The sequence below is a fragment of the Pinus tabuliformis genome, chromosome 3_2 (genome assembly GCF_031772625.1).
Source record: "Pinus tabuliformis cultivar Carrire ecotype Pingquan chromosome 3_2, CPIR1, whole genome shotgun sequence".
NCBI lineage: Eukaryota > Viridiplantae > Streptophyta > Pinopsida > Pinales > Pinaceae > Pinus > Pinus tabuliformis.
The window spans coordinates 256,362,760-256,506,938 of NC_142302.1; the positions used below are offsets into that span (position 1 = coordinate 256,362,760).

General features: G+C 36.1%; 1 pseudogene; it reads left to right on the top strand.

The window, feature by feature from the left end:
• Positions 1 to 42,830: 42,830 nt before the first annotated feature.
• LOC149180646 (uncharacterized) lies at positions 42,831 to 74,677 on the top strand (annotated as a pseudogene).
• The last annotated feature ends 69,502 nt before the right edge of the window (positions 74,678 to 144,179 follow it).

Sequence of the window (144,179 nt, forward strand, 5' to 3'; positions counted from 1 at the left end):
CACATTGTTGAACAAAAATAATCTTAAGGCATTATTAATTCTCAATAGGAAGAGGAAAGAGAAATCTATATTGGTTCTAGAAGATCATGTGCACAACATGAAGCCATGGAAGACCTTTACAAGGGTTCTGTGCAGGATATTGAGGAGGGTTGAATGATATCAGTATTACCATATGGAGATCCACTTGGCTATCCATTTTGGGTTGCAAAGGTTATAAAATTCATTAAAGAAAATGAATATATTACAACTGTTAAGGTACATTGGTATGCCAAAAATTCCCACCCATTCAATGGTGTGTACAATCCAGAGATGGTGGTTGATAAAAAAATTCACAGAAAGAGAAAAAGAAAGGGTACAAAGATAAATCGTCACCGCACAAGCCTATTAAAAATGGAGGATGTTAACATACTTGTCTATGACTTCAATTCAACAAAGAGAGGAACTCTTCGCTTCAAGACCATAGATATTTTCAAGAAGTTGCTACCAGAAGGAACAATGTTGAGATGGGAGTCTGTTGAACCTATAGATCTAGAGGACTTTTGAAACCTAAAATGGTGAGCATGCATGTTGACTCAGATGGGTTTCTAGTTGATGAAAGAGAAGAATATGGTTCATCTTCATCTACATCCAGTCATTCATCTAAAGACGTAGATTCTGATGGTGTGTCAGATCCTATGGATGATTTTGAATAAATGTTTAAGACATTTTATGTAAATGATGTTTGCATGGTAATTTGAAATAAATATGTTGACTTCCATATGATCTTACATGAAGTTATGAGTCATTTCTATGTTTGTTGGATTTAATGTTTTAATTAAAAGTAATTCATGTCTTTAGAGATGTTTGCATGGTAACTTGAAATAAATATTTTGACTTCCATATGATCTTACATGAAGTTATGGGTCATTTCTATGTTTTTTGAATTATATGCTTTAATGTATGTGATATTCAATCTACGAAAGTTGATATTTTGATTAAAATTAAATAAATATTAGAAATTAATGTTTATTTTTTAAATTATACAGTGATATTGTCATGATATTATTTATTGTTATCATTTGGTATAAGATAGTTTTAAAATTGTTGAAATTTTAATGCCTCATTAAAAGGGACACTTCGTTTTGATGGTTGATTTTTAGGTTTTTGTTGCAATAGGATAAGTTGTCTTAGGCTAAAATTTGAAAAGAGCTATAGTTTTAGCCTTTGAAATAAAAATTACTCTTGGAATAATGAATCTTTCATTTACTTGTTCATTTTTAAAAATTGTTTTAGTCATATAATTTGTCCATAATTTCATGGTTGAAATATGTTAAAAACTGAAGGTTTTTAATTACAAGGTTGAAAATTTGTCAAAATCTTAAGGTTTTTCTGAATTATGATATTTTATCTTTAATGCTATGGTTGAAAACAATTACAATTTCAAGGTTTTTTAGAGTCAAGATATTTTATCTTTAACAACATGGATGGAAATTGTTGGAATTATCAGGATTTGAGACATGATATTTTATCTTTAACATCATGTCCGAGAATTGTTGGAATTTTACAGTTTTTCAAAGTCCGGATATTTTATCTTTAACTCCATTGCTAAAAAATGTCAAAATTGTAACCCATTTTTTTTTTTGTTATTCCAGAATCAACACTTATTTTTTTAAGGGTGTTTTTTTCCTCCATTTTGCAAAAAAAAAAAAATGGTTTTTACTTCCATTTAAAAAAAATGATGAAAATTTACCATAAAAAAAGCATCGTTTTGGGATACACAATTTTCATTTTTGGGTTGTTTTTTCATGTTTCTTTGGGGTCTTTGGGCTAGAGTACCCGTTTTGAAGTATTAGTTCTCGATTGATTAGTAACTATTGTTATAGACATTTTTGGGCACTACAACCCCAATCAAATATTTCCATAAACCAAGGGCTTCTAAGTCCCTAAAAGTGTTGTTCCAACCCCTAAAAGAGCAAGGTCAACTGATTACATTATCTCCCAGAAGTTCTCCACGAAAAACTACTCAGAAATGGTCAAAACTGGACCATACTGATTGCTCAGTGCTGAGGGTGCGATGCATCCCACCTAAATGCACACGGGAGGTGCGATGCATACTGAAAAGCCCTTCTATAGGGTGTGATGGATGAGAATAGACAAGTGGTAGAGACAGTTTGCGAGGTGGATGATCATGGAATCTTCCAGAAACTTCTCCTGTGACACTTGTCTCTCAGAATCGCCCAAGGATGAGTAAGAGATCAATGAGATCTCCAAGTGGAAACAAGAACTATCAGAGAGAAGACACTAATCAAAAACCTAGAGCTGACTCACACCTCTGCAAATATCTATATATAGATCTCTCATCCCAGAGATCCGGAGGTTGGAGGCTAGAATTTTGTATCTTGTAAGGAAGTGCTGCTGGTTTCTTGGTGCAATATCATAGTGTTGGGTGATCTAAGCTTTTCATGAGGTGAAGAAGGGCTTTCTTTCGGAGAGGATGATGCTGGGTCAGAAAAATTGGTTGTAATCCTCTTTGCTCTTTCTTGATTATCAATAAAGCTATTCAAGTTTTCCTCCACATTCTTGTATGATTGATGTTATGTGCATTTGTGTGGTCAATATATATCTGGTCCTATATTGTTTATGATAATAGATCTATGTTCTTGGATAGTGTTATGCTGCTTTGATTCTACAGGCGCTCTGTGAAGCTGGCTAGACAAGGAAGCGAGTAGCAAAGATCTATCAGAAGGGAGAGGAATCGAACAAGGAACCAAGCGCAAGACAGAGGTTGGTCTCCTTATTCCCCTCTTATCTATTTCTCATAAAGGAAAATGAAAGTAGTTTTAGTTTGTTTGTTTCTAAGGTAGCTACCAGCCTTAGTGGGACTAGCATCTCTACATAGACACTAGTTTTCCTGATAACAACTATGTTGTTTATGAGAGATTTTTTGACGTAAATCACATGATATTTCATTTGTCGATGCGTTTCGAACCAACCAGTGTTATTGTTGACTTATGAAAAACATATGGCAAAGTAATACTCAACAATTGTATAATTAGTGCACTGCCACAATTTATTTGTATAAATCAAGTTCACAAATGCTCTAACTACGTAACTTCTAAGTTAGTTATAATATGAATAATTGTTCAGAAATGTTATAACTTCTAAGTTATTTTTTTTTCTATAGGTTTGATTAGTGAGACATGTCCGAGGAGATTGAACTTTCGATCACCTGGATACACAAGGGCTTTCCAATATGATTTTTTCCAATTGTGCTACTACTTACAGATGTCACTTCTAAGTTAGTTATAATATAAATAATTGCTATAAAATTTATAAATAATACAACCCAACCATGAGAGAATAATCAAAGACAAACAATGTCTTATATGAAAGTGCTAGAATACCTAGAAAGAAGTTATGACGAGGAAGTTTTTGTATCCAAATAAACTGTGTTTTTCATGTTAATTGTTGTTGAATAATTAATAAAAATAGAAAGTACTTTTAATCATGTTCCTAGTTGCACAAATTTTCTTCAAAAAATAAATTGCTTTCTCTTGTATAATCTAGGATATTTTAAACATCTCTCAATTAGGTTTTCTATGTTGTTTAGATGCTAAATTATTGGTAGTTAATTGATCTATAATTAAGTTGTGTTTATATTTGAATATAGGATGTTGAATTAATTCTTTTTTCAATTTCTAAAAACCTTTAGACTTAATTATTAAAACTAATTCACTAAACCATAAAATCTACATTTATTATTATACATGCATGGCATTACGCATTGATTTATGTTTTGATTGCATATTAGTTTTTCTTTGATAAAAAAATTATGCCACTTATCCATATCTTATCATTGGGAATTCAATTTTTGTTATTTTTTATTATTATTTAAATTTATTTATTTGTAAGGTGATTGGTTGAGGTCTTATTATGGGAAACTTCTATTTCTATTAGTTACTTTTTCTTTCATGAATTATAATTTTTTGTCCATATTTTCATTTTAAGGTGACTTGTTATTATATTAAAAACATATTTTAATTATATATGTGTGTGTGTGTGTGTCTCTCTCTCTCTCTCTCTCTCTCTCTCTCTCTCTCTCTCTCTCTATATATATATATATATATATATATATGAAAGTGTATATATGTTAATGTTTTTTTTTGTAAGCTTGGTGGTACATCTCCATTAATTTTTATAAATAAAGCATGTTACATCCATATGTCTAAGAGTTAGGTGGCCTCAACCTGCCCAGAGGGAAAAAAGATTTGTTGGCCACCTAACTGCAAAATAATTCATCCACAAGCAAAGAATGATAAGTCTAGCCAACCACGTTATGTAAACCTAAAAGTCTTCCTAGTTCCTATTTTCTAAATAACTATAAACATAAATGCTAATATGCCTAAAACTTTGAGACTGTATCATGCAAAAATAAACTCAAGGATGCAATGTCAATGCTCATCATCAGTCGAATACACCACAGAAAGATCCTTCACAGTGGAACTCAACAATTTCATGTGGGGTATACAAGGGATATGATTCTCAATTCAGCTTAGCCGACCACTCTGCTGTTGTAATTGAAACTGAATTTTTTGAATTTTTTTAGTGTAATTTGGGTGATCCTGAGGGGCTACGTGAATGTCACGAGGAAACTTCTATAAATATTTCGCCAGAATGATCTCCATCATCCAGAACAGATGGACTTTCTTCTTGTATTGAGATGATCTACCATGACTGTGGTATGGGTTTGCGATCATTGTTTCCCACTCATCCATATCCAATTCAAAATCCTCCTCGATCTATCAGATCTCAGCCTCGCAATCTGAAATCAGTTCCTTGACTGGGTTGGAGATACTAGCATGGTATGCTTGAGTCGCTTCCTGAATTATACAAGAGGTAGGATTGCATCCATGACCCACCCTAGCAACCCCACCAGAAGAGTTGGGTTGTTTATTTGGTGATGAAGAGGCATTCCTCTACCTTCCCTGACCTCAGCCCCCACGTCCATTCTTTCTTGTACCAATTGTCTGGGCCATGCTTTTCCTGGTTCCTAACAAAGACTTCTCTTCTTCCAACTCTGGGTACCGATCGTAACAGGGTCGCAACTTGGGAGTCTGAGGCTGCCAGGGATCGCAAATTCAAATGAAACCAACCTGTTAAAGAAAATTCAAATGAAATCGACCATGTAAGGAACCTGCTCGAAATTTTACTATCAACCGAGTGCCAACACAAGATAAAGGTGCCATTGTTTTCACTCATCTTCCTTTGCCCACTGTGGGGCTTGAATGGATTGGCCATACCATCCATATTCAGGACCTTTGAATTATCCCAACATGTTCCATAGTTTATCAAATTCACTAGTCGAACACTATAGAAAGAATTAAAAATAAAATTGAGCCAACAGCTACACTAAGACCACAACCCACCAAAACCCTTCCGACGAAACTCCATATAGAGAACCCAAACCACATAAATCAAAACCCCTTGCCCAGAATCCAACCTATGGTGATAGGCATTGAGTCATAACCAGCTCTGAAACCATAATTGATTCCTAGCCAAACAAGAATGTCCAACCTGATATAATTTGTTCCAGAGGACCAGGCTGACCCTGAAACAGTCCACCATGGCTCTTCTACCTTCAACCCTATGCCATCAGAGGACATAGATTGTGTTACATACACCCAAGGCTCAACTTCGAGCTTGCCCAAAGCCTACATACCCTGGAACCAAATGAAATTCTTCACAAACCCAAACCCCTTCCGACTCATTCTTACCCGAGCAAGGGGGACCTCCACATCCAAAACCCTTTACCAACTAGACCATACAATCACCCATGTAGGACAACCAAATTCCATACTTGACAGACATCAAGAGATACAGAACGATGGAATCAAACATAAAGATAAGCATAGTGATGCCATGCCTTTGAAAATTCCAATTTCCACCCCCCCAGAACACAGACTCGTGCATCTCATAGGTTGAAGGTCTAATAGATTGCTTCATACAAACATAAGGTGCTAAATTAAGACCAGAAACATACCAGTGAATGCTAGAACCTGGAGAAGGCGATGACCAACAGCTTCCCAGAACCACCCACTCAAGCTAGATCCATAGGAATGTAAATTCACAAATTAACTTACCCAACAAGGAAGAGGGAATTCTCACTGCTCCAATATTCCTTATACCTTTTCCACCCTTGAGATGGGGCATTAAACTCGCATGTGCACTGCCACCTATCCAAGTGCTACATGCATGTGTAGCGTGGCCGAAATAATCTGTTGGATTCACATTAAACATTGGTCTAGGACAAGCCCAAGGGGGCTGACTCAGACCTCAATCAGGGGGTATATATGTTAATATATAAAATGTTAAGTAATCATATTTCTTAATTTTTGGTGATGAAATTCAACAATACAATATTTTATTAGTTGCTTTATTTTTGTGATGAAATCTTTGTCTTTATTATTTTTTAGTTTAGTTAAGCTAATTTAGGCTAAGCAGTATTAGCTGCTATGTTGCCCTTGTTTATCTTACATACTACAAAATAACTATAATTGAAACATATAAATGAACATTTAAATTTATAAAATGAATGGAATTCTAAAATCTATAATGTTGGGTGCGTGTTTTCACCACACACACTATAACTTACGAAGGAATTCGCTAGAGTCGACATATTTGTGTCATATGAGTCTATTTCTTATTGGAGGTTGCCAAAACTAATTTTTTTTTCACTACATAATAGTGACATCTATGAACCATGGTTTTGCATTAGTACTATAAGTACAAAAAAATTGCAAAAAAATCATGGAATTTCTATAGTAGACATTAGGTTTTTATTTTTCCAAGACAATAGTCTGAACATATTCACCACATCAAGGCTACAGAGCCTGAAGGGGCAAACTAGGTCCTTATCATCTATATTTTTTCTTAAGTCCTTCGTATTGTCTTTTTTCTAACTGAATTCCTTCGTATCATGACATATTTCTTTTGGTTGTTACATCTCGGTCTTCAGATGAGCCAGAGCCAATGTGCGTACTTGTCATGGTAGAAGACTAACTGAATCATGAATCAAGTGACATAAGAACTGGAAGAGATTAGATATCGAGGGGTAGTACAAGGATGCATCTGATCCAGGAATCCCAAAAAGCTATGTAATTGAGGCTCTACAAAACAATTGGAATTATGCATTTATATTTTCAGTGAATTGTTATTGAATCATTTTGGAGAACCCCTAATTTCAACCTTCTACAATGGCCATGTTCGCTCACTACCTAGATTCATCTTTGGGATCTCAATGTCACCCCCTGGAAACGGCTGTTGCAACAATATATTCACCTTTTTTCGGATTAGTTTTTTAAAATTATCACTACTTTCTATGATTATTGCTAATGAAGACAAGTCTACAAGATACCCAGAAGACGAGAAGACATGCCCTATTTCAGAATTGTTACTCAACGAGTGTGGGCTATGTCATTTTGAACTCTCAGCTCTCCTTAAATCAAAGCCATCCTTGGTTGCGATGAGACCAGATCATACAACCTAACAGGTGGTGTAGTTACTGAGAGATTCAGGATTCACAGAACACGAGGTGAGGAATACTATTACCAAAAACTGATGTATTATTTTTATCAACGTTGATCGATAGTTGAAACCCAAGATTGAGTTCATGAATCTCCCAGGATTCACAAAACACCAGGTAAGGAAGAATATTACCAGAAACCTAGGTATTATTTTTCTCAACGCTGATCAATACTTGAAGCCCAAGATTGAGTTCATAGAATCATTGGGCTTTCCTACACAAGACTTTGGAAATGTCATATCCCAAGGATCCACTTTTCTCAACAACGGTCTCGATAAAACTCTACATCCAAACACCCAGTATCTTCAAATCCTATTTGGATCAGAGGCTAATGTCTCTTGTGTTTTCAAATTGGTACCTCATATTCTACTTAAACATAATGGGCTTGGATCTTGGGAAAACAAATTGAAGAAATTCACAAATTTTGGGCTCCTCAAAGATGACATCAAGGAGCTTGCAATTAGGAGGCACCCACATAGATTAAATTCTTCCATGGATAAGGTGCAAAAGATTATGCAATTTTTTAGGCATACTGCAAGGTTACTTGTAAATTTTCTTTTTTTGGATCCTCTTGCAGTGTCTTGTTATAACTTGGAGCATAGGATCAAGCCTCACCACAAGGTGTTGAGTTCTCTCAGTGAAGTACAACCTTTGAAGCATCCTACTAGTCTCCCTAGTGCGCTTCATTTAAGTGACCAAAAGTTCCGCAAAAAATATGTCTAGTGCAGTCATCATGCCAAAATGTTACTTTAAATGTACAATAGCAAGTATTCCCTCTTCTAAAAGATCAGATATTCAAGTTTCTATTTTGGTAAGTGTTAGATTGTATTTCATTTCTCTTATTGATTGAAATGTGTTTGAGAACATTCACCAAGGGATCATGGGTCTATTATGATTTAGTGCCATGATCTCTCTGGTCCACATGACTAATGAGTGTGAATTAGTATATATAGAAGATAATCACGACAGAGTTAGTTCTAGCCTAAGATTTGTTTTTGGCCATTTTACTGTCACACCACAATCAAAATCAACATGCACTATTGAAGGATACTCATTTGTAATAAAATCACCATGAATGCATCAGGTAACACATTTTTGAAAGATGGAAAAAGTTCTCATCACTAGATAATTTGTTGTTTGCTAGTAGTTTTGCAACAATCATGCATGTCTCTCTCCCTTTAAAATGTCATGGGATACATGTGAAATCCTGATTGTTTGAATCATGGTTTCTTGTAAAGGTAAATATTCAAATCCCATAGGAAAATGCAGGGACCCTAAACTCTTATATGTTTCTATAATAGTATGATCTATTTTTTCCAAATCTTCTATATCTATGAGATTTAACTAGAATTAACACATTTCAACTCAAAGCTAAACATTGCACACCAGTTTGCACACTTTCTCTTTGTACTTTGTTAATGGTATTCGTTTCTTTTCTCTGGGAAAAAGTTTGTGGTAATGAATTTTTAGTTTTATTTCTGCTATCATAGACCATTCCTAGTGGTAATGGAATGAGATCAATTTCAATCACACATCTTGTAAAGCATAACCTTAGCCACTACTCGAAAACACAACTTCTTTTGCATGATTGACTAGGAAAACAATCATTGGCACCTTCTTTCTTCCCAACGTGGTTGAATTCTCACTTATCTTTGGTTTTATAAACATTCACAAGAAGTTTGTTAACTTTTTTTTGCACGGTAGCTTCCAAATAGGCACTTCTTTAGGATGAAACTTACCTCTAGGGACAGAGGTAGATGAATTGACTCTCCACATAGAAAAGGGATAGGAACCATTGATGTTTTTCATAATTGATATGTTTTCTTCATGAGTGTTCAATGCAACGTCCATAGTGAGTTGTGCACACTTGAGAGGATCTGTTGCATAATTGCTTTCCCCTTTGGGATGTTGGCAAGAATCATTCTATGGACCTAATGGATCATAATCAATAGTCGTGTATTTGAAAAAACTTGGAAAGGAGGTAGCAATAATTCTGATAAATAGTTGAAATTTTCTACCTTTTTCTCCTTCATCAGTTGGTTGATATTTAGGGTCGTTTTTCTAAAATGGTGAGAAAGATAATGATGAGATTTTTCTTTTTCAAAAATTTAAAATTTCACCTATCCAACAATGATCATGCAATCTTTCTTACCAAGGATTTCTTTAAGATTTTTTTCAGTAGGTTTAGCTGAGATAGATAATGAAGCAAAAGTGAGGGTTCTCATTATAAAAAAATTGATAAGCTTAGAGTAGGGATATATGGGTGAATTGTTGTATGGGAATCTTTAAGATACCTATTGGACTTGAGCATATGTTTTTAGGAAAATTTTCAATGATTTTAATTGAATCATTTTGGAGAATCCCTAATTTTAGTATTCTGGAATGGCCATGTTCACACACTTTCTCTTTGCGATTTATTAACGATCTTTGTTTCTTTTCTTTGGCAAAACCAATGTGGTTATGACTTTTAGTTTTATTACTTCTATCATAACCATTCCTTTTGGTAATGGAATGATATTCATTTCAACCACACATCTTGTAAAGAAGAACCCTAGCCACTACTCTAAAACATAACTTATGATGCATGATTGATTAGGCTTGACTTATGCCCACATCAAATTGCTTAAATTTATGAGAAAATACTACTTGTTTAACATGTAAAATTCTAGGTTGTTTTGGTTTCCCTTGAATCCAAATTTAAAAGGGCGACATCCATGGAATGACCAATGGGACTAGTATACTCCCCATTTGCAACTCCAATTTTAGTTCCTATTGGAACAATATTGTTTGCATTAGAAGTCGAACTTTCATCTCCATCACTGCTATTTTACCCTTTGTCCACCTTTAGCTTAGGTAAGGGTTTTAATTACTTTGAAATTCGTGTGTTTAAGTAGCTTTTATGGAATATTTAAATGTTTTCACGTGTATCTGCAAGTAAATTGACACTTTCTAAGTGACTAGTTTGAATTTAATTTATGAGCTTCTAACATTAGCATTCAACTCACATGGAAAATTTTGCATAGCATTATCTACCAATCAGTTTTAAACTATGCATACATAGTTTAGTGTTTGGTAAAAAGGTCATAGCTTGCATGTGTGCACAACAAATTATGTTGAAAAAAAAATCTTGTTGCTTTCCTTGGGTAAGAATAGTGGGTGCTTAGTGTTTGAATTTTTTGTGATAAATGACAATATCAATTCCTACTGAATGTTGGATAAATATTTGCTCAAGTAATATCTATCAAAATATTTTAAAGGTTAACTATCAAGTTACTTATGGATACAATTTTTTCTCACTTCTTTGATTCCAAGGATTTTTCTCTTTTAATGTCACAAACTACTTAGCCCATGATCTACATATTGAAGCAAGTTATGAGAGGGTGTTTGAAATCTTATGGCAGAGGAGCATTGCATCAATTTTCATTGCATTTTGATAAAATTTGTTTCCTTTATTTTTCTAGTTTTATGATTGCATAAAAATACTTGATCACATTTAACCCAAAAAAGTCATGGACACTATGTCAAAGAGTGAAAATCTACATTTTAATAAAACTCTTCCTATTATTCCTTTCAAGAACTCACAACTGGTATAGAAGTGAAGCTACAAAAAAATTCTCTGAGTGTTATAAAAGCACCAACTAGCAATGAGGATGCACCAACTGGACATGAGGATGCCAATGGAAACGACAGTGAAAATGTTATGTCTAGTAGTTTAGAATTAGGTGAATCAAAATTCCTTTGCCAGTCAATTGTTAAATATCATAAAATTATTAAGATATTTTCATGGAAAGTATAATGAATGATTTAAATTTTTGTCACAACAACTTATGATGATTTTCCAAAGTTACATAAGTCCAAACAGAGGCCCCATAAGATAATGAACTCTCTATCCAAATCAGTCAACAAAAATTATAGTCCACAGGTTCAAAGACACCTTCACATGGAATGTTGATAAGAACTTCTAATTCTTAACAGTGTTTGTTTCCTTTGTGTCTTGTAAACTTTTTCCTTTTAAAAATAGTCAATTATGTCACTGTATTTGAAGTTTGGTCTTGAATCATGCCTCTATATTTATGTGTTTAGTCTGACTAAATCTGAAAGTTATTTGAAGATGTAATTGATTTTCAAATGACGCAAAAGGTAGACTTGAGAAAATTGGAAACAATAGCTTTGGTGAGATATTGGAAGAACTTTAATCTTGTGGGTTGCCACAAGTATTTGATGATAATGGGAATAGAGTGGTCTTTGGAATATTAGTCATAGTTCTGAAATTTTTTCTATGCTAAAAATGGAACTTATGTTTTGTAAATCCACTCTTAATAATGGCTCGGGATTCATATATATCTGAAGACTGAAATTCATGCTTGTGAAATAGGTAGATGCAGTTTCCAATCCCTTAAAAGAGCAGTTTATTGGCATTGTTCAAAGACATTTCATGGCACATGTTTCTATTCAAATATTCTCGTTTCCAGTTATAGTGTGGTGCTTCCATATAAGCCATCCTGATGTATTTCTTCTTGTTTCTTATGCTACCATTTCATATTTCATTTAGTGCTTTATTTTCTATCACCACTTTTTAGAGCACACTTGAGTTGATAATCCAGACTGTATTTAGGAACAAGGTGTGGGATTCTTACATAGATTAATTTTAGACTTATGCATCCTATGTTCATGCTAAGTGATTTCTATTTTCATCATGTTCATTCTGTACTCTGTTTCAACTGAAAAGGTGCTCCTACTTTTTCTATGTCTACAATGATTCCAAGACAAAATTAGTAGCCTTGTTATACGAAATGTTTTATGCATGAGATGTTGATCAAATAATTGGAAACTACTGATTGAAACAATGTAGAATATTCTTGTGTCATTAAGGTTTTGCCATTGTTTCATAGTTTCTTTGATTTTTCACAATAGCTGAGAGCAGGATGTGGAAGATTTCTAATGTGATTCATATTCCATTAACCTTATGTTGTATGTTGTTTGTATCTTGTATTATAATATCAATTAAAAAAACATTTATAAGTTATGACCCAAATTGTTGGTTAACCCTACCTGTCATATTTATTTGTAGTAAAAATTAAAAAGGCTTTGGCCCTTTCATTACCTTCCCTTCTACCCCTGTGAGGTGTCCAATCTTTCTCGTCATGTGTTTAGTTTGATTTTCGGCTTGCATCAAATTATGCTCTAGTTTAACATAATTGATTTCCTTCTTAACGAACCATTAGATTTTTAGGTAGGTTGATAATAATGCTTGTTTGTTAAAATGTTTCTCTATCAGTAGTTTTTCAAGCGGTTCGAAATGTTGTGAATAGAAATCGTTGATTTTAGGGTGATTACACATATGTCAAGAAGTTTTTTATTTGCATTAGATTTTATTTTTTATTTGGTTACATTACCAAGTAATAACTTAGATGAAAAAGGGAACTTCATTGAATCTAACCAAATTTGAAATCTAGTTGCTTTGCTTTACAAAGTAATTGGATGAGTTGCAAGTAATATCTAGATTTGTGCAGCTGAAAAAGCGACTGAAGACAGTTTGCAATTGAATCCTCACCTTGACAAAGGAAAGGTATTGTAGAAATGAATTCCCGCAGATCTTATTTTCTTGTTGTGGGATCTTTATTTATTACATGTAACCTAACAACTAGTAACTCAAGACATCTTGTAATTGAATCCTCACCTTGGAAAAGGAAAGATCTTGTAGAAATGAAGTCCTACATATCTTATTTGCTTGTTGTGGGAGATTTATGTATTATATGTAACCTAACAACTAGTAGCTAAGGCTAACATTTATTGTCTTAACATAAGTGGGATACTTGTGAATTTATTCTCTCTAGCACTGAGTTAATGCCGACGTAGCTAATACATTAATCTTTTAATCATTTCATCAATACTTGTAAGGTGAAGAAAACATTGGAATTATTGTCTGTTGGTGATCCAAATTGGATCATTATATTGTTTGTATTATATTGTTTTTCATCCATCTTGATGAATTTGGAGCGGAAAAAGTGGAGGAATCAGCTTATGGGACATTTTTTACCAGTGGGACCCAGTTTAGCAAAATGAGGTTTGAAACCTTCTGGGAGTGTTTTGAGGCATCAAACAACATTTTTTGGGGGTAAAATTTTTCCACTTTTTCATATCACCATTTCTCATTATTCTACACACAAATATATTTCCAATGGTGTAAGAAGCACGTCAATCGGAGTCTGTATGCAAAAGTTATGCGACTTTGAAGTTGACCTTCATTTTTTCACACCTATAGTTCGGGAGGATGCGGCATCAACCCCCATTATTCATAAAAAATGGGCTAGCCATGTGATTTTGATGTCAAAGACTCTAGAAGAGTCTATATTATAACTCTATTTAACAATTGATTTAGACAAAATTAACCACTAGTAGGTTATCAAGTTGTGCTATAATCGGGCCACTAGGAGGAAGAGGAATTCCATTCTTTCGAGAGAATTGTGTTCCATATTTGAGAAAATATAGCCAGGATAGATAGGAAGTAGAGCACCTAGAGAGGATTTGTGCACTATAGCAGCCCATGTGCCTCAAATATTACTTCTCTGTACCTACAATTATATTTCGAGAGAAAGAGAGCGAAGCAGCCTCACCTTCCAGTTGGGTTTTCTCCCGAAAGGGTTTCCTAGAGAGAATATATTGTGTCTTACGTGTGTGTGAGTTTATTTTGTTGTTATTCACTTTTCTACATAATTTCCATTCACATGCATAAATTAATTACAATAAAATCTATAGATCTAGAAATTAAATAAAATTGTAATAGTGTCAAATCTCAAATGTTTAATATAATATTATCAGATATGTTGTGGCAAACTATCAAGTGGAATATCCATGATATTTTATGGATCATTTGGTATCAGATAAATTTTCTTTGGGTATTTTGTGGATGTTTTAGGGATCTATATCGGTGGGTCCGAAAATTGTAAAAACTTAATCATGATCAATGAATTTGTAAACCAACCTCATGATCCCACAAAGGTGAGGTTTTCACGTCTCAAAAAGAAAGTCATGGATATAAACCACAATGTAAACCTCCTCGCGGAATACCTAAGTAATAAGTTCAGGATATTTGGACAATATGGGGGTTCAAATGTAGAGGAGAAATCAGAAGGGGGATCAAGAGATCGGGAAGACATAGAGAACTAGCTGAAGAAAGACCCCAGAAAAGATCAACCTAGTTCGAGTGTTGTGAATTAATCCTTGTTAACAATGCAATCAAAAGTCAATATCAAGCCATACCATGACGATATTGATGCTCTGAAGCCGAACCACTCATTGTAATAATTGGAAGTTTATTTCAGTATCCATTAGATCAAGGAAGGGCAAAAGATCTCATTCACGTGACTGAAATTAGAGGGTCATGCACTAGCTTGGTGGGAGAGCCACATAGAAACCCTGAGGTTGAAGGGAGAACCTCCAGTGACTAAGAGGGAGGATTTCAAAACCCTCATTAAGTCACAGTTTTATCCCAATGGGTATGTGAAGGACCAGTGGATCCTGTGGCATTACTTCAGGCAAAATTCGGGCCAAAGCTTCCAGGAGTACAGCATGAAATTCAAAAGTATGGGTATAATGTTGGGTATCTCTCCAAAGAACATATATGTACTCAAGCATTTATAGGGTCTACAGCGTCATCTACGTCAGAAAGTGATGATTTTCAAGCCTAAACCGGTGGATGAGGCTTGTGTACCAAGCATAATACTTGGAGAACATAGGCCTGATTAGAGTGCAATCAAGTGGATTAAAGAAGAAGGAGCAGCAAGAAGCTTCTAAGGAGGGGAAGAAGAGGAAAAAGGGGGAAAATATAAGAATATGAAGGCCACAACACACCAGTGCAAAGATCCTATAAACCACTTCAACTGCTGCAACATTGATGGCCATACAAAGGAGAAGTGCTTAAAGTTTCATCTAGAGTTAAACCCAAAGAACAAGAAGAAAGATAGAAAGAAGAAGAATCTCACGGCCATGGATTCAAGCAACCAAGTTGAAAGAAATTCATATGTTGTTGAGAAGATTGTCTATATCTAAGTATAGAAGGAGGTAAATTTGAGTAGCCTTCAGCAAGAGTAAGAGAAAGAAATTACAAAACTCTTCCATATAAAGAAACAAGTTAAGAAGACAAATATTGATGGTCTATTTGACTCAGGATCACAGACGAATCTCATTGCAAAAGAGTTGGTCAAGAAGTTGGGGCTGGAATTTTGTGATCATCCAAACCCATATCCATTAGGATGGGTAAATAAGGTTGCAAAGTTGAAGGTAACAAAATAATGTAAAATTAGATTTTCTATCAGGGTTAATTTTATTGATGAAGTAGATCTAGATGTGGTTCCCCTTGATGTATGTGGAGTCGTGTTTGGAGTCCATACATGAACTTGCATGATGAAATGTTCGTGAGGAGAGCCAAACAATATTATCTCATCAAGGATGGAAAAGCATTCATCATCAACATGCATAAAGACAAGTCAAAAATCTCACTGGTAAGTGCCAACCAAGCGGGGAAATTGATCAGTTGCAACAAGACATATGTTTTATTGTTTTTAAGAGAAATTCAGTCTGAAGAGGAGTCAATAAGAGACAAGATATCCCTAGAGAGGTGTACTGAGAATCCAAAACAACAATTGGAAGATTTGTTACATGCATACAAGGATGTGTTCTGAGATCCTAAAGGGTTACTGGCTAAGAGAGAAGTGGAGCATGAGATCTAACTATTTCCAGAATCCCCATTTCCAAATATTAGGATGTACAGGTAGTATATTATAGAATCAAGTTAGGTGAAGACACAGTTGCAACAAGTGTTGGAACAAGGTGTCATTTCAACGAGTACATCACCATGTGGGTCACCCATCATCATTGTGTTGAAGAAGGATGGGACGTGGCATACGTGTTTAAATTACATGGTGTTGAATAAAATAACACTCAAGAACATATACCCCCTTCCCAGAATAGATGATCTGATAGATCAGTTGCAGTAAGCAAAGTACTTCACCAAGCTATATTTGAAGTCTGGATATCACGAAGTTCGAGTCAAAGAAGAAGATACATGGAAGACCGCCTTCAAAACCAGGTAAGGTTTATATGAGTGGTTAGTCAGGAAATTTAGCCTATGTAATGCATCAACTACATTTATGATATTAATGAATGATGTATTGTGCCCTTTTAAAGATTCACGTGTTATTGTCTATTTGGATGATACACTGGTATCTCTGCAAGAAAAAAGTACATTGGTGAGGGGCAAAAAATGTCACCATAAGCTCATTGGTGACGGTCAAAAGAGCATTCATCACCAAAAATTGAACGTCACCAAAGGTGGCATCGCCAAAAGTATAGGTGTTGTAGTGACATACAAAGTTCGTCACCAATAATGATTTATAATGACGGATAGTGATCGTCACCATTTCATATGAGCAATGGTGATGGACCATAGCCTCCATCACCAAAAACTGAACATCACCAAAGGTGGTGTCACCAAAATTATAGGTGTTGTAGTGACATTCAAAGTTCATCACCAATAATGATTTATAATGATGGATAGTGACCGTCACCATTGCATATGAGCAATGGTGACAAGCCATAGCCTCGATCACCAAAAACTGAATGTCACCAAAGGTGGCGTCACCAAAAGTATAGGTGTTATGGTGACATTCAAGGTCCATCACGAATATTGATTATAATCACGGATAATGACCGTCACCATTTCATATGAACGACAATTATTTATTGTGATGGATCTTTAAGGGTCATCACTATTGATGCATATATATTGTGACATTCATTGACTGTCACCAAAAGCTGCATTGCTAGAAGTATAGATGTTGTGGTGACATTCAAGGACCGTCACGAATAATGACTATAATGATGGACAACGACTGTCAATATTTCATATCAACAAGAACGATTTATGGGTACAGACCTTTGAGGGTTGTCACTATTGATGCGTATATATGATGGCGTTCATTGACCATCACCATTTCATATTTTTGGTGAGGGTCGAAAAAAGTCACCAAAGCTCATTGGTGATGGTCAAAAGAGCATCTATCACCAAAAATTGATCGTCGCCATTCCATATGGATGTCAGGGCACGATGGAATCAAACCACCAACCTCCTGCTTGTAAAGTAGGTGCTCTTACATTGAGCTAGCACCCTTTAAAGAATTATACTTTTAAAAATTAGACCTTGAAACTTCATCAATTGTAAATTCTACAACTTTCAATAAATTAAAGTCTCAGAAATATTTTAATAAACAAGAAAAGCAACATCGGAGTTGTAGGTCCCTACCTAATGGTTATTGAAGTTATGAAAAGTGGGTGGAGGGAAAAATAGTTTTGTATAAGAGAATCAATATCTTCAGTTGAATACTCAATTAGAAGTGAAACTCTGAAGACATTTATAACTTATATATGACCTATAACTAGCAAATGCACCAAATATTGCAAAGGAAATGTCATAAGTGGATAACATATGGAAGAAGAGGAGGCAAAGACTTGGAACCCTTGTACATCTTGGCATGCCTTAGCACTTGGCACATCTTAGCTTTTTTGACATGTCTCTGTACTATCTGGCACATGTTCGCATGCCCTAGCATTCCCTAACACACCTTGGCAATCATGACCTCACAACTAGCATTACATTTTTCCATGACTTGGGAACGTTACATTCACTAGAACACCTTGGCACTTCCTAGTTGTCATGCCCTCTGTTATCCTCCATAATGTCCTAGGTTGATGAGGAGATCGATGGGGGTAACCACAGACCATGCTTTTAGTTTGGTAGATAGCCCTACCAAACCAGAGAGGGCCCTCTATATGAAATCACAGCCAAGAGATAACTAGGATGTAAAGGATTTTAGACTAGATAGCTAGGCTCAGGTGGGTTTTTGGAAAATTTAGGGACTTGGAACTCTTTCCACCAATGTCTTGTCTAGCAAGGACTTTGTCAAGGAGGCAGGGACTTGGAACTATGTCTAGGATAAAGCACCTAACATGCACGACAAAAGCTCCCTAGAATAGGGTACCTCCTACCTAGAAGAGTGTCCCCTACTCAAAATATAGAACCCTTCTCTACTATGCACTTTTCTTAAAGATAAATCTGCGCATAAAATAGTACTAAGAAAAACACCTAAATTAAGAAAAGTGAGCATGTAAGTCAAACTATAAAAGTATATTAAATATGGCTCTATATAAGTTTGGAAACACTAGACAAGCATGTTTGCATACAACAACCATAAGATTCCTAAAATCGATGCGATTCTTTCATCATTGCTATACCCTCACAAAAAAACTGGAATCTATAGCATCTACCCTGATCCGGGTGGCTCCAGACACATGCAAAAGTCCAAGAGGACTCAAAAAGGCTCAAACATCAAGGTGTTTGGATTGTGCTCGAACTAGGTTCATGTTGAAGATCTCATTGTCGTGATCGTGGTGCTATGAACGGTTCATCAAACCGAGTCCGTATGCGAAACTTAGAGCTATTCAAAGTTTGATAAGATAGGGAAAAAGTGGGGCCCACAACATGCCACATGGCATCCCAGTCAGCATGTGGGACCTACTAAGTTTATGTGGTGATTGAATGACCACTAAATCATCGACACATGGCATGCTAGCATTTTCTCCTAACCCTACACAAAATGACAAGAAAATAAATTTAAAATCCCATAACAAATCCTTTTAAAAAAAAAATTATTATATAAAAAATCATATGAAAACAAAACTATATAATAACAACAAAAAACAAAAGTTATTGTATTTAAAATGGGGCATTAAACGAATCGTGAAAATGAATATAGCTATTAAAAGGTTATTGATATGGTTATTAAAATTACGGTTATGACATAACCATATGCCCCCTACTTAAAACTTAACCATCCACCAACGTATAACCATGTGATGCGTTAATATAAAATTGGTATCGCTTAAAATGAGGCTGATAGGAGTTGAACCCACGGCTAGAGGGAGGGTTGGCCCCACCCACGCAGCAACCCCATGATACAAAAAACTTTAATGAACCACGTTGAACCATATACCAACCAACATGTCAATGCCTCCATTTAAATTCCAATGACCCCGTACCATATACAATGGTGACCGGCGGGAGTTATGGGGTGGGTTGCCCAATGCGGACCCAACCCCCAAATCAAATAAATATAGTTTAAAAAAAAAAATGAAATGCAGGTTTTGAAAACTGTAATACATTAAAATGGGAGGGGCATGGATTGACCACCCAACCCCTCCTCAACTAATGGCTATTATTACCAATGCACCAACGATGCTTTTTGTAAACTCCATCCAGAAAATTGATATAAATCAGTCATTTCATCAGTGCATTGGGGGAGGCATGGAGGAACCAGGAGTGTGCATGGAAATTGAGGCAGAGTTTTTAATTAATTTATTTCAGGTGGAACCATGATTGAGCGAAATTTTCCAAGAGGGTGATTTTTTTGCAGTGTCCAAATTGGACAAATTTTATGTCAATCTTACACCTCTCAGCGACACGAACCCGATGGTGTAGTAAATTTCCTTATTTGAGTAGAAAATTTGTAGAGGACCCAAAGGAGGGAATCTTTGAGGAATCTAGGGGGATCTAAAAGATTCCTTGAGCCCCAGATTTCCACTTTCTCAGAATTCAGAAATTTGACAGTCGATTTTGCACTATTCGATGCCACAAATCTGATGGTGTGTTTAGATTTTCCATTTGATCATTCTTTTTTTCGGCCACTTTTCTAAGTGGAGTGCAGGTGTCAACATTCATGTGCGAGTAGCCATTTCCATGAGATTCAACGCTGCGAGATGGATGGTCCAGCCAGCTTTAGCAGTTTGACATCCTTTTCTTCAGATGGGCCCTGGATGTGAGGTCTATGCAGTGTGTTCATGTACTTCTTTTTGCTATGCATTGTGCTGCACAAATCCCAGTTTGATGTTTGACGTGGGATCTTGTCTCTTACTTTGCTTCATGATTCCTGCTTTATGTGACGTGGAATCATTTGTGGGATGTAATTGTTGTCATGATTCGTCATGTTTTATTTGAGATCCCTTTGTTGTTGTTTTGATGGGATACTCATGTTGTTGTCATGTATGTTTGCATTGATATCCCTTTTATGCCATGTTGGCGGGATGCTCATCATGCATGAGTTTATGTCATACTGATAGGAGTCTTTTTGACTGAGAGTTCCTGTAGCGGAACATCTCTTGGAGCCACTCCTGTGTGAGGGAATTTTCCTTGTATGATAACGACATCACCTCTTATGTATGTCATCGCTATTGATAGCACTTAATGCAGCGGCCTACACCATCTTGACATCGAGGCCCGGAGATGTAGTCCCTCCTGGATGAACTCTGTTATCAACGGATTATATTTTCATGTGTTGATGAATGTCATGTTCCTCTTATTTACAACATGCAGATGTATTCAATTATGTTCTTTTAAAAATGAAATTTAACACATCATGAAAGTAAAAGGTCTTGGAAGGGAACTTTGTCACACCCAGACCCAGATCAAGTGGTATCAGAGCGGTCTTTGCGTGGATGTGAATTGCAAGCATGACAAATGGAATGTGCAGTGACAGAGGATGAAAAAGTGATGTACGAGACCATGCTCAACATTTCCAAAATAGTGGAAGTAAGGTATGAAGCTTTGCAAAAAGAGACAGAGGAAAAGGAGTGATTGCAACTTCAGTTGCGAGCCACGGAAGAGGCCTTGGAAGAACTGAAGCACAACAACCAAAGTATTCAAATAGATAAAACTGAATTAAAGATGCATATACATGAAGAGAAAGAGGGGAAACATAGTCTACTGTGACATCTACAAGCAAAGGATGAGGCCTTGGAGAAGCTACAGCATGACCCATGTGAGGTAAAAAGTAATTCTCTAAATTCATGTATGTGTCTTGAAGATGATTTCGTTGTTTTTGAAAATCATACCACAGGAATTGGCTCCAAACTATTGAAGAAAATGGGGTATGAAGGAAAAGGCTTGGGCATTAATGGCCAAGGCATTGGCAACCCCATCAAAGTAGAGGAATTACCCTTTCAAACAGGACTTGGGTATGTTAGAAAAGGAAGTTGGAGAATGCACTGAGACAGCTAGTGAACCACCAACAACAGATGATGAGAAGCCATTATTAGTTCTTTCCAAATCGACAGAGGAGGTAAAAGACGTTGATTTCCTGTCAATTTCGTCTTCACATAGTATGATTTCTATTGGATATGTGGAGATCCCAATTACAAGGAAAAACATGAGGCTCCTTACCAAGATGAGGCACAAGGATGAAAAATAACCTGGTGTTAATAACCAAGGCATAACTCAACCATTGGAAGTTGTGCAAAGACCTCAATTTGCAGGCTTGAGATACACCGAGGGAGAATGCTCGAAGGTGTCAGATTCTTCTGAGACATCGGCGAAATCATTGAGGAAAGAGAATGATGGGAACACATCCCCATCATCCCATGGCAGTTTCCATTATAAGGAAAGAGCTAAGGCAAACTCTCATCACCATAATTACACCAAAGACAACAAGGAAAGGTATAACCAGTTTCGATATTCGAATGTTCATTTCGATTATAATCATGTTGTTAATGATGAGCATAAAACATGGCATCGAAAAACATGTACCTTTTGTGGATTACATAACCATACATTTTCTAAGTGTTGGAAAAGAATGGAAGCACACAAAAGGATGAGGCATGAACGACCCTCTCAACAGTAGGTAAAGAAACATGTTAAGCAGATCTGGAGGAAGAAGATGTATTGCAGTCATTGCGACAAAAGTGGCCATCAAAGAGCCACTTGTTGGAGGCTCCATCCAGAGCAGCGCCTTAAAGACAAAGTGTCAGTTCATGAACCAGGTGAAACAATTGTTCGACAAACAAAACCACCACAGGGGGGTGACCCATTCACAACGATGAGTGAAAAATGGTTTATAGATATGTTAGCTTTTCATGGTCATGCTTTTGTAAATCATTTGTTGCATTTTAAAATATAAAAGTGATGATGTGTGTTCCATCACTTGTTAAGAAACAATGATGTCTAGTCTTATTTTGAGTTGCATATTAAACTCTGAAAGTGATGTTGTGTTTCCGTCACTTGTGAAAACAAAAATGTTGTTTGGTATTATTGTTGTAAATCATGTGTTGCAGTGATGATGTGTTTTCCATCACTTGTTGGAGCAACAATGATATGTTGGCCTTGTTTTCATAGCTGGGGTATTGTTTCCATTTTGATGTAAACTTGACCACCGAGTATGTGTTATAAACTTGTGACAGGTGTGGGATGCTTGGGTCATTAGTTGGTCATAAAAGTCAAGCATGTAATTTGCAAAACAATGTAGTAGAGGTTGCAAGTGTCGGCTCATCGCTTAAGGCTCTGAAGAACAAAGGTGAAGGATATGGAAGAAAGAACTTTCAGGACGCTTGTGATGTAAACAAGGTATAGAGAAGTTGCAGATTATTTTTCATGCTTGTGGAGGATCAAAAGCTCCTCAGTGGGGAGGATTGATCCAGGTGGCTCTAGACATATTCAGAAGTCCAAGAGGACTCAGAAAGGCTCAAACATAAAAGTGTTTGTATTTTTCCCGAACTAGGTTCATGTTGAAGATCTCATTGTCTTTATCATGGTGGTGCGAACAGTTCGTCAAACCGAGTCCGTATGCAAAAGTTAGAGCTCTTCAAAGTTTGATAAGACAAGGAAAAATTGGGGCCCATAACATGCCACATGGCATCCTAGTTAGCACGTGCGACCTACTAAGTTTATATGTTGATTGAATGACCACTAAATCATCGACACATGGCACACTAGAATTCTCTCCTAACCCTACACAAAATGACAAGGAAATAAATTTAAAATCCCATAACAAATCCTTTTAAAAGAAATTATTATTATAAAAAAAATCATATGAAAACAAAACTATATAATAACAACAAAAAACAAAGTTATTGTATTTAAAATGGGGTATTAAATGAATCGTGAAAATGAATATGGTTATTAAAAGGTTATTGGTATGGTTATTAAAATTGTGGTTATGACATAACCATATGCCCCCTACTTAAAACTTAACCACCCACCAACGTATAACCATGTGATATGTTAATACAAAATTGCCATCGCTTAAAACGAGGCCGGTGGGAGTTGAACCCACGGCTGGTGGGAGGGTCGGTCCCACCCACATAGCAGCCCCATGGTACAACAAACTTTAATGAGCCACGTTGATCCAAAATGGATCTTAAACCCTCTAAACCCCTAACTCTTCAAATATCAAAAAACACTATCGCATGGAAAAACACTAAGAATTGGAAGAAACAGAGTAAAGCGAAGGTTGAAGTAACGTTGCACTGGAGCAGTCATATCGGCTAGATCAACAGCCCAGATTAAATCAGGACATCGCATCGGAGCAGGCCAGCGGAGTGTATCGAAGGCTGCCTTATGAGAAATGTGACTACGACCCAGTGACACAACGTGGACTGTTGATCGAGCACGCAGATCAACGGCCGAGATTACATTATCGCATCGCAAATTCGAATGGGGAAGGCCCAAACCACAGGCCTAAAGACCATGCGATATGCGACTTATCGCATTGCAAACCAATAAAGGGGAATGACCCGAAGACTATGTGATATACACAGACCGAAAGGTTTATAAACACGGCCTTATGTTATTTTAGTTTCATGGTATACGGTGTTTTGGGTGGGCTTCAGGCGATAAGTGGTATTAGGGAGGCTCCGCTCGATCCCATACATTGATTGACACGTAGCACGCAGCAAGGAGAGAGAAGACCGCTTTTTCGGGTGGGTGATATTCGCGCAAGTAAGCCATCCAAAATTCACATCAGCCATCATATCAAATGGTCGTAGATCAACAGTGAAAAATGCATGAGCAGGTTGGATGATCAGGATGGATGTGAATTGTCAAATGAGAACAGATCTACGGTGTGGGATGCCAAAGGACCGATAACAGACAAGACATAACAGTCGTTTGATTCCTCTGTTTTAGAGTTTTTCCTATGTATTTCTCTATGTAACAAAGAAGCAATTCTTTGGTATTTTTCACCGCGCCAGTCTTTCTGTTTGAAAACGGGTGGCCACCATACCTTAAGCGTCTTACAATGATTGTTTAATGCTCGAAAGGGAGATGAACGGACAGGGGTCAGGAGCCCGAAAGCCTGAGGAGGGAAGGTGAACAGACAGGGCCGATAGGCTTAAAGGCCATCCAATGGCAGAACAGAGGGCAATGACAAAGAAGAGAGCAAGAGAAAGCAGAAGACAGAGAGCAAGAGGGAGAGTTTGTTCACTCTTTTAGACTCGAGGATTTTGAGTAAATCCCTATTGTTTTGTCACTATTGTGTTGGGACTCTATTCGAGCTCAAATTTGTAATATTCTACTCTTAAAGACATAATATAGAGGTCAACACTGAAAGCTAGACCAGGAGACATAGCCAAGAAGTGTGTTGAACTCCGTGATTATTTTGTTGTATTGATATGTGTGTTTATTATGTTTTACAATTGTTCATTGTCTATATTATTCGTGATCTTTTTTATCTACTGCACTAAATAATATAGGAATTCCTACACATGAGTTTGTAATACCTTAATATTGATTTAATATCTCATTTTCAGATCAAGTGGAATCAGAGCATTTGGTTTTGGTTTTGTTAAGGTTAGACAAGCTTGTGCTGGGTTTTGAATGCTAACTAGATTAAAGCTCATACTAGGAGAAGGAGAACTTGTTGAGACTAATCTAGAGATTGGAAGAGTCTATTCTCAGAGGATAATGGCCGAAGAAACTCCATTGGGATCATAATCTCAATTTATAGAAAGTTTTAAGGCACTCCAAGCCATGGTGGAAGAGATGTATCTAGAGTTTAAGAAGGGTCGAGGTGAAAGCACTTCAACACCTAAACTAGAAAAAGGAGCAAAGGAACCTTTTCTAGTTGCCCCTCCAGAAGGCAAAGGAAAAGGATAAATGCCTTCTCCACCATCTCCTCCATCATCATTTTCATCATCCTCATCATCTTCTAGCTCTTCTAAGAAAAATAAGAAAACTTCTTTAATCAAATTAATTGTGAAGTTTTATTTGCCAATTTATGATGGAGAACTCAAATCAGAAAAGATAGATAATTGGATAAGACAAATTGATGTATATTGTAGGGTATAGAAGGTTGATTCAAAAAGAAAGAAGATTCAACTAGCTAGCCTTCGACTTGGAGGAACTGCACTAGTATGGGAAGGCAAGACACAAGTTGATTTGCAGAAACATGGTAAAATAATTTCTACTTGGAATGAATTTGTTTCTTCTATCAAAAAGCAATTCTATCCTTTAGCTTACATGCAGTAGGCAATGATGAGCTATAAAACTCTTCGTCGGTTTAAGGATCAAAGTGTACAAAGTTATACTCAAGGATTCAAAAAGAGAGCTTTAACTCTAGGTATATCATTAAACTCACCTGAGACTTTATTGAAGTATATAGGTGGTCTTCATAGCTATTTAAAGCATACTATTGTCGTGTTTAATCCCACTAGCTTAGATGGTGTATCAGTTCAAGCCACACATCTAGAAGCTAGAGGTAAGAATGTAAACCTAGAGGTTGTGGGATCATCTAAATATTCTGTAAGCAAGAGTAAGAAAAAGAAGAAATTGAAATGGAAGGAGAGGAAAGCAAACACTATAAAGAAGGATAAACCTTGATGCACTCATTACAAGAAAGAAGGACACGATCAGGCACACTACTGGTTTTTGCATCCATAACTGAAACCTAAGAAGTTCAGTGGAAAGAAGAAAAAGAATGTTGTAGCTATTCAACAGGACTTGGGATCAGATTCAGGTGATGAAACGACAGTTATAGCCACAGGTATTAAAGGTTGTTAGCTTTAAATAATGTAGAGATAAAGAAGAAGGTACAGGAGTTGCTCGATAAAGGGTTTATATGACCAAGCACATCACCATGTGGATCTCCAATTGTGCTCGTGAGAAAGAAAGATGGTTTGTGGAGAGTGTGCATTGATTATAGAGCACTAAATAAAATAATGATCAAGAATCGGTATCCTCTTCCTCGTATTGATGACTTATTAGATCAATTAAAAGAAGCAGTTTAATATTCTAAGTTAGACTTTCGAAGTGGTTATCATCAAGTCAGAGTTACAGAACAAGATGCATGGAAGACTAATTTCAAGACAAAGCAAAGACTGTATGAATGGTTGGTTATGCCTTTTGGCTTAACTAATGCTTCTGCTACATTTATGAGAGTTATGAATGATGTACTCAGACCATTTCTTGATGACTTTGTAATTGTTTATTTAGATAAAATTCTTGTTTCTAGTAAGACATGGGAAGACCATGTAAAGCATGTAAATCAGACTTTAGATGTTTTAAAAAGAGAAAATCTCTATGTAAAACTGTCAAAATGTGAATTTAGCATAACATCTTTAAATTTTTTGGGTTATATTGTAGGGGGTGGTGAATTGAAGATAGATCCCTCTAAGGTTGAAGTCATTGTCAATTGGCCTAAACCCAAATCTACTACAAAGGTTAGGAGTTTCCTAGGGGTAGCACAATAATGGAGAAATTTTATTACTAACTTTTCATGATTGCAGCTCCATTACATGCTTTAACAGGATTGAAACACGTGTTTTAGTGGGGAGGCAAACAACAGAAAGCCTTCGACACCTTAAAAGAGAAAATCAGTACAACATTAGTTCTAGCACTGCCAGATCTTCAACGTCCATTTGAGATTGAGACAGATGCTAGTGACTATGCCATGGGAGCAGTGTTGATGCAACACGGAAAACCCATATACTATCATTCTGAGACATTTACTTATGCAGTAGTTAATTATCCCACATATGATAAAGAATTGTATGCATTAGTACAAAGTGTGAAAAAGTGGAAACATTACCTAATGGGTAAGGAAGAATCATACACACAGATCATCAACCACTTCAACATTTGCACTCACAAACTAAATTGCAGCAATCAAGACGTTATAGGTGGATGGGTTTTCTACAAAAATTTCATCTTTTCATCAGATATAAGAATGGCATACACAATAAGGTTGCAGATATGTTGTCAAGACCAATCATAAATGCATCTACTATACTTAAGCATAACTTAGTAATGCATGAAAGTTATGTTAAACAATATGCTCAAGATGTAGATTTTAAAGATGTATATGCAACTTTAAGTCATGGCAAGCAAGTAGAAGAATTGGATTACTATGTAAAGGACCAACTCTTATATCATTTTGGAAAGTTATGCATTCCACAAACTAAAAGAGTAACATAATCCGAGAATTACATACTTCTCTCATATCAGGTCATTTTGGTGTAAGTAAAACAGTTGCACAATTGCAAAGATTCTATTATTGGCCAAGAATGCATGAGACAATTTCTAGATATATCAAAGGGTGTACTATGTGTGCTACAAGCAAGCCGAGTAATAGAAAATTAGGCTTGTACGCTCCACTTCCAATTCCTTCTCATCCTTGGGAAAGTGTTTCCATGGATTTTGTTGGGGGATTGCCAAAATCTAGAAAAGGTCATGATTATTTGTATGTTGTTGTGGATAGGTTCAACAAAATGTGTATTTTGATACCTTGTAACAAGCAGGTTACAACTGAACAAACAACAAAGTTGTTCTTTCATAATGTATGGGTTCATTTTGGTTTACCACTTCTATTATATCTGATCAAGATTCTTGATTTATTGGGAAGTTTTGGTCAAGTTTATGGGAGTTGATGGACACCAGGTTGAAGGAGAGCACAACATTTCATCCACAAATAGATGGTCAAATAGAAGTGGTCAACAAGACAGTGATCCAGTTGCTCAAAGGCTATTGCAGCAATCATCCCAAGCTTTGGGATGAGCATTTGTGTTATGTGTAGCATGCTTACAACCGTGCCAAGCACTCTTCTACTCAGAGATATCCTTTTGAGACTTGTTTTGGTTTTATACCAAAGTCTCCCTTGGATTTTGTCTTTGGTAAAGACATAGCAGTTGATAGACATAGTGATGTGGACAAAGCAACCAAGTTCATTGAGCAAATACAAGAAATTCACTAGGCAGTATAGGAACAGCTGGAAAGAAGTCAAGACAAGTACAAGGCAAGACATGACAAGCATCGAGTTGAGCATAGTTTTCAAGTTGGTGATCAAGTCTGGTTGTACATCAACAAAGATAGAATACAAGGTGAAGGTAAGAAGCTAAAACCAATAAGGTATGGACCTTTCAAGATACTTGATAAAATTGGTGAAAATTATTTTTTCTTTGATTTACCAGCTTATATGCAGATCTATTCAGTCGTTAATGCAGAAAACGTGAGATTGTATGAACCATCAATGATTGAAGATCCTAAAGAGTAAAGTCAGTTGCCTTCTATTGAAGATCTATTGCCTAAATATCTCAATGAGTTATAGGAAGACACAGTTCTAGATAGAAAGGTGAGAACTATGCGTTGAGGGGATGTTGAGTACCTGAGAGTAGGGCTCAAAGGCTCAAATCCAAGCAAAGCACGATGGATAGAAGTTAAACAAGTGAGGGAGATTTATCCTCACTTGATCGACGCATAAAAACCAACTTTTGGTGGTCCAAAAGCTTTTTAGTGGGAAGGCGTGATCCAAAATGGATCTTAAACCCTCTAAACCCCTAAGTATTCAAATATCGAAAAACACTATCGCATGGAAAAACACTAAGAATTTGCAGAAACAGAGTAAAGTGAAGGTTAAAGTAACGTTGCACTAGAGCAGCTAGATCGTCTAGATCAACGGCCTAGATTAAATCGCGACATCGCATCAGAGCAGGCCAGCAGAGTGTATCGGAGGTAGCCTTATGGGAAATGTGACTGCGACCCAATGACACAACGTGGACCGTTGATCGAGCGCGTAGATCAACGGCCGAGATTACATTATTGCATCGCAGATTCCCTAAATGGCAGGCCCGAAGACCATGCGATATGCGACTTATCACATCGCAAAAAAACAAAGGGGAATGACCCGAAGACTATGTGATATACACGGACCCAAAAGGTTTATAAACACGACCTTATGTTATTTGAGTTCCGTGGTAAACGGTATTTCAAGTGGGCTTAAGGTGATAAGTGGTATTGGGGAGGCTCCGCTGGTCACATACACTAACTGACACATAGCATGCAACAAGGAGAGAGAAAACTACTTTTTCGGGCGGGTGATCTCCATGCAAGTAAGCCATCAAAAATGCACATTAGCTGTCAGATCAAATGGTTGCAGATCAACGGTGTAGAATGCACGAACAGGTTGGATGATTAGGATGGATGTGAACCATCGAATGAGAAAATATCTATGCTATGGGATGCCAAAGGACCGATAATGGACGAGGCATAACAACTGTCTGATTCCTCTGTTTTAGAGTTTTTCCCGTGTATTTCTCTATGTAAACAAAGAAGCAATTCTTTGGGGTTTTTCACCACGCCAGTCTTTTCGTTTGAAAATAGGTGGCCACCATACCTTAAGCATCTTACAATGATTGTTTAATGCTCGAAAGGGAGATGAACAAACAGGGGCCAGGAGCCTGAAAGCCCAAGGAGGGAGGGCGAACAGACAGGGCAGATAGGCTTAAAATCCATCCAATGGTAGAACAAAGGGCAACTACAGAGAAGAAAGCAAGAGAAAGCAGAAGACAAAGAGCAAGAGGGAGAGTTTGTGCACTCTATTAGACTCGATGTTTTCAAGTAAATCCCTATTGTTTTGTCACTGTTGTGTTCAGACTCTATTCGAGCTCACACTTGTAATATTCTACTCTTAAAGACATAATATAGAGGTCGACACTGAAAGCTGGACCAGGAGACGTAGCCAGGAACTCTGGTGAACTCCTTGATTATTTTTTTGTGTTGATATGTGTGTTTATTATGTTTTGCAACTATTCATTGTCTATATTATTCACAATCTTTTCGATCTGTTGCACTAAATAATATAGGCATTCTTGCACATGAGTCTTTAATACATTAATATTGATTTAAGATCTCATTTTCAGATCACACATTGAACCATATACCAACCAACATGTCAATTCCTCCATTTAAATTCCAATGACCCCGTACCATATACGATGGTGATCGGCGGGAGTTATGGGGCAGGCCACCCAATGCAGACTCGAACCCCAAATCAAATCAATACAGTTAAAAAAAAAATGAAATGCGGGTTTTGAAAACTGTAATACATTAAAATGGGAGGGGCAGGGATAGATCACCCGACCCCTCCTCAACTAATGGCTATTATTACCAATGCACCAATGGTTCTTTTTGTAAACTCTGCCCGGAAAATTGATATAAACCCGTCATTTCATCAGTGCACCGGGGAAGGCATGAAGGAACCAAGAGCACACATGGAAACCGAGGTAGAGTTTTTAATAATTTATTGCAAGTGGAACCATGATTCAGCGAAATTAACAGGAGGGTGAAATTTTTGCAGTGTCCAAATTGGACAATTTTTACGTCGATCTTACACCTCTCAGCAACACAAACCTGATGGCACAGTCATTTTCCCGATTTTAAGAGGACCCGAAGGAGGGAATCTTTGAGGAATCTAAGTGGAATCTAAAAGATTCCTTGAGCCCCATATTTCCACTTTCTCAGAATTCTAAAATTTGACAGTCTATTTTGCACTATTCGATGCCACAAATCTGGTGGTGTGTTCAGATTTTCCATTTTCGCATTCTATTTTTTGATCACTTTTCTAAGTGGAGTGTAGGTGTCACCATTCATATGCGAGCAGCGATTTCCATGGGATTCGATGCTGCAAGATGGATGGTCCAACCAACTTCAACAGTTTGACATCCTTTTTTTTAGATGGGACCTGTATGTGAGGTATATGCAGTGTATTCATGTGCTTATTTTTTCTATGCATTGTGCTGCACAGATCCCATTTTGATGTTTGATGTGGGATCTTGTCTCTTACTTTGCTTCATGATTCTTGCTTGATGTGATGCGAAATCATTTGTGGTATGTACTTGTTGTCATGATTTGCCATGTTTTATTTGAGATCCCTTTGTCATTCTGTTGATGGGATACTCATGTTGTCGTCATGTATGTTTGCATTGAGATCCCTTTTATGCCATGTTAGTGGGATTCTCATCATGCATGAGTTTATGTCATATTGATAGGAGTATTTTTGATTGAGAGTTCCTGTAGCGGAACATCTCTTAGAGCCACTCCTGCATGAGGGCATTTTCCTTGTATGATAGTGACATCACCTCTTATGTACATCATCACTATTGACAGCACTTAATGCAGTGGCCTACACCAACTTGAAATTGGGGCCTAGAGACGTAGTCCCTCCTAGACGAACTCCATTATCAACGGCTTATGTTTTCATGTGTTGATGAATGTCATGTTCCTCTTCTATACAACATGCAGATGTATTCATTTATTTTCTTTAAAAAATGAAATTTAACACATCACGAAAGTAAAAGGTCTTGGAAGGGTCCTTTCTCACACCCATACCTAGATCATACCCCAAGGTTGTATGCATCTGTTGAAGGTGTAGATTGAAAGGATCTGTTGAGATGAAGTACTATTAAAGGAGAAACACCTTCAAAAGAACAGATAAAATTTAATGTGAATTCAACCCATTTGCACACAGACCAAGGCCGCTACTAGGTACGCTTCTCCTCTGAATGGAAACTACAATGTACTGGAGTGCTGCTGAAGAAAAAACACCTTTACTGCAACACGATAAAACTCTAACAGATATTGTCACTACAACCTCGATTGTAGATGATATCATTAATACAGGTAATAAATTCGATGATTGAAAAACTAAAAGGTGAGATGCATAGATCATTTGAAATGACATATTTGGGTAGACTTTATTATTGTTTAGGAGTGTTAGTATAGAAAATTCAAGGTAGCATGTTGCGTCTTTATGTCACAGGCCAAGGATGCAAAGAAATACATAAAATATTAAATAGCATGGTATAAGTCAATTGCAGGTTCTTTTGAAACGCAAATGGAATTCTTCTTGTGTGTGTTCTAATCTAGTGGGTATAACTTCAAATAATAAATTGATAGCTGTGTGGTTGGAATTGTCTCACAATTCATGAAAAGTCCCAAATTTGTTCACTAGAAAGAAGTAGAGTGAGTCGTCAGGTTTATGGAAGGGAACACCCTATTCGCAGGAAGATAACTTGAAATTAGTCAAGAATATTATTTCTCATCTTCTTGTACCTGTGTGCTTTGAAAAGATAACCACATCCAAAGACTCAATAACAGCTCTGGTAAAGTTTATAGATGTGAAGCACTTCTGATAAAACCCTTTCTTAATGACAATTGAGCAGGAATATGTCATATGATTCAATTTTGCACTCAATCATAAAAAGGAAGTTGGGGTATCCAGCATCTTACCAACAAACCAACTCCAACCATAATGTGAAAGGAAAGTTAACTGTGAAACCTCTTTCCCACTTCGTAGTATTGTTGCCTCTTGAATTCCAACAGGTATCTGGCTACTTAAATCGACAAAACTCGTGCCACGTAAACTTTGCATGATAAAGTTGTGATGTGCAAGCTTGAAACACGCTCTAGTTTCCCTCTAAAAGAGGGTAAGTCAAAATATTATGACAATCTTAACTGTAATTTGATCATACACTATTGAGGTATTGCATGGAATAAACAATATACTATCAATACACAAATGAAGAACTCAAAATAAATGAATTTCTTAATGCTACAAGAGCGCCACTCTTGGGATTCTCAGATAAAGCACCTAACTTACATGGAAAAATCTTCCTAGAATAAAGTACCTCCTACCTAGAAGTGTGTCCCCTGCTCAAAATATAGAACCCTTCTCTACTGTGCACTTTTCTTAAAGATAAATCTATGCATAAAACAGAACTAAGAAAAACACCTAAATTAAGAAAAGTGAGCATCTAAGTCAAACTATAAAATCATACTAAATATGGCTCTATCTATGTTTGGGAAACACTAAACATGCATGCTTGCATACAACAACCACAAGATGCCTAAAATTGATGCACTTCTTTCATCGTCGTTACACCCTCATAGGAAAACTATAATCTACAACATATATCCCAAGGCTGCATGCATCTATTGAAGGTGCAGACCAAAAGGATCTACTGAGATGAAGTTTTGTTGAAGGAGAAACACCTTCAAAACAACAAATGGAGTCTAATGTGCATTCAACGCATCTGCACACAGACCAAGGTTGCTACTGGGTACACTTCTCCCCTAAATGGAAACTACAGTGTATTATTGCTCTACTGAAGGAGAAACACCTTCAAAGCAACACGGATAAAACTATAACATATATTGTCACGGTGGTATCAGTTGTATAAGATCTCATCAATATAAGTAACAACTTGAATAATTGAAAAACCAAAAGGTGAGCTACATAAATCATTTGAAATGATAAATTTGGGCATAATTTATTATTTTTTATGAGTGTTAGTATAGAAAATGCAAGGTAGCCTTTTGCATCTTTATGTCACAAAGCAATGATGTGAATAAATATCGAAAGTATTAAATAGCATGGTACAAGTCGATTGCAGGTTATTTCGAAACAAGAATGGAGTTCTCCTTGTGCAGATTCTAATCTAGTGGGTATAGATTTAAATAAGAAATTTATAGTTATGGGGTTGAAATTGTCTCATGATTCATGGCAAGTCCCAAAGTTGTTGACTAGAAATAAGTAGAGTGAGTCGTCAAGTTTATGAATGGGAACACCCTATTCGCAAGGAGATAACTTCAAATTGGTAGGGCATATTATTTCTCGTCTTCTTGTACTTGTGTGCTTTGAAAATATAACCACCTCCAAAGACTCAAGAACAACTCTATTAAAGTTTATAGGTGTGAAGCACTTTTGATAAAACCCATCACTTAATGAAAATTGAGCAAGGAATATGTCGAAGGATTCAATCTTGCACTCATTCATAAAAAGGAAGTTGGGGTATCCAACATCTTGCCAAAAAACCAACTCCAACCATAATGTGAAAGCCTCATTATCTATGAAACTTATTTCCCACTTTGCAGTATTAGTGCCTCTTGAATTCCAATAGGTATCATGTTGCTTATATCTAAAAAAATTGTCTCAAGTAAACTCTGCATGGTACAATTGTGATGTGCAAGCTTGACACACACTCTCGTTTCCCTCTAAAAGAGGGTAAGTAAAAATATTATGACAGGCTTAACTGTAATTTGATCATACACTATTGAGGTATTGTATGGAATAAACAATATATTATCAATGCACTAATGAAGAACTCAAAATAAATGAATTTCTTGTTGCTACAATAGTGCAACTCTTTGGATTCTCCAAGGAGCCACTAACTTATACAAATTTGGAATCTTTACTTGGTTTGTAGAAAGATTAAGCAATGGTAGTGATCACTCTTTGCCCTCCCATGGAAGGTCTATACAGAGTGAGCAATAAATTAATTTAAAAGTGAGGTATATTCCTGACAAATAGGATTTTGACTCTTCAACTCTAATTTAGTGGCAAGGAAATATTCAACTATAAATGCCTGATCTTCTACAGTGTAAATTTCTAGATAAATGGCTAGCCTAAATCTATCTATTGTCTACATATCACAAAAAACCATGTATGTCTAGACTCTGGTTGTGTGTGAGAGAGGGGAGATCACATAATAATCCATTATCAAAAGAAAAATTTAAAGCACAACATTCTATGGAGAATTTTTTTTAATTTTATTACATACCTTAGAAAGTTTGAAAGGACATAACTGAAGCTTCCCTCTCCTTCCACACTTCATTAAATATGCCTCTTTTCCAATGCAGATGTGGCTTGTAGAATCACAATCAGCAAACATAATATTAAAAGTAAGCTTAATGAATTAAAGTAGATTTGTTATACCTCAAGAAAATGGACTCTGAGAAATTGGATTCATTCTCTACAAAAGATGATATAGCAAGATCTAATCACATTTTTAATTGAACCAAAGGTAAATTGGATTCATGCACTGCAATAGACGATATAATGAGATCTAATGACATTTTCAACTCAAACAAAGGTAAGTTGAGTAAGTTCAAGCTCCAAAATGATGACATCCAACTTCTAAGTGGCAATTACTGTATATATCTAGCTAGAGGCTATAACATAAAGATATTTGATATATGTGAAGATAAAAAAATGAAAGGAATGTAAAATTTTGACCATCAACTTAAGTTCCTTTCAAGGACTAGATCAAAACATAACATTGTTATCAAGATAATCAACTCACCCATGCTAGTATGCTTCTAGTAGTTTCATGATAAAACTCAAACTCAATAAACTTCAAACAACATAAATTAACCAATGATATGTCTGAGGTTGGTTACCTAAGGATTATATAATACTAAATTACCTTTTGCGTCTAACATTGAAAATGACTGTGAAGGAAATGAAGACAAATAAGTGATTATGATGGATGCATGTAGGGAAAATTTTAAGGATGGAAAATTATCTTAAAGATTAGAAACCTTGGCGAATCTTACTAATCCATAATATGAAACTATAAAATGCTTAGTGATATTTTAGTAGAAATATTCAAAGTTCTAATGATTTTATGTAGTCTCTCTAAACTTTTGACGATTTTTAAAGTAAAATATTTTTTCTTATAAAATTTGGGTGAATCATTTTTAGCAAAAAATGGGAATTGCTGAATCATTTTTTTGGAAAAATCATGGAAAATTAGCCCATCTGCAAATATTATCCCCTAAAATTTTCCATGGATGCATGTGATGAAATAAAATAAAAAAATACCTTTCTTCTTACTACTGATGATCCTTCTAGGGGATTCTTGGATGAAGTTGATCCTAGTCTGCTTTCTGAAATCAAAGAGACACTTTCTAGCTACTCTGATTTGATGGACAACAAGCCTAATGCTTATGAAAATGAATATGGAAAGCAATAAGCATCGATGAACCTGGTCTTGAAGAAGGTGTCTCAAACTTTAATATGGATAGTATTTTCAATTTCTACAACTAACAAAGGGTTTTCCCATTTGGGTTCCCTAGAAAATTTTGTTTTTTTGCTATAGTGTGACTGTGTTTTATTTTTGTTCTATTCCACTAAAATTGGTAGAGATATTTTTTTTCTTGGTGCAACAATTAGTTTCATATTTATTCATTCAAGTAGTAGCAGAATTTCAAGGAAATTCTATAGAAGGGACAATTAATCTATATTTTCACTTATATATTTTGCAAGTAAAATTCACAACTAAATTTTCCTCCAAAGTGTTTAGGTTACTAGCAAGTGGTATCACATCATATCTCAACATTGCAAGGCATAAATAATATTATTCAATAAGGTTGAGACTTGAGATACAAAATGCTTCCCAAGTTATGCAAGCAAGAAAACTTCTGATTTTCAGTTCTTAATCTATCCAACTAGAACAAAATTATGCCATTTTCAACACCCTCTAGTCAAAGTTATTCCCGACCTCATTCAACTCAGTTCAATATATATCAATGTCATTGAGATTTATTCTTCAGTTCATGCTTCTAAGTTCTATATTTATGCAACATAATATATCATTTATGTTAAGTGATTATTCATTCAAAAAAATTTAGTCTGTCCAGTGCATCTACCTAATTTTCTGATTAGTCTTTCGGCCGACTCTATCAGACATTTGCAGCAGAAAAGAGAAGATTGTTTTGGTACCCAGTGTTATAAAACTCTAATCTAGAAAAAGGATTTTGGGTTTTTTCCCTAAAAATATTTACAAAATTTTCAATCCCAAAGCCATTTCAAGGAGAAATTTAGTATTATTTTTGGAAAATTTGAATGCAACTAAAATAAATTCTTCTTGTTTTCTCAAAATATTCCAGCACCAAATATGAGTGAATTCACAGAACTTAAGATTTGGAAATAATTAAATTTCACTTTTCTTTTCCAAGACCATATATGAGAGAATTCACAAAACCTGATATTTGGATTCTGGAAACACTTAAATTTCACCTCATTTATTAGGATTGGAAGTTCCCTGAGATGCAAACATGTATCATTAAGGATCTACTTTGATTTTTCAAGGATAATGTTTGTTTTATAAATAGTGATACAAGAATCCTTCTATACATTCCTGACAGAGTTCTTTGCTCAAAAGTAATGAAACTGAACTCCATCAATACATAACAAACAAGGTAGAATGTAAGAGAGCATCTACTTTTCAACATATACTCTGACAAAAATAAGCATCTATGCGGTCATATAAAGTTGTCACCACACCAAAAAAGAAATTAAAAACCAAAATAAAATAGGAACGAGCTTGGATTGTTATGGTTACTCTAGAAAAATGTTAAGCATGATCAATATGTTAATATGGCAAATAGTGTAGTTGATTATGATTTATTGAGCCCAAGGGGCTAGCCCAATCAAATGTCATTAATGTTACTCCGTATTTGGCTAGTTCTGTGCTGGCAGGTGCCCTGTTCGAAAGCCGTTGGGTGAGGTGCACTAGTTAATGCCAATGGGTTTACCAGGGATGCCATCCATGAATGTAGGGAAACATCCATTGGGATTCCCTAGAGAGATTTTCTTGGAAAGAATAAAAATAGGATTTCCCAAAGATAAATTTTGAGATGCATACAATGTACACCCAGTAAAATCAACTCTATGGAGACAAACCATAAAAGAAGGAAAAATATAGATGCTTTTACCTATGTTCCCTTGTGAGGGTGCGCTTCATGTGAGATTTTACCATGGAGATCACCTTCTCCTTTGCACCTTCAACTTTTTGTACTCCATTTTCATGAGGTTTACTAAATGAACTACCATTGTTTAGCTGATGATGTAAATTGTTACTTCTTTCATATAATCTTATACCCAATATCTCATTAGAAAAGCTAGGTGCTGGAAACCTATTATTTCCAACATCCCTACATGAGATCTCCTCTGTTATCCTTTCTGGATTTTCCAAATAGTTAGTAGTTGCAGGAATGTGTCTATCTTGACTATATCTAGTTCTTGATCGTACATGAGCAGTTAAGATTCTTCTGCTCACAACAATTAACCTTGCATTGCCCATCAATCCTTATAAATCATTTTTTCATGACTAGAAGATGATTCTTGCCAATATCTTCCATCTTTATGAGAATTAGCCAGACCTATATTATCTTCTCTTGATGCTAGAGTATGTTCCATCATTTCCCATGCCTAATCAACATCAGATTTAACTGTATAATTTTCCATCTCTAAAACAGGGGCTAAATTACTTCTCCAAGCTGATTCACGAAAGAGAAGCAACCTGTTGTTGGGTGTGGGTTGTACAATTGCATCAGTACCATCTCTGGCCCCAAATCTATCAAGGGAAGAGCTAGGTGAAAATTGCTAAAATCCTCTTCCTGGTGTAGACCAATTGTCATGTAAAGCTTGTACACGCTCCTGAAGTATGTGCTGACCTAAGAGAGTTTTTGTCTGTAAAATGAATACTTGGGATGTAAACCCAGATACTTCAGTTTGCCTAAGTGAATCCCTTGTTGCATCTGGCAATCTAGGAGATGGATTTGGAGTGCTTCGTTGCAAAATCCTTCTGTGAATTGTTCTTACATGAGTTGGCCTTGTCTCTGCGAGAGGAGCAAAAGAAGAAGAAGGTGGTGATAAATTGAGCTCTAAGTTTATTCTTTCTACAACCATCCCAACTGGAGCATCTTCCACAAATCCTGTGATTCCTAAGCTTCATCCCCATTGTCAAAATCAAGCACAAAATCCTCGACATCTTCATCATGTGTGTTGGATTGTCTTGACATAAATGTTTGATAGCCTTGACAATACCAATCTCCTTCAGGGATAGCCCTTGCAAGTCCAACATAATATGTATGATATTTTGAATCATAGCAATCGCACAATAATAAAATATCACCATCACCAACCTCATTACAATCTAGTAAGCAAACTATATTTACATAGGGATCAAGAAATCCCATCACTTCTTCTTCTGAAGGTTGATATACATGCCAAACAGAACCAAATCGTATAATAAAATAGTCCTTCAAATGTAGAACCAATTGTTTAAACTTCAACCCTATGTATGCAAACAAATAATCATGCTTCACGGGAAATATAGTAAGATAAAGGCAAGGAAATATCTTTAAGAAATCCAACAAGGTGTTGCAATTGGAAACTACTATCACCAAATTGTAAAACACCAACAAACACAAGGATTGATATAACAAAAGGATGAAATAAAATGAACTAGACCCAAGGGAACTCAAATGTACATGTCTTTAAACATGAACCTATAAATTCAAAGAACCCTGATAAATAAAGATTAGTACTACAAATAGAACATAAACTACTCCAAATAGTTATTGGGAAAATAACTAAATTCTAGCATTTAAATAGGGGCATAAACATGTTGTCAAATGGAAAAGTTGAAAGCAGTTAAAAACATCAAGGGCATGTTGCAAATCCAATTCCCATAATTGAAATCAAGAAAACTACCATTGGAATCTCGAGATTGGATCCACTTCTCTATTGAATCTATTCATCTACTTGTCTACTCAATCTGTTATAACTGCACCAAATGGTGCCACATGATAAATAAATTGTAACTTCAACATATATTTTCAAATAGAGGCTATCTACTGGACATTGGAATGAGTGATGCAGGAGCATCCCCAATCCATTAGTGTTCTTGCATCACCAAAAATGTGTTTAAATTCCAGCATCTCGTTCATGTTTAATCATCAATTTTTTCTTGTGAGACTTACATGAGCCCACAGGAGATCACTCTTAGTTTCATTGACTCCCACTTTAAACATGAAATTTCTAAAAATAGCTAGCAGGAAAGGCAAGATATAGTGTACTTAGTTTATTCACCCATTACACTGGAACCACAATAAAAACAAGAGGAGTTGAGATGACGGATTGCTGCTACTAGAGAAATAAGACAAAAACAAAGAGATACCGAATTAACAGAAATACAGCAGGGTGCGATGGCATGGCATCACAGATCTTGTTGTTTCCAGAAACATCTTGCTGAATGATGAAACAGAAATCAACTCCAACAATAATTAAGACATTCATTGCAAAGGAGGAGATCACTGAGAAAGAAATTTTAACATAGACCAGAAATCACTAGGCTAAAGTGGAATAATTCGTTGAGGAAAACAAATTAAGAGAAGCAACAAACTCTCTCAAGAAGAAGGCACCGACTTCCACAAATGCAATAAAACACAATAATTGGGAAAGAAGCAAGGATAATTTTAGGGGCGAATGTTCGCCCTTTGGCAAAATTAAGGGGTTTTAAATTTTTAGTGGGCGAATATTTTGTATCATAGTACATTTTTACAAATCACCTCAAATAGCCCACCTTATTTTAAGGGAGAGGGTAAAAAAGGTAAATTTAGCCCTTGAAATTAGGATTTACAACCTTCCATTCGCCCATTTTCAAGAATAGGTTTTATTTAAGTGAATCCATTGGCCCATTTTCAAGAACAGGTTTTATTTAAGTGAATCATATGGGCCAAATACCATATTTATAAAAGAGGTATGGTAAATTAATATTATATAATATATGAGAGGTATGGTAAATAAATAAAACATTTTTTATATTTACTCCATAAGTCACCTTATATACATGTAAGGGTGTAAACAAATAAAAATATAAGTAAAGTGGAGGCATGGTAAATAAATAAAACGTCTTTTTATACTTACTCAAAAGGTTTGGTAAATAAATAAAAATATAAATAAACTAGATGTATCGTAAGTAAATAAATAAAACCTCTTTTTATATTTAGTCCATAACCCTCGTTCTATTTATGAAGGCTCAAGAAAGAGGTTTTATTTAAGTGAATCCTATGGGCCAAATACCATATTTGTAAAAGAGGTATGGTAAATTAATAAAAATATAAATAAACGAGAGGTATGGTAAACAAATAAAACATTTTTTTATATTTACTCCATAAGTCACCTTATATTTAAGGACACTCAAAAAATAGGTTATATTTAGGTGAAACCTATGGCCAAAATACTATGGGACAAATACCATGGACTAGATTGTTATTAATACCATGCAAAAAACCATTATTAACCCTAATATTAGAATTAATAAAAATAAAAATGGCACATGGTATTGACCCATGGTATTCACCTGGAATGTAGCCTATTTAAATGGGGGAATTAAACCAGCATGTAGCCTATGCTAAGATTCACTAAGACTTTACAAAGTTTTATTATTTAGTGAAAGACTCGCCAAGATCTTACAAGATTTTATAATTGAGTAAAATATTCGCCATGCCTGGTCAGAGATTCGCCAAAAAATTATATATACATATTATATTATTGATAAAATCGCCTTCCATTTTTCCTATATACCATGGAGATTCGCCCATTTATTATATTTATAAATTTAGGGGGGGTTCTTAAAATTTTCCCTGGAAAGAAGATCCTTGTAGTAGTTGAGGCATATCACCAGGAAATTGAGAAAGATCACTCCATTGAAAATGATGGAGATTGTTAAGGAATAATCACTGAGCAACAACAAGGATAAATTCCTAGAAACAGAACTAGCATGGAATCTGTGCCTAAAAAAGAAATCGTGCAACCCATTGTTGTGTGAGAAATAGAGTATTTATTTTTATTCATCCTTTCTTAATCCCATGCATGAGGATCAATTTATGTTGTAGAGTGAATGTAATTGAGTAGCATCATTGTTATTTCACCAATTTACTTGAATGTTATAATACAAGTTCAATGATAAAATCCTCATGTGGAATTGTTTGGCTTCTGTTTAGTGATGTACATTGATTTTGATTGACACCATCCACTGAGATGGGTAGTAAATTTTATTTCTTATCTACCTACAATAGATTAGTATGCATTTTTTCAGGTTTTGCATTTTCCAACACCCATCAATTAGTATTAAAGCAAGAATAACCTGCATTGAGGCAAATCCAACAAAGGAGGGAGAAATAAATTTAGGCATTTCTTGTTTGTCAAGTGAAACCCAGCAACACTAGGGCTTGTAGGGTTTCTCTGATTTTTAGAATGGGAGGGTTTAAGTTTATTGTATGTCTACTTCTTCTGATTGATTTTTGTTCCTCCGTATTGATTGAATAGTAGCCCCTTGTTTTAACATATCACAATGGTCCCCTGCTCACCAGTAGTCCTACTGTGGATGTTAATCTAATTTGGTATGGCAAATTTAGCCATGCTCAGCATTCCATTGTGGCATATTTTTTTAGTCCTTGGAAGCCATCAAGAGCCTAGAGCCCTCTTTGTATAGCTAGTGTAAAATCACTTAGAGAAACTATGGTCAGTCCAACAAGGTCATCGCCATGGCAAATACAAGGCTAGGAAAGCAGAATTTGGATGTTGGTTATTCCCTCAGCATATCTTTGAAGTGGAGCCAAATTATAGCTCTGGTGGAAGGGGAAATTGCTTCCAAAGCTCTGCTGGAGAATGGAAATGTTGTTTATTTGGTACTTATGTCTGATGATGTTACTATATAGGGCTTCTGTATTCTCCACAACTGCTATTGAGCACAATCATTGGGCAAGAAGATCCTTGGATCAGTTGAGGCATATCACTGGGAAATTGAGGAAGATCACTCCACTAATAATGAAGGATATCGTTAAGGAATAAACACCGAGCAGCAAGAAGGGTAAACTCCTAAAAAGAAAACTAGCATGGAATCTCTTACTAAACAAGAAACCATGCAACCCACTGTTCTGTGAGAAACATAGTATTTATTTTTATTTATCCTTTCTCAATCCCATGCATGAGGATCAATTTTTGCTGCAAAGTGAATGTAATTGAGTAGCATCACTATTATTTCACTAATTTACTTGAATGTTATAATACAAGTTTAATGATAAAATCGTCATGTGGAATTTTTTGGCCTCTGTTTAACGAAATAAATTGATTGTGATTGACACCATCCACTGAGATGGGTAGTAAATTTTATTTCTTATCTACACATTTTTCATTTTCCAGCACCCATCAATTGGTATTAAAGCAAGAAGAACTTGCAGTGAGGTAAATCCAACAAAGAAGATTTTTTTCTCCCTCCTTTGTTGCAAACCTAACAATGGAGAGTCAGGGGAGAGAAGCAGCTCCAAGATGAGAATTGGCAATATGATGTCCAGAAGCCAGTTGCGAAAAGAGAAAAAACATGGTATGTGGAGGAGGGCACGTGAATTGGAGAAGCATATATTGAAGAAATGCAAACATTACAGAGATGTTGAGAACAATTACTACAACACTAAAACCATAGAAATAGCCCATTTGAAAAAAAGTATAGCCAAAGTAAATGATGGAAGTGAACATGAAGGGAAACAAGGAAGCTTGAGAGGAACCCTGAGAGAAGAATTAGAGGACTCTCTTTTCAAATAAAAATGTGATAGAAAACTTCAGGCTGCTAACTCTGTTGTTTATCTAGTGAAAGATCAGTTGTTTATATAGATAGTCCGGAAAGGCCCATCAATATATATATATATATATATATATATATATATATATATATATATATATATATATATATAGATATATATATATATATATATATATATATATATATATATATATATATATATATATATATATATATATATATATATATATACCATTGCGAGAGAGCTTAAAGACTAGAACTTAGAAGTTAGACATAAGAACTTCAGTTGGAGGGCTATGAATTTGGTTTGTTAATTTAGCAGCCTTCATCAGAAAATTTCTTCCACATAACATATCAGCACCACAGAAGGTGGAATAAAAAAAAAAGTAACCTGAGACATATGATGATCATTATTTGAAGGAACGATTATCTGCTAACACTATGGGATCATTAGTTATGGATCTAGTGATCAGTAGCAAATCTATGTTCTAACCAATTTTACAGCTCTCTTTCACTTTCTTGTTCTTATCCATAAGTTTGTGCACAACAACACCAAGGCACTTCTTCAGATTATTCACCAAGTATTAAGTGTTTTTTTGTATCGTCAAAAGAGCTCTTATGTCTTGTTCAAAGCATATACTTGACATACAATAATGTGAAGACAAGAAGTGCATCATGTTTTTTTGTCTGTACGGAACAACTACAGGTCTGGGAGGAAGATTTATAAAAAAAAAGCAGTGAAATTACTCACTATCCTTTGTAAAAATTAATCATCAATTTAGCAATTAGTTAGCTCCAATATAGTAAAGGCCATCAATTATACTCATGAAGAGATTATATTTCAAGGATGCTTATGGATAGTAAGACAATACACCTACATACCCTTATGTGTGGTCTATTGTCAAACAAAGATCTTACTAACAATGGATCATGTGATCAAGTGAAATAGTGATAATGTCAATGATGAAGCGAGTGATCAAGTAAAATATGAACTTAGATTGATATTCGATTATATGGTTGTGATCTTACTTCCCTCTTCTGCAGCTGATTGTTGAAAAATTCCACACAGATAAGTATTCCTAAATGTACATATTAATTGTATTGAATTATTACTAATTTTTTATGGTTTATTTCATGGTTGAATTAATTTTTAGGTTGCCATACCCTTCTATGTGGTTTATTGTCAAACAAAGATCTTACTAACAACGGATCATGTGATCAAGTGAAATAGTGATAATGTCAATGATGAAGCGAGTGGTCAAGCAAAATATGAATTGTGATTGATATTCGATTATATGGTTGTGATCTTACTTCCCTCTTCTGCAACTAATTGTTGAACAATTCCAGACAGATAAGTATTCCTAAATGTATATATGAATTGTATTGAATTATTACTAATTTTTTATGGTTTATTTCATGGTTGAATTAATTTTTGAGTTGCCTCTCTAACGGCTTGTGTTATCCGCATTTGTGATTTATGGATTCGTGAATAATGGAATGGTTGTGTGCATTTAGGTTGCATAAATCTATAGTTTCATGCCTGACAATAGTAAATAGTTAATAACAGAAACAATTCAATAGTAAATAGTTAATAACAGAAACAATTCAATTCAGTTATTTCGTAGATTTGTGTGAATTTGGGTTCAATTTTTCTGTGAATTATTAAATTCAGTTACTTCGTAAATTTTTGTATTTGGGTTCAGTTTTTGTGTGAATTTGGGTGGTAAACTGAAGTACCACATCCTCAAAGTGCACAAAAATTACATGCATAGACCGCTACCATGTAGCTATGTTTGACATGCAGGCCTAAAAATTTATAAGATTTATTTCCTATAAAATAGGAGAACTACTTTAAATAGAAAATTCTTGAATCTAACCAAAATGATTGTGTCAAGCTCTACCCACAACTAAAACCGACATGCACCTATAAATGGAACCAACATGATGGAATGTGGCACATACAAACCTAGGGGTTGAAATTCTCTTAATGCACATTAGACTTCCAATGATCCAAACAACATCTAAAGGCATTCACCAATTTTAAGATCTTTAGTAGGAAAACATTGACATATGTAGAGCTTCTAGCTTGGTGGGCCTCAGGGTTTGTTAGAAAGAGTGAGTAGATCACAGAGTTTGGCTTATTTCAGTCTTTACAAAAAACATATGTAATTTTTATTTATGAATCATATAAGTTTTAAAGTAAATTCTACTAATTTTCATAATTTAAGGGTGGTTTCACTGATCTAGAAATAGAGAATGAATAAAAGGAATAGGAGCTTATTGATGATGACATCACCACAGGGATTCTAGAGCATCATTTTTATTCCATTGGAGTCTAGTGAGGTGCGCAATATTCTCATAACAGCCCTGGTGACCACAATGTTAGACATTTTGAACATATAAGCCTCTCATTTGGGTCTTCTTCCTCTGCTTATTTATTATGATAAATGGCCTCCCAAATTCGTCAAATGCCAATGTGCATAGAGATTAAAGCATAAACTTAAAATCAAGGATGAAAAAAATAGTGAATTTTGAACTAGAGATATGAGGTGTGTGTACTCCTCCCTGTGTGGAAGAAGACTAAAAGTGGGGTGGAAATGCAGCGAGGTTAGAAATGAAACATACCTGGGCGCCATTAATGGACTAAAGATCCAATGGTGGGGTTCGATATCAATCTGCTACTGGTAAAACCTTAATTCACAACTCTCTTCAATCTCATTTTCCCTCCTGCCCTGTGAAAAGTGAAAATGTGCTACTCGTTTTCCCTTCGCCCTATGAAAAGTGAAAATATACTACTTGTTTTAATCTTGTTTTCCCTCCCGCCCTGTGAAAAGTGAAAATGTGCTACTCATTTTCCCTCCACCCTATGAAAAGTGAAAATATACTACTTGTTTTAGAACGTAAATGAAGATTGGATTTGGGAGGGATTTGTTACATCAAAATTAAGGTTGATTTTTTTCAAAAATGTTAAAATTTTCCTCCCTAAAAAACAATAAATACAATATTTATAGATTATAGAGTATTTGTGTAGGTGTAATGTATGTAAACAATTCTAAATATGGGCTTAGTTAAATAATAAGAGTAATAATAATAATAAAAGCCAAAGTATGGGGATGAGTGCAAAAATATAAATGTTGGCTCAATTAAAAATAAAAATAATAAAATTCAATTTGCTATATTTTGATTTTGTTATTAACTTGTCAATAGGTTTTGTTACAATACCATGAGCCAATACCATGGCTTATCAATACTTCAAGCCCAAAAACCATATCTTATTTCACGACAAAAATATTTTATAACAATATAATATTCTTAACCATGGATATTCACCCCCCACTTTACAGTGGATATTATTAACTTGTAAAAATTTGGCTTTGTTTTAATACCATGCACCAATAATATGGATTATCACTACCACATGCTCTAATAAAATAACTTATTTCACAATCAAAATATTTTATAGCAATATGAAAATATTCTTAACCATGGATATTCATTCTCACTTTACCATGGATATTCATTCTCACTTTACCATGGATATTATTAACTTGTAAATAGACTTTGTTACAATACCATGGGCCAATATTATGTCTTATCAATACCACATGCCAAAAAAATATAACTTATTTCAAAATCAAAATATTTTATAAGAATATGACAGGATTCCGAATCATGGATATTCACCTCCGCTTTGTCATTGATATTGTGAACTTGTGAATAGACTTTGTTACACTAGCATGGGCTAATACTATGGCTTATCAATACCACATGCCAAAAAAATCATATCTTATTTCACCATCTAAATATTTTATAACAATATGAAAATATTCTTAACCGTCAATATTCACCCCCACTTTACCATGGATATTATTAACTTGTAAATAGGCTTTGTTACAATACCATGGGCCAATACCATGGATTATCAATAACACATGCCCAAAAACCATAACTTATATCGCAATAAAAATATTTTAATTTAATTTAATTTTATAACATTTTTTATTTGAAGCTAATAGGAAAAGGGTTGTAATTAGTTTTGAGATATATATAAACCCTCTATCCTAGCGACTACTAAAATTATTCCCATATAAATTAAATTAAGGTTCTAATAAAATTAAAAATGAGAATACTTTTATATTTAAAGATGTGATATTTATCTAATACAAATATTAGTAAGAACCAACATAGATCTATCTTAACTAAGTATCCAAGTGATGATAGCAAGCAAAGTGAAGGGAAGAGAGGGGGAGGGAGATAGTGACAAACATGGAGGAGAGAGAGAGAGAGAGAGAGAGAGAGAGAGAGAGAGAGAGACAGAGTGATGAGGGGAGACAGAGTGATCCAAACTTAAACAGGAACGCAAAAATTTACAGAGATAACCATATACACAAAGATGCAGCGGAAATAATACTTCATTTCATTAATGGAAAATACTAAAATATGCTTAGAACCAGAAATGGAAATAAACCAGCTAGGGCAATGGCAGCTTATCTCTGAGAAGAGATGTGGTGGCTACATGCCTCTAAATTGTTCTGAATTGTGTTACAATGAGGCTCGAAGGCTTATTTATTGTTGAGAAACAATGAAAAACCCTTCACATTCCAAAACCTAACCCTAGAAGATGAAACGCCAAATTGTGGGCCCCGTTTTTGGGTAAGTTGGTACATCAACTTCTCGGGGTCGTGAATTGGTCATATTATCTCCATTTGACGTGCATGATATCTCGTTGGAAAGATATCTCCGAGGACTACGACGGAAAAGACAATTTTTTGTCAAAAAAATCGTTGGCGATAGATTTCCAAAAAAACGTCGTTTAAGGCCTTAAAATGGCTCCGGAAGTTTAGGACCCGAAAAACTGCTAAAAATAGTAAACTGCGCTATAATTAAGGAAACTGAAAAAACTGAAAGGGACAGTTGTGGGGGTCTAGATGAGATAGGTGGGTGGCCACCAACATCCACCTGGATCACAGAGAGAATGAGGTAGGAAGAGAGAGAGGGGAGAGAGAGAAGAAGAGAGGGGGGGAGAGAGATATGGAGTTGGAGGGCGAGAGAGAAGAAGAGAAGGGGGGAGAGAGATATGGGGTTGCAGGGGGAGAGAGAGGGAGGAAATAACTAAGGCATAGGGAGATATAAGTGGAGAGAGAGAGGGAGTGACAAGGGATAGATGGATAGAGAGAGAGGGAGGGAAGAGAGGAGGGAAGAGAGAGAGTAGGTGGGGATAAACATAGGGAGAGAAGGGAAAGATAGAGAGAGGGAGGCATAGAGATGGGGAGGGGGGAGAGAGAGAGTGATGGGGGGGGCAGAGGGAGGTGAGAGAGAAAGGGAGAGAGAGGACTAAGGGAGAGGAGAGAGAGATGAAGTTGGAGGGGGAGAGAGAGGGAAGGAAGAAGAAATACATAGAGGGAGAAAGGTAGAGAGAGAGAGGGAGTGACAAGGGAGTGATGAGGAGAGGAGAGATAGAGGGAAGAGAGAGAGGCAGAGAGGAAGAGGGAGGGAGAGAGATATAGATATGGAGAGAGAGTGTAGAGGGAAGAGAGAGAGGCAGAGAGGAAGAGGGAGGGAGAGAGATATAGATATGGAGAGAGAGTGTGTATGTTTGGGGGGTGAGATAGAGAGAGGGAATAATAAAGAGGCACATAGATACAAATATAGATATTATATAGTATTATATAACCAGCCTAGATCCATCTTAACCTGGATCTATCAAGTGCCAAAAAAGAGGTTTGCACATCAAGAGATTGGATCCCTCTCGAAGCTTGATATTATCCGGGTTAAGATGGATCTAGGATGGTTTAATAAGTTTGTAGTTGTATTTGACAAACTAACACCTTTTTTTATGGTTTTGTTTGAAAACATTTTTTCCATATTTGGTGTATTTATCATAATAATAATAATCTAATTTTAATCTTACCTTTTTTATGCAATGATTTTGTTTTTAGTTTATAGAGACAGACATGTTATACTTTTGGAATTTGAAGGAAACACATGCTCTTAACTTGGTTGTATTGAAAATATTTAAGTGTAAGAAAGAAAAATGCCCTCTTAACTTGGTTGTATTAAAAACATAAGTGTTCTTGTATACTAGGTGGGTGCAAACAAGAGAGAGTATATGGTAAGTGGATTAAATAGTTAAAAACAAGTGTTAGTTAAGGAGAAAGTTACAAAAATCTAACAAATAGGCTATATTGGGTTAGGATATTACTGTTTTGGGACATCTAAAGTTGAAGGTACATTTTATGGAGGTGTAGTCTAAGCCCTTGGGTGTAGGGCACATCTTATGGGTATCTTGGACTTTTGGTTGTGTTAGTGGTGTCAACTAGAGGTGGAGAGTCCAACCAATGAGTAGGCAAAGTTGTTCATTTACAAGGTTGGCATCAATCAAGTATTCTCCCTCTCTACCCAACTCTAAGATGAGGAGTGTGCATAATGGACTTATTATTGTAACAAATTGAAAATATTTGATTATCTTTAAGTTCAAGGGCTTGAAGTGGTTGCCTCAACCTTCAAATCTTTAAAGGAACTATGTGTTTTTCAATTAAACCCTTGTGGTCAAGGAGATGCAAAAGAGGAAGGCCTTATGGCTATTTTTAAGGGGTTGTAATGACCCTCGTCTTGTGGTAAGTATGTAGATATGATGCTAATGGTCCTAATCTTAGTACATTCACGTATATATTGTAAATATTTTCCTATCACCTTGCATTGTATAAATATGATAAATATTTTGTGGTTACCCTGATGTACATGTTGATGTTCCACTTGCATGATTATGGGAAACACTTCTTAGTTATCCTTGTGTACATGGGGAAGATCATAATTACTCTATGCCCACAAATATAATAGTGAATAGTGTCTAACTGAATCAAAACCCTAACCATTGACCCAATCTCCATTCTTGAGGCTTCAACTAATGGTCCTTCCTTAAGGTAACCACTTATAATTATTGATGGTACATTTTTCTAACTCAATGAACCTTGTATTAACTAGGGGGAGTTAGATGGAACCTCAATGACTTCAAGGTGAGCGTAATAACCAAAGTTCAACATATACCATAATAACCTATACATATTTCTTTATACCAGAGGCATGATACAAGTATAAGGAACTCTATCAATGGGGGGGTTAAATAGCATATAACTCGACTCATATAGTTGAAAGAGAAAATATAATTTGACCCAAGACCTAAGAAGAGACTCACAGACACTCACAGGCATAATATGTACATGCCTTGATGCAGTCAATGAGGGCGGGGAGATATTTTGCAACCTATTAGCACACATGAATGGACTTTTCTCCTCCCTCACACCTTATTGATTCTAGAACAGACCTAGGAAGAGGGCAAATGAAACATGGGGAGAAAATGGGAGGCAAAATGGCAGGAAAGGGAAAATCCAGTTAACTAAGCCCTAATTAACCAGAAGGATGGAGTGAGAAGTAGAAAGAGAAGAGAAATTGGGATAAGGAGAATAGGAAGCAAAAGAGAACAGTGAGAGGAGAGTAAGGGAGAAGGAACTGAGAGTGAACAAGATGAGGAGAGGGAAATCAAAGGCAAGGAAGTCACTGGGTAACTACTTGAAGGGTGTTGTTGCAAGGAGGGTGTCAAACTTGGACATTGTGGGGTTTGCACCACGAAGATAAAAAACTGAATTATGATGTCAGAGGTAAGCCTCCATCATGTTGTTGAACTGTACATTTGATATTTACTACATCAAACTACCACTTCTCTAGATCTAATTAACAATCGATTTCTCGGGTCTAGTGCAATGGGAAAATCACTACCATGAATCTCTTTAGAGAACTACAATTTCCCAAAGATCTTATGGTCATATAATTGTTGGTTAGTTTTACAATCCAAGATTCAAGAACCTTACCGTCATGCTTGTGGTTTAGCCACCTTCCAACTAATGCGACAAAAACATTTAGTAGTATTTTCACATTGAACACTATACAATAAACTTAACCCTAATATCTTAGTGAAGAACAAGTAACTAGCTAGACTCTGGAAGGGTTTTTGGATTAACTATTAGTGAAACTCATTGTAGTTAGGTGTGCCAATGCGTGATGAGTGTTAGCGAGTGCTAGGGAAACATGAGGGAGAACTAGGTCAAAATGCGTGGAAATAAATGAATAAGAGTGTGTGATAGGGAGTGTCAATTAGTTCCAGGTGTGGTAAGAGGGGACTGACATGGAATGCTAAGCAAAGTTAAATCTTTCTAGCATGCTAGAGCGACATGCAGCCAATATGTGCTAGGTGCCAAGGTGTGGCAGATAGTTCTAGGAAGTGTTAGGGAGCATTAGGGAAACACAAGGGAACACTAGGTGAAAATAATGCATGCAAATGAATGATTAAGAGTTTGTGACAAGAAGTGTTAGTGATTTCAAGGTGTGCTAAGGAGGGAGTGACAAGGTATGCTAGGCAATGCTATGGAATTCTAGAGGCCAGGCAAACATGCCAATATGTGCTAGGTGGTAAGGTGTGCCAATGCATGCCAGGGAGAGTTAAGGAGTTTTAGGGAAAACAAGGGAGCACTAGTTTCAAATGCATGGAAATGAATCAATAAGAGTGCATGATGGGGATTGTCAGAAAATTCTAGGTGTGTGAAGGAGGGACTGACAACGTATGCTAGGTAGTTCTGAGGAATGTTAGAGTGCCATGGTGACATGCCAACATGTGCCAAGTCCTAGGGTGTTCCAATGTGTGTCAGGGAGTGCCACGAGAACAAAACGGAGAACTAGTTCAAAATGCATGGAAATGAATGGATAAGACTGTGTAATAGGGAGTGTCAACAAGTTCCAATTGTGTTAAGGAGGGAGTGACAAGGTTATATGCTAAGAAATGCCAAGGCATGCTAGAGTGTTAGGGCATGTTAGGGAGTGGTAGGGTCTATTAGGGAGTGACAAATCATGCCAGGGAATTGCGCAATTTTCCCCAGTAGGGCTGCTCAGCCCAGAATTTGGGAAAATCTGGGCAGCAGTCAGCTACTCTGCCTAGAAATTGCACAAACCTCCTTGGCACTTAGCCTAGCTCCCAACCATAAATGTGCATTTTTCCCAAGAAGTTGAGAAACTGCATGCATGAGCAGTCCGATTGACCAATTCCACCTGGGACCAAGGAAACTTGACTTGTATGCATGCATGACATTGCTCTTCCTGGAATAGCAAGAGGCAACATGCAAAGGGAATCCCATGATTCAGGGAGCTATTTTTAGCAGCCAGGGGTTACATGAAAAGTTGTTTTAGAAACTTCCCTTCAAGTTTTTCTCTTTCCTAAATTTGTGGCATGCACATCATGAGACCAAAATTATTTATTTAACGCATCAGAGCTCATTCATTCACATCGATCTTAGAGCTCTGACATCCCACAGCACATCCAGGACTCTTCGACACATCTGACTCATCTATTCACGGGTAAGTGGCTTCAGCTTGTCTTTTTCAACATTTCTGTCGCTTTTTGTGTATTCTCTTGTGTGATTGTTGTTTTCTTGATTTCGTTGAACTCTTGTTGTCGTTTACATGTATACTAGCTTGTCCTAGCTCAGTTTCAGTTTTCGTTGTTATCTCACTGTTGTCGCATGCATGAAACTATTTTGCACTAACATTCGCCGAACCGGTGAATCACCTCACCCACATGCATGTTGATCTGTTTGCTAAATCTTTCATTTATGGTTTGCATGTATTTTCAATCAATTTTGCTATCAATTAGTGTCACCATGCATTCACTATCTTATTTGCTTTCAGTTGCCCATCGGCGAGTCGGGCCAACCTTGGTCTGGACTCTGCCTTCACTAAGGCTGCAATGCACAATTATAGGAAGGAAGGCTCTGCCTTCCTCTCCAAAAATGTGCATTTCTACCTAGCACTGGCCTCCAAGACTATTTTGCGCATTTCTGGACGATAGTGACTGCTGGCCTAGGAAATTGCGCAATGCATTCCCTGGGCTAGCAGTCCTTCCCAGCTGGAATTGCACATTGCACAATCCCAACAGTGAGCATCTAGTATGGATTGTGCATTTCGCAGATCCAGTAGCCAGTCCTACCTCCCAGATAGCCTAGACTAACTTTTACGTAGTTTTGGTAGCCAGTCACCCTGCCTCCCAAAAGAAATTGTGCAATCTTGCTCATCAGTTTCCCATGTATTTGTTGTCTCATTCCACAAATTTGCTTTGTTTTCATTGACATATTTCTTGCCATGCATGTTTCTTGTTTCTAGATCTTTCACATGTTCATCTGTCTTAATGGTTTCCAAGAGAACAGGATCACAGGACACTGATGGAATTGCAGCTGGAGCAGCAGTTGAGCAGGTGTCCTCCAGTCTCCCAATCTATGAAGATACAAAGCTATATACACAAGTGGTAATAGGTCAATGAAACATTCGTAGCCACTTTTTGGGAAGACCTCAAAGACCTTCAGGTGTATGTGAAAATTTATAGGTCTAGCTTGTATAGGATTGCATGCAAATACCCCGCATTCCCATGTGTGGACATGATACACTGGATCATCTCTCACACTGATCCTGAGATGATGATCTTGAGCAGTGTTAGTGGGATGAAGCTTGCAACCCTATGGGAATGAGATTACGATGAGATGTATCAGATGGCAGAGCTTGTGACTGTCATGAATCCTCCATTCTTCTTGCCCAACAACAGAGCTAACTCCAGAGAGATTCTAAAGGATTGGGTAAAGGATCCAGCTCGATTCAGGATGACACCCAACCAGATCTACAAGATTAGCATACTAAGGAAGGTGTACCAATACTTGGTCATATTCGCATGTTGACTATGTGGCCAAGCAAGCACTGAAACCTTTACACAGAGTTGGGTGATCCCACTGGACCAACTAGCTAGAGAAGGAAAACCATGTAACTAGTCTGCATACTGCCTCATCAGCTGAAGGAGCAAGTCACGAAGGCTCAACAGTCACCCAAAGGTATGCATGCAGAGATTTACAATCCACCTACATCCTAGATGCAGTTTTTTCCCAACATGAGTTCCCGAGCTTGGAGTGGGCATGGTCAATGGTGGAGACTGTTGTGAACACATATTTCAAGTTCTTGCTCGAATGCAGCTTCAGAGGAATAACCACACGACTATCTAACCAATTTTTCACCCCAGTGTACAAGATGATATTCGAACAGGATACACCCTGCATGTCAAAGGAAGAAATGGAGGCATTGTTAGGCATTGCAAATTGGTATGCCTCACCGTCTGGCACTTTCATCCAAATGTTCAGTGCGGAGAAGCCTCCGCATGTTCTGCCCAAGTTTTCCTTGGACGTAATTGTCATGAAGGAAGTAGCATATCACATCTCAACAGGATTGACAACTAGATTGTAGCGGAAGAAGAAGGTACCTTGGCCCGTTCTTCCATTGTGGATTGGGTTATATGAGATCCGAAGTATCAAGCAAGCAGATGTCAAAGAAGAATAGATGAAGAAGTACCCATTTGACCTCCAAAGATTCAATCTGTATGATCCACATTTCATTGTGAAGGATCGTTGCACGAGAGTTCAGTTCAAGTGGATCCATGGGGCATTTCATTGGGCCGAGGAGGAATCATGGAGTTATTGCCACAATTCCTCCATACCTAATGAATAGGTCGACTTCGCTGTGGAGTGGTTAGTGAAGAAACATGAAGCAGCATCACTGAGAGCACCAACTATAGCAGTAGTAGCAACAGCAGCAGCAGAGGAAGTAGAGCCAAGCATACCTGTGCGCGAAAAAGGGAAGAGAAAGATTGTCGATCGCATGGAGGAGGAGAAAAGCTGCAATTTTTGAGCAAATCCACTTATAGAACAAGAAGCTATGGATATTCAGGCAAAGAGGTGGTAGTGCAACAAGTGAATCGCGTGAAGGTAGAGGGATAAGAAGAGAGTGGAAGAAGTAGAGGAGGAGTTGCATGAGCTAAGCGAGCAAGTCTAAAAAGAACAAGAGTTGCGCAAACAAGAGAGGGAAGCACAGAAGTAGCAGATACAAAAAGGGGCACAAGATATGTCGATAGATGAAGCAACTCCCGTAAAAGTAGTTGATTCATCTAAACAACTGACATCAAGCGAATAGGGTGAACCATTGCAGGAGTGATAATTCTCTCATGAGATAGAACAATAACTTCAACAATTGGATGTTGACATGGAGCAGCAGGAGTTGGAATAGGACACCAACCTCATGCCTCACCACAAAGAGGTCGACTCACCCACTTCAATGCATCCAAATGATCAGCAACTCTTGAATGACCAAGGAGGCACTAAGATTCTTGGTGGTGAACCGAAAGAAGAGATGCACAATATCAATTTTGATGAATCTCATTATAGAGTTGTGTAGTCTCAGGGAGTACCAACTCTGGAGGATCAAACATCTCGTGTGAAAGTTGAGGAGAGAGTGAACGTGACTGATGTGCACAAGCATCTAGTTTCCTTGGCCAATGCAACCAGAGTGTATGCCAACGCCACTGGCTCAAGTGTTCACTTTCTGATAGCTGAGAATGAGCGAATGGCGAAGCAACTATAGGTGGCCAAGCAAGGAGGAGACTTGGTGACAATGTCTGCCTAAGCTGAGCTGAAGAAGAAAATATTAGGTGAAGTATTATCCCTTGTCACAATTATGCAAGCATTGTACACCAAGTTTGGTACCATGCACAAGGCAGTCATCCATCTCAATGGATGGTAGCAGCGATGTGTTAGAAGAGCATGCATCTTCACGAATGTGCATACCACTATTGATAACATGCAAACATGGATGATGAAGTACAAGGGAGCCTTACTTCACTTGCCAAAGATGATGAAGGCCAATGCGGTTGAGCTGCAAGCACATATTCGGAGTCAGATCTGTAACTATGAGGACCTCTTGCAACTCATCACTAGCATATAGGCTTCCCATACACGAGTATTCAAGAGCATGGATGTTGTGGTGCACACACATGTGATCCCATCACTTGGGATTCTCACCAAGGTGAAGACCAATAAGCATTTTCGGCTAGAGCTTGACTCATACTTTGACAAGTTGATGCACATCGCCACCATCCCAGACTTGCCTATTAGTGCAAACATCATGCACAAGTATGTTGCTGGTCCAGCCACATTGAAGACAATGATGCGCATGATTTCAGATGAGTTGATAAACATAGGAGCCTAAGCAGTATACCCAGATGCTATGGAGGAAAGTTTTAGGTTTCAGAAAGATGTCATAGAAGAACACGCAGACACTATCAAGGACTACAGATCTTGGCATCAATATGTTACTGTTGATCAGCATGAGGATGTCGAGCAGTTGGACTTCTATAGTTGTCTAAGTCAGAGTGATGTCTAGTTTGGCTTGCTCAAGCCATTTTTGTTCACATGGGTACATGTGCATTGTAATGTTAAGTCATGTCAAGTGTAAGTCAAGTGTCAATAGTGGATGTAATAATCATAGAGTAGGTGAAGAGTCATGAGGGTAGTTGAATGGTCATAAAGGGGAATGTCAAGGGTCACCCCACCCTTTGCTATAAATAGTCCCTCATAACTCATTGTATAGGCTTTTGGTCAGCCAAGCTTCTGATAAGACTATCTTGGAAAGAGATTGGATAGTATTGTAATGTGCCTTGGCTTCTCCACTGCACAAATCTAGTTCATCTCTTTGGAGGAGCACGGGGATGTGGTTGTAACATTCCAGTATTGGGGCTAGCAGGTTTACATGGATGTATTGTATGATTGGAACTTACACTTCTTTGTATAATAAGAGCCAGCACATTTTCATGCATATGTTGTTATTGTAGTTGGAGTGTTTCGGTTGTTGTAGCAAATTATGTCGTTTAACTTATGTAGTTGTGTATGAACTACTTTGTATGCAATTATATGAATCTTGTTTAAGATTTGTTGTTGGTTTAACCATCACTTTGGATTGTTGGCTGACCTACTTTCCAACTTGTGATGCATCTTTGCTCGTGTGTTCCCTTCCCAACTAAGTACTATTATAGGTTGCCAAGGGGTGCACTCATTCCAGCCCACCTATGTTAGAACCTCTCATACACCTTCCTTGAATCACTGCAGCGGTCACACCCTTTCTACTGACAGAGTTACCTTACTTGTCTTTATGCGACATCGCACTTAAGGCATTGCTTTATGACCCACTGCTGGGAATCCTACACCAAACAGTCTGAGGTCTAATTGTGACTTCTTACCGAGGAGATCCCCTTGACATGTTGGCGGGTCCAGCACCATCAACAGATTCCTTTGTCGAAAACTAAGTAGAAAATCCTCCATGGCACATAGTTGCATCCCTTCTTTGATAGGAGATCTACCACTTGATTATACTCTCTATAGACATGATTAGAGGCCAGTCTTTGAAAGGTATTCATCAAATATCTTATGCATTGCATCCAAAAAGTAAGGGAAGGTGGTCCAAATTTTGTTCTCAATTGTACCCAATCTAGGATCATCTTGGAATCTCCAAACACATGTAAATCTTAAATTGCAAGCCAGTTAGCAAAAAGAAGAACCCCCAAGAGTATGATTAGCTCAACTCTATTATTTGACCTTGTGCCACTATACCAAGTGAAATGGAAGGTATTGTCTGGCTGCAAAACCGAATGTGTCCCACTTCCACAAACCCCGTTGGTGGATGCTCCATAAAAAATAAAAAATAAAAAATAAAAAAATAAAGTATGACCATAGCTCCCCGAGTCGAAAATGTCTTCTAGGCTGTTCCTCCTTCATTAGCCATATCTCCATAAAATATGCAAAGATCTTTAAATAGTCGTCTCTAGTACCTGGTTATGTTTTTTCAAAAATATTCTCATTCCTTATTCTCCATATGCCCCACAAAATATAGAAAGACAAGGAACGATATGTATTGAAACCTTCAAACCATTGAGTGAGACATCTCTAAATCGAAACCATGTTCTAGATTACATGTATTTTAAGTGTCTGAAGAACCCCACTCCATACCGAGATCGCAAAAGGACATATTACAAATAGATGTTCCATGTCTTCTAAATCTTCTTCGCTTAAAGAGCATCTTCCAAGATTATGAAAGCCCCTTTTATGGATATTATCCCAAGTTAAAATATTATTGTGGACCACCAGCCACATACAACATTTTAATTTGAGAGGTATATCCCATCTCCACGTGTTATGAAACCAAAAATCATTATCATTCAAGCCATGTCCATGAGAAATATGTTTATAGATCTCTTTAACCGAGATCTGCTCATTATGCATAACACCTTCCCATTTTAGCTTTTATTTCTTCTCAGTGAGTTTTAAACCTGCTAGACTTAACTATGTGGTGAAACGTGCCCATTCTACAAATAGATCCTCTAGAAATACAAGTTCAAATGAATTAAGCCAATAACTTGTAACATAAGAAGATCCTCAATCACAAGAGATTTAATTCATAAAGTAAAGCCTTTTCTTATGTAAATGCTCAAGGATACGAATAGAAAGAGTATGTAGTCCCTCCACTCCTTTGATATCATCTAGTCCTATTGCTATCATATTCCCCCTTCCAACCTCCCATCTCAGATTTCGTAGTAGCCAATATTTGTTTCTCATCATGCTTCTCCATATATAAGATGCCAACTTATTCTTTGGAGACGCCTCTTTAATCCATTCCTTAAGCTATCTATTTTTTAGATATTTCTCTTTAATAACCTATTACCAAATACCTTTTCCCTAGAGATTTTTCCATAATTTATTGACAATTAAAGCCTTACTAAATCATTATGTGTCCTTTATACCCCACCCTCAATCCTTCTCATGTCTCGCAAGCACCTCTAAATAGACCAAAAGTATCTTATTTGTGGATTTAGGCCTAGCCCAAAGGCACCTAGCTATAATAGCACCAATTCTTTTGGTCTAAAGATACTGGGGGTGGGGGGAGATACTGAGGTTTGAGCCCTCTAATTGTCATGAAATTCTTTCAAGATGTCAATTTTTTAGGGTTTTGTCAAAGAGTGCAGGAAGTAGGTTACCATGAGCATCTCACAGGTATATTTTCCCTCACCTTGAAGGAAGAAAAGATCACCATTGCAGGGACTGATTTCATGTTTTCAGTGGATTCCATCTCTCAAGCTACAGGCATACCAAACCATGGTGAAAACTAGTTCAAAGGCATGAACCTAGACCTAGAAGAGTACAAACCCTACTTGAAATCACAATACAGAGGAGCTCACTCACATGTTTTCCCATTCAGATACTTATTGGAGAGATATGCACCATTGATGAAGGTTGTCATGAAGTTATTCACATGTGAGGGAAGATTTTCTAGGCTATATCAATACCACATAAGACTTCTCATGCACTTTACAGCTCCCAAGTCTCTAAATTTTTCCAGCTACTTGTATAAGAGCCTAACCAAAATGTATGAAAGGGTGCAATTGAAAGGAAAAATGCATTATCCTAGCCTCTTTCACCATAGCCTGATAAAGGTTATAGTACTCCATCAATTGAAAGAGAAGAACGTGACATGGGACACCTTTATTGAGGTAGCCTTGAAAACGTATATAACCACTTCACCAAGCCAGTACCAAACCATGTTAGTACAACCCATGGAGGTGGGGTCATCAACCCAACATGATGAGCCTAAATTTTCCAAAACCTACCTGAGCCGATCTATCCAGCCTAAAATCCTTTACATTCCAGTCATCTCTTGGCTATGATTTCATAGAGAGAGCCTTCTCTGGTTTGGTAGGGCTAGCTACCAAACTAAAAGCTTGGTATGTGGTTACCTCCATCGACCTCCTCATCAGCCTAGGACATTGTTAAGGATAACAGAAGGCATGACAACTGGGGAGTGTTGAGGTGTCCTATTGAATGTAAGGTTCCCAAGTCATGGAAAAATGTAATGTTAGTTGTAAGGTCATGACTGCCAAGGTGTGTTAGGGAATGCTAGGGCATGCTAACATGTGCCAGATAGTATGAAGACATGTCAAACAAGATAATATGTGCCAAGTGCTAAGGCATGCCAAGATGTACAAGGGTGTGACAATGCATGTCAGGGACTGTCAAGGAAACAGAAGGGAGGAACAAGTTAAACTACAAGGAAATGAGCACATAATAGGGTTAATAAGTCATCAATTTACCTTTTCCATGAAGAGCATGCTAGGCACACCAACACTAGGTGCCAATAGGTGCCAAGTGCCAAGTGTCAATGCATTCTAAGTGCCAAATATTCCTCTATTTCTTCTCATCTATTTTCCAATACTTGATCTCAAATATATTTAATATTAAACCATGCCAAAGCATACCAAGTCATCTCAATGCATGCCAGCCATGCTTATAAGACTTGCCAAGTGCAAATATCTTCTAAGTTCCAATGTGCATTAAGGAGTGTGATGCATGCTATGAAGTGGAAGAGAATATCAAAGAGTTCTAAGGTGTGCTAGAGAGTGCCAATGCATGATGAGGAGTGTTAGGGAGTACTAGGAAAACACAAGGGAGCACTAGGTCAAAATGCATGGAAGTGAATGAATATGAGGGTGTGTCGGGTGTGTTATGAGTGCTAGTTTTCATGCCAAGGAGGGAGTGACAAGGTATGCTAAGCATGGCTAAGGCATGCCAGGGAATATCAGGGAATGTTAGGAAGTGCTAGAGTGTGCTAGGTAGTTCCGGGGTGTGCTAACATGTGCCAAATAATGTTGAGGCATGCCAGGTGCTAAGACATGCTAGGATGTGTAGGGTGCCAGAATATGCCAGAGTATGCCAATATGCGTCAAGGAGTTTCAAGGAATAACCAAGATAAAATTCAAGGAAATGAACACATATGAGGGTTAATAAGTCGAGACTTTATCTTTTTCAAAAGGGGCATGCTAGGAACACTAATAATATGTTCCAATACATTCCAAGTACCAATGTGTGCCAAGTGCTAATGTTTGTCAATGCAATATTATGCCAAGGTGTTCCAATGAATGTTAGGGACTACAAGGCATGCCAACACATGATAGGGCAGTTCTATGCTATGCTAGGGAATGCCAACATGTGCTTAGGTGTCCTACTCATGGCAAGATGTTCTAGGTAAAAAGATGTTCCAAGTACAAAGATGTTCCAGGACATGCAAGCTGCCAAGGAATGTTAGTGTACTATTCCAAAGCATGTTAAGGTGTGCCATGAGTGTTGAAGAGTGCTAGGTATCTCTCATTGATAGAATTGACAGAGCTTAATTATGTATTAAATAATATATTTCCTACACACACTGGTGGAACTTTATTTAAAGGAAATTTGCTTGATAATAAACCTAATAGAGATGAATCATGTGTTGACTCATGGGAAAAATATATTCTTATGACTTGAGGGAAATGATACACACTAATTACTTCTTAACAAACTCACTGACTACTATAACCACTATGACCTTGTACACATAATGAAAATTACTCCACAACAATGGTCTTAAATAGTTATATTGTGACAAAACATATAGTAATAGGTACATAGCATCATCAAAAACTCATTCGAATGATCAATGATGATGAACATTTTTTTACCGTCACCAAAAGTAACTAAAAGAGCATTGGTGAGGGTCAATAAAAGATCGTCACTAGAAGTGTCACAAAAGAGAGAATTAGTGATGGGCCTTTAACGACCCTCACCAAAAGTGTCACCAAAGAAAGAATTAGTGACGGGCCTTTAATGACCCTCACCAAAAGTGTCATTGAAAATGGATTTAGTGACACACCTTAAAGGACCATCACTATATACACTTACAACAACAATTTTTTAAAGACAACCACCATATGTAAATAGAGAGGGCGAGGACGAACAATTTACAGTAAATAGATATTCAAAGTTTCCATTTATTCCAAATCCTAATGATTATGAGAGCACCTATTACACAAGGGAGGATGAATAATTTCCATTAAATAGAAATTCAAAGTTTCAACTTATTCCTAATCCCAAGGATTATGAGACCACCATTGATGGGGGGGATGAAGAATTTCGTGCAAATGATAATTTGACTATGAATAGAGAGTCATATTTTCCACTTAGTCATAATCCTAAGGATTATGTGAGCACTAATTATGAAGGGGACGATTAAGAGTTTCTTGCAAATGATAATTTTAGAGGCACATATGTGAATAATGCATTTTCTCTATGTGAGTGTTTCAAAGGTAGTCATGGTGATGACGAATTGAATCCTCGAAGGGAGGTTTTCAAAAGTAGGGATGTAGATGGTGAAGAAATTTGTTTGAGTTAGGATTTCAAAAGCACAGATGTTGGTAGTGAAGAATTTCTTTCGTGAGGATGGTAATGAATATTTTCCAAGCAATGATGGTGATGAATTTCTAACTATGTTCGTCATTATGATATTCCTCCTAATAATGATGAAAATGCTTCTACAGAGAATAATGAAATGAGGGAGACATTGCAAGCAAATATTGTATCTGGGAGTAGGAGTAGGCATTTTTCATATCAATCTAAAATATTCCAGTTATACAAGGGTTAGGACATAATATCTCATAAGTAGAAGTTTTATCGACAATCTGATTTTAAGTGAATGTTGTCGAAATAATTGCTTGAAACATATGGATTTCAAGTTTGATTTGGAGCAAAGGAAGAAATATTTTTCAATGAATAAAAGGATGCAAAATTAATTTTTAGTGGGCTGCATGAAATATACGCTGGAAAGTTATGATTATCATATTGGGAATGTATTGATCTGTAGAATGGCTTTCAAAATGTTGCATTCAATTGGTAATTTTTGTTTGTCAAGAATCCAAGAAAGATTGGAAAAAGACCCTAAATATCATTCAGAAGTATGTTATAAAAGAGAGGTTGGACCATCAGTGATTACTGCAATGTCATGGATGAAAGGCTTCTTTTCAAAGCATGGGGAGTGTATGCCAAATAAAGACACAATACATATTCTAGATAATTTCTCAAGATGAGAAATATACATCTTATATAGAGAATATGAAGAAGGTGTTGAAGCAGATGGTAATTTTATTACATACTCATATTTTACAAGGATATGGAAGAACGAATTCAACAATGTTTGTATTCCTAAGAAGACAATGATGGGGATTTGCAATAGATGTGCTTCTCTTAAATAAAAAAGGGATAAATTTCAAGTGGCAGAAAAAGGTATGCATTCATAACATTATTTTTAAAAATCGGATAGTTATCAACTATGAAAATATATTTATTAATATATTTCTTTCATTTTATGTGCATATTCCATTGTCAAAGAACTTCAAGGGCATCACAACCAGCAAACAAGTGAAAGACAAAAATTGTATAAGCATAGAAAAAAGTGTTATTATAATCCAAATAAATATTTGTGTCTGATAATTGATGGTATGGACCAAAAGAAAACACTTCTGCCACATTTTTTCTGCACACCAAAAAATTTACAGGAAGGAAATTTTATTCAGTTTCACTTGGTTGGCTGTATGGTCTTTAATGGGAAGATGTTTCCAAGGGTTTACTTCACAGCTCCAAATATTCATAATGATGCAAATCTTACCATAACTATAATCCATGATGTACTTTCTCATTGGTCTAGCGTTCTTCCTAAAGTTTTGTATTTGAAATTGGACAACACACGCTGTGAAAATAAAAATCAAGTTCTTTTTGGATATCCAAACATTCTTGTTCAATTGGGAATTTTTAAAAAGGTTGGTTTCCTTCTTGTTAGGAACACTCATGACCATATTGATCAGATGTTTAGTCATTTTTTAGTAACATTGAGGAGGAATAATGTTGGGAGCCTGCCATCATTAATTTAATGTATTAGGAAATCATACATTCCAAAGCATGTTTTTCATGTGTTGGAAGAAACTATTTACATGCGAAGGTTTATTCTTGGATCGCATGGTGAGGAGAAATGCATTGAACAAATTAATGACATTAGCTTCCAACATCAATTTCGTATCAAAAAAATTGATGACAAAACACTTATATGGGGCAATAAGTATTCAACTGTTGCAGAATGGGGGCCATCATCTGGTTTAGCATTTTTGAATGTCATTCCAGATCATCCAATATTTGCATCAAAGATAATATTATTACAATAAGTTGTTGAAATCCATAATGCATGAAGGCATAAGAGAGAGATAAATTATTCTGAATGCCTGGAAGAAATAAAAAGATGTATTAGAGATACATATGAGTACTTTGATGTTGTTAATTCAGTTTGGTGGGAGTCTTTTTTCAATGATCAAAGTGATATCATTTCAATATCAAAAATGAATATACACTTTTGAAGACTCCAATTATTTGGCCTCAAAATATGCCAAATGAACATAAGGAAAGACACATTGTTGAACAAAAATAATCTCAAGCCATTATTAATTCTCAACAGGAAGAGGAAAGAGAAATCTATATTGGTTCTAGAAGATCATGTGCACAATGTGATGCCATGGAAGACCTTTACAGGGGTTCTGTGCAAGATATTAAGGAGAGTTGAATGGTAGAAGTATTAGAATATGGAGATCCACCTGGCTATCCATTTTGGGTTGCGAAGGTTATAAAATTCATTAAAGAAAATGAATATATTACAACTATTGAGGTACATTGGTATGCCAAAAATACACACCCATTCAATGGTGTGTACAAGCCAGAGATGGTAGTTGATAAACAAATTTGCAGAAAGAGAAAAAGAAAAGGTACAAAGATAAATCATCGCAGCACAAGCCTATTAAAATTGGAAGATGTTGACATACTTGTCTATTACTTCAATTTGACAAAGAGAGGAACACTTCGCTTCAAGACCATAGATATTTTGAACAGGTTGCTACCAGAAGGAACAGTGTTGAGATGGGAGTCTGCTAAACCTAGTCATAGATCTAGAAGACTTTTGAAACCTGAAATGGTGGGCATGCATGTTGACTCAGATGGGGCTCTAGTTGATGAAAGAGAAGAATATGGGTCATCTTCATCTGCATCCAGTCATTCATCTAAAGATGTAGATTCTGATGGTGTGTCAGATCCTATGGATGATTTTTAATAAATGTATAATACATTTTATGTAAATGATGTTTGCATGGTAACTTGAAATAAATATTTTGACTTCCATATGATCTTACATGAAGTTATGAGTCATTTCTATGTTTGTTGGATTTAATGTTTTAATTAAAAGAAATTCATGTCTTTAGAGATGTTTGCATGGTAACTTGAAATAAATATTTTGACTTCCATATGATCTTACATGAAGTTATGGGTCATTTCTATGTTTTTTGAATTATATGCTTTAATGTATATGATATTCAATCTACGAAAGTTGATATTTTGATTAAAAGTAAATAAATATTAGAAATTAATGTTGATTTTTTAAATTATACGGTGATATTGTCATGTAATTATTCATTGTTATAATTTGGTATAAGATAGTTTTAAAACTGTTGAAATTTTAATGCCTCGTTAAAGGGACACTTCGTTTTGATGGTTGATTTTTAGGTTTTTGTTGCAATAGGATAAGTTGTCTTAGGCTAAAATTTGAAAAGAGATATAGTTTTAGCCTTTGAAATAAAAATTACTCTTGGAATAACGAATCTTTCTTCTACTTGTTCATTTTTAAAAATTGTTCTAGTCATATAATTTGTCCATAATTTCATGGCTGCAATATGTTAAAAACTAAAGGTTTTTAATTACAGGGTTGAAAATTTGTCAAAATCTTAGGGTTTTTTTGAATTATGATATTTTATCTTTAATGCTATGGTTGAAAAGAATTACAATTTCAAGGTTTTTTAGAGTCAAGATATTTTATCTTTAACAACATGGATGGAAATTGTTGGAATTATGAGGATTTGAGACATGATATTTTATCTTTAACATCATGCCCGAGAATTGTTGGAATTTTACAGTTTTTCAAAGTCCAGATATTTTACCTTTAAGTCCATTGCTAAAAAATGTCAAAGTTGTAACCCGATTTTTTCTTTTTGTTATTCCAGAATCAACACTTATTTTTTTAAGGGTTTTTTCACATCAATTTTTCAAAAAAATGGTTTTTACTTCCATTTTTTAAAAATGATGAAAATTTACCATAAAAAAAGGCATCGTTCTGGGATACACAATTTTCATTTTTGGTTTGTTTTTTCATGTTTTTTTGGGGTTTTTGGGTGAAAGTACCCGTTTTGAGGTATTAGTTCCCGTTTGATCGGTAACTATGTTTTTGTTGATTTATGAAAAACATATGGCAAAGTAATACTCAACAATTGTATAATTGGTGCGCTGCCACAATTTATTTGTACAAACCAAGTTCACAAATGCTCTAATTACGTAACTTCTAAGTTAGTTATAATATGAAATTGTTCACAAATGTTATAACTTCTAAGTTAGTTTTTGTTTTGTAGATTCGATTGGTGAGACATGTCTGAGGGGATTGAACTTCTGATCACCTGGATGCACAAGGCTTTCCAATATGATTTTTTCCAATTGTGCTACTACCTACAGATGTAACTTCTAAGTTAGTTATAATATGAATAATTTCTATAAAAGTTATAAAGAATACAACCCAACCATGAGAGAATAACCAAAGACAAATAATGTCTTATATGAAAGTGCTAGACTACCTAGAGAGAATTTATGACGAGGAAGTTTTTGTGTCAAAATAAACTGTGTTTTTCATGTTAATTGTTGTTGAATCTTTAATAAAAATAGAAAGTACTTTTAATCACATTTCTAGTTGCACCAATTTTCTTCAAAAAACAAATTGCCTTCTCTTGTATAATCTAGGATATTTTAAACATCTCTCAATTAGGTTTTCTACATTGTTTAGATGCTAAATTAAATTGTGTTTATATTTGAATATAGGAAGTTGAATTAATTCTTTTTTCACTTTCTAAAAACCTTTAGACTTAATTATTAAAACTAATTCACTAAACCATAAAAGCTACATTTATTATTATACATGCATGGCATTACGCATTGATTTACGTTTTGATTGCATATTAGTTTTTCTTTGATAAAAAAGTTATGCCACTTATCCATAGCTTAACATTGGGAATTCAATTTTTGTTATTTTTTATTATTATTTAAATTTATTTATTTATAAGGTGATTGGTTGAGGTCTTATTATGGGCAACTTCTATTTGTATTAGTTACTATTTTTTTTTATTTTTTTTCATGAATTATAATTTTTTGTCCATATTTTCAATTTAAGATGACTTAATATTATATTACAAGCATATTTTAATTATATATATGTGTGTGTGTGCACATGTGTGTTAAAGTGTATATATGTTAATGTTTTTTTTTGTAAGCTTGGTGGTACATTTCCATTAATTTTCATAAATAAAGCATGTTACATCCATATGTCTGAGAGTTGGGTGGCCTCAACATGCCCAGAGGGAAACCAGATGTGTTGGCCACCTAACTGCAAAATATGTCATCCACAAGCAAAGAATGATAAGTCTAACCAAACACGCTATGTAAACCTAAGAGTCTTTGTACTTCCTACTTTCTAAATAGCTATAAGCATAACTGCTAATATGCCTAAAACTTTGAGATTATATCATGCAAAGATAAACTCAAGGATGCCGTGTCAATGCTCATCATCAGTTGAATCTACCAAAGCAAGATCCTTCATAGTGGAACCCAGGAGCTTCGTGTGGTGTATGCAAGGGAAATGATTCTCAATTTGGCTCAGCCGACCATTTTGCTGCTGTAATTGAAACTAAATTTTTGGAAATTTTTTAGTGTAATCTGAGTGACCCTGAGGGGCTACATGAATGTCACAGGGAAACTTCTCTAAAGCTTTCGCCAGAATGATCTCCATCATCCAGAACAGATAGATTTTATTCTTGTATTGAGATGATCTACCATGAGTGTGGTCTAGGTCGGGGATCACAGTTTCCCACTCATCCATATCCAATTCAAAATCCTCCTCGATCTATCAGATCTCATCCTCCCAATTTGCAATCAGTTACATAAGAACTGGAAGAGATTAGATATCGAGGGGTAGTGCAAGGATGCATATGATCCAGGAATCCCCAAAAGCTATGCAATCGAGGCTCTACAAACAAATGGAATTATGAATTTATATTTTCAGTGATTTGTTATTGAATCATTTTGGAGAACCCCTAATTTCAACCTTCTACAATGGCCATGTTCGCCCACTACCTAGATTCATCTTTGGGATCTTAGTGTCACCCCTAGCAGCAGTTGTTGCAACAATATCTTCACCATTTCTCGGATTAGTTTATTAAAATTATCACTACTTTCTATGATTATTGCTAATAAAGACAAGTCTACAAGCTACCCCGAAGATGAGAACACATGCCCTATTTCAGAATTGTTACTCAATGAATGTGGGTTATGTCATTTTGAACTCTCAACTATCCTTAAATCAAGGCCATCCTTGGTTGCAACGAGATCAGTTCATACAACCTAACAAATGGTGAAGTTACTAAGAGATTCAAGATTCATAGAACATGAGGTGAGGAATACTATTACCATAAACCTATGTATTATTTTTCTTAATGTTGATCAACAGTTGAAAACTAAGATTGAGTTCATGAATCTCTCAGGATTCACAAACCACCAGGTAAAGAAGAATATTACCAGAAACCCAGGTATAGGTATTTTTTTTCTCAACGCTGATTAATACTTGAAGCCCAAGATTGAGTTCATGGAAGCATTGGACTTTCCTACACAAGACTTTGGAAATGTCATATCCCAAGGGTCCATATTTCTCAATAACAGTTTCAAGAAAACTCTACGTCCAAACATCCAGTATATTCAAACCCTATTTGGATCAAAGGCTAATGTCTCTTGTGTTTTCAAATTGGCACCTCATATTCTACCTAAACATAATGGGCTTGGAGTTTAGGAAAAGAAATTGAAGAAATTGACAATTTTTGGGCTCCTCAAAGATGACATCAAGGAGCTTGATGTTAGGAGGCAACCACATAGATTAAATGCTTCCATCGATAAGGTGTAGAATAACATGTAATTTTTTAGGAATACTGCAGGGTGTCTTGTAAATTTTCTTTTTTTGGATCCTCTTGCAGTGTCTTGTTATAACTTGGAGCATAGGATCAAGCCTCGCCACAAGCTGTTGAGCGCTCTCAGTGCAGTACAACCTTCGAAGCGCCCTACTAGTCTCCTTAGTGCACTTCATTTAAGTGACCAAAAGCTCCTCAAAAAATATGTCTAGTGCAGTCATCATGCCAAAAAGTTACTTTTAATGTACAATGGCAAGTATTCCCTCTTCTAAAAGATTAGATATTCAAGTTTCTATTTTGTAAGTGTTAGATTGTATTGCATTTCTCTTATTGATTGAAATATGTTTGAGAAAATTCACCAAGGGATCATCAGTCTATTATGATTCAGTGCCATGATCTCTCTGGTCCACATGAGTAATGAGTGTGAATTAGTATATATAGAAGATAATCACGACACAGTTACTTCTGGCCTAAGATTTGTTTTTGGCCATTTTATTATCACAACACAATCAAAATCAACATGCACTATTGAAGGATACTGAATTTGTAATACAATCACCATGAATGCATCAGGTAACACATTTTTGAAAGATGGAAAAAGTTCTCATCACTAGATAATTTGTTGTTTCCTAGTAGTTTTGCAACAGTCATGCATGTCTCTCTCCCTTTAAAATGTCATGGGATACATGTGAAATCCTGTTTGAATCATGGTTTCTTGTAAAAATAAATATTCAAATCCCATAGGAAAATGCAGGTACCCTAAATTCTTATATGTTTCTATAATAGTATGATCTATTTTTTTCGAAACCTGTTATATCTATGAGATTTAACTGGAATTAACACATTTCAACTCCAAGCTAAACATTGCAAACTAGCTTGCACACTTTCTCTTTGTACTTTGTTAATGGTATTTGTTTCTTTTCTCTGGGAAAAAGTTTGTGGTAATGACTTTTTAGTTTTATTTCTGCTATCATAGACCATTCCTAGTGGTAATGGAATGAGATCAATTTCAATCATGCATCTTGTAAAGCATAACCTTAGACACTACTTGAAAACACAACTTTTGATGCACGATTGACTAGGAAAACAATCACTGGCACCTTCCCTCTTCCCAACGTGGTTGAATTCTCACTTATATTTGGTCCTATAAACATTCTTAAGAAGTTTGTTAACTTTTGGTTGCACGGTGCCTTCCAAATAGGCACTTCTTTAGGATGAAACCTTACCTCCAGGGACAAAGGCAGATGAGGTGACTCCCACATAGAAAAGGCATGGGAACCATTGATATTTTTCATAATTGATATGTTTTCTTCATGAGTGTTTAGTGCAACATCTACAATGCGTTGTGCTCACTTGAGAGGATATGCTGCATAATTTCTTTCCCCTTTGGGATGTTGGCAAGAAGCATTCTATAAACCTAATGGATCATAATCAATAGCCATGTATTTGAAAAACTTGGAAAGGAGGTAGCAATCATTCTAATGATGAGATTTTCCTTTTTCAAAAATTTAAAATTTCACCTATCCAATAATGATCATGCAATCTTTCTTACCAAGTCTTTATTTAAGATTTTTTTTCAGTAGGTTTAGCTAAGAAAGATAATGAAGCGAAAGTGAGGATTCTCATTATAAAAAAACTTATAGGCTTAGAGTAGGGATATATGGGTGAATTCTTGTATGGGAATCCTTGAGATACCTATTAGGCATGAGCATATGTTTTTAGGAAAGTTTTCAATGATTTGTTAGTGAATAATTTTGGAGAATCCCTAATTTCAGTATTATGGAATGGCCATGTTCACACACTTTCTCTTTGTGATTTATTAACGATCTTTGTTTCTTTTCTTTGCGAAAAAAACTATGGTTATTACTTTTAGTTTTATTACTGCTATCATAACCATTCCTATTGGTAATGGAATGACATCCATTTCAACCACACATCTTGTAGTTCAAAACCCTAGCCACTGCTCTAAAACATAACTTATGATGCATGATTGATTAGGCTTGACTTATGCCCACATCATCTTGCTTAAATTTATGAGAAAATACTACCTGTTTAACATCTAAAATTCTAGGTTGTTTGGGTTTCCCTTGAATCCAAATTTCAAAGTGTGACATCCATGGAATGACCAACGGGACTAGTATACTTTCCATTTGTAACTCTAATTTTAGTTCCTGTTGGAACAACGTTGTTTACATTAGCAGTCGAACTTTCATCTCCACCACTGATACTTTACCCTTTGTCCACCTTTAGCTTAGGTAAGGGTTTGAATACTTTGAAATTCATGTGTTAAAGTAGCTTTTATGGAATATTTAAATGTTTTCACGTGTCTCTGCAAGTAAATTGACACTTTTTAAGTGACTAGTTTGAATTTAATTTATGAGCTTCTGACATTAGCATTCAACTCACATGGACATTTTTGTATAGTGTTATCTATCAATCAGTGTTAAACTTTGCATACATAGTTTAGTGTCTGGTAAAAAGGTCATAGCCTGCATGTGTGCACAACAAATTATGTTGAAAAAAAATTCTCGTTGCTTTCCTTGCGTAAGAATAGTGGGTGCTTAGTGTTAGAATTTTTGTGTTAAATGACAATATCAATTCCTGCTTAATGTTGGATAAATTTTTGCTCAAGTAATATCTATCAAAATATTCTAAAGGTTAACTGTCAAGTTACTTATGAATACATATTTTTCTCACTTCTTTGATTCCAGGGATTTTTATCTTTTAATGTCACAAACTACCTAATCTATGATCTACATATTGAAGCAAGTTATGAGAGGGTGTTTGAAATCTTATGATCGAGAAGAATTGTATCAATTGTCATTGCATTGTGATAAAATTTGTTTCCTTGATTTTTCTGGTTTTATGATTGCATAAAAATACTTGATTACATTTAACCCAAAAAAATCATGGACAATATGTCAAACAGTGAAAGGCTACATTTTAATAAAATTCTTCCTATTATTCCTTTCAGGAACTCACAAATGGTATAGAAGTGAAGCTACAAAGAAATGCTCTGAGTGTTATAGAAGTACCAACTAGCAATGAGGATGCACCAACTAGACATGAGGATGCCAATGGAAACGATTGTGAAAATGTTATGTCTAGTAGCTTAGAATTAGGTGAATCAAAATTTCTTTGCCAATCAATTGTTAAATATCATAAAATTATTAAGATATTTTCATGGAAAGTATAATGAACAATTTACATTTTTGTCACAACAACTTATGATGATTTTCCAAAGTTACATAAGTCCAAAGAGAGGCCCCATAAGATAATGAACTCGTTGTCCAAATCAGTCAGCAAAAATTATGGTCCACGGGTTCAAGGACACCTTCACATGGAATGTTGGTAAGAACATCTAATTCTTAACATTATTCATTTCCTTTGTGTCTTCTGAACTTTTTCCTTTTAAAAATAGGCAATTTTGTCACTGTATTTGAAGTTTGGTCTTGAATTATGCCTCTATATTTATGTGTTTAGTCTGAATAAATCTGAAAGTTGTTTGAAGATGTAATTGATTTTCAAATGATGCAAAAGGTAGACTTGAGAAAATTGGAAACAATAGCTTTGGTGAGATATTGGAAGCACTTTAATCTTGTGAGTTGCCACAAGTATTTGATGATAATGGGAATTGAGTGGTGTTTGGAATCTTAGTCATAATTCTGAAAATTTTGTCTATGCTAAAAATGGAACTTATGTTTTGTAAATCCACTCTGAATAATGGCTTGGGATTCATAGATATCTGAAGACTGAAATTCATGCTTGTGAAATAGGTAGATGCAGTTCCCAACCCCTCAAAGGAGCAATTGATTGACATTGTTCAAAGACATTTCATGGCACATGTTTCTATTCAAATATTCTCATTTCCAATTACAATGTGGTCCTTCCATATAAGCCATCCTAGCGTATTTCTTCTTATTTTGTATGCTACCATTTTATATTTCATTTAGTGTTTTCTTTTCTATCAACACGTTTTAGAGAACACTTGAGGTGATAATCCAAACTGTATTTAGGAACAAGGTGTGGGATTCTTACAAAGATTAACTTTAGACTTATGCAGCCTATTTTCATTCTAAGTGATTCGTATTTTCATCGCATTCATTATGTACTCTATTTCAAATGAAAAGGTGCTCCTACTTTTTCTGTGTCTGCAATGATTCCAAGACAGAATTAGTAGCCTTGTTATACAAATTTTTTTATGCATGAGACATTGATCAAATAACTGGAAACTACTGATTGAAACAATATAGAATATTCTTGTGTCATTAAATGTATACTATTGTTTCGCAGTTTCTTTGACTTTACATAATAGATGAGAGCAGAATGTGGAAGATTTCTAATGTGATTCATATTCCATTAACCTTTTGTTTTATGTTGTTTGTATTTTGTATTATAATATCAATTTTTTTTTATGAGTTATGACCTAGATTGTTGGTTGACCCTACCTATCATATTTATTTGTAGTAAAAATTAAAAGGATTTGGCCCTTTCATTATCTTCCCTTCTGCCACTGTGAGGTGTGCATATCTTTCTCGTCATGTGTTTAGTTTGATTGTCGGCTTGCATCAAATTATGCTCAAGTTTAGCATACTTGATTTCCTTCTGAACCAGTCATTAGCTTTTTAGGTAGGTTGATAATCATGCTTGTTTGTTAAAATGTTTCTCTATCAGTAGTTTTTTCATGCGGTTCGAAATGTTGCGAAGAGAAATAATTCATTTTAGGGTGGTTACACATATGTTTGGAAGTTTTTTATTTGCATTAGATTTTATTTTTTATTTGATTACATTACCAAGTAATAACTTAGATGAAAAAGTGAACTTCGTTGAATATAACCAAATTTGCAGTCTAGTTGCTTTGCTTTACAAAGTAATTGGATGAGTTGCAGGTAATATCTAGATTTGTGCAGCTAAAAGCGCGACTGAAGACAGTTTGTAATTGAATCCTCACCTTGACAAAGGAAAGATATTGTAGAAATGAAGTCTTGCAGATGTTATTTTCTTTTTGTGGGATATTTATGTATTACATGTAACCTAACAACTAGTAACTTAAGACATCATGTATTTGAATCCTCACCTTGGAAAAGGAAAGATCTTGTAGAAATTAAGTCCTACATATCTTGTTTTCTTGCTATGGGAGATTTATGTATTATATGTAACCTAAAATCTAGTAGCTAAGGCTAACATTAATTGTCCTAACATAAGTAGGCTACTTGTGAATTTATTCTCTCTAGCACTAAGTTAATACTGACGTAGCTAATACATTAATCTTTTAATCATTTCATTAATACTTATAATGTGAAGAAAAGATTGGAATTATTGACTGTTGGTGATCCAAATTGGATCATTATATTGTTTGTATTATATTTTTTTTCATCCATCTCTATGAATTTGGAGTGGAAAAAGTGGAGGAATCAGCTCATGGGATAGTTTTTATCGACAGGACCCAGTTTGGAAAAATGAGGTTTGAAACCTTCTGGGAGTGTTTTTAGGCATGAATTGACGTTTTTTGGGGGTAAAAATTTTTCCACTTTTGCATATCACCATTTCATATTATTCTACACACAAATATATTTCCAATGGTGTAAGAATCACGTCAAACGGAGTTTGTATGCAAAAGTTATGCGACTTTGAAGTTGACCTTCATGTTTTCACACCTATAGTTCGGGAGGATGCCACATCTACCCCCATTATTCATTAAAAATGGGCAGCCATGTGATTTTGATGTCAAAGACTCTAGAAGAGTCTATATTATAACTCTATTTAAGAGTTGATGTAGTCAAAATTAACCACTAGTAGGCTATCGGGTTTTGTTATAACCGAGCCACTAGGAGGAAGAGGCATTCCATTATTTTGAGAGAATTTTGTTCCATATCTAAGAAAATATAGCCAGGAGAGATAGGAGGTAGAGAAAACGGAGAGGATTTGTGCACTATAGTAGTCCATGGGCCTTAGATATTACCTCTTTGTACCTGCAATTATATTTCGAAACGGAGAAAGAGAGCGAAGCAACCTCACCTTCCAACTGGGTTTTCTCTCGAAGCGGTTTCCTAGAGAGAATATATTGTGTCTTATGTGTGTGTGAGTTTATTTTTTTGTTATTCACTTTTTTTATAATTTCCATTCACATGCATAAACTAATTATAATAAAATCTATAGATCTAGAAATTAAATAAAATTGTAATAGTGTAAAATCTCATATTTTTAATATAATATTACTAGATATGTTGTTACAAACTATCCAGTGCAATATCCACGATAGTTTACGGATCATTTGGTATCAAAGAAATTTTCTTTGGGTATTTTGTGGAGATTGAAAGGGTCTATATCGGCGGGTCCGAAAATTGTAAAAACTTAATCATGGTCGACGAATTTGTAAACCAACCTCATGATCCCACAGAGGTGAGGTTTTTGTGTCTCAAACAACAAGTCATGGATATAAACCACAATGTAAACCTCCTCATGGAATCCTTAAGTAATAAGCTAGGGATATTTGGAGAATATGGGGGTTCAAATGTAGAGGAGAAACCAGAAGGGGGATTAGAAGATCGGGAAGACATAGAGAACTAGCTGAAGAAAGACCCCAGAAAAGATCAACCTAGTTCGAGTGTTGTAAATTAATCCTTGTTTAAAATGGAATCAAAAGTCAATATCAAGTTTTACCATGACTAGATTGACACTCTGAAGCCGAACCACTCGTTGTAATAATTGGAAGTTTATTTCAGTATCCATTATATCAAGAAAGAGCAAAAGATCTCATTCACGCGACTGAAATTAGAGGGTCATGCACTGACTTGGTGGGAGAGCCACATAGAAACCCTGAGGTTGGAGGGAGAACCTCTAGTGACTAAGAGGGAGGATTTCAAAACCCTCATTAAGTCACAATTTTGCCCCAATGGGTATGTGGAGGACCAATGGATCCTATGGCATTACTTCAAGAAAAATCCGGGCCAAAACATTTAGGAGTACACCACGAAATTCAGAAAGATGGGTATAATGTTGGGTATCTCTCCAAATAACATATATGTACTCAAGTATTTGGAGGGTCTACAGTGCCATCTACGTGAGAAAGTGATGTTTTTCAAGCCCAAATCGGTGGATGAGGCTTGTGTACAGGCATAATACTTGGAGAACATATTCCTCATGAGAGTGCAGTCAAGTGGATCGAAGAAGAAGGAGAAACAAGAAGTTTCTAATGAGGGGAATAAGAAGCAAAAAGGGGGAAATATAAGAATATGGAGGCCATAACACACCAGTGCAAAGATCCTAGAAACCACTTCAACCGCTACGACATTGATGGCCATACAAAGGAGAAGTGTTGGAAGTTGCATCTAGAGTTAAACCCGAAGAACAAGAAGAAAGATAGAAAGAAGAAAAATCTCATGGCCATGGATTTGAGAAACCAAGTTGAAAGAAACTCATATGTTGTTGAGAAGATCATCTATATCTAAGTATAGAAGGAGGTAAATTTGAGTAACCTTCAGCAAGAGGAAGAGAAAGAAATTACAAAACTCTTCCATATAAAGAAACAAGTCAAGAAGACAAATATTGATGCACTATTTGACTCAAGATCGTATACAAATCTCATTGCAGAAGAGTTGGTCAAGATGTTGGGGGTGGAATTTGGTGATCATCCAAACCCATAGCCATTAGGATGGGTAAATAAGGCTACATATTTTAAGGTAACAAAACAATGTAAAATTAGATTTTCTGTCAGGGCTAATTTTATTGATGAAGTAGATCTAGATGTGGTTCCCCTTGATGTATGTGGAGTCATGTTTGGAGTCCATACATGAACATGCATGATGAAATATTCATGAGGAGAGCCAAATAGTATTATCTCATCAAGGATGGAAAAACGTTCATCATCAACATGCATTTAAAGACAAGTCAAAAATCTCACTGGTAAGTGCCAACCAAGCGGAGAAATTGATTAGTTGCAACAAGAAGTATGTTTTATTGTTTTTAATAGAAAGTCAGTCTAAAGAGGAGTCAATAAGAGACAAGACATCCCTAGAGAGGTGTACTGAGAAACAGAAACAACAATTGGAAGAGTTGTTACATGCATACAAGGATGTGTTCTGAGATCCTAAAGGGTTACTAGGTAAGAGAGAAGTGGAGCATGAGATCCAACGATTGCTAGAATCCCCATTTGAAATATTGGGATGTACCAGTAGTCTATTATAGAATCAAGTTAGGTGAAGAAACAGTTGCAACAACTGCTGGAACAAGGTGTCATTACAACGAGAACATCGCCATGTGGGTCACCCATCATCATTGTGTTTAAGAAGGATGGGACTTGGCAAATGTGTTTATATTACATGGCATTGAATAAAATCACACTCAAGAACGTATGCCCCTTTCCTAGAATAGATGATCTGCTAGATCAATTGCAATAAGCAAAGTACTTTACCAAGCTAGACTTGAAGTCTTGATATCACCATGTTTGAGTCAAAGAAGAAGATACATGGAAGGCCGCCTTCAAAACCAAGTAAGGTTTATATGAGTGGTTAGTCAGTCCATTTGACCTATGTAATGCATGAACTACATTTATGATATTAATGAATGATGTATTGTGCCCTTTTAAAGATTCATTTGTTATTGTCTATTTGGATGATATACTGGTGTATAGTGCTACCTTGGAGGAGAATATTTCACATTTGGCACAAGTGCTAGAAACATTGATGAAGCACCAACTACTAGCAAATCTCAAGAAGTGAGAGTTTTCACAATAGTCCTTGGTGTATTTGGGGCATGTGATCAGTGGAGGAGAGCTGAAGATATTTCCTTCCAACATGGAGGCCATCATGAAATGGTTGGCGCCTACTAATGTTTTTTAGGTCAGGAGTTTCATTGGGACAACACAATAGCTAAAGAAAATCATAACCTCATTTTCAATAGTAGCAGCACCACTCCACACCATAACAACAAGTGGCAATAGTTTCTAGTAGGGAAAAGGTCAAAAAAGGGCTTTCAAAGAGCTAAAGAAGAAGATTAGCCAAGCACCAGTTCTGGCATTACTAAAATTGCAGTGACCCTTTGAAGTGGAGACAAATGAGAGTGGGTATGCTATGGTAGTTGTCTTGATGCAATGAGGAAGGAATGTATGCTACCATTCTAAAGTATTTCATGGGGAATTCCTTAACTACCCTACTTATGATAAGGAGATTTATGCCATGATGCAAGCTATGAAGAAGTGGAAGCACTATCTGATGGGAAAGGAGACAGTGATCCACACAAATCACTTGATGTTATGGTACTTTCACGCCCAGAGTAAGCTACAACATACCATGCATTACAAGTGGATTCGACTTTTATAGTAGTTTCATTTGGTGATCAAGTATAAGAAGGGAAGCACAAACAAGTTGACCAACATGCTTTCAAGGCCACCCACATCAAATATTACAACTTTGGGGACTCTTATGCACATGGATCCATTCACCCATGATGCATATAGAGAGGCATATTTAAAGGATGAGGACTTCCAGGAGGTGTACCAGTAGTTCCAAAGTTAGAGCCATGCGCACGATCATGACAACACCATTGACTACCATCTCCAAGATGTGTTACTCTACAGGCTGGATAAGCTATGTGTTCATAAAGGTGAGTGATTGCATCTGATTAGAGAGGCTCACACCTCCAAGGTTGCAAGGAAATTTGCTATAGGGAAGACCATGGCTAACATGCAGAGGTATGTGTGTTAGCCTAAGACGCAAGAGAATTTAGTTAGGTTCATAAGAGGATGCATGCTTTGTTATACCAACAAACCTAGCAACAAGAATCATAGTCTATATCATCCCTTAACTGTACCTACTCGTCCTTGGGAAATCATTCCCATAGACATTGTGTGAGGTTTATCGACAACCAGGAAGGGAGATGACTACCTATTCGTGGTAGTTGACAGATTCAGAAAGATGTGCGGTATGATGTCCTGTAAAAATATCATCAGCGAACAAGAAGCAACAAACCTATTATTTGGACAAGTCTAGGTGCACTTTTGGATATCAAGGAGCATTATTTCAGACATGGATACAAGATTTCTTAATGCATTCTTGACTATGTTGTTGGAGAAGATGGACACAAATTTGAAGATATCTACAAAATTCCCTCCACAGAGAGATGGGCAGATAGAAGTAATAAACAAGACTTTGGTACAACTTCTGAGGGGATACAACAAGAAGCATCTAAAGACCTAGGATGAAAATTTGGTTTATATACAACATTCTTACAACATGTCAATCCACACTTCTACTGGAAAGTCCCCATTTGAAACCTTTTTTGGATTTTTTTCGTCTTCACCATTGGACATTGCATATGGGTAGCAAGGAGGAGTGAGGGAAGATCCTATAGGAGATTCTTTAAGGGCTGAAACATTTATAGAGAAGATCAGTCAAATCCACCTATAGGTAGAAGAAACACTGCAAAATTCATAGGAGAAGTATAAGGCTAGACATGATCAACATAGAACAAAGAAGTCATTCAAGGTGGGAGACAAATTATGGTTACGGTTGAACAAGGAGAGGTTGCAGGGGCTTGGTAAGAAAATAAAGCCTCTGAGATATGGTCCCTATCAGATACTAGAAAAGGTGGGTGATTATGCCTGTTGACTCAATTTACCACCATATATGCACATTTACTCAATTGCGAATGTAGAGAATTTGAAACTCTATGAGCCTTCCATGTTAGAGCAAGAAGAGGAACATGTCCTACCTTCAGTGGAGGATTTGGAACCAGATGCTCAGGAATAGTTGAAAAAATATGTAGTTTTACAAAATAGGTCCAAAACTATGAGACAAGGGCAACATGATCTTTGGAATATTGGGTTGAAGGGGAAACTTTTAGGCAAAGCTAAATGGTACAACAGAGAGAAGGCAGGCGAAAAATTTCTCACTTCATTCAGTAAAATATTTTGGGGACAAAAAGCCTCCCAAAATGGGGAAGTGTGATCCAAATTGGATCATTATATTGTTTTTAATCCATCTCAATGCATTTGGAGTGGAAAAACTAGAGGAATCAACTCACTAGACTGGTTTTACTAGCAGGACCCAATTTGGCAAAACAGGGTCTGAAACCTTCCAAGAGAATTTTGAGGCATGAAATGACATTTTTTTGGGGTAAAACTTTTCCACTTTAGTGCAACACCATTTCACGTTATTCTACACACAAATATCTTTCCAATGACACTAGAAGTGTGTCAATCGGAGTCCGTATGCAAAATTCATGCCACTTTGAAGTTGACCTTCCTGTTTTCACACCTATATTTTGGAAGGATGTCGCGTTAGCCTCAATTATTCATAGAAAAGGGGCTAGCCACATGGTTATCATGTAAAAGAATCTAGAAGGATCTATATCTTAACTCTAGTTAAGAGTTGATGTAGGAAAAATTAACCACTAGTATGCTGACAGGATGTGTTATAACTGAGCCACTAGGAGGAAGAGGCATTCCATTTTTTTGAGAGCATTGTGTTCCATAGTCGAGCAAAGGTAGACAAAAGAGATAGGAGGTAGAGTACATAGAGAGGATATGTGCACTGTAGCAGCCCATGTGCCACAAGCATTACTTCTTTGTACCTGCAACCATATTTCCAAACATAGAAAGAGAGTGAAGCAACCTCACATTCTAGCTGGGTTTTCTCCCAAAAGGATTTCCCAAAGAGCATATCTTGTGTCTTATGTGTATATTACTTGGAGAACATGGTCCTGAAGAGAGCGCAATCAAGTGAATCGAAGTAGAAGGAGAAGCAAGAAGCTTCTAAGGAGGGGAAGAAGAAGCAAAGAGGGGGAAAGATAAGAAGACGATGACCACAACACACCAATGTAAAGATCCTATAAACCACTCCAACCACTACAACATTGATGGACATACAGAGGAGAAGTGTTGGAAGGTACATCTAGAGCTAAACCCAAAGAAAAATAAGAAAGATAACAAGAATAATAATCTCGTGGCCACGGATTTGAGCAACCAAGTTGAAAGCAGCTCATACATGGATGAGAAGATCGTATGTACATTAGTATAAAAGGAGGTGAATATGAGTAGCCTTCAACGATAGGAAGAGAACAAAATAACCAAACTCTTCCATATAAAGATACAAGTCAAGAAGACAAATATTGATGATCAATTTGACTCAGGATTGCAAGTGAATCTCATTGCAGCAGAGCTAGTCAAGATGTTGCGGTTGGAAGTTCGTGATCATCCAAACCCATATCCATTGGGATGGGTAGGAATACTGCAAATAGAGCCATTGCAAAACCCATAAGAGGAGTAGTTCCCCATCCAGGAGCTACTTTACCATATTCTGAATTAAGCGGTTTTAAGGTCGTTCCTACAAGGGTTTCTTTTGGCGTGCTTTTGGAAGTATCATCAATGGTCTGTGTAGCCATAGAAACTATTGTATTGGTTGAGATCTATTAACTTTGTTATTATATGGTAAACATACCATGATATTTGGATCACCTAATAATGGAAACTGCAACCTTAGTCACCATCTCCATATCTTGTTTACTTGTAAGAAACGATGTAGAGTTGAAGGTAACAAAATAGTGTAAAATTAAATTTTCTATCAATGCTTATTTTATGGATGAAGTAGATCTAGATGTGGTTCCCCTTGATGTATGTGGAGTCATGTTTGGGAGCCCATACATGTACATGTGTGATGCAATATTAATGAGGAGAGACAACCAATATAGACTCATAAAGGATGGAAAATCATTCATCATTGATGTGCATAAAGGCAAGTCCAAAATATTACTAACAAGTACCAACCAAGCCAAGAAATTGATCAATTCCAGCAAGAAGTATGTTTTATTGTTTTTAAGAGAAATTGAGTCTGAAGAGTAGTCAATAAGAGGCAAGGAATCCTTAGAGGGGTGTACTAAGAAACAAAAACAACAATTGGAGGATTTTTTACAAGCATACAAGGATGTGTTCTAAGAGCCTAAAGGGTTACCACCTAAGAGAGAAGTGGAGCATGAGATCCATCTATTGCCAAACTCCCCATTATCAAAAATTGGGATGTACATGCAGTATATTATATAAGCGAGTGAGATGAAGAAACAATTGTAGTGACTATTGGAATAGGGTGTCATTCGACCGAGTACATCACCGTGTGGGTCACCCATCATAATTGTGTCGAAGAAGGATAGGACTTGGCATATGTGTATAGATTACAACGTGCTGAATAAAATCACGCTCAAGAACAGATACCCCTTGCCCAGGATAGATGATTTGCTAGATCAATTGCAACAAGAAAATTACTTCACCAAGCTGGACTTGAAGTCTGGATATTACTAGGTTCAAGTCAAAGAAGAAAATACATGGAATATCACCTTCAAAACCACGCAAGGTTTATATGAGTGGTGAGTCATGCCATTTCGCCTATATAATGCACCAATTAAATTTATGAGATTAATGAATTATGTACTACACCCTTTTATAGATTTATTTTTTATTGTCTATTTGGATGATATACTGGTATATAGTGCTACCTGGGAGGAATATATTTCACATTTAAAACAGGTGATGGAAACATTGAAGAAGCACCAACAGCTAGAAAATCTCAAGAAGTGTGAGTTTGCATTACATTCCTTGGTGTATTTGGGGTATTTGATCGGTGGAGGAGAAGTGAAGATAAATCCTTCCAAGATGGAGGAGATAATGAAATGATCAATGCCTACTAATGTTTCTGCGGTTAGGATATTGGGGCAGCACAGTACCTAAGGAAATTCATAGTCTTGTTTTAAGTGGTAGCAACACCGCTCCACGCCATAACAACAAGTGGCAAGAGTTTCCAGTGGGGAAAAGGTCAACAAAGGGATTTCGAATAGCTAAAGAAGAAGATGAACCAAGCACCAATTCGGGCATTACCAACTTGCATCGACCCTTTGAAGTGGAGACAAATGCGAGTGGGTATGTTATGGGAGTTGTCTTGATGCAGGGAAGAAGGCATGTATGCTACCATTCTGAAGTATTTAATGGGGCGGTCCTTAACTACCCTACCTATGAAAAAGATCTCTATCGCATGGTGCAAGTTGTGAAGAAGTGGAAGCACTATCTGATGGGAAAGGAGATAATAATCCACACATATCACCAGTCATTATAGTATTTGCAGGCCCAAAGTAAGCTACATTAGACCATGCATTACAAGTGGATAGGGTTTTTATAGTAGTTCCATTTAGTGATCAAGTATAAGAAAGGAAGCACAAATAAGTTGGACGACATGCTTTCAAGGCCACCCACATCAAAGATTATAGCTTTGGGGAATCTTATGCACATGGAGGAATTCACCCATAATGCATATAGAGAGGCATATTCAAAGGATGAGGACTTCAAGGAAGTGTATCAATAGTTCCAAATTTAGAGTCAAGTGCACGATGTCAACAACACCGTTGAATACTCTCTCCAAGATGGGTTACTCTACAAGATGGGTAAGATATGTGTTCCTAAAGATGAGCGATTGTAGTTGATTATAAAGGCTCACACCTCCAAGGTTGCAGGGAACTTTAGTGTAGGGAAGACCTTGGCTAACTTGCAAAGGTGTGTGTATTGGCCCAAGGTGCAAGAGCATGTAGCTAGGTTCATAAGTGGATGCATGCTTTGTTGTACCAACAAGCCTAGCAATAGGAAATGAGATCTATATCATCCCTTACCTATATCTACTTATCCTTGGGAAAGCATTTCCATGGAATTTGTGAGAGGTTTAATGAAAACCAGGAAGGGACATGAATACTCGTTCGGGTAGTTGACAGGTTCAACAAGATGTGTGTTCTGATGCCTTGTAAAAATACCATCAGCAGGCAAGAAGCAACAAAAAAAATCGTTGGACAGGTTTAGGTGCACTTTGGGATAATAAGGAGCATCATTTCAGATAAGGATATAAGATTTCTCAATGCATTATGGATTACATCATGGGAGATGATGGAAACGGAGTTGAAGAGATATACACCATTCCATCCACAAACAGATGGGCAAATAGAAGTAGTCAATAGGACTTTGGTGCAGCTTTTGAGGGGATACAACCAAAAGCATCCAAACACTTGAGATGAAACTCTAGTTTATATACAACATACTTACAACAAAGAAATCCACACTTCTACAGGAAAATCCCCATTTGAAACTTGTTTTGGATATTTTTTGCCTTCACCATTGGACATTGCATATGGGTAGTAAGGAGGAGTGAGGAAAGATATTACAAGATATGCTTTAAGGGCTGAAAAATGTATAGAGAAGATCAGGCAGATCCATCTACAAGTACAAGAACCAATATAAAAGTCGCAGGAGAAGTATAAAGCTAGGCATGATCAACACAGAACATAGAAGTCATTCAAGATGGGAGACAGGGTATGGTTACAGTTCAACAAGGAGAGGCTCCAGGGCCCTAGTAAGAAAATCAAGGCTCTTAGGTGTGGTCCCTTTGATATACTAGAAAATGTGGGTGATAATGCCTATCAACCTAGTTTACCACCATATATGCACATTTACTCAGTTGTGAAGGTAGAGAATTTGAAACTCTATGACCCTTCCATGTTAGATCAGGAAGAGGAACAAGTCCTACCTTCTGTGGAGGATTTGGCACCAGAAGCTCAGGTAGAGTTGACAGAAGATACAGTTTTAGAGAAGAGTTCCATAACTACAAGACAAAGGCAACATGACCTTTGGTAGATTGGGTACATTGGGTTGAAAAATTTCCTCACCTCATTCAGTAAAATATTTTGGAGACCAAAAGCCTCCCAAAATGGGGAGGTGTGATACAGATTGGATCATTATATTTTTTTTCACCCATCTCGATGCATTTGCAGTGGAAAAAGTGGAGGAATTAGCTCACAAGACCATTTTTACCACCGAGACCTAGTTTGAAAAAGCAAGGTCTAAAACCTTTCGGGAGTGTTTTGAGACATCAAACGACGTTTTTTGGGGGTAAAAATTTTCTGCTTAATACTGGCACCATTTCATGTTATTCTAAACACAAATATCTTTCCAACGGTGTGAAAATTGCATCAATCAAAGTCTGTATGCAAAGGTTATGCCACTATGAAGTTGACCTTCCTGTTTTTACACCTATAGTTCGGGAGGACGTCACGGTAGCCCCCATTATTCATAAAAAATGGGCCAGCTGTGTGATTATGATGTAAAAGAATCTAGAAGAGTCTGTATTTTAACTCTAGTTAAAAGTTGATGTAGTCAAAATTAACCACTAGTAAGCTATTGGGTTTTGTTATAACCGAGCCACTAGGAGAAAAAGACATTCCATTCTTTCGAGAGCATTTTCTTCCATAGATGATCAAAGATAGCCAAGAGAGATAGGAGGGCAGGCACATGGAGAGGATTTGTGCACTGTAGCAGCCCACGAGCCATAAGCATTACTTCTTTGTACATACAACCATATTTCCAGACAGAGAAAGATAGCGAAGCAACCTCACCTTCTAGTCGGGTTTTCTCCAGAAAGGGTTTCCCAGAGAGAATATCTTGTGTCTTATGTGTGTATGAGATTATTTTTTCATTCTTTACTTGTATGCGTACTTTATATTCACATGCATGCACTAACTATAGTAAAATCTATAGATCTAGAAATTAAATAAAACCATAATAGTGTCGAATCTTAGATTTTTAATATAATATTATCATGTCTGTTGTAGCGAACTGTCCAATGGAATATCAACGACAGTTTATGGATCAATTGGAGGCAATCATTTTGATAGCTCAATGTACAAAGTTAGTGTGGTTGATTGTCAATACCAGAAATCTTTGATGGAGATGATTATGTTAAGAAAAATGCAACAAATGTCTTTTGAAGTTGTGTTTAGGGTGGAGATTAAAATACTAGAATAGATTGAGTGGTTTGAGCTTGACTATTTTTGTAGGTCGTGTATTGATGAATTTCAACTTTAGTTTGGGATAAAATTCATGATTGACAATGCATTTTCATTGCTTTTATTGATATGCATGTTTCAAGAGACTTTGAAAGTTAATATGTTGTATTCAAATTGTTTTCAATTTAATTTGTGTTCTCTTTCTTTTCATTGTTTTGGATAACTAATAGATAACTATGTCTACATCCTACCATCTTGCTCTTCTCCCTTTTTCTTTTTATTAGTACCTTCAAGACTTCATCTTATTTTTACTAGTACCTTTTCTTCTGTTTGTAGAGACTAAATTTTTCAGGTTGCTACTTTTCATTCTATCAGGACAATTCTAAGATTTGTTGCACTGAAATGCCTAAGTTAACGTGGAATGCCATACTAAGACATGATTTTACCATCTTTAACGAGATGCACTTCTGAAATAAGCTTGTGTTGGGGTGTCTTGAATATTCCCTATTATTTGTTGGCTTGTTATGATCCCATGGTGTCCAATGGCTTCTTTTTTCTGTTACATTTTACTCTTGTTAGATACTTATATTTACCAATTCAATTATTTATGTTTAGTCAACAGTGTTAATTGAGTGATCCATGTTTACCATATCAACTCAATATATTTTATAAATTAATTTAAACTTTATATATTGAAGAGCCTTCTAATAATATAATTAATATTGTTTAATATAATTGTGAATGAAACACCCTATACACTAAATCAAATCTCGATGAATATAAAATCATAAAAATTCTATTATAACTATACACATTAACTTGGAATAATGCATACATTAGTATATAAGTAGGATTGGGTTGAGCCCCAAGGGTTAGTTCAATTGGTCGAGTCTTTGTCGTTAAGTACATTGCCAATCGAGAGATCACCGGGTCAATTCTCCTCAATGCCCTTGGGGTTAGGCCTTGCTAGTCTGGGTTGTTGGTTGTCGAAGTTTTGTTGAGAGATTTTCTCAACAATATTCTCCTTGTTTGGAATATGTTTGATCTCATGAACACTATTTATGTGACTTGTCTTTAATTTTGTATAAACAATATACTAATTGTTTGATTTTCTCAACAATATTCTCCTTGTTTGGAATATGTTTGATCTCGTGAACACTATTTATGTGACTTGTCTTTAATTTTGTATAAACAATATACTAATTGTTTTGAGTAAGTTTTGTTGAGAGATTTTCTCAACAATATTCTCCTTGTTTGAAATATGTTTGATCTCATGAACACTATTTATGTGGCTTGTCTTTAATTTTGTATAAACAATATACTAATTGTTTTGAGTAAGTTTTGTTGAGAGATTTTCTCAACAATATTCTCCTTGTTTGAAATATGTTTAATCTCATGAACACTATTTATGTGGCTTGTCTTTAATTTTGTATAAACAATATACTAATTGTTTTGAGTAAGTTTTGTTGAGAGATTTTCTCAACAATATTCTCCTTGTTTAGAATATGTTTGATCTCATGAACACTATTTATGTGGCTTGTCTTTAATTTTGTATAAATAATATACTAATTATTTTCAATAAATCTGTCCACAATGTTTGCTTTTCAAATTTTTATGTCATTATTATTAAAATATAATTATAATATATATAAAATTTTATAAAATTATATATAAAATTTTAAATATATATATAAGTTAAATAAATAAAAAAACTAAATATATATTTTTTTTAAATAAAAATTAAAGTGGGACAATGTTCAAAAAGCAAAAACAATGACTACCACCCGATGGCTCTCTTAAAACCTCATCTTTTATCAAAATTTGAAACTGAGTGGCTCTCTTAAATCCTTGCCTTTTATCAAATTTTGAATTTGTTTTAGTTTTTATTGGATGTACTCTTTTATTTTGTCACTCAAGCCACCATATATATAGTAATCAATAATGCGGAACCTAATGCTGTTCCCATTCAATTCTCAATATGGTACTCAAATAATTATATGGCCATGAATTTATACGGTAAAATCAAAGAGCAAAATTAATTTTATTTATTTATTTATTTAGAGGATGTTGAAATCAGCTATCCCTATTTAGAGTTGATTTTCGAAATATTTTGGAATTTAACCGGGGTGATGACAAATTTGGACTCCTATTTCAAAATATCAACAATTATTCAGGAGGTAAAAACAAAAACAATCCCTATCGTATTTCTTCCGTGCAAAAATTTCAAATATTAAGCATGTCCTGTCCTGTCTTATAATGACAAGATAAAACACAGAATATATTCATTTGTTAAGCTCCCCTCACTACCCTTACATTCATCCGCTCCTGTCCTTATCAGTAACACTCATTATTTTCATGTGTACGTTTTCAACTAAAAACACAGTCACAAAATGTACAATTGCAATGCAGCCAACGGTTTAGAGGCATGCTAAATAGAAGTTTCCATCGTATTGTTCACTAAATCCCAATAATAAGTACGTTTCTCTGCATAAAAGCCAAAATACTACATTTTTGCTGCCACTGTGCAGATATGATATCCAGGCCGTAAGAATTCGATCCAAATTTTATTTTCACTGCCCAACATTTTTTCAACCAATGCCTTCTCACTTTGCAATACTAATATAGAGCACTTTCCACTAAGAAATAAAGTCAGAGATAAGCTACCATGGCTCAGCTAGTTTATTTCTATTTAATATAAACATATTTCAATAGTTTATTTCTATTTAATGTAAACGTATTTTAATTCTTTGATATTCCATTAAATAACTATGACAACGCCGATTTTTGCATCTAAACTCACGGACGCATTCTCATAATAACTCCCCCTCTCCCTCTAGCGCATCCGTTAGTTCCCTTGAAACTATTCGGCCTGAATCCCAATTCGACTTCCCTCCCTTGAGATGATTTCTAAACTGAAAAGCGTACTTGTAAAACGTCCGGCACTGGTGCGTCTTGAATTATAGGGGAGGTAAATATAATCAGAGCACATAACTAACAATGAAACAAAATATCAAAGTTTTCCAGTGCTTGAGTGTTTTTTTTTTTATTGAATATTTAATACATTTAATATATAAGTTTTATACTTTTACAAAATCATGTGAATAGTGTGTCTCTATTTTGAAATATTGAAATAAGGTTTTTAAAAACTGAATAGTAAGAATTTAACATTTATAAAATATTTTAAAAAATATTATTTATAGTAATAATAAATTAAAAATATTATTTATAATAATAATAAATTAAAAGTTAAAATAGTTATGTTTTTTTTTTTTTTTATTAAATTTATTAATTAAAAAATGTTATATGAATATATATGAGTTATGGTTTTTTTTATATGTGATATTATTAATCCATGGTGTTGAAGTATAATATTGTATCAAAGTTTATTTAGAAGTTAAGAATCAAGATGATAAAGTGGAGAGAATTTCCATGATTAAAATCTTATTACATGTTTTTAAAATATATTATATTTAACTTATAATTTTTTATCATTAATAATAATTACATTAATTTAAAACAAAATTATAATTTAGTTAGGTTCTGTGATTAATTTCTTTTTTTGTTTTCAATTTTAGCAATGTGAAATGTATCATGAAGTAAGTGTTTTTAGCCTATATTCATATTAACCTAGGATCTACCAAGTATTTAGAAAGATCAAATCTCTTGAGGTGCAAACCTCTTTCAAAGTGAAAAGAGATTTCGTTTCTCTCTCACTTGATGTTAAAATGGATCTAGGGTGGCATAATTATTAATTTTTATTAAAGCTATTATGATATGTGAGCATAAATTGCTCTCTATTTTATATTTAAAGGAATTTTATAAAATTTAGTTTAAATTATATATTTAAATATTCAAAAATATTTTAAATCATTTTTATTGTTTTAAAATGTGGAGCATATTCTTATATGCAGTTGTGTAGTAGTTGAATTTAAAATGATAATTGAACTTTTCTACATTTGAGTATATTATTTAACTAGTTTTACTTATTGTTAAAATCGTGAAGAATGGCAATTAATTAATGTCTAAACACACAAAATTAAATAAACATTTTCTTAGTAATAATTTCTCCTTGAATTATAATATTTTAGACAATATTGTAAAAGAACGACTTAGAATTTAAATATAAAAAAATTAGTATTTTACCCACTGTCCAAGTTATCACTAATGTACGTATCATTCTAAGAGAATTGATACACAATATTATTAATTTATGAACTCGAATTAGGTGGGAGAAGCTCTGCAACATCATCATACATAATGGAAAACAATGGTGGGAAGAGTTTCTAGATAGAGGAGACGTTCATTACTAAGAGATTCTCATTTATGAGGATGACGGTGGTAAATTAAAATTGCAATTTCATTTTGGAATGTGATGCATTCAAAGACATCTGAGAAAGTTATGAGAACATGTTAGCATCATCAGTTTCTTGCCACTGTCTTTTTAGCGAGGGGATTGTTGGAAGGTTGGGCCAGCTCATCATCCATTTGAATCAGAAAATGATTGAATGGCAAAAAGCTAAAAATAGGGAACTAATGGTGTCATAAACTATTTTTTAGTCTCGTGGACCTTAAAATATCATTTCATTTCATAGGCTTCCTCCTAATGTTTTGGCCTTCGTTTAATAATTTAGCTAAGATCAGTAACTCACGTAAGATTTGTTGAATATATCATGACCAAGGGCATGGAAGTTGGGATTTTAGAGAAAAATCAAATTAAAATGCAGTACCAAGTAGATAGGGTATAATTTTTACAGAACTCATTTTGGGTGGGGATGCAGCGTAGATAAATAACACTCAAAACCCCAACCAAATCTTTCTCTTTGGAAAAAAATAAAATTCAATGGAATTTTATGCCTTTAAATAGGCTACATTAGAGAATAATACTTAAGAATACCATGACAAAACTATGGGTTTTTAAAACCTAGAGCCAAAAAAGGTAAATTGACTATTTTACCTTTATTTTATTTTAATTATTATTTTAATTTTAATTTGATTATATTTTTTTATATAATTTTACCAAGTCAAAATTTTTACATAATAAGATACGAGAGGACATGACAAGACATTACAACATCTCATCCATATTGAAGCAACAACCATGTAAATTAAGGATCAAAACACTTACTTTATGATACATCTCCATTGTTAAAATTACAAAAATATAAAAAGTAACTAAATTATAACTTTATTTTAAATTGTTATTATATAAAGTAAAGATATATACATTTAAAAAAACATGTAACAAGATCAACCATGGAGATTCACCCCACTTGATCATGAAGATTCTTAATCTGTAAATAAAAATAACCTTTGTTACAATACCATGGCCTATCAATACCACATGCCCAAAAAACCATATCTCATTTCATATGAAACTTGTTCATATGACATTTTTTTTTAATTATTATTATAAATTATTTCATATTTTAAATTATTATTATTAATTGTAAAAATAATTAATATATTAGTTAAACATATATATATTTTAAGAAACATGTAAGGAGATTCTTAACCATGAAGGTTTACTCCACTTTACCATGTGGCTGAAAGACAAAAAGAAGATAACTACTTTGGAGATAAATCTCAAGTTAATTAAAATTATAAAAAGAGCATAACTACTTTGGAGATCAATCTCAATTTAATTAAAAATACAGAAAGAGCATAACTACTTTGGAGATAAATAACAACTTTTGATGTGTGTATACTATTAAGAATAATCTAGGATATTTCATGGAGGTTAATCAAAGGTTGAAATTTATCTCCAAATAAATGATATTTTTTTCATTTTAATTAAATTGATTAATTAAAAAAAATCATATGAACAAGTGTCATATAAATGATACATGGTTTTTTGGCATGTATAAGCCATGATATTGTAACAAAGTCTATTTATATATTAATAATTTCCATGGTAAAGTAGGTGTAAATGTCCATAATTAAAGATACATGCATATATGTTTAAGTTATACATTTTTTTTAATTAATAATACTTTAAAATAAACATATAATTTAATTATTTTTTATGATTTATAAAATTTTAGCAACGTGAGATGCATAATGAAGTAAGTGTTTTAATGCTTATTATAGATTGATATCTATTGGAATTTACTAGCCATTTCATTTACATGGTTGCGCTACTATTTAATGAGGTGATTCCAAGTATCTCTCTCATGTCATAAAACTTCTCATGTAGTGATTGGGTGAAGATATCAACAATTTGATCATATATTTTACAAAATATTATGTCAATTTCTCCTTATGCCACACGATTCTTTGTTACAATCCCAATAAAGAAGCTTTGAAACTCGTAATCTTACCTAGCATCCTTATATTTTGCATTGTAAGACTTATATGTAGCTATCACTAAAAGCTTCCAATTGCACTTATAAATTAGATTGTTGTAAACCATTTTTACTTAAGGAATGAAGTGACTTCTCCTTCATTCTTCAATCATTTTCTTCATAGAAGGTATTTTAGGTTTTGCATTATGGTCCTTGGGTGTTTTTTTCACTCTTACATGGTATCAATACTTTGATTACAAGATCCTTCTCATTTGTTTGAGAGCCCTGTTGTAAGTTGGTATCTGATAACTTCTAATCTGGGTAGGAGGCCACACATTTTTGTAAATATGTTTTTTTTATAAGGTTTCTTTGTGATCCTATGGTTTGATCTAGATCTACAAAGAGGCCCTAATTTCTCCAAATATCTTAGATCATTGCATTTTGAGTAAGCTGATCACAATACACCATTATTTTTCATTAGACTATACCAAATCTTGAAGGTAGATGTAAATGTTGAGATAGACATCGAATATTCTTTGCCAAGACCTAAATTAGAATGGAGTTACTTGTAGATTTTTCTTCTTAGTTGTCCAAGGAAGAAAGAAAAAAACAAGGGTTTTCTAAACCAAGGTTTGGTTATAATTTTTAAAAAATTTACTACATATTGTCATTCCCCCCGTGCCCGCCCCAAAGTTTAGTGGAAAGGGTATTCTTTTAAATATCTGAGATAGAGTTTAACTGTAAAAAATTTCTTTTGGGAGGAATATTTCAAATTAATTTAATTAAAAAAGTATTCCAAATTGTTGGAAACAATATTTTACTGGGGAAGTAGAGATTTTTTTTGTTGGGGGTAAATTATTTAAGGAAGAAATATATCTTTTATTGTATAAAGGTCATTGGGTAGCTTTTGAAGTTATTGGGAAAACATATTGGATAAACTATAGTGGCTACCAGTAACCAAGTTTGTTAAAATATGGTAGAGACAAGGACCATAGAGCTCTTTACTCCCTATAATTATCATAATTTTAAAATTAAAACATAATGTATTTTGCAATCAAGAGGACTATGGTAATTGTTAAGTGATCATCAACTAAGTTTTACAAAAGAAGTTGAAAATTTTGCTTATTGGAATATGAAAGATGAAGCCATCGGTTTGATAAGGTTGTATGTGTCATAAAATCTATTATTTAGTAGTTGGGATAAGTTGGCCACTCTATTTGGAAAGGTTAATTAATTTCATGCTTTAGAATTGGAAGAAACATTATCAACTTTGGTACTTGATGAGCATGCCCTTATTGAGGAGTACCTTGTCAAATTCAACCTTTTGGTAGCCCAACTAAAATCATGTTGCAAGGAGAAAACATAACCAAAATGTATTTTTTTTTATATTATCAAAGCTAAAGGGTCCTTTATTTTTTTTCATCTACATTTTATTGAGCAATGAATGCCCTTAGAGATTCATTCAAAACACCTAGTTTTGAGCCATCCTTTGATCATCTCACAAGAAACAAATATAAGATTTAGTAGATAAATGCTCTATATAGCTCTTCAAATCAAGATCTCGTAGGTCAAACCTCCAAAGGTTAGCACAAAGCTCAGTCCCAATAGAAGAAAAAATATGCTCAAGCTCATAAAACTCCCTCCAAGACTCAACAAAACACTCAGTCTCAATCTCCAGCTTCCAAGATTTGATGGATATTCCCCCAAGAAGAAAAAGCAAAAGAAGAATAATAATAAGAATAAAAAATTCATGGAACATGTTCCTTTTGTGGAATTTCTAGGTATACTAAAGAAAAATGTTGGGAAAAGTTGCAAGTCTTAGATGATGCCCTGAAGAAACACCATATTTCAACAAGAAAAGGACATGCTCTGTTGGCTCAAGCTCTAGTAAGATATATAGATCGCCAGAGACTTGATTCAAGAGAATCACTTGAAGTCTTAGGATTAGGTACTATGAAATTGGCCAACAAGTGGATTAACAATGTACTCCTTTTCCCTGAGATCTCTACAAATTTATTATCCATCTATCATATTTCTCATTCCAATGATGGGAAAACAATTGAATTCTTTTTTAATCATGTAGTTATTAGAGAACTACATGATCCAACAGTTGTTGTTTCTATTGGTTAGGTTGATTATGCCTCTAGATTATATAAGTTTATTAGCTTTCAAACATCTTAAACTTATTCTTGCATGGCTCATGTAGATTCTTTGAGTTGGCTTTGGTACAAAATATTTTTCCATTTGAATGATAGAAATTTGCAGTAGATGTTCACACAAAATATGGTTTTAGATTCGTGGAAAAATTCTTATACTAATGGGGTGTGTGCAGGTTACACTCTTGGAAAACAAAACCAAGATCCCTTTCCTAAAGGGAATGCTTTAAGGGAAATTGCACTCCTTGAGTTGGTGCATAATGATTTAATGTCATTTCCAACTCTTTCTCTTTCAGAGGCCAAGTATGCACTAAACTTTATTGATGATTTCTCATGGCACCCTTTGGTGTATTTCCTCAAGTACAAGAGTCACAAGTATTTTCACCATTCAATATATTTAAATATTTTGTTGAGAAACAATAACAATGCTCCATTAAGAAGCTACACACTAATAATGTGGGGGAATATGTCAATAAGACATTTCAATATTTCTGTAAATAATAAGTCATTCTTCATTAAGACTCTATTCACTGAACCACTAAACAAAAGGGTGTTTCTAAAAGGAAGAATTTAATTATGCACCAAGCACATGACACCTTCCTTATGGGATGAAGCATTTATTGGAAGCTTGGACACATGAGAAGCTTGATGTCTCTTCTTTTAGGGTATTTGACATTCTCTTGGGAATTGATTCTAGATAAAGAGTAAAAATCCCCAGGAAAGAAAAGTCAACAACTAATATTTCTTGGCTATTGTGAGGACATGAAGTGTTGTTTCGAAGAGATGTTTATTTTGATGAGAGCATTAATCCAAGATCATATTCTACTCCCTCCTCAACTTTGATAGTTGATGATGTTTCTAATCATGATCATGGTTTTGTAGATATCAAAGATGAATATATTTTTTCTAAATGTCCCCAACCATAATAACATCTACCAAAAGGATCAGAACTTGAGTAGTTGAATTAGGAACATCTTGTTCAAGAGAAAACTTTGAGGTTGATCCTTTGCAATAGAAAGAAACTTGATGGATATGGATATGGATATGAGGAAACTAATTTTAGTTATCTTGCCTCAATTCAATCACAGTCAAGAGGAATTTCTCTTTTGATTCATGTCATTTCAGAAAATCTACAACAATTTTCAGATGTTGTTGGAATGCCTGAGTGGAAAGCTTCCATGATAGAAGAGTGCTCTTCTTTGATGGAGAGACATACTTGGAATCTTGTTTCTCTTCCCAAGGGATGTAAGTTGGTCCATTACAAGTGGGTATACAAAACCAAATATGCTACCAATGGCTTTGTTTACAAACATAGGGCATGTCTGGTGACTAAGGGATTTTCATAGGTTGAAGGGATTGATTATTTTGAAACCTTTGTCCCTGTATCTTGGATTCTATACATATTATTTATATAGTTTCCTCCTAAGAATTGTTAGTTTAGTGGATATATGTAAAGAGTGATTTTTTTCATGAAGATCTACATTAGGAGATTTAAATGGATCACCTCCTAGTTTTGTGCAGGACCCTTCATTTGTTTGTAGACTTTAGCATTCGTGTATGGTCTTAGAAAAGATCCTTGATCTTGGTATGAGAATATGGATAATTTTATTCTTGATTTAGGGTTTAAACATTGTCATCATAATTATTTAGTTTACACTCAGACACAGGTCTTTGATACATTGATTATAGTTATGTACGTGGATGATTTGATCATCACAAGGAGTTCTTAATCTATGATTCAAAGTTTTAAGGAATACTTGATGGGATAATTTCCTATGTATGACCTTTTTATGCTACATTACTACATTGGATTATAGGCTCACCATTTTTCAAAAGGCTTCACCATATTTTATAAAAAAATATACCCTTAATTTACTTCAGTGCTTTGGCATGGCTAGTTCTAAGCCCACACCTACACCTTTTTAGTTAGATGTTACTCTTACCACTAGTTACAACTCACCATAGTTGGATCCTCCCTTTTGGTGAGAATTGATTGGAAATATACTCGATTTGACTCACACTCGACCTGACATTGCTTATGTAGTAGGGATGGTTTCTTGATTCTCCCAGGATCCTCATCAAAGTCACTAGAAAAGAATGAAGCATATTCTGAGATATATTCAAGGGACTTCAAGTCTTGACATTCAATATACTTTCGTTTCTCCTAAGATTGTGGGTTTCATATATTTTGACTGGGCTAAGTAACTTGATGATTGAAATTCCACCTTTGTTTTTATTTTATGTCTTGGTTATGCTCCTATTGCTTGGTCCTAAAAGAAACAATAAACTATTACATTATCTATGACATAAGTTGAGTATCAAGATACAGTTCTAGCAAGTTAACCATTTCTTTAGTTGCAACAATTATTGATTGAGTTTGGCATTCAATAGGATCAACATATTATTCTATGGTGTAATAATCAGAGTGCAATATATATTCCTATAAATCTTTTGGAGCATAAAAGGACCAAATATATTGAGATCCAAATGCACTTCATTCACCAACTTATCCAAGATGGCCTTTTGATCCTAGAATATATTTTCACAAAGTCCTTGGAATCACCAAGGTTTCTTCAGTTACAACTAATACTTGAAGTGAAGGAAGATGTCCTTGGTGGGTCATCATCAGTCCTCCTTTTTTCATCTCCTTCATTCCTTCACCTCCTTCCTTCTGCCTTTCTTTACTTTTCTCATGTACTCTCTTTTTGGTGGGAGTTTTTTTCCTATGGATTTTTCTCCATTTTTCCATTTATGAGAGGTTTCTCAATAACTCATTACTTATGCACCCTATTATTTGGATGTTATTTCACACAAGTCTCATAATATTTGGATTTATCTACTTATTTCACCCTCTTATCTAGACATTATTTCACATATGTCTCATAATATCTAGATCTCTATGAGTTAGCAAGATTTAAAAATTGCTACTTTAGTAAGTGAAGATATAATGGTTATATATTTGCAACAATTTTATCGAATATTAGCTATTAGTCAAACTTATATACTAGCCCTCAACAGGTCAAACACAATGGAAATGGTAATGAAAATCCTTAATGTTTTAGGCGAGGATATTACACTCATGTTTTACAAGGAAAAACATATTTTTTCAATGTGTCGTTACATGGTACTACTCCCTCACCTGATCACTTTAGTTAGCACAATAGGAAACATTTTCTTATATCCTCATAAATCATTTTCAAAGTTCTTTTAAACCTATTTTGATTTTGAAGTAACATGACTAACAAAATTACACACCAACAATAACATTACATATCCAAATCAAGCCAGTGTATCAACATTGCCTTAGGAATCATCCACAAAGGCTTCCACCATCCATAATTCCCTCACAAACAATGTTGACTCACTTCATTTTTGTGCAATAGATGAGCTCACATTATATACCACATAAGAAATTCTCTTCTACAACTAATGTAATTATCATCCTTGTGCAACACATGAGCTTATTTTCTCTCTCACATAAACAATACATAAACATGGGCTAGATGCAAGTTGACCTTTTGCAATCTTGGATCTGTAGTATCACTCCATATTTCAAGTTATATTTTGATATGATTGAATCTTACTAGTTATGTCTCATAGAATACCAATTCATGAGATGGATTTAGCATGCTTGTAGTCACTTTTAAAACTTGAGGCAACAAAATCTCCCAATTCCACTTCTTAGTGCATTAATAGTTGGGATACCTTTTTTTAAGATATTAGAAGGTTTTTTTAACCTCTAGCATACCTACAAGATTTGATGTTCCAATGATTGCAACTAAACCAATTTAATCCTAGTCAAGTTGTATAATGCTATATTAATATCTTCACCAAAGTTCAAGTAAATCCTCGCATCCTACATAAAGGTACTCACCCTTAAATTCAATTATTGGTTATTTTCTATTTTTCACAATGAAATTGTGTTATTTGAGATTCTTACATTATATAAGGATTTTATCCTTGCTCTTGTTATGGGAAAACCAACTCACAAATCCTCTTCATCTTATTATGTTGTTATTCCATATATATCACCCTGATACTCACCAAGGCTCTCCTCACTTTTCTATAACCTATCAAGTAGTTCATTAATAAGTCCCCCTCACATGTAACACTCTTAACATGTCAACAATTCTTCTCAATTGTGTCTTCATCTAACCCTAAAATAATATTATCTCATACCACCCCTCCACCACCTTCTTCTACTACCCAATCTCTTTATATTCCAACTCATAAAGATATCTAACAAGAAACCATCGCCTAAGCCTCTCACCTAAATACCCCTCTTAACTTAAAAAATTTCCCTCAACCTATTAAGTTCTCTACTACAACACTTAGTCCAATTCCATGGTCTTGTGACATGTAACTACTTAGAAATCCCTCTTTTCTGCTAAATCCATTTACATTCCCCCTTCTCACTTGTGGATTAAAAATAATCTTATCTAAATGTTGTTGGGAAAAATACTCAGGGGGGTGTTATAGACATTTTTGTGCCTTACAGCTCTAAGCATGAAATGTCCATAAACCAAGGGATCCTAAGTCCCTAAAAGTGTTGTTCCGGCCCCTAAAGGAACAAGGTCAACAAATTACAGCTTCTCCCAGAAGTTCTCCAACAGAAACTTCTCAGAATCAGTCAAATCAGGATCATTTCAGCTGCTCCACTAGCTAGCTGCGTTGCATAGCACCCAAGTACACTAGCTAGGTGCATTGCAACGCACCTAAATGCACTACCAGGGTGCGCTGAGCGGGAAATGACAAATGGCAGTGTCATTCCGCGAGGTGGACAGACAATGGAAGCTTCCAGAATCTTCCCCAATGACACTTGCCTCACTAAGTTCGACCAAGGATGAGTAAGAGGCTCTCAGTCTCCAAGTGGAAGCAAGAACTGACAGAGAGAAGCCACTAGTCAAATCATAAGCTAACTCATCCTCTTTGCATACATCTATATATGGATCCCTCATCCCAGAGATCCAGAGGCTGGAATTTTGTACATTGCAGAGAATTGCTGTTGGTTTTGAGATAGAGATCAGAGTATTGGGTGATTTATGCTTTTTTGGAGGTGAAGAGGGGATTCCTTTGCTGGGAGGTTGATGCTAGATCAGGAATCATCAGTTGTAACTCCTCCTGGATCTTCTTGTTATATCAATAAAACTATTTGAGTTTCTCCTACATGCTTGTGTATCAATGATGTTTTGTTATATTTGCATGTTTAGCTTAAATCTGATCCTAAGCTATTTATGAATATAAATCCATGTCTTTGTGTAGTTTTCCTCTTCTGTGATCTTGCAGGAACTTGGTGAAGCTGGGCAACTAAGGAAGCAGGTAGCTGGGAGCTTTCAAAGAGGAGAGAGATTGGATCAAAGGACTAGCGCAAGACACAGGTTGGTTCATCCTATTCCTCTTCGTTTATAGTTCATAAAGAAGAATACGAAAGTAGTTTTCTCTGTTTGTTTCTAAGGTACTGTCACACCTTAGTGGGATAGGGGTGTTCTGAGTAGACACTTTTCCCGTTAACGAAATGGCGACTCCACTGGGGATCGTGTCTAGTAGTTTGTTTGTGTTTCTCTTGTTGTTTGTTTCATAAACACAGAAGTAGCAATCGAACTGCATTTTCCATTATCAAATGCAAAGTAGACACCTGCTACTTCAATCCATTCACTGGATTTGTTTATGATTTGAATAGCTAATTCACAAGTGATCTGATTACCCTTTGTGATAGCTCTTAGACCTCCTTTAAATCCACCCTCTGATTGTGCATTACTGATTGCTTTTACTTGGCCAAAAACCATAGATTTAACTGCAAACCGTGACCCAGAACCCAGAAGGAATTCTCTTTTCTGCCCCAGCGCAGGCTCTGTGAAGAGATTCTGCATTTCAATGCAGTTCCCGAGAGGGCTACCTGCGCTGCAATCCAGTTTCTCTGTGTAACAGGTGCGCTGATCAGCCTAGCCCTGTGCAGCTGAGGTTCTTTGCTTCATTTTTTCAGTTTTGTCTCTGATTTTTGCAGCCTGTGATCAGTGTGTGTCTGTTTAAAAACCCCTTTTCTTTGCCTTAATTCTGCCTCCTTTGTACAAAAAGACTGTAGATGTTCTTTGTGTGTTTGTTACATCATTTACAGTTTTCCATTGAAAGAGTAGAATAGTCATACTATCGTCCTTGGATTTAGATCTGTCGTAAGTGTCGATTTTGATCTTAGGAGAAAGTTTATTTGTTGTTGACAGTCGATTATGCTTTTACTTTTGCCTTTGGTTTGAATTTGTCACTTTCTAGTGTCGAAACGAGTGTTTATTTCAAAATCATAAAGTGTCATAATCTTCTCTACCTTTTGATTTCGAAAAGAAGCTTGTTTGTGTTTGTCACTTGAAAGCAAATTCAGATTTGTACATCAACTTTCTGTTTAGGCATCAATATTAAGAATGTGAAAACAAATACATGCATATGTGCATTTGCATATTGATAGTCTGTTTGGCTTGATTTAGGAAAAATGCATCTACAGTGTGCTCTTTGCTCTTTGAGAAAAGATTGTGTCTTTCTTTTCCCCTTGTAGCTAGGATATTCATTGCTGAAAAGAGATAAAAGTTTGCTTATCATCTTTAGATTGCACTTTAGGAATTACATCTACATCTTGTGGTGATCCCAAAAGGCAAACTTCTAAGAAAGATCAACTTAAAATGAATTGAATGAATCTAACAACGCTTTGGAACTTAACGCACAACATTTAGAGGTCTAGGCTAGAGACGTATTCCGGCGTCGTAAAGCCTGGTAACTGTTGTCCTCACTGATGGTTGGGTGATTCCTCCACTTTGAGACGATAAGTGCTAGTACGGACTTGTGCTCCCACGTACCGTCGAGTATATATTGGGAGACCCCTATAGGCTTAAAACCTTTTATCCATAGGAAGCCGTGTCGGCCGCCCTACTGATCGCAATGCACCGAACACAGCATTCGGGAAGATTGACTGCCGTACCGTAAAAAGTATTCTGCAGTTTTACGATTGGTTTGGTACTCCCTCTACCTAGATCTCCAGAGCAGTCCCTTTTGTTCCTTTTCAGACTCCTTAACAGAAAAGGTCCATCTGAGCACTTGTCACTTCAGGCTCATTAAAAATCGAAGGAGACTAGAGTCATCTTTTGTTTTTTCTCGACTCTTAAAAACTAAAAAAACAAGTTGTGTCAAAGCGTCTTAAAATTTATTTTAAACGGAATATTCATACCCTTTTCCTACGTTGATCTTAGGTTGAGAAAATGGAGTCTACCAACCAAGGAATTCCCCTTGGTGGAAATCCTAGTCCCTTCTCCTCTTGGGGAGATATTGGTGCACCCCATATGGCCACATTGTCGCTTCCAGGACTGACAATTGGCTTGCCAGTTTGGCTCTTCTCAACCAATGTCGTTCAGAACAACACTATTCCTGAACAATCGAATCAGCAATTAGACGAGTCCAGAGTTGCCCACCAACCTTCTACTTCCTCTAATTCTTCCTCTCCTCCTTCCTCTTCGCTTGATGGGGCTGGCAAAGCCAAAAGTCAGGTTCCTAAGGAGAAGAAGGAGAAGAAGAAGAAAGAGAAGAAGAAGAAAGAGCCAAAGGCGAATGGGGGAAAACGAGTGTCGTCTAACGAAAATCCACACACTGCACCGACCAGGCCTAAATCGCCATGTGTCATTTGCAAAGGGGACCACTTTCACAGAGATTGTCCTTGCATCCCTCGGATACTAAGGGACTGGTCTCCTCGTTTGCACAATCCGGTGTCATCAACCTCTGATGATCATGTTGAAAGCACATCGTCAACTAGCGAAAGTGAAGCCCCAGGACAAAAAGGGAAAGCTAGATTTCCCTGCAAACTGTGCGAAGGCAATCATGCCGTCCACCGTTGTCCCTTCTTAGACGAAGCGAAAAGAGTTTTGGATGATCGCTCGGTTTCACCGTTACGACTTCCTCCTGGATATAAAAAACTCTTGCCGAGTCCGTCGCTAGTTGAGAATCCAGCTGGCCCGCTCAAGTGGTCGGCCGAAGCGCCTATCATCGAAGATAAACCATCTGAATCCATACCAGACGAAAGTCAAAAGGTCAAGGCGGCAGTTGACCTGGTCTTGCCTTCAGAGGTTTTATCTTCGGATGATACAGTCACTGAAGAGAACAAATATGACACCGTCCAAATTCTCTTCATCAACATAGACTCCGACGAACATGGGGGCAATCTACCCATTCCCTTACCGCAGGAGGGAAGTTCGTCAGAGCCATACCCGACCGTCTACTCAGTCCCACCTCCAAGCAACCTAGTTGTCTCCTTCGATTGGAATCAACTAGGCAAACCCCGTTTACCAGCAAGCATACCATTCCGAATTATCGTTCAAATATATAGAATGGTCATGGCTGGTACCATCATAGATGAGGGGGCTTCTGTGAGTATCCTTTCCTCTATTGCTTGGAAAGCACTTGATTTGCCATCGCTGTTGCCTGAAATGAGAAATCTGACAGGTTTTGATAAAGGAACCAGTCGACCTTTAGGGATCCTTCCCAATGTGCCCATAACATTGAGAGGGAAGACAGTTCAAATGAATGTAATGGTTGTTCAAGGACCCTTGGATTATAACCTACTCCTTGGACGAGACTATATTTATTGCATGGGAGCCATCGTCTCTTCACTCTTTAGAGTAATGTGTTTTTCGCACGAAGGAAGAGTGGTCAATCTCGTGGACCAACTTTCATTTCCCGGATCACGCATAGCAAATAGTCATATACCATCCCTAAATGGTCTCTTCACGCAAGAAATGTCTCAATCCCCAGTCCGTCCTCCCGATGAGCGCGAGTAATTCGGAGGGATATGACTGAAACCCAGGGGGCATGCATCCTGGTCTGCTTCGGCAGGAGAACTTCGGGTATAGGGTAGGTTTCCGCGGGAGAATATGACTAGTCTGTACCCCATCCGTCGGTGGAAGAGGGGTTATTCTAGAATAAGATTCTTTTGTCAAAGTTATGTGAGTTGGCAGAACTGAGTCACTCACCCTTGTTTATCTCGGTAGACACCGCCGAAGAAGTGTTTTGTTTGCACTGCGAATCGAGCAATCTTTGGGTAACCTGTAAGAGGTAGGCCTCTCCCGGTAAAACAAATGTTTTATTGGACTAAAGAAGGGGTAACCTTGAAACCATACTTTATACCTGGGCGCATGAAAACCTTTTGGAGTGCAAGTGAGGGGCGGCTATTTATTTTTTAAAAATTTTAGGACCTCTAACCCTTTAAACTCATAGGATTAGTCGTCACCTAACTTGCATAAAGAAAGGATGTGGGGCAAAAATCTAAAAGTTGTCGTTTTATATGAGACATTCTTATCATATGACTAGATTAATTGAGCAGTTTTAGCACATAGTTCAAGCTCGTTAAAAAATAAACATAAGACATGAGCAAATGTTTCCACCCGCGTTTAAGCTCGTTAAAAAATGAACTATTCCCCGGTAAATAACCACCGTGAATGAAGCATTTCAGCCATTAAAGCCTTGGTCGTGTTTGCACCGTCACCTCCACTTTTCCATTGGCCGATCATTCACCTCCATTTGATTGTTTACCCATTTTGAGGAACAGCTGCGAAGAGTGATTTCACTAGCCATCCTTGTGACACTGCTGTGATTGGAAAATTCCAACCCTTACCTAGAATCAGCTGCTACCCATTTTATCACTCGTTCCTCAAAAGACGAGTCTTCTTTAAGCTCTTTTCAACTGACTCGTAAAAAATGAAAAGATTGCTGAGTTTTGGCCTTCCAGCTCGTTAAAGTGACCGGAAGTGCTATCCCTCCTCTAGATTTTAATCTTTTTGGACCTGAGGGATTATTGCACAAAAAGATCGAGCGCTTGTTTTGTTCGGCTCGTTAAAACTGTCGAAAATTCATCCCTTCTGTATTGTTTTATACTTTTTCGGACTTAAGGGATTAGATGACGAAAAAGGAATTTTGGAGTTACCTTTACGTACCTTTTCAGACTCTCTAAAAATGAAAAGGACCGAGTTATCTTTGTCGTTAAACTCGTTAAAATGATTAATAGCGACAAACTTGTCTTTAGACGAGAACGAGTTTCACTATCGCTAAACTCGTTAAAACATAGCGATGGGTTTACCCGAAGGGAAAATTATAGAACAAGCATATGTTATCCTCCTCAAGCTTGACAAAAATAAAGAGGTACTGGTCAGCAATGACTGGGGAAAAATTGGGAAGAAACTCAAAGAATCTTTATTGGTAGCAAGTCGCTCTTGAACATGACACTTCCACTCCGTGCCTGAGTCGGGTTGGGTTGTTTCATTCACCGGTCACATCACCATGGTCACACCATACCATCCACATTTGGGATAAATGCTACCAATCCATCACATAAGTGTCGCCGACATGTTCAAGAGAAGTCATCTAGAGAAGTCGTCCGTGTCCCATCCACTACCATACATTACACTTCATTATTTCATGACCGCCATCCTGAACCATATATCATCAGATCGTTTTCACCTCCATCAAAATCATTTGCTCCGTTCCGTGTCATTGATGTGGGATTCATCAAGGCCCTCCTTTGACGGATCGCTTCTTGTCAACATCAGCTCATTATCCAAGAAGTTGATCTAGGAACACCCCATTCAGTACTTTGAAGCTTGCATGCCTCAATGGCAAGTTTCTCACTTCCGGCGACAGGTATACATCAATGACCTTCGACCGAAAGATTTTGCATGGTGTTCGACGCCAAGTCCTTTATTCATACCACGTGAATTGTACTGCAGTACCATGAGGGTCATCATCATTATCGGTGATTCCTCTCGCGCTTGTTAACAGTTTACATCATTGACTGGTAATCAAGCGACGTCTTTCCATGTTCGACTTCAAAACATTTCTCACATGGATCGACTTGTACTTCGAGTGAAGATTGGACGAGATTGAAGACCCCGGATCTAGTTTCATCCATCCGGGCTGCGATGTATATTCAGGAAAATAAAGACATTGAAATGTACAGCATTGCAGCACAGATAATCATCCTACCAAAAGGATGATGGCTCTATCAGAATCATCATTCTACCATCAGACGGTTGTCTGCCCTATGTACATGAAAATGAATTTATAAAGCTGAGCATGGGAATGCCCGCCTCAGCTAGATCATGAAAACAGTATGAAGATAATGTATTGTATTGTATCTTATTACAGGTCTCCTCCCAGCATTGAATGAACTTCGGATCCTCCTAATAAAGCATTTCACCCGATAAACGGCCTCATACTTTAGGGGGCAACTGTTATAGACATTTTTGTGCCTTACAGCTCTAAGCATGAAATGTCCATAAACCAAGGGATCCTAAGTCCCTAAAAGTGTTGTTCCGGCCCCTAAAGGAACAGGGTCAACAAATTACAGCTTCTCCCAGAAGTTCTCCACCAGAAACTGCTCAGAATCAGTCAAATCAGGATCATTTCAGCTGCTCCACTAGCTATCTGCGTTGCATAGCACCCAAGTACACTAGCTAGGTGCGTTGCAACGCACCTAAATGCACTACCAGGGTGCGCTGAGCGGGAAATGACAAATGGCAGTGTCATTCCGCGAGGTGGACAGACAATGGAAGCTTCCAGAATCTTCCCCAATGACACTTGCCTCACTGAGTTCGACCAAGGATGAGTAAGAGGCTCTCAGTCTCCAAGTGGAAGCAAGAACTGACAGAGAGAAGCCACTAGTCAAATCATAAGCTGACTCATCCTCTTTGCATACATCTATATATGGATCCCTCATCCCAGAGATCCAGAGGCTGGAATTTTGTACATTGCAGAGAATTGTTGTTGGTTTTGAGATAGAGATCAGAGTATTGGGTGATTTATGCTTTGTTGGAGGTGAAGAGGGGATTCCTTTGCTGGGAGGTTGATGCTAGATCAGGAATCATCGGTTATAACTCCTCCTGGATCTTCTTGTTATATCAATAAAACTATTTGAGTTTCTCCTACATGCTTGTGTATCAATGATGTTTTGTTATATTTGCATGTTTAGCTTAAATCTGATCCTAAGCTATTTATGAATATAAATCCATGTCTTTGTGTAGTTTTCCTCTTCTGTGATCTTGCAGGAACTTGGTGAAGCTGGGCAAGTAAGGAAGCAGGTAGCTGGGAGCTGTCAAAGAGGAGAGAGATTGGATCAAAGGGCTAGCGCAAGACACAGGTTGGTTCATCCTATTCCTCTTCGTTTATAGTTCATAAAGAAGAATACGAAAGTAGTTTTCTCTGTTTGTTTCTAAGGTACTGTCACACCTTAGTGGGATAGGGGCGTTCTGAGTAGACACTTTTCCCGTTAACAGGGGGTGAATCAATATTTTAAATCAAAACTTCCAAATTTGATATTCTGAAATATGTACACTATTGGTATTAAAGAAACCTTTATATGTACACTACTTTAGATAAGGAAACTAGCATATATCTAGTTTACTATTTTTCTAACAGATTATTATCTTTCATCACTACACCATAAGATTAATTACTTTTCAGTATGCAGTAAAGATCATAAGAAATAACAACAAATGAAAAACACACATAGAACACAAGGATTTTAGGTGGAAACCCAATGTGGGAGAAAACCATCGTTGTTGATGTCTCTATCTTCTTTCTTATGATATAAAGAAAAATATTACAATTGTACTGATGCAGACTCTTGTCAGCACACAATCACCCACCTGCGGGAGGATACAACCTTCTCTCATTCTCTAGCACCCACTGAAAGGGAGATACAACCCTTTGAACTTGTTTACTGGCTCCTACCAAAAGGGAGTCCCTACCCCCTTTATGAAGGTTGCAACCCTCAGCTCCTTGTGGACCACTTTTCATAATATTTCAGACTAGATCCACCTGTCAAACAATCATCACACAAATTGTAGACCACCTTCCATCAAATTTTTAAACGGGACCCATATCAACCATAAAACCAAACAAAATGAAGCACTGAATCTAAGACATTGTCACACTGCAAATCAACTGAAAATATGAAGCATCAAATCATTGAATGCTGAACCCAACCAAAAATTAAAAATAAAAAATAAAAAATCAAATTATGTACATGATTGTATTGAATAAGGCTCATGTATATACACGCCTTCTCTGTATAGCACCTGCGTACAGATCTCAGAAGACTAAACATTGAATCATCACTCACTAAACCATACATAGGCCATTTCACCAGTTAGAGAGTACTGAACCAATCAAAGATTTTTTAACCAATTACAAACCATAAATCATACACCCAGTCAAACTTTTGTATCATTAAACCGATCAATTCAACCAAATCACCTCAATTTTCACCTTCAAACATAATCATCATGATAGAGACATCATCAACAAAAAACATCAAATAAACCAGGCAACATCAATTGTAAACATCATTCATCAGATTAAACCCTAGTTTGTGTATATGAATTCCATAAGTAATATCAACGTATGCATGCACTTACCATGCATAACACCCACGTATATATCTGCACATAATAAAAATTATTTCACAGAATATATATGTGACCCTACATAGATTTATCCATGTATATACACGACTATGCCCAAACATACCTGCATTCTGCAAACACAATTTCACTTTTTGCAACCTTTAGTGTCAATACTACATATTTCTAAATAAATCATTTACATCACAGTATTAGAGTTTCATCAATATTATCTACTTATATATTTACAACAAGTAAGCATATATGTCAACATATTTCAGAACTTTCAGATTTTAGTCTTCTCCTTACTCCCTAGTGAACACTTGTTTCATATCAAATGATTCATAGACAACTCAATACTTGCACACCTAACACTTTGATCTCCTTCTCCTTATATATCTTTAGCCTTATCCAATACCTCAGGCCAATCCCTTAGTAATGTCATTGGTATTCTTTCACGGGATCAAATAATCATTGTCGATTCCATTACTATGGGCCAATACTATGTTAAAGCCCCCTTATTGCTAGATTACCATGGTGCAATTCTATACGCGACCCTTCTACATTGGATTTGCGTATACTTTCCAAAAATTCATGTTTAACATTCATTTGACTCTGAAGTGTCATTTCTCTATTCATATCATCTGTAGCATTTGTATAATCATGTTGTCACAATGTTGACTCCTATATATAGAAAGGAGGTCTTCTCATTTATGTCATCCAATAATTGTTCATTTATGTGATTTAAAGGATGTTCCCCCTCGAAGAGTCTATTTATCAAGTCATTGATCTATCTTTTCAGATATTTTGTGAGATGGTTGCATAACACTTTGTATTCCATCTATTTATTTCACATTTTTCATATTTAAATATTGAAACAAAATTAATAATCCACAAATAATATTAAAATATTATTATTGATCCGGATTTAAACAGGAACTCAACAAATTACAGAGATAACCATATACACAAAGATGCAGCGGAAATAATACTTCATTTCATTAATGTAAAAATACTGACATGTGCTTACAACCAGAAATGGAAATAAACCAGCTAGGGCGATGGTAGCTTATCTTGAGAAGAGATGTGGTGGCTACATGCCTCTGAACTGTTCTGAACTGTCTTTACAATGAGGCTCGAAGGCCTATTTATTGTTGAGAAACAATGGAAAACCCTTCACATCCCGAAACCTAACCCTAGAAGATGAAACGCCAAATTGTGGGCCCAGTTTGGGTAAATTGGTACATCAATTTCCCGGTGTCGTAACTTTGGCATACGATCTCCGTTTGACGCGTACGATAGCTCGTTAGAAAGATCTATCCGAGTACTACCACTTTGGGAGGCAACAGCGATCCATGGACCCATGTTGCCCCAGATTCCCAAAAAAACGTCGTTTAGGGCCTCAAAACGGCTTCGGAAGTTCAGGACCCGAAAAACTGCTAACAATAGTAAACTGTGCTACAATTTAGGAAACTGAAAAAGCTAAAAGAGACAGTTGTGGGGGTCCAAATGGGATAGGTGGGTGGCCACCAACATCCACCTAGATCATTCCTCCCCCCTTAGGAAGCAATGGTCCCCATTGCGTTGAGTTCCTCCCTGAGATGAGGAAGCTTCTGCTGAGTTGGTTCTCTGGTGAGCTGTTCTGCAATCTCTGATGTGTCCAGAAATGGTGGGAAGCATGGTCGACGACGGTCCACATTGAACACTCGATGCAAGCGAAGGAATGGAGGAATGTTGTGCTTCAAAGCATTGTTTCCCGTAGCCTTGGTACTGATGTAAGGACCATGTCGGAGTGGTCTGAGTTTCTGATGGGTTCTGGTAAGGTGTTCTCTCTGCATATGCAACCAGACTTTGTCGCCCACTTGAAGCTTGTGTGGTACCCCTGTGCGTGAGAAGTTGTTCCTGTGTTCTGTCATGACCGTATTCCTTTGCTGCTGCTGCTGCATAGAGGAACCCTTTGCAGGGGTCATGGATGTAGCAACAATCTTCCCCTTACTTTGGGAGTGGACCAGACAGATGAATTTCCTGGTCTATGATATGAGCTTGCTGCCTTTCTTGGTAGTGATCAAAGATGTGGTAGTAGGTGGGGCTACCTCTGGTATCCTGTATAATGAATTATTCAAAGAAATAATGACAGCACGAGGCCTGGACTCATACACAGCATGTCGCCTCCACAAGTATGGTTGGCCTAATAATACATCACAAACATCCAGAGGTGTAACATCACACAATACCTCGTCTGTGAAGGGCTTGATGCTGTAGGGAAGGCGACACTGCTGGCGAACTTTGAGATCTCGTCCTTCATGAAGCCACCCGATACTGTACGACTGTGGGTGTGGTGTAGTCGGTAGGCCCAACCGCTTCACAACCTCTACTGAAATGAGGTTCTTTTGGCTGCCAATGTCGACAATGAATTGTAGCGGCGAACCCTTCACCCACATCTGTGAGTGGAAAAGACGCTCCCCTTCCTCTAGATTTTCAGGCTCATCTTTCTGGATCTTGGCAGTGGCAACAGTGGCGCTGGGATCCGCATCAATGATCTGCTTCCCTTTGCCATTCCCCTTGTCAGGTTCTGGCTCAGGGTCAGAACATGCATCTGATTCGGCCACCAGCAACTCGGCCACCAGCGATTGCTTGGTCTGACACTCACTTGTGTTATGAGTGGGACTCTTATGGAACTCACACCACTTTCCTGTGTCCTTCTTCTGCTTTGTGGTATTGTTCTTTTCTTGCGGCTTTGACGGGTTGTCTTGGGTCACCCCGCCTTGGCTTTGTCCTTTGGGATTCGGATTTGCAGATCCAAAGTCTCGCTTCTTCTGTTTGAACTTTTTCTCGATTTTGACAGCGTATCGGTACGCCGTGCCGAGCGAGGAGATGTTCAAGAACACCATCTCTTCCTAGATGTATCTGTGCAGGCAGCCTCGATATTTGAGTACCAGATGCAGCTCAGAATCTTTGATACCCAACTGTGTGCGAAGGGTATGAAAAATGTTTGTGAACTTCGGCACATCTTGGTCTCGCCCCTGCCGCAGTGTGGTCCATTTGATGTATTTGTCCTCATAGCTTCCGACAGGGTAGTACTGCTCCTTGATGGCATCCCGGAAGTCATTCCAAGTGGGTGCGACTGAAAATAGTGAGCCTGTACTTTCATCCTTCTACTTGCAGTAGGTTTCCCACCAGTCCTTGACGTGGGGGGCTGCTTTGAGAAGAGCGAAAAAAATCTTTTCGCGATTTGAAAATTCATGAACAGAAAAATACCCATCTAGCAGATTTAACCATTTATCTGTGGCATCTGCTTCTATCTGACCCTCGAAAATGGGGATTTCAAAATTAACTTGTACCTTAAAGGGCGTGGCGTTTCCAGAGTAGCTGCTGGAAGCTGATGTGTCACTTCTAGGTAGCCGCTGAAGGATCTGTGCAAAGCTATCCATCATCGCGTTCGTTTGCCGTTTGAGCGCTTCTTCGAGCAAGATTTTGATAGGATCTCCTGCCCTCTCATCTTTCTTCTCATCCGCCATGGGAGGCCGTCGGGATTTGCGAGGCTGGTCTTGCAAAGGTTTGACCAGTTCAAGCCCTAACTCCTTATATCCCGACCTCGTTGGGGACATGCAAAGAAAAACAGAGAAAAAGCAGACCGCTCTGATACCACTGATCCGGATTTAAACAGTAATGCAACAAATTACAGAGATAAGCATATACACAAAGATGCAGTGGAAATAATACTTCATTTCATTAATGTAAAAATACTCACATGTGCTTACAACCAGAAATGGAAATAAACCAGCTAGGGCGATGGTAGCTTATCTCTGAGAAGAGATGTGGTGGCTACATGCCTCTGAACTGTTCTGAATTGTCTTTACAATGAGGCTCGAAGGCCTATTTATTGTTGAGAAACAATGGAAAACCATTCACATCCCGAAACCTAACCCTAGAAGATGAAACGCCAAATTGTGGGCCCCGTTTTGGTACATCAATTTCCCGGCTTCGTAACTTTGGCATACGATCTCCGTTTGACGCGTACGATAGCTCGTTAGAAAGATCTAACCGAGTACTACCACTTTGGGAGACAACATGGGTCCATGGACCCATGTTGCCCCTAATTCCCAAAAAAAGGTCGTTTAGGGCCTCAAAATGGCTCCGGAAGTTCAGGACCCGAAAAACTGCTAACAATAGTAAACTGTGCTACAATTTAGGAAACTGAAAAAGCTAAAAGAGATAGTTGTGGGGGTCCAAATGGGATAGGTGGGTGGCCACCAACATCCACCTGGATCAATTATCGACTATTTAATGATTGTATGATCCAAGGACAAAGAAATGCTAATCATTTAGATGAAAAAAATTTTATGCACCTGCATCACAACATTTTCATGCACCTCTACACTTGATCACATACTCTAACAACACATTCTGATCACAACATTTGTGATACATTCTCATCACAACATCTGCAAGACCATAGCTAATCAATAATACATACATGGGGTAAACAATACATACTTATTGAATACCGCAAATACTGAATACACACTCAGCAACATTAATGCATCAATGTTGAATATGTCAAATCAACTGTAGAAAATTAATTGTGTCAAATCAAATACAACTTAGACTTTAAACATTATCTTTTAGGCTTCTCACAAGAAGCTACTTCACATTACACAATGACCCTTTTCTTGACATGATATGCCCTTTTCCATTAATGATATTGTTTCCAACAATACTCCCCTTTTGCATTGATGGCAACAATGATTTGATCCTCCCCTTATGTTCTGATAATTATTTCCCCTTATTTTTTCTAAACACCCCTCGCCACCCCCGCCACCCTTTGACACCAATGGAAAGGGGATCAATAAAAATCAACACTCACTTTTAGGATAGTGAAGACACTCTGGCATAAACAACTATTTCATGAAATTGGTCCCAACTTGACAATTTGCCTTGGAAATTATCTTGGGAATAACTCCAACAAATAAATTAGGGTTTATGTTTACATTTAAAAGCTCTACAATTTCCATGGATTCCATTGAAATCATTGAATCATACTTGAAGTAAAAACCAATTCTCACTAACACCCACTGTATCATTCAACTGTGTGTCAATTCAAATGTCCCCCCATTCCAAAGTTCATAGGTCGATTATATTCAAGTAATGCATAGGTTGCATAGGTGGGAGAAATCACTACTTTCTCTCTCTCTTCAAAATGCTTCATGTTGTATTGCTTCCCAGTTGAAATGGGCATGATGTCGATTCAACAAGTGGAAAAGTGACATCATAAATGTGTTCGATAAACTTTTGCAAATAATTAACCATTTCCATGACATTTTGTAGGTCATGGACATTCTTAAATTGTGTCCACTTAACAATGGTTGAAATATTCAATTAAAGAAATGTTCATTCCAGACTCCATCTTGAATATCATGACATCTAAGATTCACAAGTCCATGTTTTCTGAATGTACACTTCTTCATGTTAACTAACAACTTCTCTCTAAGCAACACTGCAAATGCTTGTTCCAAATAGTTCTAGTAGTTCTCTAAGTTTTATTTAAAACTAAGAGTGTTATCCAGTTGGAAAATAATAGTGATTCAAACCTAAAGATCCAAGAAATATTGTTTAATATGGAATGAAATATGCATTTTTTGAACTAAATCAATAGTTTCATCTACTAGTTACGCTGTAATAACTTCTTCGTTTTGAAGTTCAAGCCCATTGATGGGTTTATGTGTTTCAAGGCCAAGTTCAACATACAATTCCATGTAGTTGATCTACCCATAATAGAGAGATGTTGAGAGTTCGATAATCCTTGATAATCCTTGTTTATAATAAATGTAGTTGGTTGAATACTACATAATTAATGTATTAACATATCATCATTGAAGCACTGAAGAATGCATCGTATCATGATTCGACTTCATGCAGGGGAATTATTCAATTTTACTCAAATACCACATCTTTGATCTAAGAAATCACCACCACCTTTGTATCAACGTGATACTGGTGAGATTTACACCTTTGTCCACTAGTATTGAGAAGCAAATAAAGCACCGCCCTAGATAATTGATCATCTTACTTTCCAAGCTTCTTTGGATCAAATTTTTTAAAAAACCAAAACCTTTGTTGCTACCTTTGTTGATTTATGTTCCTACGAGATTCTCCTTAGTGCATACGATATAATGAACACTACCTCTGGAATCCTCTAATATTCTCTAGAGTTTTTCACTTCGTGAACCTCTTGTTTTCCATCCTTTAACACATAGCTCTTGTTCTCATACTTTTGACTTGACATTCTTCTCACAATGGAAACTATGAAACAATTTTAGCATTCACAAGTTTTTGCATTGTGGCATTCTTTTGACTATGCAACGTTCCATTCATCTACATTCTTGGCATATCAACCCATCTATTCATGTAACATTCCCACTCATCAATATTCTTGCCATACTTATGACCATAACACATCCATGTAACATTCCATTGACATTTATGCATCTCTGGTCCACTGGAATATTCTGCATTTGTTTCTTCTCTCCTAACTTGTAACGTACGATCATATGTTTGTCATTGTAATCTGCATAAGATGACAACTCTATCATTGTTATCCGCATAATTCAGGTTTGAGACATTTTTCTGATTGGATAATGCACCTATTGTAATGACTATCCTATTAACACATATTCCATTGAAACACCAAAGTATTCTTAGCTTCCAAATATCATAATTCTCTCCAGTCCTGTGTATGCCCATTTCAATTTCAAGTCTTTGTAACTCTTGCATTAATTTTTTTCTCTTGGTATTTTCCAACTTAGTTCAAAGCTCAATTTCTCATTCAGAAACATTCTTCAAATCTTGTTCAACTCTAAACAATTTATCTTTTATGTCATGTTTCCTCAAGAAAGTGCATTTTCTATCCCTTTTCGTTTACATGTTTCATTTTCTTGTTTAGTTCCATGAACCTATCTTGAGTAAGTGTGAGATTTCCTATAATGTCAATATCTTTTTCAACTAATTTTGCAACTCCATTTGAGTATGGAATTCATGCTTCACCAAATTATTCTATAACCAAGGATATATAGTCATTCCTCCCTAAATAAATCAATCAATTTGCAATGATGACCTCTCTCACTTTCTTTCGTATTTGGTAGTCGTTCTAAGACAATTCCACACAATATTTCTGATTGGCCTCATTTAAATTCATTTGTTAAGGCATTCCCTATTTATCATCTAACATCAATTCTTTAAGTTTGCATCCATGTCTCTTCAATGTAGACTCAAAATGGAGAAAACATTTGAACACTTGGGCATTTATATTGTTAAGTTCAAGATTACTCCTTATTGCTACTAATTCCTTTTCTTGCATATCCATATCAGGTACTGCTAGGATACCTTTCACAGATTTCAATAATTATTTATCAGCTGGAAAAAAGTGAGAAAAATTTCTAATTTCCATAGGTTGGCAGGATAAAACATATGTGAACTTCAAATCCTCTTTTTCATATGTTTCCTGAGACAACTTGTACAGATGCATACTAGTTATATTGGAATTAGAGAGGACATTCTCAAGTTCATCATAGACTGACCTCTCCCTATCACTTTATAGCATAAGTGCTCTTCGATGGTACATAATACCTTGAATAGTTCTAGCTAATTTATACCATCTGTAAGAAACCCATAAATAGAGTTCCAAAAGGTCATTTGATTTTTTTTAAGCTTTGATAGAAGTTTATGTTCATCTTGTCTGATACATTCTAAAAAAAATCTTTTTTTTTTAGATTCAGTTATATTATACATAACATTTTCCTTGTAATATGGCATAAACATAATGAATGAAAGGATTTATTGCACAAGTTTTGTTGGTACCATTTTCATGGACAAGGAATTTGTGAAAAATCATAATCAATGGCTTGCCTCCAAATTCCTTGGAATATTGGCAACAAAGTCCTTGATAGTCAAGGGTAAATGAAACTGTTTGATTTGTTGTCTTAGTTCTACATCTTTGGGCCATTCTAGCTTTTAGAACAATCATTCTTCATTCATTGCTTTTGCTAGGGTCCTCTAGGTGTCATAGTGCTCTTTTATATTATATGAAAATATATCATGGCTTACAACATGATAAAGACCTTGGACAACTTTCACAACACCCTTTGTCAAATCAGTTGTCTCATCATGTATCAAAAGTCCAGCCAATGTAATAACCATTAAGGGCACAAGATGTAACTTAGTAAATTGAAAATCAACAAGAATAGATACTCTTTGTAGACTTTTCGTTATGTTAGAAAATATCTTTTTTAATGTTACTCAATGAGGCAAAAGTGGAAATCATTGTAATTCTACCCATATCATAGGTCATCTTCCCTTATTCTTTCAACAACATTCAAAGATTTCTTGAAGTTGGACTCCTTTGTTTAATATTAACATAAGTGTTGAGTAAATAATAGTGTCTTTCTTAAACACTTTTTAAGTACCCCAAATGAGAATTTAAACTCTCTTCATTTGTTCCGCTAACCATTGTTAAATCATCAGGTCTCTACCACCCCTCATGTGCAACTTTGGTAGCAAGAATACTACTATTTACTAACAATTGAACATTCATCTTCACAAAGAAATCAAATCAACTCATTTTGAAACTTAGTTAAGGATCTGTGTCTTCTCTTTCATTTTTATTTTTCATTCTAAGTTCTTGTGTATTTATGATCAAGTCTGACCTTTTCATCAAAGTATCATCATATTTTATATCTCTTCCAAAACACTCTAGGGTCTTCTCTCCCCTTGAGAGGCTTCAAATTCATGAATTCTACTCTAACACTGACTGGATTTTTCTTTGTTCATGGGTGCCTACATTTCGTTGAGAATCTCTCCCTAAGGCCAACTAACTTCATTTTTTCATTGAAGTCACTATATGCTCTTTATTATTTTTCCAAAATTTGGCGGGTTGCCTTCTACTCTATGCATTTCCTTCTAGCATATTGTTTGGTATGTTTTGAGTAACCTCCTTCTTATGTCTAGTTTTCTTTAAGGCACTAGGAAGCTTACAATCTGTTGTGTGTGGAGCATGATTGTTCAAAGGTCTTTGTTTCAACCGGATGTATACCCCAGGAATTTTTGTACACCCCTCCACGCGGGGGGGTGCGGGGGGGACATGTCCCCCCCGCGGGGGTCCGGGGGCCAGCGGTTCCCCGGCGGGGGCTCAGGGGTAGCGTCCCCGAAGCCAAAAATAAATGTAAAATTGCCTTGTAAAAGTATAGTAGTTTCTAGTCAATCTGGGCCGTTCATTGGGCGGATGATCTGACGGTAGAACTTACGTTTTTTTAGTGTTTTTTGCCCTAGAAGGAAACCCCTCTCTTTGTATGAGGGTATTGTATTTGAGGCTGTGTGATGGATGTGTATTCTATGTGAGTGAGAAACAGAGAGGTGAGATTGTGAGAGAAAACAGAGGATATTACAGCGGATTTGCTGTAGGTTGTGTCTCTTCATTTTGCTGGATAATAGAAAGGAAGGACTGGTTGTTCGGGGTGGACGTAGCCCAAACTGGGTGAACCACGTATATCTGTGTCTCTCTTATTTTGTACGTTTTATGTGTTTATATTTCTGCAATATTTTATGTGTTCCATTGCTCCGTAATATATAATTTTCTAACACAATCTTTGGCCATGTGGCCAAGATTGTCACATAAATAACATCTTGTGTGACCAAGAAAGGGATGAAAGGGCTTGTGTCTTCTTGTATTATTATCCACATATGAATTTTCCTTTTCCTACCATGCACTTCTACTTTTCTTTGCATAAGTCTTGCAATCAATTTCCTTATGGCCAAAAATATTGCATGAATAACAATATCCATAGAAATAACTTGTGTATCTAATGACTGATGATCTTATTGTAGGGAACAATCTCCTTTTATTGCTTGCTTGAGGGAACTTCCTTGTTTGTTGGACCTTGATTTGAATATTCGTACAACCAATTGCTACATGCTTGAGGTTATGGAAAGAGAAGGACTTGAGATCTTTCAAAGTAGTAAAGGATCTCATTGATGACAATACATTTCCTTTCTCATTTCATATCTGGTGGTTTTTTTGTATGTTTTTGCTTGCATCTTTACTAATCATGATCCTGTCATTTTTTGCTACGGGTTTTTTTGGTGTTGCTTTATTATCTTCAATCGCTACCTTTGAGTTTGTTGGACACCTAATCCTCTAAGGGTTGGTGTGGAAGTTGAACAGCCAAAAGGAGTCCAAGGGACCACTTGGAATATGAAACCAAGGGTCACTCCTATGTATTATAAATATGTATTATTGTGAATAAGAAATGTAATCTCATGTTTATCTTTCCTATTTTGTCTCCACTTATGTGTGTGTTTAACATGGTATCAGAGCAGGTACCTTCCTAACCTGTTCAAATCTTGTGTGAGCCACTAGTTTTGTGGCATTTGTATGCATTTCAGCTCTACCATCTACTATTTTGCTGCCATTCTTAGCCTTGCATGCCAAACACTCCTCCTCACTATGCACCTACTCGAATGCTCTGAAATCTGCCTGGAAACCTTGGCGCCCCTCGGAACTATATTTTTAGTATGTTATTCCTTTGCATGCGCTGTAAGAAGCCCTCTTAGGCGTGTGATGCAGGTATCTCATTCGTCTTGTTCTAGTAGTCTTTTTCTGAATAGCCTTGACACTCCAATTATATTTATGGATGCGCTTTGATGGGTTTCCCCTCTACCAACCAAATTTGAGTTGCCCCTTTGCCCATAGATTGTCAATTATGAATATCGCTGCACTACTGGAGCTTGTTTTTGTTAGCATATCGGGTGTTGTTTGGATATGAAAATCTACTCTCTATCTCTTAGAACCTTTACTTGTGAGCTTGCATGACCATTTCATTAATAGGCACGACCGTTACTTGTGATCTTGCATGAACCGTTACTTGTTGATTTGTTGATTGTTCAGTTTCTCCTCAATTTTTATGTTCTCTGGAGCTTTGTGACTTGATTACTGTTGCAAATTACACTTGACTCCTAGTTTGAATACGCTGCCGTACCACGTTTTCTGTTCAAGAGCTTTGAAATTGCTGCAATGCAAATCCATGCTCACCAACACCCTCTCCATCGAATAAGATTTTCATTTCCTGGTTTCCTGGCCACTTCAAGGTCGTGGGCAACATCGAGTGAAATGAAGCAAAGATTTTCCTTAACATCGTCCATGATGTAAGTCTCATCCATCATATTAATAGTCTGGTAGGAAACAAGCTCCTTGAAATAATTAGTGAGCACCTTTCCTCTGAGATCAATTCTTATAACCCCATAATTAATAATAAATTTATGGTACACGGGAGCCACATGGGTGAAGAAGAAGCCGCAATCCACCACGAGACTACATTGTGTGCAGGCTAAAAGGTTGATAGGCGACCTGCTCGCCTCATATAAATGAACCAACAAGGTCCAATCTGCTATGTACAGGGACTGGAACCCTAGATCTTCGAAGACAAGCTCATCCATCGCCCTCTGAATGGAGGGTAGATTGAAGAGAGGCTCCACCAAGAGAAAACTTGAAGAGTTTGAGGGTCGAATTTTGAGAAGGTTTTAAATATTCGATCCCAAATCTCTTTCTACAGGTCGGGTTTATGAGGTAACCTTTGTCGAATGGGTGGCACAGGGTAATGCCGACTATGTCATCGCACTGTTGGAGTTGGTCTGCTAGTTGGACTTCTAAGGAAAAAAAAAAAAAGAGGCTTGTGGGAGAAGGCAAGAAACAAAGTTAGAGACACTGCACACATAAATAACACTGTGGAGGAAAGCGAAAGGAGCATTATAGGAGCTTGGCATTGCTGCCTCACGTGTTCGAGCTTGGCCTTGCAGTGCATAATATCATAGTTGATTGCAGTGGCAAATTGTTGGTCTTGAGAGTTGGTGTCGTCGATCGTGCTTCGAAGGTGTGTTGAGAGTGGGATCTATATACAATATATGTTGCCTGTGCGTTGATATTTTGCTAGCATGATGTGAACTGTTTGCATTGAATTGAAGACGTTATATATATATATATATATATATATATATATATATATATATATATATATATTATTTGTTGTTTGAGGTTGATATATGCATTAGAATTTAACCTTGAATTCAATGATTTCATGAACCTTGTTACAAAGAAACTACACAGCTATTAAATAACCTGGAACTGCGTAGGGTATTGGAGCATTAGCATCAACATTTTAATATTGAGCGTTGAGCATTGAATAAGGCAATCTCTTTGGCATTGAATAGGGGCGGTTGAAATTCCACGACCTGGAACTACTGTATGATGCTTTAAATACGTTGAGGGCTTGCATATTTCATATGTTCAATCATATTCAATTGTGATTTTGAACTGATTATATATCTTTATGACTTGGCTTATTTATATATGGCTTGAGATCAAGAATCTGTATTTGTGAAATTCACCTTATTTTTTCAATGAAAATGGCCAAAATCAATGAAGTATTAGAGTTCCTCAAAACTATGATATTGTCTACTACTCATGATACATTAAAATTCAACAAAGTTTCTCTCACAGACATTCAGGTCTATCTACAAAATGCACAAGAGAAAATTGACTTTTTGCAGCTTGAATCTCAGCTACAGCGAGCAGAATTACAACAATGGAGTCATCATTCTAAACCTGTTTCTATTCATAACAATGAAACAGACTCCCATAAGCAGCAAGTCAATATTGTTGAAATTGATTCAGATCCAGTGCCCAATAAAGCAGCAAAGTTACATGCAGATGCAGAAGTTCAGTTTGCACTTCCCAAGCCCATCATCAGACCTTGGGAAGAGCTTTTCCAAAACAAGCAAAGAATTGGTCTTGGATATGACAAGGATGTGTCCTTTCATATTCCAAATTACTTAAATCCCATTCAGTTTCAGAGTGTTGGATTCCTTCATGACAATTCAACTTTCATTGTTCTAGATTTTGCTCCTCTTCCACATCAACAGATTGTGAAATGCCAACACTTTAACCAAGTTGGCCATCTGAAAGATCACTATTTTGATCTTCATCCATGTAAGCATTGTCATAAAACCTGTCATTCTTCAAACAAGTGCTTCAGAAACAAACCTCCTGCAAGAACAAAGCTTCATCTTGGATGGATCGCTTCTTCGCAATGGGCAGCAACAGCCAAGAAGATATTCCAGTCATATGTCAGAACTTGTTCTAGAGTATTGAACAGTCTTGTAGTTGAGATTTCTTCATCTTCTCACCTTGTATCTGACAGGGGGGAAATGATGGTCATCTACAAGCTTTAAAGCCACATCATGCGAGCCTGAGCCACAACCTGCCATACCGGATTCAGAGTTGTAGCCAGAGACAAATATGCCCCTAAGCATGCCTTCAGTCAGTGATACCTCTTCAAAGAATTGGGAACACTTCCTCTAGCAGAAGACTTCAACTTCTTGCCAGTTTTAGAAGAGTTCCAGGAATTGCAATAAGCATTCCAGAGTTGTTGGTCATCCTTAAACCATCACAGGTTGAGACCTCCCTTTATTGGTTGAAGGTTTCCCTCTTCAAAACTTCAAGATCACTTCCTCTAGTAGAAGACCTGAGCTTCATGCCAAACTTGGAAGAGTTATGGGAACTGCACTAAGTGTTCCAGTGTTGGTGGCCATCCTTAAACCACCACCCTTTATATCAACATTTCAAAGAGCACATTCAGCTTAGTGCTGCCATGAATTTTTGCACATTTTGTATTACATCTCTCTTCTTGGACTCATACATAACCCTTCGGATTAAGGGGGGTAATGTTGGACACCTAATCCTCTAAGGGTTGGTGTGGAAGCTGAACAACCAAAAGGAGTCCGAGGGACCACTTAGAATATGAAACCAAGGGTCACTCCTATGTATTATAAATATGTACCATTTTGAATAAGAAATGCAATCTCATGTTTATCTTTCCTATTTTGTCTCTGCCATGTGTGTGTTTAACATAGTTACTACTCCTTTTTTACTTATTTCTCATGGAGACAACCTCCTCTTCTAAATTTTCATATTTTATGCTCCTTTTATAGAGCTCATTTCCTACTAAAATAACCTCATCATCTAAATTTTCACAATGTTCATCTCTTTCCTTTGGTTGGTTGCTCACCATATCTTCAATTTTTCTAGCTTCTTCTAACTGGGTCTTTAGGCTAATGCTTTCTTCTTTAAAATAATGCTCTCTTTCTTCAAGTATTTGAAGAATTTTATTTTTTCCTATATTTTCCATTGAAATCCTTTCTATTTCAATCAAGGCTAACTATAACTTAACTTGGTCTTCATCTATCTTCTCCTTGTGACAATCAGGTACTTTCACACTAGTAGAATAGGTCTCATTCGACTGAACAATTTCTTTCTGAGAGGCCTTTTTCATGTTCCTCTTTCTCTTCTCTTTTTCTCCACTGTCGCTATTGGTATCTCCTTCAAGTAGGACCTACAACCTATCCCATATTTAATTTTCAAATTTGAGATCAATTATCATCTCAAGATCTAGATTATGAAGTTTTTTGTAAATTGTACATTTAGCCTAGGCATTCCAATATTCTTCTTTATTTGAGGGGGGGTATTTACTACATACATCACATATTATCTTGCAGACATCAGTTCCATAAGATATTAATTCAAATTTTATGTTCTCTCTCCATTCCTGAAAGTTTGTAGCATTCAGAACCGACACATTTTAATAATACATGATTCAACCAGGTCTATGTTCTAGTAGTTAAGCTGATACAAAAGGAACCTACTTTGATACCAATTGTTAGAAACTTGACTATATTCATCCTTTTAAGCACCCACTCCCTTTTTACATAAGATTTTGTAGGCACCCACCTATACGAGGCTCTAACCTCTCTTCTATTTTGCAAGCTACAACTTGTTGGAAGCACCCACTTCTACATCAATTTTTTGCACAATTCTACCTATAGGAGGATCCTACCTCGATTTTTCAAGCTAAAACTTGTTGGAAGCACCCACTTCCACATATAGGCTCCAACATGTTCTTTTTTAGGCTACTACCTGAAAGGAGACAACAATCCCCTAATACATGAAATATTTAATGTGTTGGTTTACCTGGTCCTTAATATTGAATACCTCCATCTCTTTGTCTTTGTTCTACACTTTGTCTCCGCTCTCTTTATATTTGCTTATCTCTTTCTCCTTGTCCTTATTTTTGCATGACATTTGTTCATCTTACTCTTTCTCTTTGTGCTAGGTAAATCACGAACTAGGTCTCACAAAAATCAATCTTCTCTTTAACAAACCAACTATTCTGCCACCCAAAAGCATATATGTACATAGCTTGTTGACTATTAACATTCCATGCACGAACCTAAAATGAAAGGATGAATCTTTGTGTTCCATTTATTCGTTTCTCATTTTTCATATTTGAATATTGAAACAAAATTAATAATCCTTAAATAATATTAAAATATTAATATCAACCACTTTAATGATTGTATGAGCCAAGGACAAAATGATGCTAAGAATTTACATCACAACATCTTTATGCACTTGCATCACAACATTTTCATGCACCTCTGCACTTGACCACATATTCCAACAACACATTTTTGTCACAACATTTGCAAGACATTCACATCACAACATCTACAATACCGTACCTCATTATCAATGCATACATAAGGGCAACAATACATATTTACTTAATACATCCAATACTAAATACACACTAAACAAGTCAATGCATCAATGCTAAATATGGAAAATCAACTATAGCTTCGACTTTAAACTTTATCTTTGAGGTTGCTCACAAGCAATTTCTTCACAATGACCCTATGACCTTTGGCTTCACATGATACACTCTTTGCTATCAATGACAGTTTTGCCAACAATTTATCAATTCAATTTTTTTTACTAGTTAAAAAATAAATAAATAAAAACTTCGTAGATGAATATATTAAAAATAATAACTTAGAATAAGATTTTTATTCTTTTACGCTTACAAAATTTATTTAATAATTTATACTATTTAATTAATAAATCGTTTAAAAAAAGTTTTAAGGTAATTTACATTTCAATGACAAGAACTTAATGATATTGGTGTTTAAGTGTTACATAAATTTGTTCACAATAAGCATATTTCACATAGTCCTTATTAAGTTAAGTAGCTTTTAAACTTCTTAACATTTTAGATGTGATTTTCTTTTTACTTAATACGTGAGCGAATGTGAATAAGTGGTTATTATATTTTCAGGTTACTGAGTTGGTGATTAATGGACCAATGCCATTAGTGGTCATTCATGGTATTGATGAATAAATTTAGAAATTTGTAGATTAAAATAGAGGGTTATTGGTTCAATATAGGCAACTATTGTAAAGAGTGCTGAATCCTACGGATAGTTGTTAAGGATTGTCTTTTTTATATTGATATTTTTAATAAATACACTCACAAACCTTAATAAATATCATCAAATATTTTAATAGATATAATGATAAGTATTTTTACAAATATTTTAATAAAAGTTTCTATGAACACTTTCCCATATTACTAATGGTTAGAAAAACAACCATTTCAATGGATTAACAGGGTAGAGATATATGTTAAGCATTTCATGAGTACGAAGTCACTCAAATTTTGGAATTTATATGTCATCATGATGCAACTTTTATGTAGATTACATTAAAATATAATGTAAGGAAATAATTGCAGAGTAGCATAAAGAGGTTATAATATAATTTTAAATTAAAATGAAGGTAAAATAGTAAATGTCCTTATACTATATAGACCTCCATAGAATGAAAGGTTGGAAACAAAGTTAAAATCTTTAAGAATAATAACATATTCCTCTTCTAATTTATAAATTGTTTTTTTTTCTAAAATTTTAGCTTCATTTACACATATTTATAAATTGTTTTGTAAATTGTTTTTTCTTTTTCCTAAAATTTTAGCTTCATTTACCTATGTTTCATTTGGAGAGGATAAAGGTTCTCCTTTCATTTTGTTGTGTATATACAATTCTTTTGTGTGTTGGGAAACCCGGGTATTTCTTTTTTTTTCTCATTATTTAAATTTAAAATTAAAGTTATAGATTATTATAAAAAGGGATTTATTTTTATGACTAAAATTTATATTAAAGTTAAGGGTAAATATATGAAAATGAGTTATATTTTTGGGTTAAATGTAACGATGAAAAAAAATATATATATAGAATTGAAGCTCTGAAAATTCATATAAACATTGTGAATTTTGATTTAAAGTAAAAAACAATTTGTTGAGAATTATGTTGTTGTTTTAATGATGTTTTTTGCAAAAATATTTAGTGTCATTTAATTTTTCATTAAATGATATGCTTGTCTTTGCAAATTTTCACAAATCTTAAAAGGTGTGTGTGCATTCACATAGCATAACTTAGTCTAAAATGTGATATATATATATGTGTGTGTGTGTGCGTGTGTGTGTGTAAAAATTATTTTTTATGCAAAATTATATTTTTTTATTATTTTTCGAAGCTGGTGAACTAAGATTTCAATTGCATTTTGCAGACACATGTGTTCACCTAATATTATTTTTAACTATTTAAATAAATTCAAAAACCAAGAGTACCCTTTTGAAGAGAACTAGTAAACAAAAATATTTATATATATTTTTTAAATTTCATTTTGTATATTTTATGTTATTGATTTTTTATTCAGCCCCTTTGAAAGTGTCCAAAAAAGTTTCAATCATTATGTTTAGAAGAAATTAGAAAAAATATCATATGAATTCAAAAATATCAAACTTATATTCCATTGGATAGAGAATTCCTTCCTAAATCCAATATGATCAACTCGACATTTAAGGAAAAATTTTGCTTGGAGTTTGCTAGCGTACAAAATGTGTTGCGGAGAAATCTTCAGAAGTGGAGCTAAAACTCTATTTTTTTAGGCCCTCAATAGCTCTCAACCAAGCACTTAAAATGCTTGATCGAGTGTTTGAAATAAAATTTCAAATAGCTCGATCTCAAACCCTTAACATGGCTAAACAAAGGCTCGATTGAGCTATCATAATTATCCAATTTAAAATAAAAAAAGAACCTCTCAATACTTGTTTTTAAGCTAATTCTATTTTTTTTATTCCACAAAAATAATTTTATAAATATTCAAATATATTTCAAACTCTAATTTTCCTTAATTATAAATCCAAATTTTATTTTATTTTACCAAGAAAATAATTATACTAGTATATAGACAACTTTCTATACAACTTGAGTGGGCCTAATGGGTAAGAGCATGTGTTTCCTCCTAAGAGGTCACAAGTTCAAAACCAAAGGGGGTAGAGTGTGTATGCCTTCGTATACTTAGTAGTCAAATCATTGCACGGAGGTGGGTCCCTTATTCCACAAACAAGGGGGTTTCATACACCAATCTAGTGTTTGGCTTGGATGTGACCTTAAAATTGGATAATAATAAGTAAATATTTTGTCCCACAAACAAGGGGGTCACATACACCAATTTGGTGTTTGGCTTGGATGTGACCTTAAAATTGGATAATAATAATAAAATATTTTGTCCCACAAACAAGGCGGTCACATACACCAATTTGGTGTTTGGCTTGGATGTGACCTTAAAATTGGATAATTGGATAATAATAATAAAAGATTTTGTCCCACAAACAAGGGGGTCTCATACACCAATTTGGTGTATGGCTTGATTATGACCTTTAAATTGGATAGTAATAATAATAAAATATTTTAACTTTGCTTTTTCAATTTTGAAATTATTAAAACCAATTATAAAGATTCTATAGCAAATTACTCATTAATCATTAAAAACAAATCATATATTATATTTTTTCAAATTATTACTTTAAATTTATGTAAATTTTATAATATTATTATTTTAAAAATAATCCATGCACACATTTATATCTAGATTACTCAAATTCAAATTAGTGAAATAATGTTTGAAAATTTATGATTTCTTTATGTTTTTATTATTTTAAAAAGACATATTGCAAACCTAAGTCAAGAATAAAAATTTCTATATATACTTCGCACTTTTGCAGACTCAAGATAAAATTGAGTGCAATCACACTTTACAAGTTGAAAGATATTTATAACTGCATATACCATTGCATCCATGACAACTGTATTAATGATAACTTACAACTATTACAACTACATTAATTAATTATTACTGCACTCATTCTTTCCTTGAATATATATATATATATATATATATATATATATATATATATATATATATATATGTTTTAAAAACCGGAACTGATGACCAGACCAATTCACCTAATGAACCAGGTTTTGAACCGAGACTGGTCATGTCTGAACGGACCAGTTTAAAAAAAATACATTAAATAATTAATTTTCAATGAAAAACAAACTATTTTTAAGATTTAAAACCATGATTCCAAGCCAATAGAAACAAATATGCAGGGTTTTCTCATCTATATACCATGTAAAGGTGAATATATCAAAAAGGCATCGAGTGCAATACATATCCGCAACAAAATACATCATCAATGAGGCTCTAAATGGCCTCAAGAGTCTAAAAACAATACTCTAAACTATGGGGTCACTAAACTACTACAAGTCTACATATCAGTGATCAACAACATGATCACTCCTCATCATGATCAAACTCATCGCCACTACTAGAGAAGAGATTATCAACATGAGCTACATAAATAATATGCCTCCGAGTTTGAGGACTCCTAAAAATCCTCTACAACTTTAGTAGTAGTAGCAAAAATAGACACCAAAACTACAAATCACTGATCAACATGGTCACTCATGAAACTCATCATTGATTCAACACTACTAGAAATACATAAACATCATCAACAAGAGATACATGAATATCATCTAGCTCAAAGCCTTCAGACTTGGATTGCTCAACCTTATAACATGATATAAATTGAAAAGGTTTAACATGCCTAACCAATGATTTTGGTTTGAGTGAAGGGTTCATCTCCTCAACCTTATAATGTGGTAGAAAAATATTAGCATGCCTAACCAATTATTTTCCTTTGAGTGAAGGGTGCATTCTTATTAAGGCCATGATAGAGGAGTTCAACAATCAGTACCACCAACATCAACAAAGTTCAACAATCAATGACATCATGATCAAGGTTCTTAAAGGGCTTCATGCTCTTGATAAAATATCAATCTCATACCCTCACACATGATAGAATAAATGGAAACATTGCAAACCCCCAAACCATGAAATCTTGAAAACCATTAAGTCTGCTAAATTTTGAGTGAAATCTAAAATTCTAGTTTCTCCATATGAAATCCAATGAGGTCCAAACCAATCTCAAATACCCTGAGTCATTTCATGGTAATGTTAAAAATTTAAAAGAAACGTCACTTTTACTTTAAGAATTTAACATTACCATTAATTTCCAACATTGTTAGAGTTGAGATGTGTCAGGAAAATGAGAGGGTAGGCATGTTTTTCTTGGAGGGACTATTTTTGGAGGAAAAAAACCCCAAATTTCGCTCAAAACAGCTTCAAAACTCATAAAAATGCATTTTTTGGGGTTTATAGTTGCCCTGGCAATAAATCGGTTAGTTTAGGACAAAACTGACTAGTTTGACCACAAACTGACCGATTTCATCCTAAACTGGCTAGTTAGGACCGGTTTGTCCACTTTTTGGCGAAATGGTGCGTCAAACCAGGTTTTTCTGTCGGTTTGACCCAGTGGGCTAGCTAACCGACCAGTTTTTAAAACACTAACACACACACACACACATATATATAATGTTTGATTTTAATAGATATGATTATAAACGAGGGAATCGTGGATCATTGTTTATTAAATCTTCAGTGAATTTTATAAAATATACATTTCCAGTAGCGTCAAATTCACATTTTTGAGTTACACTCATTCATATAAAAAATTATAATATTTATGATAATCAAATTGATAACTTTTCTTATGTTTAATCAATTTATTATTTTAATTATAATATTGAAAATTTAAATCACATTAAAAACTAATTTTTAAGTTTCCAAACTTTAAGTATAAGAATATTGCAAGTGGGATAAAATTCAAGCCTCAGTCAAGCCATAAAGCTCGATCAAGCTCCTAACCTGGGGTTACACAAGAGCTCAATTGAGAGTTAGTTTTAATGCTTGATCGAGATGCTTTTTTAGCACTCGATCGATCGCTTAAAATGCTTGATCAAGCCATATTTTTTTCACCTAAACACACGCTCTTTTGCCAAAAATTTAACCCAGCTCCATGTTTTGACCCTTCAAATATAACTCTTGGTTTATTTGTGCAATTATCTCATTATAGAACCAACTATGTGTTAGGGTGAGTGTGCATAGAAGATGGTAACACCTTATTCTTATTATCTCCATTTTCAACATTAGGGTAGAGTTTACATCACATTAGGAGAATTTTGAGCTAAAAAATGAACCTATGAAAAATGCACTAGCAAAATCAATTTTAAAAGAATCATTAGGATTCAAAATGATGATGTCATCCTTAGGGTTAAATATTTTTGGAGAGAAAAAAAAGAACGCTGACTTTTTGATCATATTTATTATGTATCTTCTTATAGGTTTATTGAGATCTCAAAAGTGGACACTCATTGGATTTAAAATTCGATTTCACATCCAACAAGTACCCAATTTGAGAAAAATAAAAATACATAAAAGATGTGTTTTTTTTCAAATTTTCTTGATGTTTGTCTACTCAAAAGTATGATTAGTTGGTACTCAACACTTAAGTTTGAGTAAAATTGTGAGATAAAATAAAAATACAATAAAATTTTAGTTTTTTTTTTCCTTAAAAATTTATAAACATTTATTTTATTGTATCCTTTAATAAACTCATTTTACACATCAAATTTCTCCTAGTGTATGTCTCTTTACCCTTTAAATTTTGAATGGATTCCAATTATAATTCAAACTTTTATGAGAAAAAACATGTAATATGAGGCATGAAGATCATCTTTCTATCCCCAAGTTAAATATAAGAAAATTTAATTATGAAGTTGTAAAATTGAGGAAATTGTTATTTAAAACAATGTTACACACCATAATTGGTATGATAAATGTTATGAAAAAAAAAATAGCATCTGAATTAATCTTAAGAGAATTTTTATGATTTGAAAATATAAATGTTGATACAATATTATTCTAAGATGCTTTTTACTCTATTTTTTTAATTTTTAAATATTAAAATGACATATATACCTTAAAATGACCCTTATGTACATTTAAAAATGACATTTAACAATTTTTAAAAGTGGGAGAAGTATAATAGGAGATGTTAATGCAAGAGTGGGTTGTACATGCAAGTAAATGCATTTACAAAGAGCAGAAATCCCATGTGAATGGAGGAAATCGATATAAAAGATATAATAGGAAGGGGTTGATCCAAGATTTTAACACATAGGAGAAATCACAATAATAGATAATTGCTTATTATCTTTATATGATTACTATAATATTTTGACTTACAATAATATCATATTTTTATTAGGAGATCAGAGAATACACTTTCCAATTTAAACAAATAGTGAGCATGGTGAACTATTTAATAGAAGAATGTATTAAATGGATAATTTTAGGATTGGTATTAATAGAGAACTTTAAGATTGGATTTAAGAATTTTTTGATGGGGAATGTTTCGACAATGATTAGGGGTTTTTTAGTGTGAAGTCTTAATTCGACCTCACATTGTTTGGGATAGGAGCCCCATCCGATATGTAGGCCTCACAACCATCGTGTTGTTTCGCTCTTGATTGTCAAATGTGGATATGTCCGAGTGAGGAAAAGAAAGAAATGTACAAACAATGGGAATGAGGTCAACCTACAATTGATAACTTACAGAACGAGATACACAAATGCAATAACAAAACAATAAGAAGAAGCATGCCACAAGAAGGATTAGTAAGCTAAAACCATCTCAGACATACATGAACAGGAAAATGTCAGATGTTAACTACAAATCAGTTCACAATAAGTTACTGACATGCATGGAATAACAGAAGCAACGATTCAAAGTATACATGCAAGCCACAAACCATGAACTAGTTCAATAACGTATCTCCCACATGAAAGCACGCGTACAAACATGATGGAAACACTAGACAACCAACGCAATCATAATGAAGAAGCATAGGAATCAATGTTAAAAGAAGAAAACTTCTTATTAATGTTATTGAAAATATGAGTACATGTCCTGCAAACCATCAAAGCCCAACAATGGAACATGGGTTGTTTATACCATTATCTAAATCAAAACCCTAGCTTCATCACAACTCATCCTACTAGTTTCCTAGAGTTGAGTACCTCTAGCTCCTTAAGCACAAATCAACTATCTAATATTAGTCATGGCTCAAGAGCTAAAGTCCCCTCTAAATGATGCATAAGGGCATATTTATAGAAGTGAGGAGGGTTACCTTTCACCTTCTACCGTGGCCTTTCATCTACCCACATGACCCTTGACCTTCCACATGATTCTCTTACATCTAATGACTATTACATGCTCAATCAATATACACATGGTTGTTAACATTATGATAAGAAATATTTACATATTTATAGAAGGGAAGTTATGAGGAAAATAAAGAAGGTTATTAGAAACCCTAGAGTCCTCAATGAAAATGTTGTTGCCAACGTTGCCAAGTCACGAGACAAGGTTGCATTGCTCACTTAGTATATTGAATGACCATTTACCTACTATTGTGCCTCATTTGCATGGAAAAAATAATTCAACCAACTTTTGATGTTGTGCCTTTGGTATTGCTAACTTGTTCTAGACACATGTATGGAGTTGTCTCACCTGCTAGTTGAAATCCTAGTTTTGCAACCTTCATGAGAAACCCTAGCTTCCTCTACATGGGTCAACATTTTTGTTCCCTTTCTTCTACCTGCAAATGAATAACATTGGTCATACATATTTGCAAACCAATAATGATATTAAAAACATAACCAATTGATTAAAAGAAATATATTAATTTGGACCCCTATATAGTCCCTTTTGCGCCCATATATTGTCAATGTATGTGGTCACTTTGTGCTTCTTTAGCCAGGTTTGTAGCATGTGAGAATGAAGAGTAGATTCCAAACCAAACACCAACATTCTTTCTTATTCAGATATTAATAATGGTCCCTGGCTAATATTAAGAGGTAAGTAGAGTTGTAAAAACCATCCTAGATCCTATATCAAGGGAATAAAGCTTGGAAGCTCGAGTATTCACAACCTCTCTTGTAGGAAACCATGCTTCACCTACCATATGCAAGTTGTGACAAAATAGTAATTTGGCAGTTATGATGAAAGTTGTAAGAAACCATGTTTCACCAACCATATGCAAGTTGTGACAGAATAGTAATTTGGTAGTTTTTGTTAGCCCCTGAGGTGCAGTGCTACTATTTTTAGCATAAATGTCCCCTATTTCAGCTCTGACAGCCACATCTCCTCTTGCTCCGCTTTGGCCATAAGCCAGACTTCAAAATATTACTCTCGCATCTATAAATACATCGGATCCTGATCCAAATGGGTCCAAATATGCTCTTTAAGTCTTCAAAAGCCAGTAAAATCATGCCAAAGATCAAAACCAGCATAGGAGAAGAACCCTTGGAATGGCGGAAAAGCACTATCGGGAGGCAAAAACACATAAAAACAGTGAAAAACCAAGTATCAGAGGCATAAACACTAAAATGCACAGCATCTGTCCGATATGGTCGATCAACGGTCCAGATCTGATCAATGAGTCGCAATAGGTGGTCATAATCAGCGGATATCAGCGAAGATGTGTGGAACTTGCAATGGCAATCAGCGATGCAACGTGGATCGTCGATAAAGTGCGCAAATCGACGGCCCACGTTGCATCACAGGATCGCTATCAGAAAATACAAGGAGCACTTATCGGCCCAGGGCATGAGCAATATGCGATTGCGACTAGTCGCATCGCGATATCGCATCAGAGTTTCAAAAAGGTGTGATTAATCAGACCCGACGGTTATATACATAGTATTGCATAAAATTTGAAATCCGCCGAAAGGCATTTTCCTATGTATTTTTCATATTTTCGTTATTTAACGAAATACAAAGGGGCAACGCCGATGCGATATCGCGATCTTCGATATCCGCAGATCGCAATCGGCGGGGGCATAGGCCATGTTATATGGAAAGACCTCGGGCTTGGGCAATATGTGATTGCGACAAGTCACATCGCAATATCGCATCAGAACATTATAAAGGAGCATGATTGTTATACATTTATGCGATCCGATGAATTGGACCCGATGGCTATATAAACCTCATTGCATAGATTTTGAGATCCGCAGAAAAGGCATTTTCCTTTGTATTTGTGTATTTCGTTTATTAAAAAAAATACAAAGGGATGAACCGCCGATGCGATAAGCCGGACCCGAAAGGGTTCCTTAAGGCTAATGTATATTATTTCAAGTCTGCATAAAGCCATTTTTGTGATATTTTCAATGTTTTTAACGTATTTTCTAAATCCAAAGAGAAGCCAAGGGAGGGGCATTACGACTTGCGATAAGTGATCATAGGCAGACCCGATGGGAGAATAGACCATATTTAAGGAATTTTGAAGTCCAGATGAGCAATGATTTGGCGGAATTTCACAGTAGGGTAGCGTTTCTCTGTGTAAAATAGAATAGGGGCCATTGCAAGGATTTCATAAGCCCGATAACCATTCCATTGCAGGTACAGGTGGCGAACATATCCTTAGAAGAGTTTAGCGATGATTGCTGACGCCGAAAGAAGGATTCGGCTGGGAAATAGCGGCCGGCAGAGAGAGACCAGAAGGGGAAAAAGCCCAGCACGATGCAATCGAATCAACCCAAAGAGATCATGGAGCATCGTCGGCACAAGCGAGCCACTTGCCAGCATGATGAATTACCAGAATTGGTTAATGCATTGTTAGAAAAGGATCCCTCTCGCTCATATATGTTTAATCGTGGCATCAAGCAGTTAGAAGCCAAAAGGGATGGATTAAGACCTCTCGAGCCTCAAAAGGCACAAGAGCATTGTAAAAGGCCTATAAATATTTGAAAGTTCAGAGTAACAAGGGTTCAACTTTTGGAGACTGTGAGATCTGTTCCTTCCAAGCATCTCATCTTCATTCTAGCAATACAAGCTTCTTTTGTTGTTACATGTTCAATTGCAATCTTCTCCTCTGCTCTAAGCTTTCACTTGAATAGGTTATACATGTTTTTCTTCTATATCTAATGCCAGATAACTGTCATCTTATCTCTGCGTTGATAAATTAGATTTGCAAAGTTTCATTTACTTTCTATAGCTGGCCATTCATATGTGTAAATGTATGCATCTACTGGTACAGTCAGGATTCTCCATCCATTCATTGAATCTATAATCTATTGAGCATTATTGGTCTAAAACCTTGTATTGTGGAGAGTGTTCATGCATGTCATGAGTGAGAATAGAGCTAAAATGGTTATCTGACTTGATCCAAACCATCAGCGATTCCAAAGAACAACATTGAAGATTATATGTTACTAGGCATCGCTGAGCTACAACCGAGGAGAGTTTCCTGGAGTGATAACATAATTGGCGTCGTTGCCGGGGAGAGGAAACTGAAGCTCAGCTTCCCTAGGAGATGACACAGATCCAGTTTTGATGATAGACAAAGTCTGGGCACTTTTTCGATTGTAATCATCTATCTGGCGACTCTACTAGAGGACGAACCTCTTGGCGACTCCACTTCATAGTTCTAGCTTAGTTTGTGAGGCATACTCGGAGAAATCATCAGAAGCCACAAGCTAACCCAGTATCTGACCCTGAAAAAATCATCAAAGAAAGAAAGGCATTGCAAAAAGGAGCATCAGGTTCAGGTAGCTCTAAACAATATTCTATAGCTCTTCAAGAAAATCCTATAATAGAACAAATACATGTTGAGAGTATAGCATCTAATACTAGCAGTGGAAAAAAAATCTCAAAGATTCATAAAGCTCCTTATCCTTTAGGTTCCCCTTTTGTTGCAAGCCCAAAGGAAACCTCATCTCCTATCCATCATACTCCTTTAGTCCTATCAGTCACTCCTCATCCCTATGTCATTTAGACTTTTAGTACTCTTATAGCCACCACACCTATGGCAAGTCCACAAGCACCTACCAAAATGGAAAGAATCATAGCTTCTAGGTATGGGCCTCTAGTACTGCCCACTCCTTTGAATGCCATGCCTACTGGAGAATATCAGAAGTATAGGCCTAATTTCACTGGGAATGAAGGTGTTATAGCTGAAGAACATCTTGAATCATTCTATAGCTATGCTAATAACCTAGACATTAGTGAAGATGATGTGTGGATGAGAGTCTTTTTCTAAAGCCCGGATGGAGAGGCTAGAAAATGGTTCAGAGAACTGACCCCAAGATCTATATCAGATATTGAGGCTTTAGATGATGCATTCCTAAAGCATTGGGGGGATAAGAAGGATCTACTCTACTACCACACCGAGTTTGGGAACTTAAAGAGGGAAAATGGTGAGTTGTTGATTGATTTTAATAAGAGGTTTAGCCGCATGTATAGCAAGATACCAACTGAAGTAAAACCCACCACTACCTCTGTTAAACTCACCTATGCCAGTGCCTTTGATTCTGACTTCTGTCTACTGTTGAGGGAGAGGCAATGTGCTACTTTGGTTGATATGCAAGATACAAACTTGGAAGTAGAATCAAACATCATGGCTGTAGAGAAGCTCAAGGGAAATGTTGATAGAAGGAGACAGAGGGGCGAGTCTTCATCATCTTCAGATCCCAAGATAAATAACATGACCAAGATGATAGAGTCATTGGTCTCTGAAATCTCCAAATTAAAGGTTTTGCAGCACCCTGGGAAAGGAAGAGTTCCTAATACCTTTGCTCCTAGAAATCCAAATCCAAATCCATATAGAAGAGCTGATGAGCAGTTGCAGATTTTGCAAAGAAGCAAAGATGCCAATGAAGACCAAAGGGTGAAGACCCCTTTGCAGAATGTAGTCATGGAAGAAGAGCAGTTTGAAGAAGATAATGAGATCCATTGTCTGGAAGACAAAGGTAGTGCCTCCTTTTTTACCTCAGCTGCCTATGAAAAGTCATTATTCAATGACCAGATCAACCAAGAATGGGATGGTGAAGCTATTCTGCAAACTGAAGATCAACGCAGATATAATCTGAGGTCGAAGATGAATAATGCCAAGGAAACTCTTATTCAAAGAGTTGTTGTCCCTACAGTACAACAAGCTAATAAGCATAAGCGACCAACAGTTGATCCCATCATCCTCAAAGCTCCAGCGAACGAGGTAAGAGGCCTTGACAAGTCTCCTTCTCCTTCCAGTTTTCAATCAGAAATTCAGAAGCTAAGAATACCTATACCTCTGATTGAACTAGTGAAGAATGAATCCTTCAAAAGATCCATTCTCGAGGCCCTTGAGCCTAAAGCCATCCAAGCCTCCACTGACTATGTAAATCTACAAGATGACAAACCAGTTGTTATTCTCAGCCCAATGATTGAAAATTGTGAAGACATCTCCCCATCATTCTATGTCTCACTGACTATTCATGACAAAATTCTTCATAACTACCTTCTGGACACTTGAGCCAGCCATAATCCAATGCCCAAGGATGTCATGGATAAGTGGGGTCTTTACATTACCAAGCCTTATCATGACCTGTTTTCTTTTGACTCTAGAAAAGTGAAATGTTTGGGATTAATCAAAGACCTAGCCATCACCTTGTCTCAGTTGCCCATGAAAAGCATGATGATGGATATTGTGATAGCAGATGTACCCCCCAAGTTTGGCATGTTTCTTTTCAGAGGCTGGATCAAGATATTAGGTGGAACATTACAAAATGATATGTCCTACGCTACTGTCCCAGTTTTTGGAGGTGAGAGCAGGAGATTATATAGAAAAGCTCAGTTGGCTTATATCATCAGTGATGAATGGAATCCCACTAATCATCCCATCTATGCTGTCGACACTGATTTTGGAGCTTGTATTCTTCATATTGAAGAATTCCATTTGGCCTCCACACAGCTTAAGAAACTAGTTTGCCAGATCACAGAGGAAGAAGGCCCACAAATTTGGGACATGTTCTTTGATGGAGCTTTCTCTAAGGAAGTTGCAGGGGTAGGTGTAGCCCTTGTGTCCCCCACACAAGAATGCAACAAATTCAAGATAAAGGAAGATATTGGTCAAGATAGCATTGTTCAGCTACCCAGTAACCATATAACCAAAGGATTGGTGCCCCTAGAGAAGTTGTTTGACCATAATGATGTACCTTATAAGCCTACCAAAAAAGAAAAAAATGAGTATGTTGTTCATAAACATAATGTAGGGAGTCCAGCCCATCCAAGTACATAAATCTGTCCACTCACTTGTCTTCTGCCCAAAGTTCTAAGTATTGCACCATGATGAAACAATTTGCAGATAGTTTTGATTTGGAATACAGTGATCATAGAACCTATGACACAAACACCATTCAGCATAAGATTCCACTGGAGAAGAACACCATCCCTTGGAAGCCAAAATCAAGACCTATCAACCCTCTCTTATTGCCTTTGATTGTAAGGATAATCAAAAGGAGCTGGGATTCCAAGTTGAAGTTTGCACTATGAGCTGACAAAGTTACCAACAAGAAGTCCATAGGAAATTCTCCATTTAAAATGGTTTATGGTGCTGATGTTGCTTTTCCTATCTAGCTGATTCTCCCTGTGGCCAAATTCTTGCAAGAAGAACGGGATGAAGAGAATGACATGATAAGGAGAATGAATAACTTGGTTGAATTACATCAGATCAGAGAGCAGCTGGTTGAGAAGTCAAGAATTCATTAGAAGAGGATCAAAGAAACCTTTGACAGGAAGACAAAAGTGGACAATTTCCAAGTTGGTGACTGGGTTTTCAAATGGGATGCATTGAAGGAAAAGAAAGGTAATCATAGTAAGTTTGACTCCTTATGGACAGGTCCGTTTGTCATCACTCAAATTCGGCAGAACAATACCTTTATTCTGCAGAGTCTAGAAGGAGAAGATGTTTTTGGTGACCTAGTCAATGGGTGGTTCTTGAAACTTTACTTCGTTTAAGGTTTTAAAGCCTTGATATTGTAAATATGTTTTTCAATTTTTATTTTCTATGGAAAATAAACTCCATGCCCAATGGAACACCAGGAGATAGATTTGATTTTGGTTTTACAGGAAAGACATTGATCTATGGTTCTTGAAACCTCACAGGGAGGCTTTCATCCCCAGAAGGAGCCAGTGTTAGCCCCTGAGGTGCAGTGTTTCTATTTTTAGCAAAAATGTCCCCTGTTTCAACTCTAACGACCACATCTCCTCTGCTCCTCTTTGGCCATAAGCCAGACTTTAAAATATTACTCTCACATCTATAAATACATCGGAACCTGATCCAAATGGGTCCAAATATGCTCTTTAAGTCTTCAAAAACCAGTAAAATCATGCCAAAGATAAAAACCAGTGCAGAAGAAGCACCCTTGGAATGGCGGAAAAGCACTATTGGGAGGCAAAACACATAAAAACAGTGAAAAACCAAGTATCGGAGGCATAAACATTAAAATGCACAACAGCCATCCGATCTGGTCGATCAATGGTCTAGATCTGATCGGTGGGTCGCAATCGGCGAATATCAACGCAGATGTGTGGAACTTGCGATGGCGATCGGCGATGCAACGTGGACCGTCAATCAAGCGCGCCAATCGATAGTCCACGTTGCATCGCAGGACCGCTATTGGAAAATACAAGGAGTGCTTATCGGCCTGGGGCATGAGCAATATGCGATTGCGACTAGTCGCATCACGATATCGCATCATAGTTTCACAGAGGTGCGATTAACTGGGCCCGATGCTTATATACATAGTATTGCATCAAATTTGAAATCCGTCGAAAGCATTTTCCTATGTATTTTGCGTATTTTTGTTATTTAACGAAATACAAAGGGGCAGTGCCGATGCGATATCACGATCTATGATATCGGTGAATTGCAATCGACGAGGGCATAGGCCATGTTATATGAAAAGACCTCGGGCTTGGGCGATATGCGATTGCGACAAGTCGTATCGCAATATCGCGTCGGAACATTGCAAAGGAGCAGGGTTGTTATACATTTATGCGATCTGATGAATTGGACCCGACGGCTATATAAACCTCATTGCATAGATTTTGAGATGAAAAGGCATTTTCCTTTGTATTTGTGTATTTCGTTTATTAAACGAAATACAAAGGGATGAAGCACCGATGCGATAAGCCGGACCCGAAAGGGTTCCTTAAGGCTAATGTATATTATTTCAAGTCTGCATAAAGCTATTTTTGTGATATTTTGAATGTTTTTAACTTATTTTCTAAATCCAAAGGGAAGCCATGGAAGGGGCATTGAGACTTGCAATAAGCGATCACAGGTGGACCCGATGGGAGAATAGACCATATTTAAGGAATTTTGAAGTCGAGATGAGCAATGCTTCGGTGGAATTTCACAATAGGGCAACGTTTCTCTGTGTGAAACAGAAAAGGGGCCGTTGCAGGGATTTCATAGGCCCGATAACCATTCCATTACAGGTACAAGTGGCCAACATATCCTTAGAAGCATTTAGCGATGATTGTTGACGCCAGAAGAAGGATTCGACCGGGAGACAGTGGCCAACGGATAGAGGCCAGAAGGGGAAAAAGCCTAGTACGATGCAGCCAAATCAACCCAAAGAGATCATGGAGCATCGTCGACATGAGCGAGCCACCTGCCAACGCAGCGAATTACCAGAATTGGTTAATGCGTTGTTAGAAAAGGAGCCCTCTTACTCATATATGTTTAATCGTGGCATCAAGCAGTTAGAAGCCAGAAGGGATGGATTAAGACCTCTCGAGCCTCAGAAGGCTCGAGAGCATTGTAAAAGGCCTATAAATATTTGAAAGTTCAGAGTAATAAGGGTTCAACTTTTGGAGACTGTGAACTCTATTCCTTCCAAGCATCTCATCTTCATTCTAGCAATACAAGCTTCTTTTGTTGTTACATGTTCAATTGCCATCTTCTCCTCTGCTCTAAGCTTGCACTTGAATAAGTTATTCATGTTTTTCTTCTATATCTAATGCCAAATAACTGTCATCTTATCTCTCCGTCGATAAATTAGATTTGCAAAGTTTCATTTACTTTTTGTAACTGGTCATTCATATGTGTAAATGTATGCATCTACTGGTATAGTGAGGATTCTCCATCCATTCATTGAATCTATAATCTATTGGGCATTAGTGGTCTAAAGCCTTGTATTGTGGAGGGTGTTCATACATGTCTTGAGTGAGAATAAAACTGAAATGGTTATCTGATTTGATCCAAACCATCATCCATTCCAATAGTTCCGATGACAATATTGAAGATTATATGTTACCAGGAATCTCCGAGCTACAACCTAGGAGAGTTTCTTAGAGTGATAACAGTTGTGATGAAAGTTGCTTAACAAAAAGATTTTCTACATGAAAAAGCATGTTGTTGTCAACTATCCACAGTAGGCAATGCAGCTTTGAATTGTTCACAAGGAACTTCCTTGGAATGTGGATGCTGATGGAACATCCCGATTGACTGCATGAACTTGTGAACCATGGAATGACAAAGAAGATAGACGAGATGAGAGTAATGACTTGACTGCATGAACTTGTGAACCATGGAATGACAAAGAAGATAGACCAGATGAGAGTAACGACTTTCGACTTTCCGATAGAGGAAAAGTGGTGTGAGTGGCTTGTTATTGGAGACCACATCTGATACAAATCCAACATCATGTATGGTCTGGTGCGTAAATTCAAGTCTAGTGTAAGTCACATTCATTAATCACATCGTTTGTCGCATCTCATATTTGCAATGAAACTGAAAGTTATTAATCCGACTTATGACCTAGAGGCGGAGAGGGATGACCTAATCGCAATTTTGAGGCAGAATGCAGGGAACATTTTCTATCCATATCACCAATCGCAACATTGGAATGCACAATTTGCGACCTAGACTAAGTCACAACCTGCCATCTCAACACAAAATCGCAGCCTATAATCCTATCGATAGCTGCCCCAAATTGTGACCACTGATTTCAATCTTCTCATTCCTAACAGCAAGAATAATATCCTTATCCACAGATTTGCAATATTTGTTCCCTGATAATTGGAACTTCTTTCAAACGGTGGCAGGTGTTCATAGTTTCATGCCCCTAACTCATTTTGAATAACGGAGGTTAAGAGTCAACTTCTTGTAAAGACTGTAGAAGTCATCTTGAGTACTTGTTTGGGTTTGGGTAAACAATTTGTGGGTCTCTGTCCACTGAAAAATCATCCAAGCATTGATTCACTCTATCTGACCTCAAAATGCTATTATTTATATAGATTCAAAATGAGACACTGTAAACTAAAACAGTTGGCTGGAACCTCATTTGATGAAATTCGACCATGATAATAGCATTAGTGGCATTTTTGTTTACAGTGGCATAAGGCCTCTCTGTGCTGATCCTGAAGATCCCAACTTAAATTACTCCATGCTTTTGATCCATCATAAATGAATCCCTAGGGAGCTTACGCCTGGGATGCTTGGGTATATGTCAATAACCATGAAGAAGCCATCCTTTATCCCTAGGGAGCTTACGCCTGGGATGCGTTGGTATATGTCAATAACCATGAAGAAGCTATCCCTCTCATTACGAGGAGTGTATCCAGCATGGTAACCTGTTTTATTGATGAAATCTGAAATCCAGCCACATGTTCGCAAATTCCATGACTGTATTCCTCATTGTTTCCACTGGTCGCACTCACACAATCTAGCCAGCGGAAGGTCCCCTTATGCAGTAGTTGGAGGTAGAGTTAATAGGAATGAAAGAATACTTGATCTTATAAAGAGATGGAACATGTAAAGGAAGTCATCGATTGGATATGTGCAGTGTTTATCGCACACAATAGATACATATAAGTCACACATTCGCTTCGCAAGGCAAGTCACGTCTTTCAACTCTAGTGTAGGTCGCACTGAGGGATTGCGTAATGTGTCTATTTTGTGAGACCATCTCAATAGGGTCACATATCATAGACTTGAAGCGCAGATAGAAGTCAATGCATATAACAAATCCGATATGTGACCAACAGGGGATTGTTACTCTCAGGTCACAAATCGCATCAACAACCTTCAACAATTAGCATTGGAAAATGTGACTTCGGCCAGAGTCTAAGAGTGTGACGCAAGGGATTTTGTTGCTCTAGAAATCGCACATCGCACTCATAACATGAAACGTCATAGAAACTAAAGGTACGACTCACCATAACTAGGATCCACGACCTTCCAAACCCTCCGACTATGGATTCGCAATTTCAGGCTATTGAACCATATTGATTCTGATAACCATCTCTCAAAATTTTGTCTGGAAATGCCTCTCGGATCTGCCTTACCAACGTTTTGTCTCTTTTATTTGTCTGTGTTGATATTCATGTCTCGATCGTTATGGCTAATGAATGCCTGCAAGGCTCCAAGAACATAGCATAATTTTCCAAGTCACTCATACTTGGAAGCAAAGAAACCAACCTTTGCAGTTAAATGCATATCTGCAACGTTCAGAAAATAATGAAGGCCAACATAATTCCTCTACTTTTACCTTTAACAATGCGTTCAATAGTCTCATATGGATCGCTCTTCCAGGCAAATGATCTTGCAGCACCCGAGCCAGTCTCTAATGGAATTTGGACTCCTTTCTGGGACAAGTCAGTTGAATATTTCCTCTTGCAACCATATTTAAGTGGTACATGATATCTTTTACCTCATCCTTCATCATTTTTGAATCTTTTACAGATGCCCATGCTTCAGTGATATACAACATTAATGTCGAATCCAGTTGATTTTCCCTTTCCAGGTTGTCTATCTTTTTTGCATGCAACATCTAATGGTGGTGAACTAAGTATATGACAAACTTGCATTTTTCAAAGCTCAATGCTTCACTGTCTGCAACTACATTATCATATGCTCTCACTTCCCCTGAGCATTTAGCTGCTAATCTAGCCAGTTCATCCCTAGACTCCAGGCTGTCAAAATATGCGTTGGAAACTAATTTAAGATGTTCAAAGAATTTCCAGTGAAATCTTTGCAGCGTCTAGCAACAATGGAATCAAAGTCTAAGTTACTAAGTCTCTGCGTGCGTCTTAGTGATCCATCCTTCCTCCTACATGCATTGTATCCATCACCACCTACCATGCTTTCTTTGAAGCGCTGTGACACTTGTATCATGCATTGGCCACTTGGATCAACCTGCTCTTAGTGATTGTCATCACAACAATGACAAGAGTATGTTTTTTGTACACGCCCAATGTATAAATTTTCATCCATGGCCCAAATATGAGCTTCTATTGCATGCCTATCAAATATCACGAGTCTTTATGGGAGTAAGCTTTGAAGGATGCACCCGTTATCTTCTTATTTCACCTTCGTTGACCCTTGGTTTCCTGTAACGCACTTCAGTTGTTCATAAGGTGTCCTTCCCCTTTGCAATCACATTGTGGCATTTCATTCAATGCCCCCTTCAATGTATATGTTGATGGCTCTCATTCAATGCCCATTTATATATTTTCAAATTCAACCCATAATTTTCTTTGGATAACATCATTTAATTACAGCTTTAATGTATGCGAAAGCCTTGGATTGTTGGACTTATAAAAACATCTTCCATGCGTAATGTATGTCATCAAGTTATCAAAACACCTGGCTTGTGTATCCCACACATATATTCTTTCGGGACTTGAGGTGCACCATGCTAAGTCTTTCTTCCTCAATCATATGATCGTGATATTTATACTTGGCGGCTAAACTCAG